The sequence below is a fragment of the Besnoitia besnoiti genome, chromosome VIII (assembly GCF_002563875.1).
Source record: "Besnoitia besnoiti strain Bb-Ger1 chromosome VIII, whole genome shotgun sequence".
In the NCBI taxonomy this organism is placed as follows: domain Eukaryota; phylum Apicomplexa; class Conoidasida; order Eucoccidiorida; family Sarcocystidae; genus Besnoitia; species Besnoitia besnoiti.
The window spans coordinates 1,092,606-1,227,746 of record NC_042363.1 but is presented as its reverse complement, the minus strand read 5'-3'; the positions used below and the strand labels follow the sequence as shown (position 1 = coordinate 1,227,746).

At 59.2% G+C, this 135,141-nt stretch overlaps 17 protein-coding genes and 3 non-coding genes across 20 annotated transcripts in view; 9 read left to right on the top strand and 11 right to left on the bottom strand.

The window, feature by feature from the left end:
• BESB_083040 (uncharacterized protein) overlaps positions 1-6,916 on the bottom strand; it is a gene marked incomplete at both ends in the record, with an annotated part of 8,004 nt that extends 1,088 nt beyond the window's left edge. The window contains 10 exons of the mRNA XM_029366654.1: positions 1-74; positions 205-579; positions 899-941; positions 1,400-1,515; positions 2,051-2,096; positions 2,542-2,812; positions 3,281-3,793; positions 4,125-4,722; positions 5,137-5,272; positions 5,638-6,916. The exon at positions 1-74 is cut by the window's left edge and continues 101 nt beyond it. Coding sequence (XP_029217114.1) covers positions 1-74; positions 205-579; positions 899-941; positions 1,400-1,515; positions 2,051-2,096; positions 2,542-2,812; positions 3,281-3,793; positions 4,125-4,722; positions 5,137-5,272; positions 5,638-6,916 — 3,451 coding nt within the window. The remainder of the gene's footprint in view (positions 75-204; positions 580-898; positions 942-1,399; positions 1,516-2,050; positions 2,097-2,541; positions 2,813-3,280; positions 3,794-4,124; positions 4,723-5,136; positions 5,273-5,637) is intronic.
• A 1,914-nt stretch (positions 6,917-8,830) lies between these two features.
• BESB_083030 (uncharacterized protein) lies at positions 8,831-13,057 on the top strand (the record flags this gene model as incomplete). Its single annotated transcript, XM_029366653.1, has 1 exon — positions 8,831-13,057. The coding sequence occupies one exon, from the start codon at positions 8,831-8,833 to the stop codon at positions 13,055-13,057; it is 4,227 nt and encodes a 1,408-aa protein (XP_029217113.1).
• A 3,648-nt stretch (positions 13,058-16,705) lies between these two features.
• Positions 16,706-22,432, top strand: BESB_083020 (GHMP kinase, N-terminal domain-containing protein; the record flags this gene model as incomplete). Its single annotated transcript, XM_029366652.1, has 9 exons — positions 16,706-17,407; positions 17,976-18,111; positions 18,482-18,701; positions 19,035-19,128; positions 19,652-19,809; positions 20,347-20,440; positions 20,571-20,706; positions 21,210-21,274; positions 21,593-22,432. The coding sequence occupies 9 exons, from the start codon at positions 16,706-16,708 to the stop codon at positions 22,430-22,432; spliced, it is 2,445 nt and encodes an 814-aa protein (XP_029217112.1).
• Positions 22,433-23,827: 1,395 nt separating this feature from the next.
• On the bottom strand, positions 23,828-28,601 carry BESB_083010 (uncharacterized protein; the record flags this gene model as incomplete). The annotated part of the gene is made up of 3 exons (XM_029366651.1): positions 23,828-25,102; positions 25,446-25,729; positions 26,183-28,601. 3 exons carry the CDS (start codon positions 28,599-28,601, stop codon positions 23,828-23,830), a joined length of 3,978 nt encoding a protein of 1,325 aa, XP_029217111.1.
• Positions 28,602-31,266: 2,665 nt separating this feature from the next.
• Positions 31,267-36,777, top strand: BESB_083000 (uncharacterized protein; the record flags this gene model as incomplete). Its single annotated transcript, XM_029366650.1, has 9 exons — positions 31,267-32,263; positions 32,564-32,650; positions 33,169-33,285; positions 33,658-33,738; positions 34,400-34,581; positions 35,163-35,288; positions 35,702-35,809; positions 36,246-36,344; positions 36,583-36,777. The coding sequence occupies 9 exons, from the start codon at positions 31,267-31,269 to the stop codon at positions 36,775-36,777; spliced, it is 1,992 nt and encodes a 663-aa protein (XP_029217110.1).
• Positions 36,778-37,784: 1,007 nt separating this feature from the next.
• On the bottom strand, positions 37,785-38,783 carry BESB_082990 (EF hand domain-containing protein; the record flags this gene model as incomplete). The annotated part of the gene is made up of 2 exons (XM_029366649.1): positions 37,785-38,126; positions 38,529-38,783. 2 exons carry the CDS (start codon positions 38,781-38,783, stop codon positions 37,785-37,787), a joined length of 597 nt encoding a protein of 198 aa, XP_029217109.1.
• A 922-nt stretch (positions 38,784-39,705) lies between these two features.
• Positions 39,706-42,745, bottom strand: BESB_082980 (uncharacterized protein; the record flags this gene model as incomplete). The annotated part of the gene is made up of 6 exons (XM_029366648.1): positions 39,706-39,915; positions 40,327-40,458; positions 40,695-41,027; positions 41,544-41,690; positions 41,815-41,971; positions 42,519-42,745. 6 exons carry the CDS (start codon positions 42,743-42,745, stop codon positions 39,706-39,708), a joined length of 1,206 nt encoding a protein of 401 aa, XP_029217108.1.
• A 2,483-nt stretch (positions 42,746-45,228) lies between these two features.
• BESB_082970 (uncharacterized protein) lies at positions 45,229-46,982 on the bottom strand (the record flags this gene model as incomplete). Its single annotated transcript, XM_029366647.1, has 3 exons — positions 45,229-45,404; positions 45,839-46,149; positions 46,576-46,982. The coding sequence occupies 3 exons, from the start codon at positions 46,980-46,982 to the stop codon at positions 45,229-45,231; spliced, it is 894 nt and encodes a 297-aa protein (XP_029217107.1).
• Positions 46,983-50,096: 3,114 nt separating this feature from the next.
• BESB_082960 (p25-alpha family protein) lies at positions 50,097-50,757 on the top strand (the record flags this gene model as incomplete). Its single annotated transcript, XM_029366646.1, has 2 exons — positions 50,097-50,249; positions 50,401-50,757. The coding sequence occupies 2 exons, from the start codon at positions 50,097-50,099 to the stop codon at positions 50,755-50,757; spliced, it is 510 nt and encodes a 169-aa protein (XP_029217106.1).
• Positions 50,758-51,626: 869 nt separating this feature from the next.
• BESB_085860 lies at positions 51,627-51,698 on the bottom strand. The gene has a single exon. It is a non-coding gene; the product is annotated as a tRNA-Met (tRNA).
• Positions 51,699-52,866: 1,168 nt separating this feature from the next.
• On the top strand, positions 52,867-57,722 carry BESB_082950 (putative cyclophilin; the record flags this gene model as incomplete). The annotated part of the gene is made up of 7 exons (XM_029366645.1): positions 52,867-53,176; positions 53,829-54,026; positions 54,300-54,431; positions 54,979-55,520; positions 56,052-56,368; positions 56,959-57,064; positions 57,510-57,722. 7 exons carry the CDS (start codon positions 52,867-52,869, stop codon positions 57,720-57,722), a joined length of 1,818 nt encoding a protein of 605 aa, XP_029217105.1.
• A 3,162-nt stretch (positions 57,723-60,884) lies between these two features.
• BESB_082940 (putative 26S proteasome regulatory subunit 6b) lies at positions 60,885-65,561 on the top strand (the record flags this gene model as incomplete). The annotated part of the gene is made up of 10 exons (XM_029366644.1): positions 60,885-61,028; positions 61,575-61,765; positions 62,236-62,368; positions 62,786-62,921; positions 63,308-63,435; positions 63,648-63,706; positions 64,141-64,240; positions 64,561-64,729; positions 65,147-65,231; positions 65,474-65,561. 10 exons carry the CDS (start codon positions 60,885-60,887, stop codon positions 65,559-65,561), a joined length of 1,233 nt encoding a protein of 410 aa, XP_029217104.1.
• Positions 65,562-67,136: 1,575 nt separating this feature from the next.
• BESB_085750 lies at positions 67,137-67,210 on the bottom strand. Its single transcript has one exon. It is a non-coding gene; the product is annotated as a tRNA-Arg (tRNA).
• Positions 67,211-67,645: 435 nt separating this feature from the next.
• On the top strand, positions 67,646-67,717 carry BESB_085790. Its single transcript has one exon. It is a non-coding gene; the product is annotated as a tRNA-His (tRNA).
• Positions 67,718-69,027: 1,310 nt separating this feature from the next.
• Positions 69,028-73,904, bottom strand: BESB_082930 (putative T-complex protein 1 subunit alpha; the record flags this gene model as incomplete). Its single annotated transcript, XM_029366643.1, has 9 exons — positions 69,028-69,543; positions 69,918-70,078; positions 70,403-70,578; positions 70,761-70,887; positions 71,314-71,440; positions 71,645-71,809; positions 72,238-72,369; positions 72,682-72,863; positions 73,847-73,904. The coding sequence occupies 9 exons, from the start codon at positions 73,902-73,904 to the stop codon at positions 69,028-69,030; spliced, it is 1,644 nt and encodes a 547-aa protein (XP_029217103.1).
• A 1,846-nt stretch (positions 73,905-75,750) lies between these two features.
• On the bottom strand, positions 75,751-99,025 carry BESB_082920 (uncharacterized protein; the record flags this gene model as incomplete). The annotated part of the gene is made up of 6 exons (XM_029366642.1): positions 75,751-86,991; positions 87,372-87,506; positions 87,816-88,151; positions 88,724-89,005; positions 89,390-95,742; positions 96,223-99,025. The coding sequence occupies 6 exons, from the start codon at positions 99,023-99,025 to the stop codon at positions 75,751-75,753; spliced, it is 21,150 nt and encodes a 7,049-aa protein (XP_029217102.1).
• Positions 99,026-101,562: 2,537 nt separating this feature from the next.
• Positions 101,563-113,637, top strand: BESB_082910 (uncharacterized protein; the record flags this gene model as incomplete). The annotated part of the gene is made up of 17 exons (XM_029366641.1): positions 101,563-102,045; positions 102,444-102,600; positions 103,138-103,223; positions 103,758-103,883; positions 104,273-104,419; positions 104,694-104,843; positions 105,234-105,311; positions 105,658-105,844; positions 106,342-106,389; positions 106,950-107,096; positions 107,139-107,215; positions 109,458-109,677; positions 110,335-110,446; positions 110,749-111,035; positions 111,336-111,860; positions 112,222-112,472; positions 112,798-113,637. 17 exons carry the CDS (start codon positions 101,563-101,565, stop codon positions 113,635-113,637), a joined length of 3,921 nt encoding a protein of 1,306 aa, XP_029217101.1.
• A 2,049-nt stretch (positions 113,638-115,686) lies between these two features.
• Positions 115,687-121,314, bottom strand: BESB_082900 (kinesin motor domain-containing protein; the record flags this gene model as incomplete). Its single annotated transcript, XM_029366640.1, has 11 exons — positions 115,687-115,902; positions 116,103-116,189; positions 116,547-116,727; positions 117,148-117,283; positions 117,640-117,911; positions 118,136-118,236; positions 118,625-118,753; positions 119,099-119,284; positions 119,788-120,120; positions 120,534-120,752; positions 121,060-121,314. 11 exons carry the CDS (start codon positions 121,312-121,314, stop codon positions 115,687-115,689), a joined length of 2,115 nt encoding a protein of 704 aa, XP_029217100.1.
• Positions 121,315-123,545: 2,231 nt separating this feature from the next.
• On the bottom strand, positions 123,546-126,654 carry BESB_082890 (WD domain, G-beta repeat-containing protein; the record flags this gene model as incomplete). The annotated part of the gene is made up of 3 exons (XM_029366639.1): positions 123,546-124,057; positions 124,498-124,793; positions 125,147-126,654. The coding sequence occupies 3 exons, from the start codon at positions 126,652-126,654 to the stop codon at positions 123,546-123,548; spliced, it is 2,316 nt and encodes a 771-aa protein (XP_029217099.1).
• A 3,796-nt stretch (positions 126,655-130,450) lies between these two features.
• BESB_082880 (putative 50S ribosomal protein L3) lies at positions 130,451-133,462 on the top strand (the record flags this gene model as incomplete). Its single annotated transcript, XM_029366638.1, has 5 exons — positions 130,451-131,274; positions 131,728-131,882; positions 132,058-132,285; positions 132,809-132,994; positions 133,254-133,462. The coding sequence occupies 5 exons, from the start codon at positions 130,451-130,453 to the stop codon at positions 133,460-133,462; spliced, it is 1,602 nt and encodes a 533-aa protein (XP_029217098.1).
• Positions 133,463-135,141: the final 1,679 nt, after the last annotated feature.

Here is a 135,141-nt window from a genome sequence, read left to right as displayed (position 1 = left end):
TCCGCATCTCTGGGCCTTCAGAAGGGGGCAGGGGCGGAGGCGCGTTTTCCTCGAAGAGGCGGAACTGGGCGGGGCTGCAGAGGCGAGCGCACAACACGCGGATGAAGCCGAGCCGCGCTGAGGAGATTGGATCTAGAACGAAACAGCGCGGACTGCGGCTGCGGTGACGGACCCGCTTCGGATTCAAGTCAACGCTTGACTCACTTGTCATTCAGGAAGACTTTGATGAGCGCAAAAACGCGCCGGTCCTGCGACGCGAAGATCGCCTTGATCCCCACCGCGTCTTCGTCTTCGAAGAAGGCGTCATGGAGCCGCCTCCACACGCTCTCGGATTCGGTCTTCTTTCTTCCGCCTGTGCTCGGGGCCGCGGAGGCTCCGGCCGCGGCCTCGCGCTCGCCGGCAGCCCCGCAACGCGAGAAAAGCGCCGCGTCCGCATGCGAAGCCGCGGAAAGCGCCACAAACTCCTCCGCCGGAATCGGGGAGAAGCACACGCAGTCGGCGAGCGTCGTGCCCGGCGACGGCAACAGAAGAAGAAGCGAATGCAGCGCCTGCACTGGCGGCGGGCCTGACGGCTGCCGGCTGTACGTACACTCCACAGACACGGAAAACGAAGACGCGTCCACCCACGCAGACAGGAAGAAGCCGCACGAAGACGGCAACAGTGCGCTTCACAAATGTTTGCTACGGGGATTTCTGACCGACTACCATTTCTTTTCCCTACAGATGCGCGCGATCGCCCAGCCAGCTCTCGATACACAGAGAGACACTCGCGCACCTATGCATGCGTTGCCTCTACGTCCGCACATCCCCGTGGATGCAGGCCGATGCCGCGTCAAGCAAGAGACAGACAGAGACTCGTCGATGTTTTCTGCAACCCAAACACGACGTGGAGGCTTACCAGTAGTGATGAAGAAGCTGAAGCGACCACAGACGTGCGTAGACTGCAGCGAGAGAAACACACAAATTGCGCGTGTTAGCGTCGCGTGAATTTCTTCTCCCGCAGAGGGACGTCGCTCCTGCAGTGACGTGGCCACGGAGAAGAAAAAAGAACTCGGGAGAAATCGGCGCAGATGCAAAAACACGTACGGCTCAATCGACGAGGCGTTTGGGCCCTGAGCCCGAGTCTACACAGGCGCCGCGACCGACTTCCGCAGGCATGAAGCGTACACTTCCGCGACGACATGCAAACACAAAAATCCTCACGCCCCTCCGCGCTCTGAAGCGCAGCGAGTACGCGATACGCCAGCGCCACATTCTCATCCTGCGCAGCCTCCAACATATCTACGTGTCGAGGCGCGGGGCGACCAGCACTCCACACGACGGACGGAAAAGACGAGCGAAAAGGAAGCGGAAGCCGTCTATGAAGCGGGCAGGAAAAGGACGTAGGGGGGAAACTAACCTCTGCGACGGACGGCTGCCAGAAAGTCCTTCATGTTCACGTGCGCAGAGGCGCAGCACCCCGGAGGCGGAGGCAGACACGCCATCGACGCGACCCAGTTGAACAGCCAACCCTGACTGAAAAAAGCAACAACAAAAGAAGACAGACAATCGGTTCCTTCTCGCTAAAGCTCCGTCGCTCAACCAGCTACGCAACCACGTGCACCTTGAGACACTGATATAACTATATATATATGAGTCTATTTATACATATACGTATATGCATGTAATGGCACGCCGCAGTGAAGGCAGCCAGCGCGTCTGCATGACCCGAGCGCCCGCAAAAGTGCGTTCGCGGAAGCGAAGTTCGAATCGGGGCTAACGAGCACGCATTTCTCACGACGCAAGCAAACACAGCTGGTATCCTCCACTTCAAGCGGGTTTCAAGTCTCATTTCGCTCCTCCTCCACGTCCCCGCTTCCCTTCCTACCCGCCTAGTCCCATATATATGTAAATATATATGTAAGAATTTTTTGCACAGGCAGGTGCATACGGATAGACGCACGTATCGATTTTGTGGATAGCGCCATAGACACGCGTTTGTGTGTTCGCGGCGTAGCGAGCTGAGTGCGCCTTTTAGTGAGGGAGAGGCAGGCTTCTGCTTTTTTCTCACTTCGGGTCGAGATCGCCGGGCATTTCGCCGAGATCCGCAAAGTTCCCTGCGTACACAGAAAACCGGAAAAGGAAACGCAGATGGAAAACCAGACACCTGTCTGCACACCGGCACCGATACGCAGCTATCTGTCTATCTATATATGTATCCATCAATATCTATGTATCGATACTGATCCATGTATCTCTCTACCTACCTATCTCTCTGTCTAAATTTATAGATATATATGTATGTATGTATCGATCTATTGACGTCTCGATAGAGGTACATATCCAGATATCTAGATATCGATAGGAAACTTGGGCGAACAGAGCGGCACGCTGTTCTTCCTGCTTTAATCCCTCAGCTTATTTCTCGCCTTTGTTTTTGCTTTCCTCGGCGTTTCCTCCTCGACTTCTTTCTTCTCTCTCTTCCCGTTCCAGGCCTCACGCACGTCTTGGCCTCGAGCTCCACATTTACGCGGCGTCTTGCTTGTCATTCTTTCCGCCTACCGGGAAACAGGTGATGAAGGAAAGGAATCGTCGGGTGAGGCAGCGCGTTTGAGGGGAGACGCGAGTGCAGCAGGGCGACCTCGAGGCTCGCGTTGTAGCGGAAGACCAGGGCGAGAGGAAAGACAGAGGAGCTCGACAGCTCCGCCGGCTGCGGGCGCTTCGCCTCGCCTTCAGTCTGCTGATGCTTCCCCGTCTTCCCCGAAGAGAGAGATGCCCCTCCCCCGTTCGCCGAAGCTGTGCGGCTCGAGCCCGCCGCAGCCAGAAAAAGCGGCTGAAGAGAAGAGAAAGACCGCGCAAACACGAGAAAAAAGACGCAGAGTTTAGGAAACTGGACGCCCGAAGAAACCGACACTCACACCTCACACGAGACCCCACACGCGAGGGAACCCTACATAAAACAAACATCAAGCAAAAAAAACACACATATATATATATATATATATATATATATATATATATATATATATATATAGATAGATAGATAGATAGATAGATAGATAGATAGATAGATAGATAGATAGATAGATAGATAGATAGATAGATAGATAGATAGATAGATAGAGAAATAGGTATATATGTATATACGTGTGGATGGAGGGAGACTTTCTAATTCATGGCAGATGAAGACACGCACACTCCAACACGGACTCTAAGCTGACCTACGATGGCTGAGGCGCCGGAAGGTTACTTGGTACAGCTTGAATACTAACTCACTTTTTTTCAGTCTCCGTGTGCTTACCGGGAGAGAGAGGTGGGGATCCGGGGCGAGCTCGACGCGGACTTCTTTCTCGTGGAGTTTCTCCAGTCTGTCTTTCGCGTCTTGAGCCTGCTCCTTCTCTGTTTCGCTCTCCTCCTTCTTCCCCATCTTCTCTGCCTCCGATTCCCGCAGGTCTTTCTCTTTGTCGTCTGCGCCGTCGGCCCTGATGCGTTTCTTCGCCGCGTCGTCCTTCGCCTCCGCTTCCTCGCGCTCGCGCTTTCGCTTCCGAAACGACGAACCCTCCACGCTCAGCCGCACGATCGCGGAGTCTCCCGAGAGCCGCGAGTGAAAGAAGAAGGAGGAGAAGAGCGACAGAAGTGGCGCCGGCAGACGCTTGGCTTCGGCCGGGAACTCAACCTCCTTCTTGTCCGCCGCACAACTCGACAGAAAGGAGACACACATCTGGTCAAGCTCCTTGAGCACCTGCTGCAGCTGTCGCAGCTTCTTGGGGAACTGCGACGCCTTCACAGACAGGGCCTCTTCCTGCCGCTCCGCCTGCGAGACACCCGCATGCAGAGAAATAGTGACCAGAGGGCTGAGCCGCCAGAAGCTGTCGGCTCAGCCTACGCGGAGATGAAATCCCACGAGGCCAAGCTCAAGGAAAGCCACCAGAATCCGCGAGCGAGACAGAGAGGAACCAAGAGAGCTTGCATCTCAACGGGAGAGAGAGAAGGCGCAGAAGGCGGACAGATCTAGACGCAGCGCTCAGCGCGTATCGCTGGCGAAGGCATGAGGCAAAGCCCCCCAACAACGGGAAGACAGCTGCGTGGGGATTTACGGAGTTTGCAGGACGGAGAAAAACAGCTGAAGCTGCCGCACGCGCTACCTGTTCGCGCTGTCGCTTGATTTCTTCGAGTTTTTCTTTTTCTTTGATTCTCTCCTGGAGCTCGGAGTTGAGCAGGAGGAGGAGAGTCTCGTGGGCGCGTTCGCAGCCCTCCTCGCCGGCCTTCGAGGCGGCGACCGCCGCCAGGGCCGCGGCGTAGAGCGAGCTGTGTGCGTCTTCGCCGTCTGCGGGGGCCTGCACCTCCGTGCGCCGCGCGCGGAGATGCAGCATGAAGGCGTCGAAGGCGGGCGTCTGGAAGGCGTTCTCTTCGTTGGTCTTGCGATGCACCAGCAGCTGGCGGTACTTAGCCCGCTCCTCCTCGGAGACCGCAAAATTTCGGCCGTGCGCGACCGAGTGCAAAAGATCCTCCGCTTCCTGCTGCAGCGAGCAGAGAGTGCGGCTCTGGGCTCGCAGGCGCAGCACGTCCAGGGGAATGCTCCGCCACTGCAGCTGCACCAGCTGCCTCCGCAGAAGCGTGAGCGAAGACTCAGAGGCCGCCTCCGACGAGGATGGAGGCGATGGCGAGGCCACGGCGCCGAGGGCCTCCTCCTGTAAGTCCGAGGTGAGCGAAGGCGACAGGCAGTTCTGAACCTGCCAATACCTGAGACGCCGAAATCGAGACAGCCACGCAGAGAAAGACGACGAGGTACGCGACTCAGAGAAGCCAAGAGGAGGCGCGCGTCCCTGAGTTCGGCCGCGCTTGCTCTGGTAGCAAATTAGGGAGATTCACACTCGCAAAAGAGGGGAAGACACTGTTTCAGGCAGTCAGACCGGCACCGTTCAGCTGGCAAAGAGAAAGACACGCTCGCCGAACGCCATTCAGCGCATGTCTCTCCTCCATCATATACAACTGGCAGTCTCGACTTAGGTGCACAGATGAACACATTTAATCCTTGCCCGTTAGTACCCCGAAACCAAAGGAACGCCACCCGCGTCCTGCGACAGCGAGATGAAACGCGTTGTCAGCTGCGCAGTGATTGTACCTCCAGGATTCGAGTTGACTGACGCCGCTCACCAGTCTTCGAGCTTCTTCATCCTCGCTTCGATAGCCGCTGGCGTCTTGACGCGCGCCACGGCCAGCTGCGACGCTTCGCCGTCCTTCGCAGCCGCTTTCTCGTCTGGAGAAGAGGACGTCTCCGCGAGAGGACTCCCTAAAAAACAGAGAAAAGCGCACAGACTAACTCACAGCAACTGAAAGAAAAATTGAGGGCCTGCATCCAGCGAGAGAAGTGAGAAGCGACTTAGCGAGGCAGCGAAAAAGGAAGAAAAAAGGAGCGAAAAGAAAAAAAGGGAGGCTAAGGGGAGATCAACCTCGGCAGATACTGCATCTCGAACGTGCGAACAACGAGCCACAGGCTGAGCAATAACGCGCTGCAAGAGCAAAGGAAACCGATCTCACTTCGCTCCACAGTACGTGCTATCTTTCTCTCCCGCAGTCTTTGATTGGAAGCCCCGTTCGTCTCTCCTCCTCGACCTCCGCGCTCCCACGTCCTCACGGCGTCCTCAAAAGACTCACCCGATGCAGAGGGCGAAGCTTTCATGCTTCCTGCCGCGTCGGACTTCTCAGCTTCCTTTTGCGCATCTTCTCCCTCCTGCTGCGCGGCGTGTGCAGCCTCCTCCTGCTCCAGCCGGCGAACCTTCTGTCGGGTGTACATACACTCGGTCACGGTCTCCCACACTCGGTCCAGCGCGTTGTCGAGTGTACGTACAGCTGCGAGGCCCAAGAAGGCGCGCTGCAGCATGGCGCGCCCGCAGACCTGCTGAAGCAGAGCAGGCGGGCGCTCCCTGCGGCTCTCACCGTCGCTCTTTGCGCGCGCACAGGCGCCTGTTTTGTCGCTCGGCGCCGCCACTCCGTTCTCTCGCTCGGCGAGCGGGGCTGCGCCACTCTTCGCGTCCTTCGCATCTCCAGCCCCCGCCGGCCGCAAATGCGAAGCAAAATGGGTGAAGGGCGGCTCCATCAAGTCGTGCAGCAGAGTGAGCTCTGCGACTGTCTGAGCCGCCTGGAACGAGGAGAAGAAGCGAGAAGATGCGCCGCACGTCTCCGTCGCGTCCTTTACCTCGTCGTCGCCTGCCTCTAGCATTTCCGCGTCCTCCGCCCCCTCGCCATCGTCTTTGCCCTCCCTTTTGAAACAGCCACCGTGGGCGGCGGCCGAAGGTAAGGCCAGGCGTTCTCCATCACCCTCGAGGGCTGCCAGCGCTTGAAAAAACTGCAGCGTCGCCGCAGAGACTGCATTCTGACCGCCACCAACGCCGGCGCCCCTCGTCCCCTCTCCTTCCTGACTCTCGTTCTCTCGCGCGTCACTCCGGTCGTCGGCGTTTCTCTTGGCAACCGCGCCAGGCGCCGCAAGCAGCGCAGGCAAGGAGGAGGGGAGGGCCGGAGGGGAGATCGCCGCCAACGCCAGCCGAGGCGCAATTGGAGTCACCTCCGCAGCAACCTCGCGGGAGTCTCTATGCAGAACCGCGGGCGCCGAAGCAGCGGCAGGAAAAGAAGAGGAAGCAGACGAGGAAGAAGAAGAGGAAGCACTAGATGCAGATGAGGCGCTGGAGTTCTGCGAGGTGGAGGCAGCAGCCTGCGAGGGCTTGCGAGGCGCAGACGAGGAGGGCGCGGGGCCAACCCCGCCCTTGGCGGAGGGAGACGCAGAGCGCCCGGAAGACGACGAAGAGCGTGACAGAGAAGAAGAGGAAGAAGAATAAGAGGAAGAAGAGAGTCGGTTGGATTGGGGCGGCGCAGCAGGTCTGCCACTACTTCCCGAGGAACGAGACGTAGCTGGAGGAGGGGCGCGAGGAGGCGACATGGTTACAAGTGAGAAAACCCGATGGAGAGCAGCGCAGGGAAGCCAAAACAAGCGAGAGGCAGGCCCCGGGTAGGCGAGCAGAGATGCCCGAGAAGAACAAGGCGCAGATCAATTCACAAAAGAGCAGACTTTGAGGGCAACGAGGCAGAATGCTTTAGAAATGGGAGTACACGGAGGCGACACACGACACGGCGGGCGCCGGACGATGTGTGGAGAGGAGGAAGAAGAGACGTGGCACTGGATGCGTAGGGTGCTTCTCTTTCCTCACGAAAGAGGGTACCTTGGGGTGCTGCGTGATCAGCCACAGAGCGCTCGAGCTGCAATAGATGAGCTCACCAGGACAGCGCCAGGCTCCTCTGCGTGACCGCTGCCGTGCGTTGGCCTTTTCAACACAGTGCGGCGAAGAAAAGAAGAAAGCGTCCCTCCGCCTCGGGTTCAGGACCAGCAAGAGAGACGTAGAAGAGACGCGCCAGCCAGACGAGATAAACAGATGATCAAGGCAGAAGAGAGGCGGAGTGGAAGAAAAGGAGTGAGAAAACTGCGAGGCCTGCCGGAGGCGCAGAGTGCATGCGGCGGGATTATTTGCGGCAACGTAGAGTCAGTAGGGACGCGTACGAAGGAACGGTGTGTTAGTCTCGTTCTGGAGGCTTTCACACAATGGATCTGTTCCTTTTTGTTTTCTCACTTCTTCAAAAAACCCTCTTGTGAAGCAAGGCGTGTGGGTGTTGAGCCTGGTCGCGAATCCTCTTCAGCTCGGAACGCGTCTCGCGCCTCCCTCTCTGTTGCCGCTCTCGTAAATTTTCTCTCTCGTTCTTTCGTTTCTTGCCTCCTTCGCTGCGTGTGAAGAGAGTTTTTTCCCGAGTTCCGCGTAAAGGGGGGGGGGGAGCAGGCGAGAGGGCGGCTTCGCGGCGCCTTCTGTTTCGTCTATTTTCCCTCCGCGCCGCGCGACCGCGCGACTCCCCGTCCCCAGGTGTCCGTACACCGGGACTGAGCATGCCTGTTCATTGTTTTATGTTTCCCTTTTTCAAGAAAAACTCTACAGATCGCATCCAGCTGTATACATCTATGTCCCGCTACATGCCGGTAGTCTCTGCGCGAGCAGGATCATACTGACTCGCGCCGTCGTCTCGTTGTACCTCTCCTTTTCTCACGCCTCTACTCAGTCTCCTATGCTCACGCCGCCCTTTCTTTCCTCTGCCTGCGTTGTTTGAATTCCCGACATCTGCATTAGTTTGTTCTTGCCTCACTCATTCTGTCTTGTCTTTTCTGACATCGCAGGCGTCTCCCTTATCACGTACTATTGTACTGGTCTTTGTTCGAATCTGCCTTGCGGTGCCTCGTCGGACTCTCTGCTTCCGCGGACTCTCTGCTTTCGCGGACTCTCTGCTTCCGCGGACTTCTCTGCGTCAGTTGCATCTAACCAAGCAACGCTCGAGGGATAGGGGGTCGCGCGAGGCCAGCGCAGTCCACGAAGGGCGGAGAAGGATTCAGGGCGAGGAGACGCGGCGGAAGGGGCCAGAGGAGCAGCCTGAGCCAACGGGTGCCACAGCAGACCGAGAGGAAGAGGCGGAGCAGCGCCGAGAGCGAGGCGGGGCGGTGGGGGCCGCGAGGCAGAATGAGGACGCAGACGAAAGGAGGACGAAGAGGCGCGTAGACGCATTGCGTGTCTCTGCGCCGCACCGCGTGAGAGCTCTCGTTGGCTGGCGCGAGTCGCGTTTCCCGCCTCTTCGTATTGGCACCCACTCCACCTGCATATGCATATATATATTTTTTTCGTCGCTCAAAGAAGGGAGCGAGATGCATAGAGGAATGCTGGCTGTCGAGTGCTAGAGGACTTCCGTGCCCATTTCTTCTCGCCCCGTCTGTCTCGCGTTTCTCTGTGTGGCGTTCTCTGCGCGCAGGGGGGACTATTCCATGCATCCGCGGCAGTCTGAACCGGGCGGCGCTGCCGGCGGAGGGCTAGGCCCGCCCTCCGGCGTGGTCGGGCTCCCTGGCGCAACCCTGGGCCGGGAGGAGACAGGCCTGTACGGCGCGGGGGCGCCCCCTGCGGCGCTCCACGCCTTCCTTCGGCCCTCGAGCCCTGCGAGCGCGAACGCCGACGCGGCGCCTGCTGGTCAAGCTGCTTTCAGCGGCTACGCGAATGCCTTAGGACCTCCGGCCTCGCTGTATGCTGCGCCGGGAGGCGTCCCGCTCTCTGTCGCGTCGTTGTCTTCACTCGCGCTTTCGGGCGCGGCGCCCCCGGGGCCTGGAAACCCCGCGGCCCACCTTGCTGGCCTCGCGCTCCAGCACCAGGTACCGCAGTCAGGAGCGGGGGCGATCCCCGGCTTCGCCAATCCGGCTCTCTTTGCTGCTGCGGCGCACCCCCTCGCCTCCGCAGGGAGGGCGGCTGCGCAGACTGTGGTGCCGCGGTCGTCGCTTGTCCACGCTGGAGTCCCCCTGCAGGCCGCCGCGCCCGAGGGGCCGGGCATCTCCCTCGGGGGGGCGCGAAAGAGCCATCCAGCCGCGGGTCTGCAGCAGGTCCCCGGCGGCGTCTTGCCCCCGGGGGCGGCGGGCTCCGGCTTCTTGCCCGTCTCCGCCGGAGGGCTGTTGGTGCAGCAGGGCTACGTCTCCACCGCAGGCCTCGTGAGTGTGACCCCACAGCAGAGCAGGAACCTCGCCAACGCCGCGGCTGCAACCGCCGCCCTTGCGGCGCAGGCGGCCGAAGCGACGGCGGCGGCTCGCCGAGCCGGAGCCCAGCCTGCGACGGGGCCCTCAGGTGGCCCGGGGGTCTCTCACCCCCCCTCCGGGGGAAAGGGCGGCGGAGGTCGATCCTCATCGAAGGGCGGTGGAAAGAAGCAGGCCGTCAGTCAGGCGAGCGCGGTCGTGGACAGCGGAGTCTCCGCTGGAGCCCAGCACACGGGGCCACCGGCGGCCGCAGGGCGCGACTCTGCCGGCAGTGAAGGGGCTCACGGCGCGGTCAAAGGCGACAGAGAGACTGACTCAGCCTCTCAGTGGGCCCCGTCGGGAGCCTCGAGCGTCGTGAGTCAACTCCCCAGGCGCCAGGCGGCTCCAGGCCCGGCCGCGGACGTCTCGGGCGGCGCGCACCACGCAGGGCCACAGAAGGGCAAGGCCGGAGACGGAGGGACAGGTGTCTCCTCGTCGGCGGCGAGAGGGCCGGCGGGGCCCGCTGGCGGAGGCGAGCGGGACGAAGCGGGGCTGAGCCGCGAGACGAGCCGCAACAAGCCTCAAACACAGGGAGGCGGGAGACGCGACGGGTCACGGGGGGCACTTACCAGCGGCGCAGGGGCGTGGACAGCGGCTGGAGGAGTTTACCTTGGCGAGGATGTGCTGACGGCGGTCGCCGTCGAAGACGAAAGTCTCCGCTGGTCTCTGTTCATCAGCAACGCGCTCAGGTGGGCGGCAGCGCCCGCACTCGACTACGACGTCAGCGATGGAGGCTGGGGCGCGACTCCGGAGGAGACAGACGGGACAGGAGACATTCCCCAGCGGGGGCCTCCTCCTGGCGACCCCGCTGCGGCGCAGGCGACAGAGGGTGGAGGGCGAGGCACAGACGAGGGCGCCGCCTCAGCCGCCAGGGGGACGGGGGAAAGCGCGCCGGTCGGGGATCCTTGCAGCGGCTTGGCTCCTCTCTCCCTTCAGCCTCACGTGTTTCTCAAACCCGGCTCCCGGAATGCTTGCGGAGTCTCCGAGGAAAGGGATGAGGAGGAGGTGGAGCGGCAGCAGCGCCGCGCTTGTCAAGCACGAGAGCGGCTTCGCCGCAAGGCGCGCCTGCTGGAGGCTCGGGAGCGTCTGCGGTCTCACGCAGGCGCCGGCGGGGTGCAGAAGCAGTCCGAGAAGGACGCTGGGGCCGGTCTCTTTGGCTTCAGGTCGGAGGCCGGCGGCGGAGACAAGGCGGAAGGCGTGGGCTTCGACCCGCCCCGCGGCGACTCGCCGCATGGGTCGGGCGAGGTCGGCGCGCATGACTTGAATGGCGCTGTGTCAGCTGCACCATCCAGCCGCGGGCTATGGGGCGAGTCCGGAACGGAGACAGGAGGCGATGACGGCGACGCGTTGGGCGGCGGCTCCGGCGGCGATATGGGGTATCTGCGGGATTCGGGTCTCGAGGACGACGAGCTGGAAGAGGAGGAAGAGGAAGAAGACCCCGGGCTCCTCCGAGTGCTGGGCGTCTGTTGTACAGCCTTCGTTGAAGAAGTGATGGCCTCTGCTGCGTCTTACGCGGTCACCCTGCGCAGCTCGTCCTCGCTGCCGGCGGCGCCGCTCTCATCTTCGCTTCAGTCCGCTCTTCCCTGCCCTCAGCCCTCCGCCGCGCGCTTTTCAGGGCCCTCTGCGCCCGAGGCGTCCGCGGCGCCTGCCGCAGAGCGAGGAGGTTTGGCGGTCGGAAGTGTCTGCGGAGCAGCCGCGGCAGTTGCGCTCGAAAGCGGAGGGACAGGCCGAGCCGTAGAGGTGACTAAGCAGCACGTCGACTTGGCACTCGAGCGACTCTGGGGCGAGAGCACTGTCCAGCGTCTGCTGCAGGGGATTCGCGAGAGAAAGAGAGCAAATCGCGCCCGCCTTCGGCAGCTCGAGGCGGTCGGCGTCGCCGCTCGACTCGCCAAGGCGGGCGGCCGAGCGACCGCGGGAGACGCGGAGGAGGGCGAGGCGGCGGAGGGCGGTCGAGCGCTCCCCCGCGCTGGGCGGGAGGCGAAGGTGCTGGGCGCGGGCGGAGAGGAAGCCAGGGCGCACGAAGAGGACGAAGACATGCTGGCAGAGGAGTTATTCTTAGGGGGCTGTTTCGGCGATGACGGGAACGAAGGCGAAGCGGACACGCCTAAGGAAGACCTGGCAGCGGCTGCGCTCCCTGCGTCTCCTGGGGGCCGGGGGCCCGCTGCGCCATGGGCGGAGGGGGAGGCGAGCGAGGTGGCGCATGCGGCCGCTGGGGGGTTGTCGCCAGATCTCCTGTACTACAAAGAGGCGCTGGAAACCAGCGCACGGTGGGACGAGATCGATCGTCTCGTGGCGCGCGATCCCTTTGCGCCCTTCGCCTCCTTCCACGCCGACCTCGCGCAGGCAGAATACGTCCTCACGCAGCGGCATCTGCAGAAGACGCTGGAGCTACACGCGCAGCGCGCGCGAGACCGGAGCCCTGCGAAGGAGCCGAGAGAGAAGCGCGTAACTCGAGAGGAAGAGGGTCCCTTCGCGCTGGGAGAGGCCGCGGCTGCGGACGACGACTCCGTGAAGGGCTTGCTCGCCAAAGCCCAGGCGCTGGCGCAGCGAAACCGAGAGAAAGTCGCGCAGAAGGCAGTGGACGAAGAGATGCAGGTGGAAGGCGCCGGCGGAGGCCGCGACCAAGACGGCGAAGACCTCCTTTTCCAGGCCTTCGACTTCTCCAACTCCTCGCTCGCCCTCCTCGCGCATCCCTCCGCCTCACTGTCCTTACCTGTAGATTCGGAGCACTGCGTGAACTCTGGAACGGCGGCCGATGGCCTCTTCGTTCAGGGCGGAGTCTCGGGCGCGGAGAACGGAAGGCAAGGCGCAGCGCCCGAGGAGGCGTTTTCGCCAGACGCGCCTGTGTCCAGCGCGACGTTCTTCGAGGAAGAGGACTTCCTCATGGAACAGCGGGGCGGCGCAGGCGCCTTTGTAGAGCCGCGGGAAGGAGACATCGCTGTGGCGGCAGAGGGCGGTGAAGCCACTGAGGACGGAACGGGGCTCCGAAGCGAAGGGGAGCGGCAGAGTCCTTTATCCGCGCCTGAGGCGGCGGCCGCCAGGGACGACGCAGAGCCGGGGGGCGGTCTCGAGGAAGGCGGCCTCGATCAGGCGCTCGAGGACGAACTGGAAGAAAGTCTGCTCATGGGGATGGACGGCGGCGGGTCGCTGGGCGAGGCAGCCGCGGGGCCGGGCGACGGAGAGCCCGCGGCGGGCTGCATGCGAGACGACGAAGACAGCGACCTGTTTGCCGCCGCGCCTGGTTTTTCGGCGGAAGAGATTGGTCAAGAGGCGAGCGGAGAGGATCTTCTGCAGGACGGGGCGGAGGCGCGAGCAGGGGGGCGGGTCTACGCACACGACGCGACAGAGTTTTCGCACGCCGACGCGCAAGGAGAAGAGGATGGGGACGTGGACCTGGAAGAAGAGCTCTTTGCAGGGCTGGAGGAAGACGACGGATAAGAACGGGATGGCAACGAGGCTGGCGCCCCCAGTCGGGGTTCGCTGCGTCGTCAACCTCCCCCGGTCGTCCTCTGCGCCGTAAGCGGTAAAGGGAGAGGCGCTGGGCGTTGAGCAACAAGAGGGAGACGACGGCAGCGAGGCGATGGAGACCGGGAAGCGCGCGCGGTGAAAATGACTCGAGGTGGAGGCGAACTCGCCGCGTCCATTAACTCTCCGCTCGTGCGTTCTGTGCAGCACAAACGGGATAGACAGCGGAGGGGCGGTGGGGGGGGCACCCGACCGAAGGGTTGGACTCTAACGGCGTTGTGATCGGCGCCCGCTGCCGTGTCTGTTTCTGTCGCGTGAGCCTTTTTTTGTGATCCAAAAGGCGTCTGTCTCCTCACTCGCTGGGTTCTCCTCTGTCGCTGCTGCCGCTGTATTTCGCCGTCTGTGCGCCTCTCTGCTGTCGTCTCTCTCGTTTGGAACTGCTTTCTCACTTTGCGTCGCTTCTGCCTTGGTTTTTCTCTCCTTCACTCCGCATTCTTGGTTCGTTTTCTCTCTCTCTCTGACTGCTTCCGGTTGTTGGTCGCGCTCCGGAGTCTCTTTTTTTTGTTTGTGGGCGGTTCCTTTATGGCCTGCCTCCGTCTGTCTTTGGTGCTTCTCGACTGACCACAGGTTTCTGCTTTTCCTTGTTTCCAGCGGCGTCGCGGCTCGTCGCGCTTCCTTGTCGTTTCGCTTCTTTTCTGTTCGCCCCGTCCCTGCGGCTCCTCTGCCGGTGCCCAGCTGCGGCGCCGGAAGGCCGCTCGTCCTGGGGCCTGGTTTCGGCTGCAGCGGTTGAGACGCTTTGCGGGAAGACGATGCATCGAAGCACCTCTCTCTTCTCGCCATGCATCGAATCCCTGCTTTCTTGCCCAGGGGGGCGAGGGGGGGTCGATGATGGCTTCGTATACTCCACAGTCATCTAGCTACGCTGACTGACATACTCAGGGAGAGATGCACATTTGCCTCGAAAGTAGTTGGTTGCAGACATAAATTCGATATTTAAAGATATATGTAGATAGACTTTTAGTAGAGAGCGGAGACCGTTTGGAGAGCGCCAACATCCCCATTTGAGCAGCCTGACGCCTGCCTTAGCTTCAGACGCGTATCTGCTTCGAGTGAGAAGCCGTAACGGCCGTTTCTGTTGGGCGCTCGGTGCGATTTAGTGGGGTGTGACGTATTGTTCAGAAACCTCAAACATGCAACTTCGAGGTCACTAAATCCAATCTCCTTGCAACGCCGTAGCTGCTAGGTATCTTCTCGTTCCGCGTCGTGTGCGGCGCGAGGTGTTTCGAGTTGCTAGCATGTCTCTCGTGGCCCTGACAATGGGAGAGAGTTCGAGGAATGCTGAATTTCTAACAGATGACGTCTTTTTGGACGCGTTTTCGCGTCTCCCTCTGCAACGACCCCGCGTGTGCCGCACCCGGCTGAGAGACAACTGAGCCAGCAGGCTCGATTTGCACGTCGAATCTTCTACGCACCCCCTGCGTGATTCTGGGTCACACAGGTTTAGTAAAAATCTGTGGGGACTGCATGTGTGTCTCTGCGCTCGACTCCCAGCGAAGTACTCAACAGCGTAACCTAGCTCTCTGGCGGAGTTCTTCGCCTCGAGCGGACTCGGGTCGCCGCTCTGCTGCTCACTCCACCTGCGGCAGCTGCTCTGAGTCTCGTAGAACGTTGGAGAGGAGGAAAAGGCAGAGGGCATGGGAGACATGAGGTGGCTGGCGCGTGGCGGAGCCGGAGAGACCGACGCAGAGAAGGGACAAAGGTGAAGCGACTCCGGGAGGCGAGAAGAATGCCTCCCCTCCCCCGCCCGCGAAAGTGACGATGAACACTCAAGGAGAGTGAGGGAGCACAGATATCGAGACTGAGAGCCCGGCGAGGCGAGCAGCGAGATCCACGCGGTGAGGGTTTAGGGTTTAGGCTATGAAGAGAGTGGATTCAGGAGAGAAGGAGGGGGAGTCGAGGTGTAAAAGGACGTAAATCTGCCCAGTACTGCAGGTCTTTCAAAAATTAGCAACAGCGCAGCCACGCAGTCCGAACTCGTCGCCGTCGCGTCAGCTTTGAAGAGAAGATACACACCGACCTCGAGACAGCCGTTGCGACTTTGCGGGCGTCCGGGGCGATCGGTATTCTTCGTTTTTTTCTCCACGATTTTCCCCAGTCTCTTTTTCTCTTTTACGTTCCTCTTTCTCGAGAAACCGCCGAACTCTCCCGTCCTTTCCTCGCCGTCGATCCCCCCCGGTTTTCTTCTTCCGCGTCCGCTGAAGACAGGCGTGCAGAGCAGGCAGCGGTTACTACCGTTCCTCGCGTGAGCTTCGTCTCTCTTTGCGCCCGGTCCACGCAGCGCCTCGCAGGCATTCTCGCACACTCACGCTTTCTCCCTTTGTTTTTCTTCGCGGCTTCGCGAGGCGTTCGCCTTTTCTCGCTTCCGCGTTGCGCGACCGGCGGAGCGTCGCGCTGGCTAGCCTGCGGGCGAGCGATCTGCACACAGCAACGGAGGGGCTGTTGTCTTCTCGAAGTTTTAAGTCGATCCCCAGGTAACCAGAAAGGAAGGATCTTGCGGGGGCAGGGAGACACCTGGCTTCTTCGGCGTGCGTCGAAGGCCTCTCTGGCGACGGGCGAGATCTCCCCGACTTCGCAGCCTCTGGACGATGCTCATTCTGCTCGCTCACGCGCCAACGTCTCCTCTTTGGTTTCGCCCTTTGGCGTGCTTCCTCGCTTCCGCGCCGAGTCTGTCTGGGCTCCTCCGCTCTCCGATGACCTCCTAGTTCTTCTCCTGCCATAGTTCGTCGTGCTCGTGCCCTCTCGTGCTCCCTTCTCGGGGGCCCTTCTTCTCCTCCTCTGCTTCCGCGGTCTCCCTCGTCTCTGTGCTCCTCTCTGTGCGGCGAGGAAGGCACGCGGCATCTCTGCCTCTTCCCCCCTTTCTTTTGCATCGGGTTTCCTGGTTTCTGTCTCCTTCTCGTGGCTGTGTTTCTTGCTGCAGGCGACACCATGGCGCCGCACTTCGAAGACGCGCCGCTGCGGGAGACCGTGGAGGCCTTCAGGGAGGAGTTTGACTCAGCCCTACCGGACTTCGTCGCCGTCGCTCCTGGCAGGCACGCTTTCGCAAAAAACCGCTTCCCCTTCCCTTTCTTCGTCCGCCTCTGTTCTCTCTGCATGCACACCGAAGAGTGCAGTGCCTTTCTATTCGTCTCTCGCAGACTTTTTCTGCGGGCCGCTTCCCTCCTGCTTTCTCCGGTTCTGATTCCGTTTTTTTTGTGGCCTGCTCACTATTCTTCCTTCACCACTCTCTCTCTCCACTCCGCCTGCGCGCAGTCTTTTGTTGTCTCTTCAGTCTCGTCTAGGGACTCTGCTGTCTCTGCGTGGCTGTCCCTCCTGAGTCAAGATAGACACAACTATGTGCGTGTGCACGGAGTCGAACGTTAACGTTTCTTTGTTGGTATCCACGAGAGGTTTTCTTTTCTCTCTTCAATAAGACACGACGCGTCGCAGGCCGCGGAAGACCAAGAGTCGCAGGGGCGCCTCGGAACACCAGTATACGTAGGGAGAGGAGTGTGTTGCTTCTGCTTGCTCAGAATCAACATCATCGGCGAGCACCTGGACTACGAAGGCTTTGCTGTCCTGCCCATGGCGATTGACAAATTCACGACGTGTGCGCTGCGAGTCTGTCCTTCTCTGTCGGCCTCGCCTGGGTCGCGGGCGCCGCTCTCGCGAGATCGGAGCTGCGAGCTCGCTGAAGCCGAGCAGCGACTGCAGCGGCGCAGAGACGCCGAGGCAGAGGGCAGGCGGCGCGACTTCTGGTCGGGCGGCAACTGGAACGCAGAAGAAAGCTGGACAGGGAGCCCGGCGGCCCCCAAGGCTCGCGCGTCTCCTCCAGCGTCGCCGCCCGCCTCGCCTTCCGCAGCGGCCGCGGCCGGAGGCGGCGCGAGCCCCCCCTTCGTCTCCCTCGCGCACACTCACGGCGACAGATTCGCCAGCTGCGAAGTATGTACACTGGAGGACTTGCCCCGGCACCTGCGGCGGCTGACCCGCGCCGACCGAGACCGCGGAAATGGCGCGAGCGGAGCCGGGGCGACCTCTCCCGCTGATAACAAAGACGCGGGCTGGCAGAAGTACGCACTCGCCGCCGTCGCAGGCGTCCTCGAGTTCCTCGTGGGCGAGCGAGACCTGGAGCTGGTGGGACGACTCCTCGGCGTGCCGAAAACGGAGCAGGGCGAAGAGCGACAGCTCCGCATGTGGAGGCGAACCTGCCAAAAGTCCCTACGCGACAATAAGGGGAAACCGCTCATTCCGAGCCTCCAAATCCTCGTCGGAGGCAACCTGCCCATGGTACCGCGCGCATTGTCCCTTAGCTGTCTGCAGATACCGATAGAGGCGAAAGACTGCTGGGGCCGAGGCGAGGCACCCGTGACCAGCTCAAATATAGACTTTGCCTTTTTTCACATGGAATAGACTTGCAGCATCTCCGAACATATCTCTGCTGTAGAAGATCGAGCCTCAAATAGGAGATAGGCCTGCAGCAACAGATAGGACGACATGGAAAGACTCGCGCGTGTGGCTACAATGCATGCATACAGGTGTGTTACAAATCTCCATATATATATATATATATATGCATATGAATTTATGTGTGTTGTAAACCTCCATGTATATCTCTGCATGTGTATTCATGTGTTGAGGAGGTAGAACGTCGCCAAGCGGATGTTTGCGTGTGCAGGCTTTTTGTCGCCTCTGTTCCTGGACTTCTTCACTCAATAGACACTCTGGTAGATGTGTCTGAACACAGACATACAAACGCCTCTCTATCTCTTCTCTCAGAGCGCCTGTGAATACAGCATGCGCGGTTGCTGGCTCGTCCGCGAGTGCGTTTGTAAGTTTTCGCGTGATTTGTCTGCAGGCGTCCGGTCTTTCCTCCTCGTCTTCACTTGTCGTCGCCACAATCGTCGTCGTCTCTGCGGCGCTGCGGCTGTCGCTCTCTCGGGAGGAGATTGCGGAGCTCGCCACCCGCGCGGAGCGCCACGCCGGCACAGAAGGTCAGGATCAAAAATTGAAAGTCAGACACGCCTCCGCATGCAGCAGCTTGAGGAGCGGCGCGGCGACAGGAGGGGAGGAGAGGTAGAACTTATTAGTCCATTACAGCATGCAACGCAGACCCAGGGAAGTCTCCTCGCCCGAGCGACGAGGCGAGACGCCTGCGAAGAAGGCAGACTGGAACAGCTTTCGCCTTTCTGCGTATTTCGCTGCGTGCCTTCTTTCCTTCACTGTCTCCCCATATCTATGCCTACGGTTGGGGGTTGGTTTCTGTCTTTTCTCGCTTTGCTCTCGGCGATGCGTCTGTCATAGGCGATCTCCGCCCCGCGTCTCTGGCTTGATCCTCGCTTCCCCTCCGTGGCTGGTCTTCAGGCGGCGGCATGGATCAGTCTGTGATCGCCTTATCTTCGGAGAACTCGGCGACGCTCGTCTCCTTCGTGCCTTCGCTGGCAACGCGAGCCGTCCCGCTCCCTCCAGGCGTCACCTTCGCAGTCGCGCACACGCTTGTGACGAGTCCGAAGGCCGCGCACGCCGCCATGCACTTCAACAAACGAGTTTTCGAGTGCCTCCTGGCGGCGATCTTTTTGCACAGGTGAGAAGAGATGCGACGAGGAAGGCAAAACGCGGAGAGTGTCTGTGCTCGGCGGGATGTTCCTGGGGGAGGCCCTTACCCGGCGTTCGCTTCTCTGCGTCGCGTCTTTGATTCTACTCGACTCAGAGCCGATATGAGTATTCGCTGGCGCATCCCTCTCAACAGTGTGCTTTTCGTCGCTATTTGCATCTGTATTTGCGTGGCTTCGCGTGGGCGCGTCCTCTCGGGCGCTTGCTTCGTTTGTCGTTCCCTCGCCGTTGCGTCTCACGTAATATCGTCTCGTCTTCGCCGCATTCCACCTCCGGTTTTTTGCCTCGCTTGCGCTTTCTTTAGACACCTCGCGCCTGGAAAGCCGCTCCCGCGAGGCGAAGCGCTGCGCGCGTGGACGCTCCGAAAGGCTCAGGATCTCGGCGGGCTGTCTCTGCAGGTGAGGGTTTAGGGTTCAGGGGCAAGGCTCGCCTCCCGCGAAGTCTCTCGGCGCGTCTTCTCCCCCGCGAGTGCGATGTCCTCTCTCGCCCGCTGCCTTCTCATTCACTCTCTGCGCGGCGCGCGTCTCTTTTTGTCTGCGGCGTGTTGGAGCGACCGGCGGACGGGGTCGAATTCTCGCACCCAGATAACTCCATACCAGTGAACCGGTTGTAACTCCGCTTCATATCGTACCTGAATGGTACTTCTTAGCATGTTATGCGGTGGGGGGGTTCCCGCTTCTCACTCTCCCTCGAGACGGCAGTGCTGTCGGGCATCGCGGGCGACTCGCGGCGCGGCGCGATCGCCCCGGGGAGACAGAGCGCCGCCAGGGCTCTTTCGAAAGCTTCGCGGGCACTCCTGAGGCTTCGCCGGGCTCTTCGGCGCGCGGGCGCGCCACCAAAGACTAGAACGTCCAACCGTTTTGACCTGTGATCCCGGTCGAAGAGAACTGCGGTTCGTCTTCCGCGTGGATGTTTTCGCAGGGTGCGGTGAGTCTGGCCAAGCGGATTTTGAAGACGGAAGGCTACACGAGGGAGGACATCGAAGCAGCTCTCGGCCGCGAATTTGTCGAGGAGGTGCTGTGTCTGCTGCCCGTCATGGTCGACGTGTGGAGCGAAAACAAGGAATTCTTTCTGCGGCGGTAACCGAGGCGGCGAGGGGAAGAGAAGCGAGCGAGGCAAATGCGCGGCGAGGAGGGCGGCACTGAAGAAAAGGGGGACGAAGGATGAAGGAGAGATCCTGCGTCTCCACGTCGCGCTCGCTGTCCTCTCGTGTCTCTTTGTATCGTTCGCGTGTGTGTCTATGTTATTCTCTCGTCGCCCCCTCGCCCGTGCGCCTCGTTTTCTCCTCGTTTCGTGTCTGGGATGATTCACTGTCAATTTCAAGTCGCGTTCTGTCCAGTATGTCTTGTGTCTCCCCGTCCTCTGTTTTAGACGCCTTTCTAAAATTTCCCCTCCTCCAGTCCTGTCTTTGCCTGCGTTTTTATCGCGCGTCCTGACGGGACTCGTTCTCGCAATCTGTCCCCTGGCTTCGTCGCTCCTTTCTTTTTCAGCTTCTGTTTCTTCTGCCCTCTCAGTGTCTGCGCCACGCAACAGTCTCGTGTATTTTTCACTCCTCCGTCCTCTTCGTTCCTTCCTTTTCCAGCTTCTTCTCTTTCGTCTGTCGTCTGCATCCACAGGCGAGCGCTGCACGTCTACTCAGAAGCTGCCCGCGTGCTGGGTTTTGTCGAGCTCTGCGACCAGACGTCGTTGCCACTTGACAAGCGACTCGAAGTAAGCCGTCTCTAAACTCTCTTCTGCATGCATCTATTTGCTGACGGGGGGCTGTCCTTACAGAGTTAACTTTTAGCAGTTCACGTGGTGCATGCAGCCCTGCCCGGCTGTGTTTTTTGTCGTTTTTTAGGAAATCGGGAAGCTAATGCAAGCTTCTCACGCGTCCTGTGCCAGGAACTTTGAGTGCAGCTGCGAAGACGCCGACAGACTCGTCGCGTTCGCCGTCAAACAGGGCGGCGCAGTCGCGTCTCGCATGACCGGCGCCGGTACGTGAGCGACCGCCAGAGTAGAACTTTTATTTTCTCTCGCTCGGTCTCTGCTGCGTGTCTGTGGCGTTTTGTTTTTGCACGTGTCTTGCGGCAAACCACCCGCGCAGAGTCGACTCCAGAGGCGGTACCGCGCCGTCGTCCTGGGGGGGACGGGAGCGTAGTAAGTGTGTATAAATAGTTGTATATAGATGCGTCTGTCTCAACCTGCACGCGGAAATGCATATACATGTATATGTCTTTTTATATATTTATGTGCGTATCTTTGCCTGTTTGTGTGGTGAGTCAGCGGTGTGTGCTGTTGCATGCGCAGTGAGCGCCGATTCACCGGGCTGATTCGGCTTTCTTATGAACAGCTTTCGGATGGAATTTTAGCATCGAAACGCCTCCAACCCCGTGTCACCTGTGCACTGCTCGTCCCCGCTATTGGTGCATCTGCTTTGTTTTGCAAAAGAGGACTTCTGCTGTTGAGAATTTCATTGCTTCCTTCTGCGCCTGTTCAGGCTGGGGAGGCTGCACAATTGCGCTTCTTGCGAACGAGGAGGCAGGGTCGCAGTTCCTCGACAAGGTAATTCCCAGCCGCTCACGTGCATTCTAGCACCTCTCTGCGTGCGAAGGTGGCCTCAACGCGTGAGAAAGGCAACCTGCATCGATCTAGTTTCCCGCATTAGGATAAGTAGATCGAGAATCGAAGCGAATATTCACACGTTTATATGTTTATACAGTTCTACATTTTTCTGTATGAAAATATTGAGTTTTATCTGTGTTAACATATGTGTGTGTATACGGCTACAGAGCGGGTACAACGGGCAGGCAGAGTGAACGCGGGCGTTTCGACAGAGGAGTTTTCCGGAAGCACATTTCGCTTTGTTTTTCTGTGTTTCAGCTGCGAAGTCTGTTCGTGGTGAACCCGTCGTCTGCGGACGACGCGGAGGCGAGCGACGCGGAAAGGCAGCTCGCGCCGCGTCTGCAGTGGGATGCGGTATCGGTCCCTGTGGATTGTTATGCGCCGTTGTCTCCCTCCTCTGCGGGCGGCGAAGAGGAGGAGAAGCGAGAGGACGAGGTGGCGGCGGATGGCGCCGAGAGAGACTCGCAGGTGATCGACACGAAGGCGGAGAGCGAGGATAAGGACGCCGCAGGGGCGCCAGACGAAGAAGAGAAAGAGGGAAAACAACCTGCTGCACCCTACCGCTCGGCGTATTTAGACTACACCGCGTTCATGGCAGAACGACACGGCTGCAGCCCTTCTCGAGCGCAGCGTCCGCCCTCCTCGTCGCACCGTAACGGGCATCGCGTCCCTCAGTCTCTTTCTCGCTCTCCCGCGGCGCCATCGTCGCCCTCCCGCGCCTCGCCTTTCTCTTCCTCCTCCTTCTCCTCGTCATTCTTCCCGTCATTTTCCTCGTCATTCTCCCCGTCATTTTCCTCGTCATTCTCCTCGTCATTTTCCTCGTCGGTCTCCGCGTCCTTCTCGGCGTTTCCGCCGCGGCCGTCTTCAGCTGCCTCTGCGGCCTCCGCGTCGGCGGCTGCGCTGTCTTCTTCGTCGGGCGCGGCGAAGCAGCAGCTGCGAGAGACTGGAATCGACTGTGCACTGTTCCTTGTGCGGCCTGTCCGCGGCGTGGTGCTGGTGGCTGTGAACAAGGAGGAAAACGAGCGAGAAAAAACAGAGAAAGGAGGCTGGCGGGCAAAAGAGATCCACTTACGAAAGTCGCAGGTGCAGAACGCGTGAAAGACGCGGGTCGGCAGAGCCTCGGCATCGAAAGACCCTGATTCGTGATCTCTTGAAGGCCTGTGTGCGCCGAATCCGCCTATAGATAGAGCACAATGGGGCGCGAGTCCGACTCTGCGATAGCTTGAGTTTTTAACTCGCGCCTTCGTAGGGAAGGCCTCCACGAGTAGGATGGCGAGGATAAGCCCACACCGGAGGCGAAAAGAGATGAACAAAAGAAGATGAAGCGGGGGAAAAAGTATAAGTAAGAGGGAACTGCGAGAAGGGGGAGGGGGGGGAAGGTTCAAGACGCGCTGCGCACAGAGTCAGATTAACAATTTTTCAAGATCAGAATGCGCGGAGATGAGAATGGGATAGCCCCGAAAAGTGAAGCTGCGGGTGCTTTTATAATGGGCGAGTCCCGGAATCTCCAACGAAACGCGCTGCCGCATGAAAAGGCGATTTTATGGTTCGGGATGGCCGCCTCCGGGCGAGATGTGTTCTGCGTGTCATCTGTTGTGCATGTAGTCAGTGTGCGTATGCGTCGTCTGTGGAATTATTGTCGTCCGCACAACGGCTGCTGGCTGTGTGGGCATGTGGACGCTCCTATATCACTGGCTGCCGTCTGCTGAATCTCGGTTTTTGTTCACTCAAAATCTCGCCACCGTCCAGGTGAAGAGACTCCCGCAGAGGTGGGTGCACCCGCCCACGGCGCTCTGCGCGGAAGAGGTCGCGCGCATGGGACGAGAGAGAGGCTCTCTAGCCCCCGACTTGCACAGAGAAAAGTGAGATTCAGAGAAACGCCAAATGTCCGTAGACAGATTCCAAAGAGTCGCGAAGGGCGTCCACGTGCCAGACAACGTGAATAACGAAGCGCATCACTAGAGAGACACGCCGCACTGTCGGCAGATACGCACACTGCCGCGTGAGACACTCTCCGCGCGAAGAAACAGTTCAATCCTGCCCGCGAACGCAATCGTGACCGTTACAAAGGGTTTCTGCCCCGGCGTCTACGCTGCCTCCGCGCGCCGTCGCCGTCCACATCGGCTTTCTTGTCACTTTTTCGTCCTTAAGGACGCGTCTTTACATCGTCGACGGCCTCGCTGCGGCTCCTCTGCCTCGTCACCCAAGCGCATTTTTCCTCTTCCCTTTTTCCTCCCTCCTCCTCTCGCGTGCGTATCCCTCAGACATGGTCGCAGAGACGCCTGCCTGCCGTGCGAAGTCTTCCCTCGCCAAAATCGGCGCGTGAGCTTCTTCACTTGCGTTTTTTTTCCTCCTTTCTATCTACTTCGTTTCAGCCCCGACGCGGCGCCCGCCCCGCCTGACTGCGGGGACCGCGCCGTCACACCGTCGTTCTCTTCCCACGCGCCCCTTGGCGCCGTGGTCTTCTTCCCTGTGCCGGAGTGTTTTCGTGTCTCAGCCTCGCCTCGCAAACAGTTCGGCGTTGCCGATATTGATTCTCACTCTGCCGCCTCCGCCCTCGCCTTCCCGCTGCGGCGGATAGGCGCTGGGGAACGCACCGCCAGCTGTGCCCGCAGGTCCCTGATGAAGCGAGGAGAACAAGCCCTGGCGGGGTACCGCACCCGCCGCGTCCTCCGCTCTCCCTCCTCCGTTGAATCCCGCAGAGGCGGGGAAGCCCGCAGCCCCCGGCGGGGGGTACGCGCTCCCCAGTGCGCTGTGCGGGGGCGCGTACGGCGGGGCCCCGAGAGGCCCGCGCGGGCCGAAGGCAGCCGCCTCTTCCCCGCCGCGGTGGGAACTCGAGGTTTCCCTGCGCGTCGAGGAGCCGTCGTGCGAACCCCGGCGACCGCGCTTCGACTTTTTGTCCTTCTTCTCCCTCCCCGACCCGTGGTGGCGGTGGTGCCGCCGCGCCTCGCCGCCTGCCGCCGAAGGACCCCCCGGGGCGGAGTCCGCCCCCGACAGGAACGGCGCGCCGTACGCGGTCGCGGCGGCGTGAGGCTGCGCGCCGCCGGCGGAGACTGCCGCAGCTGCGGCCGCGGAGACAGCGAGCCGAATGCGGCCGCCCCCCGGGCGATCCCGCGGGGCGTGGGGCAGCCCCGAGGTCGCGGAGAGCCTCGAACTGCCTGCGGGCGAGGAGGCGAAGGATGAATTGGAGACCGCGGAGGCCGAGGAAGAAAACGACGCACCGGGCGCCGCGGGGACGCGCCCCCCCGCCGGCGCCCCAGGGCTCCCGCGGGCACTCCGCTCCCCCTTGGGCTGTGGCGCCCCAGAGGGCAGGCCGTAAAAGTACGCGCCTGGAGAGGCCGGCGCGAGGGACGAGGCTACGCTGGCGGGCCCTAAAGAGGAAGAAACCGTGGAAGACCGCCCGCGCGTGCGGGAGGAATCCAAGTCCGACTTGTCTTCTGAAACGTCGTCTGCAGAGGTCAGGCCAGAGCGCGGCGAGCAGGGCCAGCCACAGGCCTCCTCCCCCCCGATGGGCTGCAGCCGCGGCGCCGGGGCGCCCAACGCGGTCGCGCCCGCGGGCCCGCCCCAGGCGGGCGCCCCCGCCCCTTCGCCGGAGACAGGAGGCAGGCCCGCGCCCGGCCCTCCAGCCGCTGCGGCCGCCGACGAAGACGCCGAGGGAGGCGCCTGTAGCGCAGGCGCTGGCCGCGAGGAGGCGTTCTGAATCGCAACTTTAGTCGCGCGAATCGAAAGCGAGACTGCGTCAACCGCCGATCGCAGCGAGAGATACGACTGCGGCAGAAATGACAAACAGAAACAAAAAAGGCGATAAGAAACCAGGCGGGAAAAAAACGGCACGCCACCGCCGAAACACAATCGCCACCCCCTCAAACACGATACGCCGAGGCACTGCACGCAGATACAGATAGATAGACGATAGAGGTACATATATAAATGTATATATACGTGGACAGATAGATCGACAGATATAGGTGGATACGTGGATATACATACATCGGTATGTAGATATAGATAGACATGTGATAGAGAGAACTAGATGGGCAGATATTAGACAATGATTCGAAAGAAGAACAAAACAAATATAGATAGAGGAGCTCAGAACCGGTCTGCTTACCATGAGTTCGATCTCTCTTCCCCCGTGGAAGACGCGCGGCTCGGGTTTTTTGCCGGGTTCGCTGCGAGCCCCAGAGGCCTGCTCGGGGTCATCGCCGCCCCGCTGCCGGTCTTCGGCCGCCGTCGCGGCCTCCACCGGCGGGCAAGCAGAGGAGACGACGGCCGGGGCCTGCGGCGGAGACGCAGGCAAAGCCGCCACTGGATTCTTCATCCACGCTGTGAAGTCCCGCACGCGGCGGCTCAAGCTGAGGATGCGCGCCCGTCGTGCCGCAGCCTCCTCTTCGTCTGGAAAAAAAAGAAAGTGGGAACAACCCTCGCCGTGAAGAAAAGACGCAGAGGAGACTCCAACTGCAGAAGACACGAGTCCACACGGGGGCGACAGCCAACTGCAAGGCAGAACGAAAACTCGGTATCCGCTGTGGTGGAGCCGAAGGCATCAATACGAATGACACCGGGCGTCATGACACTCGGAAGCGCATGCAGATAGACGAACGACAGCCCCGCTGCGCAATCCCGACTCAGTGTGACCGTGAAAACGACTCTGGTGTCTCGTGTCTTCTCTCTGGTGAGTCGACCTTGCCTCTCGCTCGCCTTCCTCAGATCTGCGGGGCGGTCCGGGTCGCTCAGGAATCTGCGTACCCGAGCCCTCGCAAGAAGTCAGGCAACTGTGGCTGTAGGCCCCTGCGCTCTGCTGCACACGCGTCGAATCGGGAAGTCTCCGCTTTCTGTAATAATTACCTTCTGCGGCGGGCGAAGCCAACGCCTCGAGATCAGGCACGTAGTACGTATGGTAGGGGAGAAGGTGCGCAACAACCTCCTTCAGGCTATGAAGCTTGACAATCGAGACCCGTTCTTCTTCCACGACGTAGTGCGTCTCCTCGCTCTCTCCGCCTTCTTTCTCGAGGCCGAGTCGACTTCTCTTGCCCCTCCCCCTCTCTTCTTCCACCGACTCGACCTGCCGCTTCCGCGGTCGTGCCCCCTCCGCGTCACTCTCGCTCACATGCGCCTCCGCAGCGCCGGCGACAGGAGCCTCTGCGGCGCCCTCATCTGGCAAAGCAGCCCCGCGACGAGCTTCGTCGTCGTCAGCTGCCTCATCGGCATCGGCCTCTGTTTTCTCCTCATTCGAGGTGCTTATCGAAGGGCACGCATCCGCCTCAACACGGGGGGACGCCTCTCCGGCCGCGTCGGCCTCCGGTGACGCGCCTCGGGGGAGATCGTGCGCGGCGCTGTGGTTACCGTGCTGCGGCGGGGCACTGACGTCGCTGCTGGCGTCCTCCGGTCTCCGCAGCGCAGACGGCGCGCTCTGCTGTCGCGCCGTTTTTTCCTCTGCGCCGACCTCTGGAGTCGTGGCTTCCTCGCGCTTCGGCGCTTCTTCGTCCGTCATCGGGCTGCCGCTGCTGGCCGCGCCAGGAGCCTCCAGGGCCCGAGGCGCGCCGCGAGTGCGCGGGGCGACTGGGATGCGCTTAAGGCGTTTCTCGACGATTTTGATCGTCTTAACTACGCGGAAGGGCTGAACCATGCGGGCAGTATCCTTGAGCACCTCCCTTCGGTCTTGCAGGAAGCTCTCGCGCACGCGCCGCCTTCGCTCTGCGCAAAACGTCTCGAGATTCTTCAGCGCCGTCGGCACTGCCTTGTAGTTCCGCTCATACGCACACACCGCCCCGCAGACGCCGCCGCCAGGTCCATACCGCGCCGCGTACCAGCCGGCAGCGGCCGCCGGCGCGGAGACCGCGCTCGCCAGCGAAGACGCTAACGCCGCAGACTGGGGCACAGCCGCGGCGAGCGGCAGGCGCGCGGCCGCCGCCTCCGCAGGAGGCGCTGCAAGCGGAGAACAGCCTGGGGCGGCGACTGCTTTATTTGATGCGCCCGCCGCGAGAGAGGCGGGCAGCGACGTGGCGAGAAGGGCCTTGTCTCCGTCGAGGGCCGCGGCCGCGGGGCCCCGCGCGGTCCCAGAGACAAGAGGCGCCGCGGCCTTGCCCGCGCGCGCCGCGAGGGAGGCCAGCGACGAGGCGGGCAGGTGTCTGAGGAGTTCGGAGAACTGGGAACGCAGAGCGGGTGCGTTCGCCGGCGCAGAGGCAGGCAGAGACGAGAGAGGCGGCAGCCGCCGCGCCGCCGCCAGGTGCGGATAGAGCAGTGGAAACGCGACAGACGCACAGTTCAGGGGAGGCGCGACAGAGGGCACCGCAGACACCTGAGAAGCAGGCGAAGAGGACGAAGGCGCGGACGCGGCGACAGAAGAAGCAGGCGGCCGTGGAGACTGCCGAGGCAGCGCGGCTGCGGCGCCGGGCGGCGCCTGCGCGGCTCCACCCACAGCCGCCGGCGGCGCGAGGAGAGAAGGAACGGAGAGAGAGTGGAGAAGGCTGAGAGGGAGCAGTGCAGGCTGGCAGCGCGTCGGCTGCAGAAGATGCGCCGGCGGCACGTACGGATACAGAGGAAAGACGAATGGAGGCAGAGACGAGGAGGCGACGCCCGCGGAAGCAGCAGGCACAGACGAAGGTGCAGAGCCTGGGAGATTTTGCGCCGGGTGAGCCGAAGAGGCAGACGCCTCCTCCTCCGCGGTCGGCGGAGACGCGGCGCTGCCGAGGCGGGGGACTCGGTCGGGTGGGCGCGCGGCCGCCGACGCGACGCTCAGCCGCGAGGGCTCCTGCTCGGATGACGAAGACCGACCTTCTGCGGAGACCACGGAAGCGTTCGACGCGCCCACAAGAGCTCCTGGGGCCGGCTCCGCCCCCTGGCTGCTGCCTCCCGCCGCGAGCTGCGCCGCCGAGGCAGGCGCGTGCGCCTCGCTGCGCGTCGCCGCGCCCACATGCGGCCGCAGCGCCGACGCGCCATTCGGCAGGCCCGACAGAAGCCCCGCTGTCGCACGATCGCCATTCACGCGTGGGGCAGGCGGCGGCGCAGAGAGCGCAGACGGGTTTCCAAGCTCTTGCTTGGCTCCACTCAAGCCCGCTCCCGCGCAGAAGCCTCCATTCAGATGCACCTGCTCAACCAAGGCGCGCACGACAGCGGCGCGGGCCTCGTCGCCCCCCCGCTTGTCGCTGTCGAGCCCGTTCCGCGCCGGAGGGGCGCCGGAGACAGGAGGCGCAGCCGGCGGGGGGAGGGCGCGGCTGGAGCCGCAAAGCCCTTCACACGCCGCGGGGGGGTCGTCGCGCTTCATCGATGGAGCACGGCCGGCGCGATTGGGATAAAAACGAAAAGGCGGCGCTCCACCAGCGTCATCGCTGGCCGCGCGCCTTCGCTGCGAAGGAGAGCAGAAAAAAAAAAACAACAATCCACCCCAACCAAGACCCGCGCCCAGGGGAACGCGAACGAGAGGCCGGCGCAGCCCCTCAAAGCGGGCACAACGGAGAGAGAGAGGGGGACAAAGAAGAGGTCGAACGTGCCAAAGTTGTGCGGTCTGCCGTGCACTCCATTTCTGACAGTGTGAGTCTCACGCAGCTAACCAGGGGGAGGCAGACAAACGTCCGAGGTCGCAAGAAAAAAGAAACAATCGCCCGATGCGCGGGCGCTCCAGAGGTCAGAGGCAGGGTCGGGGTGGAAGTAGATAAAGCCGGAGAGCACAGAACCGTGCAAAGTAGCATTACGTAGACAATGAGACAGATACGGGTACGCAAAATTTCCAGGTCCGGTCAACAAGAGGCGATCGCGCGTGCTCCGAAGCATTCAGCGGAAACACAAGTCGCTGCATACACGTAGCCGGTGGCGGCGCAGAAGAGAGACCTCAACAGAGAGATCAATACGGAAACGGACGAGAAAAGAGGGAATACAAAAGAAGAAGGCGAGGGGGATGGGTTACGAAGCCGAAGTGAAGTTTCTAAAGTCGAAAAACTGCAGAGACACATACATGCGCAGCAAGACTCTCTTCTCTCGGTCAAGCCTGGTGACTCCGAGTCCAAGCCACCAACGCGCGCCTAGGGGAGAAGGGAGAAGAAAAGAGAGGAGAACGACGATGGAGAGAAACCAGTTCGTTGAGGTAGTTGGAAGAACGGAGGGCAATGCTCTCGGACCTCATTCGTCTCCCTCGCAGAGAAGGAAATTTGCGTCGAGTTCTTCTTTCTTACTCGACGTCTCGCAGTGACGAGTTTCGAAGGAGGACGAAGGGAAGAAGGTGACGTATTTCGCTGTGTCGTCGTGCCCTTCCCCCGAGAATCCGAGAGAAAGAGAGAAGACGACAAGTGTCGGTCTCCTCTTTTTTTTCGAAGGGCCCTCCAAAAAAGCGGGGCGAGCGAGAATGGTACGTTGCTGGCGCGCTCGCGCGAGGCCCAGCTGGACATACACCGCGTAAAGCAAAGACGGCGAAGAAAGCGGCAGAAACGGGAAAAAAGAGCCTCCCGCGAGATGTTCGGCCGCACGATCAGCAAACCTGCGACACAGCGCGTGGAAGCCACCGCGCGCTGTTTTCCCCGCCTAACAACCCGCTCCCAACTCTCCAATTCACGGATTCTTTGCGCAGCTGTGCGCGCGACCCCTCTCGCCTCGCACTCGGCGCGTGCTCCAGCGTGCTTCTACCTGCCGCTGGCGCGGCCGGTTCCCGGCTCCATTTCTCTCGTTCCTGCGAGTCTCCCCGCGCGCCACGCGTGGAATTTAGCGAGACAACGTCACAGAGGAGCGCATGCCGCAGAAAACCGCTCTCCTATCTTTGCTCCTTTTTTTTGCGGATTGACAAGATCAGCAATCTTTCCCTTCGAACGCGCACCCTTCGCAGCGACGGAGACGCCACGGAGGCGCGCCGGCCTACGGCCTCTTAGCTTGACGATAAAAAAAAGAAAGACCGGAACTTCACACAGATATGTAGACCTGATCACTTACACACGAGCTCAGAGGAAGGGAGGCTAACCGCGACCCCCGCAGATAGAGAGAGCGTAGAAGACAAGAAACCGCTTGGCAGATGGGTTTCTCGCCCCAGCCGGGTGACAGCAGGCCCGCAGCGATCCTTTTCGCGTGCGGTTCAGCTTTTCCGCTGTTTGCGGTCAGCAGGAATACAGCGAACAGCCGTGTATAGCTTGCCTTCCACCTGGTCTCGGCGGCTAGCCCTCGAACACTGGTGACTGGTGCACATGAGGACCTATTTTTCAGCGAAAAGGCTTTTGTCTTGAGAGAGAAGGAGCCTGGGAGAGCTCCCCCGGAACGAGGCACATGCTCGGGGGCGAAAAGGACTGGGGCTGCGCATGTAGCGGCTCCTGTCGAAAGGGGAGGCATGCGCCGCACAGGAGAGATCGCAGGAAGAGACACGGATTTGTCTGGTCACACATGACGAAAGTCTGCGCCAAGAAGGGCAGATTATGAGCGACACGCGCTGGAGAGACAGATGTCCTTCGGAGGACGTCTCGTTGGAAGGCACAAAGCGATGGCATGCTTGCATGCTCGGGCGGCTCTGGCGTATTGACTACGCTGACCCGTGTGCGTGATTTGACCGGTACTTTCCGCGTAGGAATACCTTTGCTTCTCAAGTTTTCTTTCCTCGCCTTGTCTGTTTTTGGGCAGCACGAACTGTCCTCATCGACCAGGATATCGGCGCCTTTCGAGGGGGACGTTCTGTCCTCTCCTTACCCGTAGCAAAGAGTCCCTGAAGGCGCACCGCGATCTCCTCCTTCGATCCTTCCGGCGTCTTCTCTCTCTCTCTTTTCTTTCTTCGCAGACTAGCGGCGCCAGCCCTAGAACCGAGAGGTCGACCCAGGAACAGAAGGCAGTCCCCTCTTCCGTCCGTGGCCAGGCACACTTCGGCTGCCTGCGCGCAGAGCCTGGCGCTGTAGAAACTGTAGCTGCAACCTAAAAAATGCGCAGAATCCCTGCATCTTTCCGTCCGGTGTCGACCTAGCAAGATGCACAGCTCACGTATGGCAGTCTCAGGCGCGCTGCGGGGCCTGAGGCAGGGGCCTCTACCCCCCAGCGCGCGCCTGCTCGTCGCCTCGCCGCGAGCCCGCAGCCTGCCTTGTCCCGCATCACGTTCCTTGTCTAGCTGTCCCCCTCCTCTGTTGTGCGTCTCCGCCTCTCGCCTTGGCTCATCTCGGCGCTCTTCTGCGTCCTCGCTTCCTTCTCGCCCCAAACCCGCCTCTTCTAGTCACTCTTGTAGTCACCAGGTGCCTTCTGCGACCTCGCCTTGCGCCGCCGGCGCCCGCTCTTTCTCCGCGTCTCCCTTGTCGCGTTTGCTGGCTTGCTCTCCGCCCGTTCCCTGCCTCTTGGCGCGTTCCTTCTCCTCGTCGCACCTCTCCCGCAAACTCCGCCTTCATCAAGAGCGCGCAGCCCGCGGACACGTGGAGTATCTGCGCCAGTTGGAGCGCCCGCCGTCGGACGCACCCTTTCCTCTCCCTCCGTCGCCGTCCTCTTCGTCGCCCGCATCCGCCGCTTCGGCGAAGGCCGCGGCCTTCGCCGAGGAGTCGGCGGTCCATACCCCCGAGCCGAGCGTCCTCGTCCGCTCCGCAGAAGAGTGGATTCGGCGGGATTTCTTCTTTCCTCTCTCGCACCGACCCGACGCAGGAACGGCGGGCGCGGGCGCCGCGGCGATGGAGCAGGAGTTGCGGAATTTGTCGAAGCAACGCGCGAGCGAGGAGGGCGACCATGGTGGCGATGCCAACGCCCTCGCCTCGCTCTTCCTCACGCCCGAGGACCCGCAGTACGGCGGAGCCGTGGAGAAAATCGAGCTGCCTGGCTTCGGGGAGATCAACATCGTCCACGGCGACATCCTCGCGGGAGCTGCCAGCAAGCGAAGCGAAGGAGACGCGAAGGAGCCCGCGACGCAGGAAGAACGAAGGAACGAGGTCGCGGCAGACGCTCTCCTCGTCCCCGTGCCGCCAAACTTCCTGCCCTACAGAGGCTTCGGTGAGGAGGCACGCCAGCCGCATAGCTCCGCGAGACCGCAAGCGCGGAAGGGGGGGGAGGGGGGGTGTGGATGCGCAGACGCCGGTGGGAAGATGAGAAAACAAGGGGCGGCGCGTCGCCCTGGAAGAGGGTTGAGAGAGCGCAGGCAGGAGAAGGCAGCGAAGTGAAGGCCTGCATGAGGGAAAAGAAGAGGACCGAATCGAGAGCAGCTACAGGAGCAAACATCGAGGGGAGTGATGGAAATCCAGCGTTCTTGAAGACTGCATACGTTTTTTTTTAATTTTTTCCGAATTTATCCAGGGCTAGAGATCCTCGAAAGAGGAGGCACTGCACTCCAGAAGGCGGCATTCACTGAAGTGAAGCAGAAACTGCAGCAGAGGGAAGCGGGTAAGGGCCTCATAAAGCCTTCCCTTTTCTCGTCCTCGTCTATTTTACCGGAAAAACCAATAACGTAAATTTGAAAAATTGTGATTTTACCAGAGCCATCAGAGAGAGCGGAATGAACGTGCGACTTACGCTAGTAGTAGGGCGTGACGACGAATGCGAGAAGGCTGACACTCGGGCAGACGCCAAACGTCGGTGTGAGTACGACGTCGCCTGCGAGAACGCCTATCAGTTTGCTGTCGTTTCGTATTTTTATTTTCTAAACAAAGCATGGCTCCCATCTCTCTGTGGGATGTGTCAGAATAGCGAGGCACTCCAGCTCGCATCTCGTCGATTTTCTCTCTGTGTAGGTTTTCTTCTGCTCGCCTCGTGCGCGGCTATTTTTTTCGTCTTCTTGCGTCGTTTGCGTTTTGCCTCCCTGCCTGTTGTGCGAGAGGCGTGGCGTGCTCGCTTGGAAGCTCGGCGTCTGCGCTGTTTTCCATTGATTTTGAGATTTTACATTCTGTGTTTTGCTTGTACAGCGCGAGGCGTGTTGGCGAGCGAAGGCGGCGACATGCCAGAGAAGCAGCGGCAGCTCGGCTTCTCTCCCCTGCAGAAGAATGTCCATAGGGAAGATGCTGCAGGCGGTCTGGATCCAGGTAAGGCGTGCCGCAGTCTGCTTCGAAGCCCTTGGAAGTCTCATCTTGCTGATCACCGGCGGCACCCCTCTCCCGCTACCAAGTCTCATCCGTTTGTGTCCTGCGTCTTCTTCGCTTTGTTCTTCGTTGACTCATCAAATTCTGTCGGACACTCCTCCGCGCGGCTTCGTCGCTTCTCCTTGGAGCGTCATTTCGCTTTCGACGCGTCGCGTTTCTGTCTCTCTCGCGCGGGCGCATGCCCAGTCGACAGAAGTCGCCCCTGAGTGAGGAGGGGCCGTGTTTCACTCCGGCGCGCGTTGAAGGCGTCTTTCAAGTGTATGTTCCACAGTTCTTCATATCTATTTGAAGCGTGTTGAATTTGCGTTCTCGCAGGCGACGTTGTGCTCACACCGACGTTTGGCGTCTGCCCGAGTGTCAGCCTTCTCGCATTCGTCGTCACGCCCTACTACTGGCGTAAGTCGCGCGTTCATTCCGCTCTCTCTGATGGCTCTGGTAAAATCACATTTTTTCAAATTTACATTATTGGTTTTTCTAGAAAAAAATGAAAGGAGATTTAACTTTGTAAAATTATACGTGTTCTTGTGACAAGGTGTTTTCTCGCATTCAAAATACTTTTTTTTGGAAAAATTGAGACTTGACACTGGAGGCATTTTGCAGCAAGGATGTGAACCTTGTGCTCCGTTCCTTTGCCGCGTTCTTTTCCGGTTGGGATGGTGTCAGTCTCCGTTGTCCTTCGCTGTTTCCGTCGCGCCTTGCCTTCTTTTCTCTTGCTCTTGGTCACCTTCTTCGAGGTTTGCCTCCTTCGTGGCTCTCCTTTCCGATTCTTTCTTTGAAGCGTCTTTCAAGCTGCGTTGTTTGAGTGGAGTCTTTAACGCGTCGCCGCTTTCTGTGCTGGCGTTTGCGCTGCCGCCCACTTCTTCTCTTCGTCGGCCTGCACGTTGTCGGCGTTGAGTGTGGACGCGCGTCTCGTATGGACGCGGTTCGTGTCGCGTCATTTTGCACGGTTCTAGCGGATTGAGACGTCTCTTCCGTCGACATGTCGTCTGGCGAGCGCGGTCTTTTCGCCGAGGAGACCTGCGGCGAACGCGTTTTGTTGCGGCTTCTCTTTTCGTAGAGGGGAACAGCACGGAGGCCGCGCGTCGTCTGCGCTTCACGATGCGCCGGGCGCTCGCCGATCTGAACCAGCAAGGCCCTGGATCGCTCATTCTCCCCTTCGTGGGCATCGGGCTCTACGGCTACGAGCCTCGGGGAGCCGCAGAGATTCTCGTTGAGTCCGCCGTTGAGCAGCTTCTACAGGTACGGAGAGAGACCTGAAGCATCTAGCCAGCCTCCAACTCGAGTGGATACTTCCCCAACCGAGTCTGTTTTTGAGTTTTCTGCGAGGCGTAGTTCTGCCAGGTCGTGTCAGGGCTTGCTGTTTCCGGCAAAACTTCAGCTTTAGCACGGCGCTGCATGTCCCTTCTAGATTCCTTGGTATAGGCCATCAGGGGCCGCAGGCGGTAGACGACTCTTTTTTATTTGGGTGTATTTACCCCGTGTGTGACTCATGCACAAGCTGCTTCACCGTATACTGAGTGTAGCGCCTGAGCCTGCAAGGGGGGAGTAGTGTTTTGGGCTCAATGGGGCACACGCACACCGATGAAATTTGCGTCGGGACGCGGATGTGCGTGACCAAATTCTCAAGAGTCCCTGATCTCACACGCCAAACAAGCCGTGCCTGTAGTCTGCGCCGAGACTGAGGCGACCTCCGACCCTAGAGCTCGTCATTTTCTTCGTCTGCGCCTGGCGTTCTCGAAGTGTGCTTCCCTAGCGAGCTGCATGCGCCGCGAGGCCGGTTAGAAGTCGCCCTCGAGCTTCCTTATTTGTTTTCTGTTCAGGTAGACGCGGTGGAGCCGAACTACACGCTGCGGAAGATCACCTTCGTGGAGCGAGACGCGACGAACGCGGCGCTGCTAGCCGAGGCCGCCCAGGCCGCCAAGCGGGCTTGGCTGCCAGAGCACCAGGTAATTGCGTCTGGCTTTAAAAGAAAAGTTTTTGAGAAGCGACGGTGTTTGGATGCCTGACCACTGGTGGCAGGCAACCAGCCATCCGTTCGATTCGCGGTCCAGGTGTCTCTCCAAAGAGCTTGCGGATGCGCCCTTCGGGGCTGTCGTGCAGCGAGGGCGGAAAACTGCATCTTGAGGATTACGGGGGACAGGCATAGCGAGGTCGATTGGGATGATATAGATAGATAGCTATACATAACTATACATATATATAGATAGAGGACACAGTGGAAGGGAATGGGCTGAGGGCCGTCTCTCTGTTGGTTCGTGGCGTGTGAGCATAGCTTCGCTGAAGCGTCCTTTCAGGTTTTTGATTTGCTACATGGGCTCGAGCGTTTGTGGCTGTCGTGCCGTTTCTTGCATGTGTCCAGGTCGTCCCGGCGCCGGTCTACTGGAGTCAGAAGCAGCGACGCCTCCTCGATGTCACAGATGGCATGCTCATGTTCTGCCGAAAGCACACGCGACTTTCCTTCAAAAAGGTGAAATCTGCATGCAGCTTCTCCATCTCCCGTCTACCAACTTGTCCTTTTGAGCAGAAATAGCTGCGTCCGTATACAGAGGCAGGTCTGCAATGTATATGCGCTTACGGCCCTGCGCGTAGCCGTGCGCATGTGAAGTTCTGTGCACTCCGCAGCCGCGTAATTTGCGCATTTTGAGGCGGTGAGAATCGGGAGCAGGTCTGAAGCTGTGCGTCAGTGTGTGACCTCCATTAAGGATCTCCGCGCGCGTTTTCTTCATCACTGTCGGCCGCAGCTCGCTACTTCACCTCAGAGCTTCTTTCCATTTATGTTTCTCACATTCCATCCCCGTTCTCCAAGTCTGTGGCGCTGCGTGAAGCTGGAAGCGTGCGGCGGGCGGGTTTGAGTTTCTTCATCTTGTGCCGTGGCAATGTTGTTTGCCTGCGTGGATGTGCAGCACCACGGCGTCATTCGCCGGCAGAAGACGCACTACTTCTCGAATGTTAGGCCCTTCCTGTGGCGCTCGTCTCGCGTTTTGGAGCCTCCTCCTCTCATGGTAAGATTGGTCTTTCCTGTCTAGCGGTGCTGCCGCGGTCATGAAAAACTTGGTTGTCCGTATCTCATGACCGACCCCAGCGAGACAACCAGCATGTGTATACAAGCGTCCCGCTCCCGTGTTTCGTGCAGAGTGTGGCGCGTGGAACCGGCGCGGTTCCGCGTTGGCGCGCGATCCGTTCACTGTGCTGCCTGTGAGAAACGCTCTCTGTGTGACTCGGGTCACTCTCTCTTTGCAGCTGCACAAGCACTCTGGCGCCGTTGCGGACTGGCAGCTTCCTGCTCGGCCTTTCTACCGGCAAGGCGTTTCCGGCATGCTGTTCCCGCCGCGAGTGCGGCGCGGCTTTCCTGTCATGCGTGTGAACTCCAAGGGCCAGTTCGTGGGGGTGAACAAGATGCCGTATATCGCTGAAAAGGCGCAACCCAGAATGTAGAGCGCAAGTAGAGCGCGAAAAGAGATCCCAAACGGGGCAGGTGGAAAAAAGGGAACTTCGCAGAAGGAGAGTGCGACGAACGAGCGGAGTGGCGGCCGACAGTCAGGAGAGAGTGTGTGGAGGCAAGGTGGCTTGGCGCAACGGCACGAGTCTTTCTTGCTTGTGCGAAAGCGCGGGAAAACATGCCTTCTTTTTTGGGATGTAGGCCGTGTGGCAATAGCTACAGCACAGAGCGTCATATCTATGCTTCCGCGCGGGTACATTTCGAGGCACTGCGGCCCCGAGGCAAGTCGTTTCCAGTGTGTGGCATTGCCGCGTTTTCGAGGACCCCGTGTGCGTGCTGCATTCACCATTCCAACGACGGACACAGTGCAGTCAAAGTGCTTTTCTCGCGGTTCACTGCGGCATCCGTGGGTCGCATCACCTCAGTACGCTCAGCGAGACGGTAGTTCGCTCCGGCGTCACGCAGACTGCCTCAGAGTGCAGAGGTCACCGTGCGCGGGAGAGTAGCGGCGAGCGCGGTCTCGCCAGCCTCAGCTAGCAGAAAACATCTTTCGAGTTCGCATTCGCGTGGATTCGAGAGAGAGTAGAGTAGCTACGCCGAGCAGTGAGTCGCTCTGTGGTATACGAGAAAGGCAAGCGAGCAGGATATCTCAGGTCTGCCGCCGTGCGCGACGCCCTCCACGGGGAAGGCATTTCTTCTGAAACACACTACAGCTAGCGCCATGCGCCTTTGACTAGAAGTCTGCTCGCGATGCCCGCAGGTGCCCATAAATTTGAGGCGATCGGTGTTCTGTAACGGTGCGACCGAAGAGCTGGCAATGACGGATTACGGTGCCGTACTTTTCTATCTTGTGAGAGCTTCCTGAAGAACCAGTGTCTGCTTTCTCGCCAAAGAGAACGGATCTGACCGTTTGAGACCCGCTAAACCTAGGCTGTGGACTGCAGAAGGTCCCTCGGTGTCAGCGGCGAGGAGTTCACGTCAAGAAGGGTTGAGCAGCTAGCAACTAAGGGAAGGTTTGCTTGTCCATGACGTTGTGAAACTCATCTTTGCCAATTTTCCCGTCATTGTCTGCGTCGGTTCGTTCCAAAATCTCGCTAATATCCGGGTTAGGCGTCATGTTCAGTTCCCGCGCGGTTCGAGCCAACATCTTGTGAGTGATGAACCCCGTGCCTTCCGGATCGAACTGACTGAAGGTGCGGGAGATGTCCTCCGGGGTTTTGTACGGCGTCTCGTCAGTTGTCAGTAAATCAAGGAACTGTTTGAAGTTGAGGCTCGTTCGGCCATCGCGATCCAAGTGGCTCAGCATCTCGCCGATTACGTCGCCCCTCGACTCATATCCTGCATTCTGTAGGCAACAAAAGTAAGCCAGCGAGGGTCCGCGGTCATTCCAGCATGGCTCGCGCATGTCTTCCAAGCACATGTGATAGCGCCGACGGTGTCATATAGTCACCGAGGATGTGTAAAGTGCGCTTGCCTTTCTGATTCCACCCCGCTTTACCGCATGCATAGAGTCGGTCCACCTCTGCGGCGAAAGACAGGGTGGAAGAGAGGGCTTTCTCTCCAGCTGTTGTCTTCTTGCCCGAACAAAGGACTGAGCACCCCCACAGCCCAGCAGTGGCATGTGTGGCCGCAGGGGTACTAAAAGGCCATGGAAAGGGTCCTCCGTTTGTTTGTCTGAGCCCCGCGCCCAAAAATCGTGGCACTGGAAAACTACAATGCCAGGAACTTGCCGTTGTGAGATGCTCACATGCATGCGATGCTTCAGATCACGCAGATGGATTTGCCCTGTGCCTTCTGTATCGCAGGCGTCGAACAGTCTCTTGAGTGCGGCGATCTCGTCTTGCTTCATCGAAGGTCTTTCGTACTTCTGAGGATCGAACTCGCCGGTGGCTCCTGTAAAAGTGTGGGCGGCCCTCGCTGGCGTGGCAGCCGGTGAAGCCTGGGCTGGGGCTCTCATGCTCAGGCAGCCTATGCTGCACAGTCCATTTTGCTGAAGCGACATCCTTGGATGGCCATGTAGATACTTTCTCCCGGAATCAAGATTAGGACGCGTAAAAATAGTTTAGCAGTCCCGCGCACACGACCCGCAATCAAGCGACGCTTCGCGACGCACTATCGGCTGCGACTAGCCTGCGTCTAAGGTGTGTAGAATTCAGCGACGAATCCCTGCACCAGACGGCATCAGTCACTGTTCAAGTATGGGGATCGACGCTTTCGTTTTCTTGCCGACAGGGGGTTTCACTGAGTGCAGCTTGCCAAGTCGTTTCTGAGCGGATCTCTGGTGACACAGAGCTCCGTTGGGTTAAGTGTCACACAGCTCCTCTTCGGCGATTTCAGAAAGAGATAGGACGCTTGACGTGGTCAAATCGTGGCTCAGCCGACCAACTGCGACTGTGTTTACAAACCAGCAGTCGTTGGCGGCGTGCTCAAAATAGCCCTTCCTCGAGTGAATGCAGAAGACTCCCTGAAACCCTTCAAAAGGGCGTGGGGTTCCTAGCATCAGTGCTGTCGCGATTTTCCGCAGAAAAGGCTCACACGGCCACACCGGTTACCCGGCCGAAGGAGGTTCAATCTCGAGAGCTGAAGTGAGGGACCCCACACTCGACAGTGGAACTGAAACAGGCAGCACGGCGCAGGAAAAAACGAGGGGGGAAACGCTGCCACGGGGTGAGATTCGACACAAGAAGCTACGTGAACAATAATGCTCCAGGCTCGAGTACGTGTCTGGTCGCAGACGGACAGCGTGACCGGGACCTGAATCGTTGCATGTAGATGGCGGCAAGGTATCAGCCAATCAGCATAAGCTCAGCGTGCGCCGGTCTACACAACGAAAGGCTTCTATGCCGCGTTCGTCAAGGTTACACACCGACCTCGCTCGGCGGAGGAAAGCAGCGAAGCCGAATATCGTATTCACGCTGACGGGTTCACTTCCCCTTCTTGTCCTTCCCTTTCTTTTTGCCTTTGCTTGACTCCTGAAGCACTTCTTGAATGTTTTTCAGGAATACACGGGCAAAGTGCCGGATAGTGACGGCTGCTTGCTTAAGCTTGTCGTCTTGTTTCGCTCTCTCGACTAGAAGCGCTGCCTTGGTGATCGCCGCCTTCTCTTCCGCGTCTCTGCGCTCCTGGTCTTCATCCTAAGAAAATCGACATTTCATGGTGCTTTGGATGCGATGAAACGTCTGCTCTCTCCCAATTCCACACGACACCCAACTGTCAATGCAGCGTGAGCTCCGCGGCCCATGCAAGCATCAGCCAATCCCGACACATGGGCAATCAAGTCCTGTCTTGGCTTAAAAACCTAGTGCATCCAAAAACAACTACATCGAGTTCACCAGTCCTGAGGGGCTTGCTGACACGCCAGGAATCCTGAGTTCTTGCTACAGGGACACTTGTCCCCGCACTCCTGCACATTAGTGCGTCCTCTGGAGTCTCAAAGACCCGAATGGAGGCCCTAAACCTTTGAGGAAGAGCCCCGAGGAAAGCGCAACTTTTTGCGAGTGATGTGGCACGCCTAACGCGGAACCGACCCGAGTGACGGTCCATACCAGGCGTTGTTGGGCGACCGCAAGCGTGCGCATGATAGAATTCTGGTGCTTCAAAAGAGCTGTAAGCTCCCTCTGTTTGTCCTCGGTTTCCTTGGCGAATCGTTCGTGCCATGCTTGCCTTTCATCTTGGACCTGTTTGCGCAACACAGTTACCATTGCAGGTCTCTTCAAAACTGTCTGCAGGCGATCCTGTGGATGCCTTCGCGGGCGAGCGGGTTTAGGGTGAAGTGCTGATGTCACGCTGTTATATTTATAAAGCATCTCGCTGCATGCATACTATTCGAATGATCGCACAAGCTAAGGTGTTCCGTGCCCTGGTCCAACGTGTTCCCTGCAGAGGGCGATCATGCCTGCTTAGTTCTGTTTACTTTTTGAATATACTCCTTGGAGAACTTTAAAACCTGCGTGTGAGCGAACTCCTCGACAGACGCTTCTTCATGCTCTTTCTCAAGTTGGCTCTGAAGCTCGATTTCTTTCTTCTGGAAAACTCGGAGCAGGGCCTCTTCTTGAGCTGCCAGTTGTTTTTCTTCGAACGACAACTTAAGCGAAGACTTCAGCCTGCTCTGCTGGAGCTCTTCCTTTAGCGTGGAGATCTCGGCGTTCGTCTGCTTCATGTCCCTCTCATACTCCGCAGTTTCCTTCTTCAACTCTGCCTCAAGGAGCCGTACAGCTTGCATTGACTCCCTCGTCCTTTTCTTCACCTATCGCAGAAGTAATCCAACCGCAGAGTAGTACTCGCTTCCAGGTTCGATACGCGTGTGACTCTACAACCTTCTGTGATAGTCGGAAATGCCGTCTTGCTTGTGGATCATGAGAAGGTTCAGACAGCAGCGGGCTGACAGGTGAAGTCCCGTAGCTTATGATTTAAATAGATGGTCGCAGCCCCTCATCGAAGGTTCACTTCACCGTCGAGGAAGGAGCGAAGCAACTGAGAGGCTTCTCCCTTCGATGGAAATTGTGTTATTCGCGCGCCTGCGTTACAACCTATCTTGACGGATGCTTCCCTACTCGGAAGGTGTGTACTTGCTTTGCACCCGCTTTTCTCTCCAAAATTGGCTCCGCGGAAACTAAATGTGCTCGATATCCATACCGTAGTGCATTAGCCTATCCCACATCTCCGAGACACGGCGATTTTTCTGCTGTTCTTCTTAGGGCAAGCGACGGCAACAAGCGGCGTCACCCCCGCGACTTGCAGAAAGAAGACAGGGAGCACGTACCTCACTGAGCCTCTCTTGCTCGTGTTTTTCTGTCGCCACCCTATCCTGCAGTGACTTGAAAGTGTATGCCTTTTTGAGCTCGTCTCGTACGTCGGCGTACCATTCCTCCACTTTCTGCCTTTCCAGTTGCAGTTTCACGGTATTCTCCTGGCAGGGGCATTCGCAGAAAGTATGCGCCGGATTGGATATCTCGCCCAGACATCACAAGCGAGCTCAGGCTTGCGCGCCGGATCGGAGGTCTGGTTAGCACTAGGAAAAGGCTTTTCCGTACTTGAATATTGGGGTTTTGCCGCAAGCTACGGCAGAGCTCTTTGTTTGCTTCCCGCATCTTCGTGGAAATCTCTTGCAGCTCATTTTCCACATTCTTCAGCTTTTCGATGTTGCTCAAACCCCTCAAAGCCTGTTTCTCTTCTGTCAACACCTTAAATCTGTAGGCAAGAGGTGGAAGTTCAGTAGGGTTGCAAGCTCAGGTACCTTGTGGGGTTCCTGCGAATCGCGATGAAACGCATCGCTTTTGCGTGTGTCCTGCGCGTTCTAGATGGATATGACGAGTAGTCCAGCACGGAAGTGAGGCCAGAAAGCCTCAGTTGCGTGCTGATGAGAAATCCCACCGCTGGTGCAATTGGGTGTTGTGCGCACTAGGATGTAAACGCATAATACGATCTGCAGCCTCTGTCTTGCTCACGGCTATTGGCTTTAACCGGAAACCAACATCAAAGTGGAGCGAAGCCGTGCAGAGCTTCCGGCAAGGGAAGGGCGCAGGCCCACTTCTTGTGCTGTTTCTCGGATGCGGCTTTCGCACCGGAAGGAGGGATTTGTTGAATACACAGGGTAACACTTCGCGTATCTGGCTTTGGTCGGCATTCGCTGTGGCGAGCAATCTTCGATTATCCGACGTTGGCGCCACGGCCGCGGTGGCTAGCACTTTAGCGCATCTAAGTACGTACGCGGGGCCCGTTCAAGTCATTTGCTCACTTTTCCTGCAGGCCGCTCTGTTCTTGGATCATGCGCACGATCTCGTCGCCCTTTGACAAAGATAGTTCATCTCTTTTGACCGTGTGACCGGCAGGCCCCAGCTTGCTCACGAAACTCAATTGCCTCAGCGCTTCATCGAGAAGCACACACGCCCGGAAAGCCTCCACTGGAGTCAGCTGAATTGCAGCTCCCTTCCTGGCGCCGGTGTTGCCGGCGCTGTCCGTCATGGTTTCTTTCAGGTCTTTATATGCCTACGAGTGCTGACGGATTGATAACACTCCCTTCAAATCCGGGAAGGCTCCGCCTTGACACTCCGGTGGGCACCGCTTCTGCCTTCATACTCTTTTCATATTCGGCTGTTCACCGAACTCTTACGGGAGATTTGCCCTGGACACACCTGCGTTTGTACCCGTGGTCGGTGTGAGGCAAAATTACCGAGGTTTCATGATTCAGGGAAAGGTGTGAGATTCAAGTGCCGCATGTGATAGCATGCGCAGCACAGCCAGAAGATGATCTCTCAGATACAAACGAACGCAGTGGATATTTAACGCGGTCGTCAGCAGGGGCCTAGAAACGGCTTGTCTGCCATGCAGACAAGCCGTTTCCGAACTGCGCATGTGCTGCGATTTTATGGGGCCGCTTTCTCACGACTGAAGGAGAGAGCGTCAGAAGGCGACGGCCTCGCGCTGCCTACGAGGATACCAGTCGAGTGTGAAGCCAGTTCGCCTGCCTCCGAGTTGCAAGAGAGACAGCCAAAGTTTCGGCCGGTAGCACAGTCTGTCAAACTATGGAATGGATTGGAAGTCAGTGCTTTACAGCATGCACCTGCTCAGCAATTACCTGGGTGTTCACCTCCCAGCTGTGCCTGCTTGTTTACAGTCAGAGAACACCGCCTTTTATTTTCATGCCGACTTTGGCAACGAATGAACCTTTAGTGTGATGGGCGTGAAGCAAACGAAAATAACTGGATTCACATACATGCGTAGCTGGCGTCTTTGCGAGGGACTTGCTGGAACAGGCACACTTATCGATCACACCGCGAAAAGGAGGCGCACTCTTCTAAGAACCGTTGTAACCTGTATTCTACACCAACCTTACAATTTACCTGGCGCTTAATAACGATTCCGTCTTCCAGCTTCCAAGCAAACCACAGTATTTTGGGCCTGGGATCCGGCAAGATGCATCCCAGGCGACTCTGCCGTACGTACTGGCTGCGCATGGAACTGGCTACTGACGACTCCGGCGGGCAAACCTCGAGGCTGATTTCCCTTGCGGCATCAGAACCTTCAGACTGGAGTTGCCGAATGACGACTGTTTTCTCTAGCGGCCGGACCTATTGCTCCTTGCCGCCGCCCAGAAGGGTTGATAAAGAGAGGGTACGGATACGCCATTCACATTAAGTGCTCACTAGAGGCGCCTGAGAGACGTGCAGTAAGCGTCGTTGTCAGGGGCATTCCACTGATTGCGATGAGACAGCTACATCTGGCGGGTTTGAATACCCTACTACACTAAGACTGCTCCCCATCAGCTAGTCTTACATGCCCACAAATATTCATGCGCACATGGATAATGACCAGAAGACAGTTTCTGCTTACATGCTTGTATGATCACGAGCCCCATACGACGACTCCTGTCTTCACCTCTTAGGAGCTGCGACTGACTCGCACCACCCTGCGCATTCACTAGTGGCTCGACTGATGGCGACTTCATGAGCATGCACCGAGCCATCCGAACGTTGCACTTCCCGTTAAGGGTAGAAAACATTCGAAACTGAACCTTTCCTAAAATCATCGTACACGAGAGCCCTCGTTCACGCAAACTCCCCCGCAGTGCTGACTAAAATCGCGCGCACCGCAGGGTGGGAACCGATCTCCTCGACTGAGCCTGTTTGTGTTAGCCTAGAGTACGTCGTCTACACTTCGTGTCACCACAGCTGTTCGGAGGCCAGCTATGTTCCCAGCAAAGCAAATGATCTACCGAGTACGAAAGTGTTCCATTTCATTGAGCCTCGGCTCCCGGCTTTTTGTATGACGCCCATGAGCTGAGGCACCGTGCCTACGTGTCGTGCCCGGTACTGGCTGAACCTAACTCGAGAGCTGCGTCCCTTCGGAAACGAGATCTGATAGCTACTTGGGCTGGAGCAGCGCCTCTGAGAAGGCTCACGCATCGTTGAGAAATACGTCTGTTGGAATAGCGTTCCAGTCGTCCGCCCCACTGCTCCTGGCGTTGGCGCGTCGTCCCAAGGTTAGGGCAGCGCCACGCCGGAACCTCTTGCGGCCGGCTCGGAGCGACACTCTCCCTGACGGGAGAGAATAATCTTTATGGATTATTGTGAAGAGAAAAATGTGTTCTCATTCCATACTACTGCCCGGGAATCGATCACCACGGTGGACCGGGGTTCGTGAATTACCACCGACCGGTCGGTCAGTTCAGCAGCATCGCTGTACAGCAGACAGACAGTCTGTTCTGCGCCCAACAGAAGCCCTTTCCTCCAGGCTAGCCCTGCGGAGGAGGCCGATTGCATGGTTTGTTCCCCCGCCGGCTACCCGTGAAGATTTATCCCTAGACGTCTGTCCGCCCATCTGTCCTCCCGTACCGCCGCCAGCGAACACCAGCTGTAAGAGTCAACGAATCTATCCTGTTGCGGTGAGCATGTGCGTTTGTATCACACCGCACCTTTTCTCACGAATGCCACGTGAAAGACCGAGCCTTAGACGAGATCACCTCTGGGAACAACCCAGTTGATCTTGTGCTCCGGCGCCTCGAGATAGAAGAGCTTCATGTCGAGACGGTACTGACGGTGCTGGTCCAGGAAAAGCCAGGCGAAGTAGATGCCGATCAAGGCCCCGTACAGATACTCACGGAAGTACATGGCCGTGTTGTAAGCTGCAGAGAGAAAGCCAAATCACGTCAGCAGCAGCGCGTGGAAACCTCGAGTCATTTCTGGGCCGCGAAACCAGTGCGTGCGCCGAGCGAGCCGCGAAGCCGCGCCACCTGTAGTTCCTGTACTCCGCCACTTCCGTGGCTAGCTTTTCGGTCTTTCCTCCAAATCGGTATTTTCACATTGCTCAAACGGACAGGCACGACGAGCCGTACGTATGGACTGCACTTTTAAGCCCTAATCAGGCAGCTGTACAGAAGTAGCTCCCATTCGCCTCTACCGCTTCCGCCAGCGTGCTTGCGACGGATGCAAGAAGCGGATGCCGTTTGCTACGCGCAGAAACACCCGTGCTGTCGCAGCCAAAGAAAACGGCAACTATCCCGAGCTCGGCGCCCTCGCTAACGGACGAGGAGCTCAGCGACCGCATAACATGACTCACATGCCAGGACTTTCTGTCTGTAAGAGAGCCACGCGCCTTCCCACGCAACTTCTGCCTCGCGAGCCATTTCCTCTGGGGTACGGTACGGCATCGGGATTTGGTTGCGGTAGATCTTCAGCGGCTTTGCAAACTTGTAGAACATCTCTTCGTAGTCGTCGTAGGTGAAGTCGCCTTTGATGAGCTTGTACATAAAGGGCTGCAGCGCAGGGGTGTCGTCGGCGAGCTTCTTGAGGAAGGGAAAGAACTGAGGAGGCACGTAGTAGACGTGCTTGAAGTGCTGCGAGACCTCGGGCGGAATCTGAGCCGGCACACTGGAGAGCAGCGCAACACAACCGGAAGGAAGCTGCAAGGAGAATAAGAGAAAAACGCTACCGCGGAGGAGGGGTGCACCGCTCCGTAGAACAAACGACCAGGCCCTACGCTGATCCCCTGCTGGGACCGAAAAAGCAAATCGGTCCGGTTCCTGCACATCTTAAACAGGATCGCTCGACCCCCGCGTGAATAGTGCAGGCGTGTCGGCGTCTGTGTCCTTCACGTGGACTGCGGGCGCAAACTGTGAATCCTCCAGTTATTCACTTCCAGCCCCTGCAACTATAGAATGATATGAACCCTCCCCCCAATATTTCCCGTCACATCGAACCTCCCATAAAGACCTCTTTCGGATTGGGACATCTGCGCAGCCCCTACGCTTTCTCCACGAAGCGCGATATGCCTCGCGAGTTTTCTCGCATGCGTACCCGAAACCGTCCCTGGGGATGACTTGGTGTTCGTCTTCCCAGACGGGCTGCCAGGTCGGGCGATCCCACTGCATCACGAAGAGCATGGGGCTACCGAGGCCACTGGCACGTGCATAGAGGCCTTCACCTCCGACGGGGATGTTCAGGGTGTCCTTCACGCCGCGAGTAAGCTCCGGAGGGAACTCATCGTGAGCGCCGCTCATGTTGCGCTTCTGCTGAGCCAAGGCTGCGCTGAATCCCAGAGAAGAAGAGCCGGTTCGCTGCGAAGAGAACGCCGCAGAGGAGAGCGCCGACGAGAAGAATCGACGCGAAGCAGATGCCGACAGCCCTGCACCACATGCGAGCTTCGAGGCCGGCCCCAAGCCTAAGGAAGAAGGCAGGAGCAACTGACGCGCCAGAGAGGCCATGGTTGCGAAAAAATGGGAAGCCGCACTTTCCAGATATACGAAAGATTACAACATAGCCACCTCCAGCCGGATGGCGTCCTGCGCGGCGACTCTCCGTGAAAAATCGTCTCCCGTGTCGGAAGCGGGCGGACAGATGTCGTGGCTCCAAGAATGTCGAACGAAGACGGCGGCACCACGGAGCGGGACCCGACAGAAGCGGTTGAGAAGATTGTGTAGAAGAGCGAAACTCGAGAGGTGACGTGATAAACGCCGAAAGAAAGGAAACAGAGAAATGTGGAACAAGAGGATAGCCTCAAGAAGACGAAGCCCCCGTGCAGAGCGCAAGGCTTCTTCCCAGCTTCCCTGGGAAACGCTAGTTCTCACTCAGTTAAAACACAGCAGTCAGATGTGAGGATAAGGAAAGCAGCGGATTTTCGTTTCCCCGAAATGAGGAAAAGAGTGGGAGAATGACAACGGGCGCGGATGTGCGGCTCCTGAAGGCATGCTTGCTAGTCCCCCGGGCACTGTACCGCCAGACAGCTGAATCCCCCCCGAATATAAGCCGCACCTCCCTTCGGCTACCCATGCTGAGAAAACTGGGGCATCTGGTGCACACTCAGCAGCCGCTGAGCTTCGACTGTCTTCGTTATTTTGAAAGCACTTGGTTTTCCGCACGAATAGCTCAGAAGGACAAAAATCCAGCACCCGTATCCCTCAGGGAGGGTGATGCGAATTGCGCGCCGCATATCCCCGTCGAAACTCAGCTCATGAAGCGTCCTCGTTGACGCCACATTTCGCACATAAGTACCTGCTACAAATATATGCGACAAATAGCTCGCTCCGCAATCGACAGCTGGCATCCTTGGAAACTAGTCTGGTCCTGGCTTCTTGCGGCATGCATGCGGAAGCTCACTAGCACGTTCCTCCGGTGTGCCCGCAGCAAGGGCAGTGAGGCTTCGCTGGCGCGGTTTAGAAACGGCTACTCCGTACGGCACCGTGGTGTCACTCGTTGCTCGCCATCTACGCGTTGCCTGGCGAGACAATCGATGAAGCATAGCTATGGCAACTGCAGCAGGCCTGCCGAGGACGCCGTTCCATGACTTGCAGTGGACTCGCCCGCTGTGGATCGACTGGGAAACAGAGGAATCTGCCGCTTACTGACGCGTCTTAGATGCTGGTTGCTCACACACCTCGTCGTGTATCGACTTTTTCACGGATCCGTGGTGCATATCGGCGCAACAGCTCTTCCACATGCATGCTCGTTCATGTGTGCCCCTCTAGGCGTTATATCTGTGCGCAGCGGTTCGTGTGTCTCGTTCGTGTGCGCTCGCAGCGTGATCTACTCTGCCTTACGCAGATCTGATACACGCACGGGCTTTTAGCGCCGTTCACGTCAATTCAGGCCTTATCGCTGAGGCGGAGACAGAATCGTAGCAATAGTTAGCTCCGCACAACTCTCCAACGTTCTCTGGATGGTGACGCGTGGGTGTGTTCACCTGTAGGAGGCGCAGGACGAAGAGTTGGAAGGAGCTTGTGGCATCAGCTGCACGCGGGGGGAGCCATTACACAAGCTATCAGACCGACGTTATACACATCCAGGAATAGACGTTCAAACATAGCCGCACGTTTGGCCTAGGCCGCAATGCTGTCCTACGAATGCATTACCAGAACACCAGCGGGAGCAGTATGAACAGCTTATGCGCCGGCAATCTGTGTAGCTGAATTCAACTCCCATCTTTTTAAGCGCGTCCACATTGTGCATCTCGTCCTACTGCACGGCGACCGGTACGTTGGGCTTACGGTTGCGGCTGACCTTGCTCCGCTTCTTAGAACATGGTAAAGGCGCAGCTGCGTCCTCTACACCAGTTGGAGTGTGCCTGCTGGAGCGATGCTGGAAAGTTGATGGGTCGTTCTGGATAGCTGATATCGTGACCTGAAATCTAGGTGCGCCATGCGGAGAGGGAAGGCTCCACATGAATCTCTCTGGTACGCCGCAGTACCGTTCTCAGTTGGCAGGACAGCGGCGTCCCTCTGCATCAATTACGTAATCTTATCAGTGAATTTCCCTTCCATCCGTCACCACGTATTCGATGCTCCTGAAACTCGCGTGGCGTAACGAGGCTGGAGGGCCGATTCATTCAAGGGGGGGCTGGGGGAAGGACGGCAACACAGTCGCTCGGCGCGTTCCACGAAACTTTGAGCAGGCCATTGAGCCTCCACCGTCCGTAGGGACTAGCACGCTACTTCGAGAGGTCACGTGGCGAAACGATACAGCCTTCTGACTACACGAGAGGCTCAAATGTGGCCGGGTTAGGCCTTCCTGAAGTGGTCGCTCGCGAATGCCGGTCGAGACAGCGGTGTGCTGAATGTTTTGCATTTCCGTTTGGAACGCACGGCATGGCTAATGCGAACAAGATGCGCGCTTAATTGCGCAGTTTCTCTTGCCCAAATGCCTTCATTTCCCGTCGACGTAGGTCTTCGGCTGAGTTGGGCTACATATAGTAAACTAGACTGGGATGGGCCCGGCGTGGCGGAGACGACCAGGAAGCCGGGACTCTGGCTAGCCGCATGCATCGATCGCGTGTCGCATCGACTGAGTGACTGCCCTCCGACACATGTCACACTTCATGCTTTATCGTGATTAGTCCATTAAAACAGATCTTCGATGGTTTTCTACTCACCACATTATCCTGATTTTTCACGTGTCTGTGGCCGCGTGCCATGTACATATTCGCAGTGAGGTAGGTGTTTGACATGACCGAGAAGGGTGGGACCTCCTGCGATTCGAGTCGGCAACTGCGATATTTTGAGGCTGCGACAGAGGCTCTTGCTGCGTGCTTTTTGCCTTTTTGGATGTATAATCTCCCAGATCTGGATGTTTGGTTCCAAGCCTGGGGCTCCGCGTTCCCGCTAGCGCGATGAATTGCTTGTAAACTGGTCTGGCAGGTGGCCGAGGGATCGTATGGAGACAGCCTGATCACAGAAGAAGCGAAGGGCCTCTTGCAGCGATCACACGGAATCCGCTCGATGCAAGTGTTGCGTGGTTCCAGTGTGTGGCTGGGTCGGCAGTTTCAGACTGCTCACGCAATAACCCCGATCAGGCGGCATGGCTCTTGTGTGTTCCCTGCAGACAAGATGAGTCTTCCCGCCGTTTTTCAAAGCTACACTCAGGGGAAGGGTGACATGGATAGTCGGACCCTGGTGAAGCTCTGCAAGGAAACAGGGATTATCGATAAGCAGACAACACCCACTGACATTGATCTCATCTTCACCAAGTGCAAAGCTAAGGTAAGCTCCTGGACTCAAGAGTCGCTACAACGGAGCGTCCCGAGTGTGAGTTCATTACGTCCTAGCCGCGGCAGGGCGTTTGTTCTTTTAGCCTGATGTTGCAGGAATTCTAAGAGGTGCCTGTGGCTGCTGTTGAGAGTTTCTTCAATAGGGTGCAAAACGTATCACGTACGAGGACTTTGAGAAGGTAGTTGAGGAGATTGCGAAGCGCAAGAAGACGTCTCTCGAGGAGGTCACAGAGAAAATGTGTTCCTCCTCAGGTCCCTCGTTCACTGGGACTAAAATGGAGCCAGTCCGTTTCTATGACGACAAAAGCACCTTCACAGGAGTGCACGCCCACGGCGGCCCGTCTACGTTGGACAAGCCCTCGACTAAATTCAACGGAACTTTTGGAGAGATGGGAACTCTGGGACCATCTGGCGCCACAGCACAAATCACGCTAGCGGACATGTGCGACCGTTCGACTCCTGACGTTAGAGGCGTAAACAAGAACTTCCAAAAGTCGTGATGCGGCTGATCCACGCGGCGATACAACGTACACAGCAAACAGGTAGCAAAACAAGTCTGTAATCGCTCATGGGTAGTGTGCCAGTCTGTCTTTGGAAAACGCAGGCCTTCCCTTGAGGGCCTGCCACCCCATATGAATAACCGTCCCTCCCCGATTGCTCAAGAGCAGTCCGGGAGAAGGATGCGAGGAAAATGCGTGTTTCCGCGACATCGTCCTCGTCCTTTGCACCAGCCCATATCTCCGTTCTTACCGGGATGCGTTTGCGTGCGCTCTGGGCTATATTCCGAGGTCGAATTCAACAGAACGAGGGGATGGCACCGAGGGCAGCACGTTCTGCGCGTGCTTGCTGCTTCGGGGGAGAGAGTCGTCTCAGGCTCCGTGACGCGCATCGTATCCATTGCACAAAGATGGGGGTATAGTTTTCAGACACTCGAGTGTAGCGACGACAGTAAAGTATACCGAAACGTCTGCCGTCTTCCGTGAAGCCTTGATTCTGCAGAGTTGCGTGTCTATCCGCACGTTCACCATAGTTCATGTGGGGTCGCGGTGCTGGCTGTCGGCGAAGGACGCCAGTTCTGACATGTTGGCTTTGCCTGCTCGTCGAACTGTCCGGATCGCGTGTTTATGGGATACCGAAATTTCGGGTGACTGGACGTATTTCGGCGACTTCCCCCCGGCTCACGTGCAAGCATCAGACGTCAAGTCCTTCCGTTGATGCTGAACTGCCGAACGATAGGTGCGAGCGAGCAAATTATCGCCGTGCTGTGAGATGAGCAAATAAACCAGAGGCGCACAAAAAAACAGAAAGACCTTGTAGCAATCTTAAAAGTATTTAGCAATCTCAAAAGTATTTGCTCTACAACAAGCTCTAGCACCGCATGGTTTCGATCCATGGACCTGGGGGTTATGAGCCCCCCACTCTTCCACTGAGCTACGGTGCTTGCGCTCGCGTGGTGGGGGAGCTGTGTAACTGTCTTGGTTTTCATGTTCCGTTTTTCTTTTTTGCGTGTCGGTCGATGCCAGAAATTGAACCGCTGGTCATAAGCAGCATTAGTCTTCCTCGGCAACAGCGGATGTCTGTGAGCTGTATAACGCAATGAACGCGGTGAACCCTTGGTCATCGATATCACCGCATGTGCGATTTGCATTTTAACCGTACATGCATCGGTCGCTTGCCCCGCCACAAATACCAGCTTTTGCCTTCTCTTGCCGACTTTCGCTATCAAGAGCGCCTACTTCGCCATCAGAGACACACAGAGAGTCGCGGCGCTCTCCGCAGGCAAAGAACTGAGGACGACGTCAACCCTTTTATTCCGCAAACAAGACTGACACTCGCATGAGCGCTGGCTGCCGCACTCTCCCCTAGCTGCTTTGAGGCCGTTGTGTTTCGTGGCACGGCAACTGTCTTCTCTGGTTTGCCTTAAAACGGAACGAAGCATTTTCACCTTTCTCGTCGGATACGACGTGTGCCCCCCTTGGTTGAAGGTAGTGGAGGCGGGAATACGGTGAAAGATACGCCAGGCCTCTGCCCGTCGCGTGGGTTCGATTACCAGATTGTTCAACTTTTCCCCGCTGCGGCTAAGTCCCAGAAATCCCCGCCCTTCTTGGGCTCTTTCCGCTGTGTGAGGTTCGCGAACCTTCTCGTCCCCCCGCCTCGTTTCGGTCCGTTGTCCGTCAGAGACTCCCTGATACGAACACTATCCTGGAAAGCGGATTGGGCGTAGTCCTTTCATACCGTCTCTGTGTTTTCTCGTAGTACGTGGCCTTGTTTGTTTTCCTCTAGCACGATTCCGTTTTTATGCGCGAATGTATTCCCTGCATTCCCCTCTCTCTCCTTGGAGCGTTTTCGTTTTCGCCGGTACGGAGGCAATCTGTGCGGATCCTTCGTCGTTTTTTCGTTTCGGCCTGAGCCTGAAGCCGCACCTGGTGTGTGCGGTTTCACAGACGCCATCCGTTTAGTCTCTGCGTTTCCACTTCGCTTCTTCCTCTCTCTCTCTCTCGCGGTCTTTCCGCCCTCACGCTTTGCCAAGAGGAGCCTGGGACCCAGCTGTCTCTGGTTTCTCATGATTTCGACACATTCGCTCAGTTCTCCACTTACAATGCAGCAAGATGGGGAAGTTCACAGTGTATTTTGACATCAGCATCGGAAGCAAAGCCGGAAGCCGGCTTGTCTTCGAGCTTTTCAACGACATCACGCCGAAAGCTGCCGAGAACTTCCGCGGCCTCTGCACCGGAGAGTACGGAGTATCTGGACGCACGGGGAAACCTCTGCACTACCTGGGCACGTCTTTCTTCAGAGTCGTTGAGGGCGTGCTCATTCAGGGAGGAGACATCCAAAATGACGACGGAACTGGCGGCGAGTGTGTGTGGGGCGGCTCCTTCCGCGATGAGAACTTTGTCCGCAGACACGCGCAGGCTGGTAAGATTTCTTTCTTCTCAGGCGCAGACGCGGATTCTGCGTGTACCCGCATCTGTGTCGACTTCCGTGCGGTGCTGGCTATCGAGATGTGCCGGTATCGATGCATGCAGCGTGTTCGTTCCAGAGTTGAGGCTCCTCCTCTGTCTGTATCCTTTCGTCCCCGTGTATAGGCACATGCGCAGGGGAGTTCACAGGCAAACCGTGCTCGCTTTCGGGGAAGATGTCACGCCCTCCTTTTCTCTTTCCGCTTCCTTCTTTGGCGGGCACCAAGCCGCCATCTCGCTCTTGACGCAGTCTCCATGCAGGCATGTCTGGGAGCCGTCGCTCAGCTTGCCTTCACAGAGAGGAAGCCGCGCTGCTTCTCACTCGTGTCCCCCCCTTGCCCCCCCCTGCCCCCCCCTGCCCCCCCCTGCCCCCCCCTGTCCCCCCCTGCCCCGTTGCGACGGGCGTTGTTCGCCGCCCTGAACAGCGCAAAAGCATGCGGCTACGCCCCTTCTCATGCTCGCTTTCTCTCCATACATATATATATATATATATATATATATACGTAAATAAATAGGTTTATATAGGTTATACACTATATACATTGATGGGTATATATGTATTGGTGTGGATGTGTTTGTCTTCACTGCGGGGTTCGCTTCCTCTTCAGGGTGCCTGGCGATGGCGAACAACGGCAGACACACGAACGGGAGTCAGTTCTACATCACGCTGCGCAAGGCGTCGGCACTCGACGGCAAGCACGTGGTCGTGGGGCAGCTCGTCGAGGGCATGGAAGTTCTCCGCGCGATGCAGCTCGTGCCGGTCGACCCAAAGACCGGCAAACCCAGAGTCCCCATCGTGATCTCCGGTGAGAAGTGCGAGAAGAACGAGCGGCGGAAGAGGAGGCAGTGAATCGGAAGAAGGATGTGAAGAAAGGGGCTGGCGAAGTTGCGTGAAAGCGAGGCGGCGAGCAGGCGATAGGCAGACGGGGAGCGGAGGAGGGATATCTCGCTTTGGGTGAGGGAAGAACGCACACGCAGCGCCCGCGAGCATCTACGTCGTGCCGTGGGATAGTCTACTGCGCACCCTCACACTTGCCGTGGTCTGGCTCTTCTTCCGGCGTCTTGTTCCTCCTCTACAGGGTGCGGTGAACTCGGGGTCGCGACGAGACGCCTCAACGCGCTGCATACGACGCGGACGCAGCTGAACGAGATGATGGATCGCCACGTGAGGGAGCAGCTGAAGAAGCAAGAAGATGAGCACAAACTAGTGGGTAAGTTTCCTTTCTGCACTCGTCTCCCTGCTCGCTTTCCTCTCCTAGTTGCTCTCTCCTCTCTCCCTCTCCTCTGTGCTTCCGTGGCGTCTCGCGTCTCTCGGTAACGGATCTTCGGCCTCAGATTGTCTAACGGCTGAGGAATATGCGCATCAACTCGCCAGGACTTTCCACTGCATGCGCATGTGTCGATTCTCTGTTTTCTTAGGAATTTTCTCTCTTCCTCTCGTTGCGGATCTCTGCGTGCCCCCCCTTGATCCAAGCTTCTTCCTAAGACGGTCTCGGGATTTACATGCAGCAGCCGTTCGTGGCTTGGACACGCCAGTTGCTCTTTCCCGTTGTCCCTGCACTTGCGTTTGGTCTTTTCTGTGACCCTGTAGCGGCTTCAGATATGCGTTTAGATCTGACTGCATATTTTCGTGGAGCCGGCATTCAGTTCATCCTAAAGCAGATACCCTCACTACATACGCCTGCGGTGAGTGATTCCCACGTTAGACGGCGGAACACGTGACATGTCCTGTGTTTTTTTCTATTTTTGTTTTCTCAGACAGCGAAAGCGACGCGAGCCGCAGCAGCAGCGAAAGCAGCGAGAACGAGACGGCGGAGCATCGGCGCAAGCGCGAGAGAATGAAGAGGAAGAAGCAACGGTATCTGAAGAGTGCGCTCTTCAAAGCAGAGGCACTCCTGAAGCAAATGCAGCAGGAGGCGGCGCACGATCTGAAGGAGAAGTACGCAGGTCTCCAGGTCGATGAGGAAGACCGGGAAGAAGAGGAAGATGAAGGTCACTCGAGTCCCCAGGAGCGCGCCGAGCCCAGAGAAGCCGCGGGGGGGGACTGGCGCAAGAAGAGGAAGGCGCAGAGTGGAACTGCGGAGGACGATGCTAAGGCGCGGGCTGCACAATCTGAGGCGAAAGCAGGCGCGCCGAAGACTGGAAACGAAGAAATCGATGTCATGCTCATGGACGAGGAAGAAGAGAGCGAAGGCAGTGAAGAAGGCAGCGAGGAAGATGCAGACAACAGCGCGCGAAGAAGCAGGATTCTCGCGCTGCGAATGAAAATCAACGAAGGACGGAAGCTGAACAACAAAGAAGTAAGTCTGGTCGCCACAACGCGTGGGGCGTCCGTCTCCCCATGGCGCGACAACATGCCTGCGATATGCCTGCAGCTGCGCCTCAGGCATGTTCTCGGTAGTGCCTTCGCCTTGGGTGATCCTTCTTTTCTCTCTCCGTAATCGATTCAAAAGGCTCGGAGTTTTGTTCGTCTTCCACCGTCCTAGTTTTTTGGCCGATGTGTGTGTCTACTTCTCTGTTTCCTCCACCGTGGATCTTCTCTACCGTCCTCCTGTACGACGCGTCTGGTTTCTTTTCGCGTTTTCTTCGCCGTTCTTGTTCGCTCTTTTTCGTGCTCTATGCCTCCTCTCCGCGTCTCGCGTTGTGTCTCCTGGGGGTGCCAAAAGCCTTCTGCGATTTGGTGCCTGTCGGAGTCAACCGTGAGCCGTTTTCTCGAGCCTTATTTCTTCGCACGCCGTCGCTTCGCCTCTGCGTCTCCTGGGCTTCTGCTGGCAGCTTCCTCGCGCTTCGTTTCATCTGGTGTGCGCGCGTGACGTTCTCTCTCTCCGCAGGTGTTGGAAGAAAAGCGTGTGTGGAACGACCCCGTCTACGAGAAGCGAAAGGCGGAGGGGCTGGTGCGATCCGTTCTGCGGCAGCTGCATGGCGAAGAGGACGACTCGAAGACCAAAGGGCCTGAGAAGAAGAAGGGGCGGTCACAGGACGAAGAAGAGGATGAAGACGCCGAGGAATCCAGACTTCGCAGAGGCTACATGAACGACGCCGCGGCGCTCATCGCAGACAAAAAACTCAAGGAAGAAAAACGCGGACAGAAGACTTTTGGATGGAACGTCTTCAACCAAGACGCTCTGTACCGAGCCCACAAAAAGAGGTGAGGAAGGCCTCCGCGCAACTTGCGGGAAAAACCAGAGAGAGCTCGCAGAAAACTTGGGTGCAAATGCCACCCGTGTCTGCGTAGTAGGGTAAGTCTGTTCATCCTCGTGTTGCTATATAGTCGTGAGTCTATCTACGTGCCCATGTACTTTCTATAGGTATGCATATGCATGTATGTCGTTATCTATCTTTCTGTCTTTCTGTCTCTCTACCTGTCTCTCTGTACCGGCCTCTCTCTACCGGCCTCTCTATCTGTCCCTTTTTATCTGTCTCGATATATATTTATACTGTATCAGCGCGCTCTGTGTCGCTCGTCGTCAAGGCAAGTCTGGAGTCTCGCGGCTCTCTGTTGGTCTTTGCCTCTCTGCGCCTCGCCGCGGTCTCTCGGTCGTTCTGTGTGTGTGGAACGCCGACTACTTGCGGGGGTCTGGCCTCCGTAGAGTCGTCTGCGAGGGCTCGCTGCTCGAATAGGAGTGAATTTTGGGCCGTCTATCCCCAAGATGTGTTCGGCCAGCGGACTCGGAGGAGGAACCAAGGGCTGAAACGCCTCGGCGCCGTGCGCGTTGTGGGGGGAATGCGCGTGTGCAGGCTGACAGAAGTCAACTTCAAGGAGGACGAATATCGGAAACAGAAAGAGGCGCTAGGGGGCGTTTTCTACGACCCCTCTTCTGCTCTCGTTGCCGCCGACTTCAAGGTAGAAACCCGTGCTCACTGCCGCCCTCATCTGTTTGCATCGTCTCGGTTTCCACCTGCGTTTCTTCGCTCCATCACGACTGTCTTCTGTTTTACTTGTCGCCTGTTCTTCTGTGCCTCTAAAGCGCGTTTTTTTCCAATTGTTTTGCAGGACGCTACCGTGCCTTCATCGGCACTTCCCTCTTTTCCTCTACTTTCTCTCGCCGCCGTCGTGCGTTCGTCTTTCCACTTTTACCCCGCCTCGCATGCTTTCCTTTGTCGCCTGCCCCTTGATGTTTCGTTCCTCTTCGTAGATGCGTGTGCGGCGCCTCCGCCGTTTGCTTTCTTTCGCGCGCGTCGTAAACTCGCCGCTGCGGATTTGTTTCCTCCGCCGACGTTCCTCTTCCTTAGCGTCATTAGTCCAACCATTGTTTCGGTGTTTTCTCTTTTCTTTCTCGTTTTTGCAGCCCACGGAGGCAGCGAAGGATCGTCTGGTCAACAGCGTGGAGAATGCCCAGAAGCGCCGCAGGAACTTCAGCCGCCGGCGCACGTTCCACGAAGACGACAACGTCACGTATATCAACGAGCGAAACAGAATTTACAACGAGAAGATCGACCGAGCTTTCGGGGCGAGCTCCCTCGAAATTCGCCAGAACCTCGAGAGAGGCACGGCGCTCTAGACGGGATCGATCTTGCGCGAGACCTGCGGGACAGGCGCGGCGCGCGGGGTGGGAGAAGAATTCAAGAAAAAAGAATCAACACCACCGAACTCGAAAGGACGCGACCGAGTCGCGTTTGCGCCACTGCGTAAGAGCGCAGGGCGACGGCGAGAACTCACAGGGCGTCTTTTTCCTTGTTTTCTCTTTGCCGGACGGCGTATCCTCTAGACTCGTTCAGCAGTAGATTTCCATGGGCTCGGAGAGCGCATCTGTGAATGCTGTGAACGGCTCCGCGGTGACGCAGCTAGTTTTCCGGTTTTTCTCTAGAGAGGAGACAGGGCTTTTTTGTGTAGAAAGCGCGAGGACGAGCTGTGCTGTAGTGCCGCGCGCGAGCGAGGAGAGACTGCTCCTTCACGCTGAACCCGCTTTTTTTTCTTCTACCATGTGTTCTCTTGACAGAACTGTTTGTGCTTGACCTTTTATGTGGGAGATTCTTTCGTGCTCGCCTCGGAAAAGGTCTTTCCTCATTTTCTTTTCTTCCTTCGTGCAAGATTCGTTGGCTCGACGGTTTCAGAAGAAGGACGGTATCTTTGCCGGGTTCTTCGCAAACCAGCGCAGCGCCGGCCTCGCTTTTGGCCTCCCGGCGGCGACTCGCCCGTTTTCTTGTCCTGACTTTCGGAACTTTTCTGCCACGCCGCTGCATGTTTCCACGCCTTGCAACTCGATGTGTTACGCACGCGCCTTGTTCTAGCGCTCCAGTTATCTATAGGAACACGCTCGTCTGCGAAGCGTAGTTTGCACTTTGAAGCGGAGCGAAGTAAAATCGGTACAGCGGCGGAGACAGTGCCCGCCTTGCGTGCTGTAAATCTACCGTCCTCCCTACCCACTCTCATTAAGGGGCGATTAGACGGGCTAAGCTGAGATCAGGACCCGTGCTTGATCAGGTTACAGTCTCCGAGTAGAAGCAAGAGGGCGTTCGATGTGGCGCGCCTCTGTCTCTCCCGGCTTGTCGTTCTCAGCTTCCCACTCCCCCACGCGATAGTTTTTTATTCAGCTTTTTTCAGATCTCCCTACTCATCAGCACATGCATTTTTGCGTGCATGCATCCTCTGGTGGTTTGGAAGCGGCTTTTCTAGGAACACGTGTTCTGATTTCCACGCCAACATGGACACTTGGGAATTGAATGATCCTGCGTAAATGCGTGTACACAGCGTGGAGTTTTGATGCGGTGCTGGAAGCCTCGTCAGCGTGTAGCGGGAGGTGGAGACGCACCAAGGAGTTTCGTCTATGTTTGCTTAGTATCTCCTTTCAATAACCTCGAAGCTCTCCGCACATATTTGCGACCGACACTTCACACACTGAAGGCGCCGCTGAGTAGGTGCACAAGCGGTAGCCGAGGCGCGGCGACGCGCGTTCGGGTCCCGCGCAGACTCGATAAAAAGGCACGCTTCCTGTTTTCCAACCTCTAACGCCAGTATGACGGGTGCTGGAAGGATAACCTTCTCAGATATCCACTTTGGCTACGTGACCGCTGACTAGGCAGGGAGGGAGTGTGGCGCCGCTCGTTGATGGCATTTGCCCGTTCTCATCCAGTTAATGAAGTCGAGTGAGAAAACTGAGGCTTCGCCGAGTGTCAAGAATGAAGCTCTTCGTCGACGGCGATGCGCACCACATATCCACCTTAGCGACGCGTTCTGTAATCGGCATGTATAGCCATACGCACATACATACACATCCCTATATACATGCATGTATATATACACCTGCTCCTGGCACTTATATAGAGGTTAGTTCGCAGCAAGGCAGCTGATTCACTTTCGAGCTTCCGTTCTTCTCTCTCTCCCTCACTGGGTGTTGCTGAGGGGCTCACTGTGACGCCTTGCCGTCGACTTCGCAGCGGTGGGCGGCGCCGGAGACCTCTTCGTCTCTGTTGTCTGTTTCGTATCGAGTGAGCAGACGGGAGAGACGTCCTGACAGAAAACAGTTTATGTGGAGCGTGTGCAGCTCAGTTTGGTGCTTCAGCGTCGCGTGTGCGGCATGGCTCTAAGCATGTCTACAGGCTGGGAGGCTCCATAAACCTTGCTGATACCATACATTGTGAGAATCGAGTACGACTCGATTCTGAGACTCTTTGTCTGTCTTTACCGCGCCGGATCCCGCCGCACCTTCTCTGCGGAGTGCTTCCTCAGCATTTACGCTGTCCTGCGCTCTACAGCATTTTTCGGCTCAGTCCTGCTGGGGGGGACTACGCGTAGGTTCTCTGCCTTCTTCCGAAGAGACCTACAGCGCACCGCCACGAAGAACGGAGCTCGCCAATTAGGTTTTTCTCGGAGTTGCGCCCATGTCCTGGGCTGCTCAGTCTTCGTCGTCTTGTGCGCGTCCCTCACACCCGTTTACGGCGCGGTTTTCTGGTTTTTTTCGTTTAGTCTCGCTGTTCCTGCCGCCTGCGAGCCTCCTCTTGTCTTCTGCGCGTGAGCGCATGCAAAGAACGCGCAGGTGGCGGCAAGAGAATCACGGCGCACCGCGTCGAGCCGAGACAGCTTCGCGCCTTCTTGCTTCTCCGAGTTCACGCAGCACGTGGAGACAAACACAATTAAACATCTCGAGTTTCGTCTTCCTCACATCCGTCGCGTCACCCATGCAACCTGCGCCGTTCCTGCGAGAGCCAGCAGAGACACTCTCTGGCAGGTCTGGAGCCTGTGTCGGCGGAGCGAGGAAAAAGGGAAGAACAGCGAGCAGGCGGTTGTCTTTCTTTCCCATTTTCTCTCTTTCCTCCTCTCCGTCTTTTCACTCACGTGCGAAGGAAAAACACCTGACAACGTGTGTCTGCAAGCGGCGGCAGCCAAGGCGCCGCAACGACAGGACGAAGAGAGTCCCCTGCGCCGCGCGACAGCGGAAAAGAACGACGCTCCTGTCGGGATTAACGCTTCTTCGGCTCGTTACACGTCTCACTCCGCGTCCACAGAAATCTCTTTGACTCCAAAACAGAGTTCAGAGGACTTCTTTTTTGTTTCCCCGTCGTTTGTACGGCCGCACAGCCGCCGACGCCTTACCCCGTTCAGGTCTTCCCTTGTTCTCTCTCGCTCGTCGTCCTTCCCACCGCGGCTCTCGCTCCGGTTTCTCTCTTCTTCCTCTTACTTCTCACGCTCTTCTGTGCAATTCTTTCCGTTGTTTATTTTCACAATGAGCGCTACAGTTGCCGCGCGCGCCGCCGACGAGGCGGTGCCGTGCTCGCCTGACGTCTCTGCAGAGGCTGCGCGCGCCTCTCGCGATCTTTACGCGCAGCTGAAGGCTTTACAAAAACGCCTGGAATTCCTCAACATTCAGGTTCGTGTGGCCTTCAAGTATCCCACCTATCTTCAAAGCGGCAGGCGCGGACGTTATGCGAGTCTTCACGCGCAGCATTAGAACGGCACCGACTCGCCCTCGCGGTGCTGCGCGTGCCCCAGCATTCAGTTCCGCAGATATTACATGCATATGTATCTATATACGTATGTAGATGCGGCAGACCACAGCTTCAACAGCAAGGAGGCGGCCGCAGCGCCCTCTTGCCGGTATCTACGCACGCCCATGTACATATATATATATATATATATATATATATATATATATATATATATATATATATATATATGTATGTACGTATGCATGTTATGTGCGGTCAGTATCAGCCATTCATGCATTCACATATAGATATCTATATGTATCAGGATGTTTGTAGACTCTTCCTTGTACGGTATGTGCATATGCATGTCTGTATGCATCGCTATTTGGCGATGGATGCATACAGAGGCACACGCGGGCGGAATCTCGTTAAGCTCACAGAGGCAGCGCCACAGAGGGTTTGACGCGTCTCGCGTGTTTCTTGCGCAGGAGGAGTACATCAAAGATGAGCAGAAGAACCTGAAGAGAGAGTTTTACCGCGCGCGAGAGGAGTTGAAGCGCATTCAGAGCGTCCCTTTGGTCATTGGGCAGTTCATGGAGCTCATCAACGCGAACGAAGGCATCGTCGCCAGCACCGCCGGCAGCAGCTACGTCGTGAGAATCCTTTCGACTCTCAACAGGTACGAAGTGCACATCACGCCTTTGTCTCACATCGTTTCTGCCTCTCTGCCTGCCTCTGTAGTCGGCCCTCTGCGTACGCGTCTTCTTACGCGCGTGTGTGGTGGGAGCGAGATAGGAAGCATGCAGAGGAGGTGAGGCGACTTCCACTTGGTGGACTGTTGGATGGTGCGGCCTCCGCTGAGTGTCTTTCGCCGAGATGCATAGACTTTGCGAATACACAGAAGAGCAGCCGATACGCCAGAGGCTTGGCTGTCTCCTTTGGAGACCCTCGACTGCGGAGGGCTGACCGGCGTCTCCATGCTGCGTGCATCTATTGGATGCCATCATACATGCGTGCATATGTATATATACGCAGATACTGGAGTCAACCGTGCGAAATGCGTTTATAAATATACACGTATATCTCTTCATACATATTTGTGTAAATTCCAAATGTCTGCACTCCCATGTGTTGCGTTGCCTCCTTCAGAGAACTTCTCAAGACGGGCTGCAGTGTGGCGCTCCATCGCCACTCGCACTCAGTCGTGGACATCCTCCCTCCCGAGGCCGACTCGACGATTCAGACGCTGCAGATGCAGGAAAAACCTGACGTCACGTACGCTGTAAGCAGGGAAGAGTCTGTCTCTATGCGGAGATACACATCGGTCATCAGGCATGCATTTTCCTGTACTCTTGGAGGGCTTCCGGCTGCGGACACGTATTTATGTATGCATGTATGCATATATATGTATATATATATGTATATATATGTATATATATGTATGTGTGTCTGCCTCTCTGCGTGTATGTATATTTGTATACTTTACGTATATGTATAAACACGTGCGAGTATGCATGTCTTGGCTTTTCGGACGAGAGTGGTGTGGTAAGTCATGCAGGCGCAAGGGGTCTCAGATGTGTTTCATCAAGGAGGCTCTGGTGGCGTTTCCCTTGCGCGGAGTCGTCGCGCCTTTGCTCGTTTCTGCGACAGCAAGAGAGCCTTTTTGAGGACTCCCTGTGTTTTTTGTCTTTTTCGCCAGGATATTGGAGGCATGGACATTCAGAAGCAGGAAATTCGCGAAGCCGTGGAGCTGCCGCTGACGTGCCCTGAGCTCTACCAGCAGATCGGCATCGACCCGCCCACGGGGGTGTTGCTCTACGGCCCTCCTGGAACAGGTATTTCTCGTTTTTCTACTTCGATTTCGTTAGTGTGTTGTCCTCGTGCGCATTTGTGTGGTAGGATTGTAGGCATCAGCCACTCCTGTGGACGAGACGTTCGCGCCTTTTCTCGTCTGTTTTTATGTTTTCGACGATTTTTTCTTCGGATCCACGCGTTCCCTGTCTCGGGACCTGTCTGCCGTGTTCGCTGCCGTGTGGATGCTATTTGTCTGACGTCCTGCTGTCTGCCCCTTCCCCCCTGCCCTCTCCTCCCTCTTGTCCGCCTTCGCCTTTCCCGGCACGTTGTGGTCGAATGGCGACTTCGGGTTCTGAGAGACATCTGACTTCTCGCGTTGTTAGCGCTTCCCGCAGTGCACGCTTCGACGCCGCTGTGTGTCGTTCAGGAAAGACGATGCTGGCGAAGGCCGTCGCCAACAACACGACGGCGACATTCATTCGCGTCGTCGGGAGCGAGTTCGTGCAGAAGTACCTTGGAGAGGGGCCGCGCATGGTGCGCGATGTCTTCAGACTGGTCAGTTCGCCGACCCGAGCGTCTGTCTCTCGTTTTTCGACTTTTGCGATGTCTTGCGCTTCGTGAGGAGAGCTCCGCGGTGCACCGACACCGCGAGCTGCGAAGACGGGGATACGTCTATGTGCCATTCTTTCTTGGGGGGCGACGAGGCTTCTCGTGCGAGTTCTCGCTGAGGCCTCCCTCTTTCCGCGTTGCGCTGTGTGACCTTGCAGGCTCGGGAGAACTCCCCTGCGATCGTCTTCATCGATGAGGTGGATGCCATCGCGACAAAGTAAGGCTTGTTGTCGTCAGTTTCGACATCTCTGAAGTGCTGACTTCTGTGTCTGCGTAGACATCCTGGCTCTGCCTTGCTGGTAAAACCGCCGTCCAGCTTACGTTCCTCGCGCTCGCCTCGCGCCCCCTGGCTCTCCTTGTCTCGCCGCAAGTCCCTGCGTGGTGCCTCACGATGCACTATGTAATACATAGAAATATAACACCTATATGTGATGCATATAATACATATAATGTATATTCTTTTCCTCGTCGGGCAAACGCTGCAACGCGAGGATCTCTGCGCATGAAGGGGCATTCCCCGGGCCCGCACTTCAAACAGAAGCAAGCAGAAGGGAGCGTCTTGGCTGAAGCGCCAGTTGATGCTGCGAGGCTGTCTCAAGAGAGAGAGGGCGGCTGTGATTCCCTCGGGTCTTGCCCTGTATCGCTGTGCAGGCGTTTCGACGCGCAGACTGGAGCAGACAGAGAAGTGCAGCGCATCCTCCTCGAGTTGCTCAACCAAATGGACGGCTTTGACCAGACCACCACAGTCAAGGTAAAGCTCCGCGTAAAAGCGGCCGGAGGCAAAAATAGCGAAACACACGCAAGATAAGAGAACGAGCGTAGAGTCATGCGACCGAGGAGAGGAATGGAAGGCAATTTGCTGTAAAAGGGAGGAAAAGGAGCGACTGACTCTGCGCGCCCGGGAGAGAACGAGAGAAGGCAGAGCTCTTAGGAAGCCTCGGCAGCCACGCAGGACTGGCTCGGCGCCTCAGATCCGCGTGTGCAGCTTGTGCGACAAGTATAAAGAGGTACGCGAACGCTGTGCTGCCTGTGACGAGACGTTGGTTTTCTGGTTTTTTCGTTGTTGTGTAGGTCATTATGGCCACAAACCGAGCAGATACGCTCGATCCTGCGCTCCTGCGGCCGGGACGCTTGGATCGCAAGATCGAGTTTCCGCTCCCAGACAGACGCCAGCGCCGTCTGATCTTCCAGACGATCACTGCCAAGATGAACCTCTCGGATGAGGTCGACCTCGAAGACTGTAAGTGACTGTCTCTAGCCTCGCATTTATTGCGTTTCGACGGGCTTTCAGGTGGAGAGAATAGGGAAATCAGGGAGTGTCGGGGGCGATTTGGGGGCTGGAATATGGGGCGAAGCGCTTCGGGTGTGCTCCCTCGTGCCGTCGTGTCTTTCCTCCGCAACACTGGAGCCTGAGTTGACTGAAATTATGCAGAAAACAGATACACGGATTGGGAAGAAGGTGTAACGGAGCGGGAGGGAGTTCGTCTGCGTGTGGGGGGGATACTGATGCGTGCATAGCTTTTCGCGAGCACGTCCGTAGAAAGCAGACACATACACCGCCATTGTATGCATGCACGTATTAGATGCGCTTTGAAAGCTTTCTTTCGCTGCTCTAGTTGTACCTTTCTCGAGCCCGGCTGTGTTGCATGCCTTTCAGACGTTTCGCGACCGGAAAAAGTGTCTGCGGCTGACATCGCGGCCATCTGCCAAGAGGCTGGTATGCAGGCTGTGCGCAAAAACCGGTGAGTCACACTTCTTTCACTCAGCACTAGACTCGCGAGGTAACGATCGTGCTGTCGTCTGCGAAGGTAGGAGACACACGCGCAGCGCGGTATGAAGTAGGCAGCTTGGAGAACACAATTGCCTTCAGCAACAGTCGAGTTTTTTAATCACACGGCAGCAGGCTCGCGCGTTTGCAGCGGAATGGTACTGTCGACGTCAGTGCGCCCTATACCGGCATTCGTTTGGTTCTCCGTGTTTGCAGATATGTCATCTTGCCGAAGGATTTTGAGAAAGGGTGGAAGGCGCACGTCCGCAAGCATGAACGCGACTTCGAATTTTACAGCTTTTAATGAAAAAAACATGCAGCGTGCCTGCTCACTGTGCCCTATTTTCCTCAACAGCGTTGGACGCGTGCTTTTTATCACGTTTTGTTGTCTGAATTTCCGAGTCGACTTTACCCGTGCCCGCCGAAGTGCGCCGCTAGGAAGTAGAAAATCTGCAGATCTGACGCACAGGGCGTCGCCGTCACAGGACAGTAGCGTACACTGGGGGAAACAGATGGACCGTTGCCGCTGGTTTCTTGGGCGTGGAACCCGCTGAGATGTTTGCAGGCTACCGGCAGGCACTGCAGTTAAAACAGAGAAACTAATGCTAGCGATCTGCGCGAGGCTCTCCCCTTAGCGCATCAGTGCGAACGAGCGCGTCGTGCCTGCGGAAGTTCGCATTTTGTATGGGGTGGGCACTCCAACAATGGCAGTCGTCCTTCCGCGGTGTTACAGCGAGTTCAGTAGCATGCATCAAATGAAAGGTTCTCCGTAGCACTCTCGTCCTTTCACTTTGCAACAGTGACCAGCAATATAGCATAACGCCTCACTTTTGCCGAATACGGATTATGTATGAACTGAGGCTGCTGCCTGAAGCAACACACTCTAGAAGAATCGGGTCCGGCTGTAGTAAAACCTAGCGATTCCTAGGATGCTGTAAGCGTATCCAGCCTTCTACCGGGCTCCACGTGCGTATGGCAGCGCGATATGCGCGACGAGAGCGGGTAGCTACGCAGGAAGAACCCGGCGATCAATAACATACCGCACTACTGCAGATTTCCAATGCTTACAGTCAATCATGGACACACAAACGTCATCATAGCCAACTGCGCGATTCAACGGCGTAAGATACCTGGCTAGGAGAGGCGGAGTAGATTGAGTGCAGTCGGGGCTGCGTCGGTGACCGGATGCCAGCCGGCGACGAAATTGGGGGTGGTTTTCGAACAAAACAAAGAAGGCCACTCCGATCACCCGCAGTCTCTAGGTTCCTTGCCCTCAGAAGGCAAATCCGGTGGATGGAATAAACAGAGGGAGTGTATGAACCCCTTGGACGGAGACTGAAACCTCGATAGGGAGACGTGAAGACATGGTGTTGCAGCTCTTCAATACTAGCCCTGACAAGATGAACTGTAACACATACATGAGGGGGATACGAGATTTGCTGTCTGGTAGGGATGAGTCGTATTGACTTGCCCTCGTGCAGTGCTTCATTCCGCGTGCAATACGGCAGGAAATGACGTATCGCGCCATGCTGTATGTATATTGCTCAGTATTTACATGCGCGCGACGACCGCGTCCCGTCTGGCACCCACCTATGTGCTGACCCCCGAACTGGACAATCCCCCGCCTTTTTTTTGCACTTCCCCCCTCAGAGCTCTGGTGAGTGCATAGTTCAGGAAAGCCTAGCAGCATCCGTGGGTAGCATCTGCGGAAAGCACGCCTATGGCGCATCTTGGCCTGGTGAAATGCTAACGCAGACCGCTGGCGCACCATGTGTCGAAGATCCCATGTTTTGCCTGCGGTGATAGGGTGTGCAGGGCAAAAGTTGCTGGTGAACTGTTGAGACGAGAGAATTTCCAAAAGTAAATGAGGAAGAAAAAGTAGGCCGAGCAGGATTCGAACCCACGACCACCCGGTCCGTAGCCGGGCATTCTATCCAACTGAACTATCGGCCCGAAGGACGGCTCCGCGCCGCAACTCGCCGGCGTTCTCCTTTCTGAAGACTTCAAATAGCTCCCCGGAGTGCCTCGTGCTTGAAACGGCACAAACTGAGTTCATGATTCTTGAGCGCACCACTGCAGAGCCAGACTCGTTCGGAGCCAAACCCATTCTGCTGCAAGAGTCCGTTATCAATCACAAGAGAACATCACTACTGCCGGTGTGAAAACGTGGCGGCGACTAATTGCCGAGTGACACTGGTAAGGGAGCGCTCTGCATTGCCGTGCGGTAGAGGGGCTACAAATACCTCTAAGCATCTCTCCGGCCGAGGGCAAGACTCACCGAAACATCTGACGAGGAAACTATTTTTTTTCATTGGGTAAACGCTGACAGGAGACAAGAGAAGTTTTGGGAACGGTGTGAGGTCGCCGTTACAACGACGCCGGCTTTCGGTCCGAATCGTCTAGAGGTTAGGACAACACGTTGTGGCCGTGTAAACCCAGGTTCGATTCCTGGTTCGGACAGGTTTTCTCTTGGGCCGCTGACTTGTCACTTGCCAGTAGTGACAGGACACTAGTTAGCGTACATCGCTGGCATTGTAGCGCGAAGTCCTCTTTGTTCTTTTTATTTAGTTCTGAAGAGTACCGCTGGAGCGTTAGCGGTTACACCCTGCCAGTGGCCTCGTAAAAGTTTCACGGGTGAAGGGCTGAAGAAGAATTGCGCCGCTGCGGAGGGAAACACAACTCTCCGGAGTTAAAGCGCAATGATCGAAGAGCGCACATAACGCAGGAATAGCGCAGGGGTCGATCTTTCTGCTTTCACGCGTCACTTACGAAACTGCATCCCTGTGGGGGGGAAAGGGGGGAGAGGGGTTAGCTGGGCTCCGGTATGTGACGCTTATGAATGCGCAACCCGGAGTATCACGCAGAGGCGAAATCAAGACATTACTCAGATGCGTCTGACGTCACTCAGATGTGTCGGATGCTTCAACGCCCACCCCATGGTGCCCAGTTTTTGGTGAAGCAGAATGCTTTGATTTCAGGCTAGAGCCCCCCTCAGACCATTGTGCGACAGCATGTGTACTACGCGGTCTAACGAGCAGTTTTCGCCTCGTGGTAGCAGGCTGGGAGACACTCCCCATGTTGGAAGAGACAGAAATGCCTCTTTCAGACTAGCAGTGTTGCGGCGGCTCCTCTTGTCCGCCGTCGCGGGTGTTCGCTTAACTAGCGGACCGACTACAGGCGGTACAGTCTTGTTCGCATTCACGTTTTCTTGAAGAAAAAACAAATGTCAGAAGATTGAGCCAAGAAATGGACCAGTGGACAAGCACCCGCGCACCGAATAAAGTCCGCCCCCTGATGTCGCACAGTGCAATTGTGCCGCAGAGTTGGGGTTGTGTTCAGATCGGGCTGGAATCGCCGTATCAACCCTGAATCAATAACCCGGTGTGCCCCTCGATAGAGGGGGCTTTCAGTGCAACTCTTTAGCAGACTTGTAGGGATGCAGACGGACAATCCGCCGAAGAAAGTTCTTCGGGTCTAAGCGCCGCCCCCCAACTCGGTGGGCGGCACCCGACACGAGCGCACGCCGGCGGCGCATGAAACCTCCAAGGACCGTGGTTGATTTGTGCGGAGAATATACAGAGAAAAACTTGATTTAGACGTTCTGCCCTACCCAAAGCGTAGGGGGTGCGGAGGACTGCCAAGCTTCGAAAGACTCAGAAAAGAAACGAAGAAAGCGGAACGAAGGCAAGCGGGTAGGTAGGCTGTCATCTCCCTTGCAGAGGGTCACTACTACGCCCCTCGGCCGCGGGGCCTGGGGAGAGGCCGCAGGTCTAGTCGTCGCGTTCCCGCTCGGGCTCCGGGGCGATTTTAATGAGGTCGTCGATGCGGAGAATCGTGACCGCGGCCTCCGTCGCAAAGCGAAGCGCCTTCGTTTTGCTCACAGTCGCCTCGATGACGCCCGCCGCCATGTTGTTGCGCGTCTTGCCCGTCACGAGGTCGAGACCGTACCACTTGAGCTCCTCGTCGCCGTTCCCCTCCGCCCCGAGCAACTGGCCCTGGGCCTTCGCGTGGACGGCGCGCAAGCGGGCGACGAGTTCCGTCGCGTCCAGCGCCGCGTTTACCGCGAGCGTCTTCGGAATGATCAACAGCGACTCCGCGAAGGCGGCAATGGCTAGTTGCTCCCGCGACCCCAGCGTCCGCGCAAAGTTTTCCAAGTAGACCGAAAGCGAAGTCTCCACGGCGCCTCCCCCGGGGCAGACATTCGTGTTCTCCAGCGCCCGCGACACCGCGCACAGCGCGTCATGGACAGACCGGTCGACTTCGTCAAGCATATACTCGTTCGCGCCCTGCGCAGCAAGGAAAAGAAAGCAAAGACCGGCCTTTATGTGGTGCCGAAACACGCGACGGAGAGACACACACCCCACACGTGCACACAAACTCAGCAAACTCAAGCTGCCAGGCGTTTCAGGGCGCACATGCAGCATACCTGCGACTCCCACACCGGCGCCTCTCCCGAGGGGCTCCTTCCGGCGTCCTGCTGCAGATGTGCAGTAGTGCAGCGCCGCCGAGACCGGGTAGCTGCTGCGTGCCCCCTGCGCCTCTGAGCGCGTGGAATCCTCATAAGACGCCCGCCCCGCAGAGGGTTCGCAGCAATCTCGAAGCCTGCACCTCCTCCCGATAGACTGCGTGCTAAGTCCGCAGGAGCCCGCGAGCCACTCACCCGCAGAATGACGGTTGCTGCCTTCCCGCCTTTGCAGCCTTTGAAGAGCAAATGATCCCAGTCGCCGATGCGCTCCTCGTAGACTTCTTCGCACGTGCCGAGGGTCGCGGGGTCGAACTTCTCGTCTCCGTCCAGAGTCGCCATCGTCAGCACAATGCTGCCTGAGGATTCACAGGAAGCCCAAGTGGCAAGCGAAGATGTTACAACCAGAAAACGAGCAGCGACCTGGCAGCCTCAAAACTACTGCAAGCAGCTGCCAACTTCCAACCTCCACACGCCGATTCCAGCTGTCTATGTGGACATGTAGATATATACATATATATACATATATCTATATAGATAGATAGACAGTGATATGGATACGAATGCGTTTGTAGACTCTGAAACAGGGAGTCGGTCGACACTGCTGATTCTGCGGTTTCCTGATGCGGGGAAGGACGGCTTCATGTAGAGTTGCGCCTAAACGAAGAATTCGCTTGGAGTACCTTCTGTGATTTTGGCGATGCGTCGCAGATCCTTTCTGTCGACGCGACGCACGGCGAGCGCGCCCGCCTCCACGAAGTACTTCATGGCCATGTCATCGATGCCCTGCGTCGTCAGGATGACGTTCGCTCCGGAGGCGAGGATCTTCTGTATCTTCGCCGCCGTGATGTCTTTCTCCCTGAACACGCGCAGCCACACACATCCGCACGCAAGGTTATACAAGGAAGGATATCAGATTGCCCCTGTCATCTCTGTTTTTTACTCGCACACAGCGTTCAATCGGTCCTTCTACGCGTGCTCCCCGTTTGCAGCGAAGTCAACACCCCGGTCTCGCGAAACTAGCAGAGCAGAAAGACTCACTTCTGGCGAATCTTTTCGAGCTCCTCGGGGTTGTCTACTTGGATCTGCACGCCGAGTTGCATGCGGTGCTGGCGCAGGTTGAAATCCAGAAGCGCGATCTTTGCGTTCTTCACGCACTGTGGCATGCCTGGGATACACACACACACACAGACGGGCTCCGGAAAGGGAATGGAGGAGATGCGTCGCTCGCGCTTCCTCGACCCTTCACACGCACACAGGGCGACGCATCGCAGACACGCTTGCATCCCCTCCGCCTTGAAGACTCGTATCGTTCTCAGAAAGCCCGAAAAAGAAGGCAACAAACCCGCGACGCAGGCACGGGTCGCCCAACTGAGCTCGACCGGAAAAGCAAGGTGTCCGCTGTCGCTCTCTTCCGGGCATTTAATATTTTTTTCTTGACCAATGATAATAATTTTTGCAAAAATTAAAAAAAACTTGAAATTCTAATAATAGACGAGAAATGCCCAGCACACTTTCGCAGTGCTTCTTCTACGGAACTAAAACTGTGAATCTGATGTTTTTTCAGTGAGTAATGAGGCTTCATCATCCTTACCTTGAGCGGCGCGACCGGCCTTCAGCGCGTAGCCTTCAACCAGCGTGGACTCGCGCATGGACTTCCCGTGGGTCTTGATGATGTTGATGGAGCTAACGGGGTACTTGATGTCGCCGCGCTCTGTGATCTGATTGAAAACCGCACATTTTCCCGCCGACTCTACCGCGTGAAGAGGACAGGCACTCGCGCGAGAAAAGCAACCCCCCGAATGAAGAGAAACACTCCCTGCAATCCGCCAGAGGGAAAGACGCACAGCGGCCTGCAGAGATGGGAGAAACCGAAGGAATCCACGCGAAATTAACCAAAAGCAGACAGAAAGTCGGTTGCTTACCATCTTGACGGAGAGAATGGCGCGCACAACGAGGTCGGCGAAGTGGAATGTCTCCGCGCCTATAAGCTTGGAGCTGATTGTCGTCGTCGCGACGTTGAGGAGGACTTCCTTGTTGTTTGCGTCGATGCGAGTGGTCAGGTGCTCCTGGATGTACTTCACGCTCTCCTGTGAGATTCGGCGCAAAGCGCATGCACGAATCTCAATTTCCGGGGTCGTCTCGCCCGCTGGAGGATTTAGGGCCTCAAGAAAACCCCGCAGCATGGCTGGCGACTTGCAGAGGCGCACCCCTCAGATTCGCCATAGCCCGAGGAGGATAGTTCAGGGTGAAGCGCAGGACAAAACCAATGTCCTCTCTACTGAACACTAGTTCCTATGCACGCCTACACATGAGAGACTATACACCCACCCACACAGTAGCGTACTGGTCACGATGACTGCGAATTAGATATTTCTTGGCGTGCAAAGCGCCAGACTCAACACCGGCGAACAGCTGCGAGATGAGGAGAGGCTGCAGAGAAGGCCCCGTCAGCTTCCGCATTTCTGCCGCGAGCTCGCGTTAGAGTCCCAGCCTGAGGAATCGCATCCACGCTTACCTTCATAGCGAGCTTGAAGCCAGCAATGACGGCGGTGGGATGGACGCCCTCCCTAACCAGCTGATTTCCCACACGCAGAAACTCGGCGGCGAGGAGAACGACGGAGGTGGTTCCGTCCCCAACCTCCTTGTCCTGCACACGCAAAAGCCGCAGAGAGGCCTACAGAAGAGAAACGAACTTCAACCGAATCACAGAGCAGCAAGAGAGGAGACGCTCTCGCGTTACATTATGGCAGGAAAGGACACAGAGGCGCAGCTAGGGGGAAGTCCACGAGTCTGTTAAGTCCGCGGGGGGAAGGGAACGCCTCTCGGGCGCCGAAACGGCCCCGTTTCGAGTTCGGATCGGCAGGCACTGCCCGCAGAGCCGTGCTAAAGCGACATGCGGCCCATCTGCCTGGTATGGGATACCTCGGGCGACAGTTGAGCGTGCAAGCGGCCACTTTACCTGCAGGTCTGAGAGCTCGACGAGGACCTTGGCTGCAGGATGCTGGACCTCGAGTTGCTTCAGAATCGTTGCGCCGTCGTTCGTGATCGTCATGTCGCCGATGTCGTCTACCAGCATCTTGTCCAGGCCCTGGGGACCGAGCGACGACCGCAGAATGTTGGCGATCGACTGGACAGCTGCCGCTGCAAACAGCGCACACGAGAAAGGCCGCCCCGTGTATGCATCCCCGCCGGAGCCACGCACGCGCCGAGACCCCACAGCTTTCACAGGAAAAGACGCACAAGACACAAGCCCGACTTGCGCGATACGCCATCGGCACTCGGCTAGACAAGCTGTTAGTCGCCGCGAGGCAGGACAAGGTCGCCTCCGCTGGGACTCAAAGAAAACAGGAGACACCACGGCTCGGCTAGCCTTCGGTTCTTCGCGTCCGGCTTTGCACGCCGACGAAGCCCGGGAGCGGATGAGAGAGACAAGGCCGAATGCGGCACAGGGACAGCTGTCTTGGATGGGGGAGGCAGACAGTCGTAGGAGAAGGCCAGAGACACGAACAAACAGAGAAGAGCATCAGACGCGCGCGCGTTCCCCAGAAGCGACAATCGGTGCGCGGCGGGAGCGCTTCGCACAGGAACCTCTCGTCTGGTTAAACACTCAAACGAGCCTGAGAATGAGACGAGATTTGCTCCCCGCCACACCCTGGAACGAGCGTATCTGCATGCGCGCCCTCCATTCAAAGAAACGGCGAAAAAGGCGTTGGTTTGACAGCCGAAACAGCCGTAGCGCCACGACGACACAAGACGTCAGCTGCGAAGCTCTGCCGAGACAGGCCCAGATGCCGAACTGATGCATCGGTTACGTCCACAGGCAAACAGAGAGAAGACAGCGACCTGCGAAGGGACTTCAAACTAGCCTTCGGGGCAAAAAACACCCGTGCGAGTCTTGAGACCGGCGCGAGGGCGACTCCGTGCGCATTTTCCACGCGAAAGCTGCGTGGAGCGCCCGCCAAAAAGCGAATCGAAGTCGGGATCGCCGCCGTTCATGCGGATGAGCCTCAATATGAAAGAAAAGCTGTGAAGGAAAGCGTGCGGCGGTGATTCAAGCGGAGACTCGCTGCTGGTGCGGGGGTGGCAGCGCCTAGAGACCGCAGTAGGGGCACATGCGCACTTACCATTGGCAGTGCGGACGTCCTGACCACTTTGGCGGTCGCCGAAGATTGCAAGCGACATTTTGTCGGTGTGAAACACAGAAAACGGAGGAGAGCAACCGGGGAGAAGCGAGAAGACGGCCGGAGGACAGGAGAGGACGGGGGGTCCCGAGAAGCACAGGTGGAGGAGAACAACCAAGACAGTGGACGCCGCTGCCTCGTCCGTCAATACACCGCGCAGTTTTTGAGAAAAAAGAGATTCAGCGTCGTCGTTCGCGATTTCCAACACACAACGACCAGGAAGTCGGCCCTCCTCGACACGTCGAGAGCACCTTTCCGCCTTGCCAGCTCCCTCCTTCGCCGCCTTCTTTGCACACGCGCAGTCACCCTCTTCTCACGAGCCCAAAGGCCCTCCCGCTGCGCATGCAGGCCGCGCAGCAGCGGCCGAGGCGTACAAGACGCGCGTTGCTTGCCTCGTCTTTTTCGCCAGAGAGCCTCAACGCGACCCTTCGACGCCGCGATTCCCTCCTCTTCCTGCAGAAAAGCTGCTACAGGGCAACTGAAGACAGCCTGCGGATATGCCTCGTCGAAAGCCGCCGCCACACAATCCTTTCAGCTGCCGCGCAGGCTGCAGGCCGCGAACCCGTCTCTACACACTTCGCACAGTCTTTTTCTGCTTGCTAGAAGTTGCGGGCGCTCGACAGGACGCCAGGCGGGAGACGATGCCGCGAAGCCGAAAGCCTCCTTGGATATCTGATTCTAGACCGTAGAATGGATCTTTTGCATGCGAAGAAGCACACACACTCTGCGCCAGGCTCAGCGGTACGCTAGGAAGGCAGCGTCTGCCGCTAGGGGAATGCGTTCATTGTGCAGGCAGTAACTGTGGAGGCTCCGTGTCTTTGCTCGGGAGATCTTCAGCCAGGCTTACAGTAGCAGAGGAAACGGATGGAGAGAGTCACTAAGGCGTGGCGACATCCGGGGATCGTCGGTTTCGCTTATGCGCAGAGTCGGGGGCCTGCCTCCTGAAGCCACCGCTTTGTCCTGTCTACACCCCGGCAACGCATTCACGTAGTTCTTTTTCAGAGGCCGTTGTGCCACAGGCTCCATGAAAAGGCTTCCATGTTTGGTGTGCGCTGTCTGATCCGGGATCCGGACATTCCCGTCTCTTCGTGCTGCCTGAGGCAGTGGGTGAGTTGCGTCTTCAACTTGCCCTCCAGGCATTCCCTACAGGAGGCTGTCAGTCACCCTTCATTGCATTTCGACTCGACTTCATTTCTTCGATGAAAGATGATGCGAAGCCTCGTGAGGCAAGAGAAACTTGACTGAAATCGTATCATTACCGGTACGCATGCGGAATCTATATATCCTCTTCCCCGAACGCCTCTCAGCTATACAGACACTTCCGCATTCCCTGACTAGTGCGGCGCCGACAAGCGGTCCGCTATGAAAGTATACTACGACGTAAAATACATTGCGGATGGCAGCATCAGCCATTTTTGGCACAACCTTTCGCGGGAGGTGGGCAATCGTATTCTGCGACTCCCGTTGCGAGCAGCCCCGGCAGCCAAACGAACGCATTTTCTCAGAAACACACGCAAGCCAAAACATGCGCGTGTCTGTTCGTGTGTCCAAGTAACGCATTTGCCGGCCAGACTAAACCCAGTGTGGCGACAGAAAGAAGCAGGGTGTCTGCATCCTGTTTCGTTGTCAGGCGTTTCTTTGTCGCTGCACGAAAGAGTTCACATGCTGGCGCGTGTGACACAAGCTAGCGACTGGTGACGGCGGTTGGCCGCCCACCAAAGCTGCATCAAAGAGCGTCTTTGCACGTACTCGACGAACATAAACGAAGAAGCACCAAGCAGAAACTCGCAGAGATGGCCATTGGAAGCACCCAACCCCCCCCGCCCGGCCCCCTCAGAGCCACCCGCTCAGAGCCGATTCAACAAGACGATTCCGTCCTGCCGCACAGTTAGAATCGACGCAGGCCCCACCACCTGCGACATCGCGACACTCTCATCGGCCTGCGCCGGCGCGGGACTTGCTTTTGCTTCGCGGCCCTCAACGCCGAGAAGGCGTACGAGGGCATTCACCGACGACGGCGCAAAGGGGGAGAAAGGCGAGACCGACTGCGTAGGTTGCTGCCCCTGCTGTACGACGTCGCTTCTGTCGCCCGCGCGCCCCTGCCACGTCTCGTCGCCCAGCATTCTGCGCTCCTGGGGACACGAATTCACACTGCCCACGACGACTCCAGGCGTGGATCCGGCGCCTGCGCCCAAGCCCCCGAACCGGGCCGCAGCACCCTCGTCCCTCAGAGTCCCCGCCGTCTGGGTTCCGACGAGCCCGCCGAGAGCCCGGCCGCGAGCCCCCGCTGCCCCCAGCGGCAGCGGCACATGACCGGGGGACGTGAACTCGTAGAGAAGAAAAGGAGGGCCCCCTTGAAGCGCCGAGAGGCTCCAGCAGCGGAAGGTCGCATCGGCCGCCGGTGCAGAGGCTGCAGTCACAAGCCACGACGCAGGGATGGAGGAGACGTGCGACGGGCACGCCGCCGCCGGCCGCGACACTCGACAGGCCACGACTGCGGACGGATGCGCTTGCCAGCGGTAAACCTCCTCCTGAAGCGACAGGTCGACTGCGTGGACTGCCCCGTCCGCGTCTCCGTAGAGGACACACCGCATCGACCCGCAGCACCAACTGCAGCATCGGCAGCTGCTGCCGGCCGCGCAGGCACTCGGCGACCCTCCACAGGCTGTGGCATCTGCCTGTCTACCGCTGCCCCAGGCTCTTGAAGCCCAGGCGGCCCCACAGACCTCTGCTCCAGGAGCTGCGCAGCCGCAGCCGCCGCTGGCTGCCGCTGAGCAGCAGGAACACACCTCAGGACAATCCTGCAAGACAGCCACACCCATGCACGTTGGCGTGTGCGTCGCGACGACTTCCCACGTCTCGCCGGACGACTCAACTCCGCCCCCAGCCGCTTGAGAGCCTTTCTTCAGCTTGCTGGCCCGCTTAGAGCTTCCCGGAGCGCCCAACGAGCTTTTAGAGCCCGTGGCGCTGGCGAGCTGCTGCTGGACGCGGGTGAGGAGGAGGTCGTCGCAGGTGATGACGCAGTCGAGGCGCGGGCCTCCGCCTGCCGTGATGTCCCATAAGTCCCACAGGCAGATACACGGCCCTGAAATGCGAGGCATCTGCTGGAAATCCCCGCCGAGGAGACGGTCTCGCACGCCCAAGCGCTCTTCTTCATCTTCAGACTGCTCTCCCGCCCCCCCGAACGAAAAGACGCCTGACGTCCACTGCTGCAGCGGCAGCGTGGAGCTCAGAGCGCCGACGCTCCCTGCCTCCGAGTCTTCTTCAGGGCCCAAACCTCCGCCGCTGCGGAGGCTGCCGCTGTAGAGAGCGGAGCCAGACGAGAGGCTCGCTTGGAAGCCGCCCGGCCCTATGAGGCCGCTCGTCGCAGTGGCCGCGTACGCATATCCGGACGAGGACACCCCACCCACAGAGGAGGGGGGGGACACCGTCGCCTCAACACCGCTCGAGGGCTCCACGTGCCAGGCCCCGCCGGCTGCTCGCTGACTCGCTTTTCTGGGAAGATGCTGGGAGCTGCCGTAGCGCTGCTGGAACTGCGTTTGGTACTGAGCGAGCCGCGCTTGGATCTTCGCAATGATGTCTGTGCCCTTAAACCGGCGCCGCGCGGTGCTGGGCAGCATCCTGAGCGATCGCCGCCTCCTCGCGGCGCCTAGAGGCACGTCCTCTGCGCCCTCTTTCTCCATCTCGGCTGAGCCGGAGTCCCGCCTCCGCAGGGCCAAACGCGCGGCCCGCAAGCGGGTCACGCCTCCACCTGCGGCGGCTGCATCCGCAGCCTCGCAGCAGCCCTTTCCTCTGCCGCGGCGGAAAATGGAGAACGGATGGTGGTTGTGGCCCCTCCAGGCCTTCGCGTCTCCGCTGGTCCCCGAGGGAGACTCGGGGACCTCGAGGCCGTGGCGTCTGCGCTCACGAGTGCGGTCGCAGGCCCTGTCCGCGGAATCGCGTCCTCCTGCCCTCTGCTGGCCATGCAGCTGTTCGACGACCATCGAGGCTCGGTTTCTGCCCGGTGGTGTGGGGTGGCGAATCACCAGACGCGCGCCCAGATTCCCGCCTTCGCCTGCGCTGTTTGTGCTGGACGCGCCGTTGTGGACAGACATCCGCATAGGGTGCTTCAGAAGCGCACCCCCGCTGTCTCCACTCATGGCGCCTGGCTCGTCCGAGCCCTCCTCGTAGGCGCTGTCGTCGTCTTCGGCGTGCCGCCTTCCCTCTCCGGTAGCTCGCCCAACGCCGACAGAGACACTTCGCCTCGCAGAATCCCTGCCGCCGTCGCGGTCCCCTCCACCTCCGCCCCTTCTGTAAACGAAGTCGGCGTGACCCGCGGCGCCCGCAGCCCCGGCCCTGGGCTTGGCGTGGGCGGGCGGCAGACCCAGCGCGGGCCCCTCTGCCCCCGAGACGAAGGGCGACCCCTCCACGAGCACAGGATTATGTCTGACTGCGTGCGGAAAGAGACCGACGCCGCGCGTGAGAAGCCAAGAGCCGCAGCCGTGAAGCGGCAGCACTTCCTCCGTGGAAACGTGGCCTCGCCAGGCGACCGCGGGACGCGTCACCTGCTGCACCGCTGCGGACAGCATGCCCTCCTTCTGCGCCGGCGTGGGCGCCGCTACGTGGTGGTGGTGACCCGCGCCGCGCGACGACGCACTCCCGATGCCCAGCCGAGACGACGGTCCCGACTCGGCGCCCGCCGCGGCCACCGCGACGGCTGCGGACGGCGGCAGAAGCGGCCCACGAAGGAGTCCGTAGACGCGAATCCAGCCGGTGGAATCCGCCATAAAAAGGCTGTCGCCAGATTCACTCCACGCGACGCACGTAACGCGACCAAAGCACTGAAGTTGTCCCTGGGGCCTTCCCCTCGACGCCGAGCCGGCCGCGGCTCCCCCTGAGGACGACGCAGACGCGCCCGCGGCGGAGGCCGCGGCGCCCCTCCCGCTCCCGGGCGGGCCAGAACTGGCTGCCGCCTTTGCCAACTCCGCAATTGCAGTGCGGTCGAAGGGGAAGCTGCCTGCGGCACTGCGTCCGCGAGCAAATTCAGAGAGGTCGGCCTGCTCGCGAGGCAGCTGGGTCGTCTGGACGCGCTGAAGAAATCCATTCGCCGCTGTGGACCCTGCGCGAAGCACCGACGAGCTTGGCCCCGACGCTTGACTGTCTCCCTCCCCAGCTTTCGCCCCTGCGCCGGTCTCCTCTGGCTGATCCCCTCGAGGCGAGCTCTCTGCGTGGGCTGCCGCCTCGAAGCCTGATGGACGGCTTCGAGCCCCCACGTGGGCTTCTGCAGGCTCGGGCTGGCGCCCGTTCGCGTCGCCAGACGCTGTGGAAGGCGCCTCGCGCGACGATTCCGGAAGCGCCGGACTCGAAGCCTTCGGCAGACTCCGCGCATGCGCGCCAAAGGGACGAAGAATGACGCCGAACGCAGTCGCAGGGCTCGCCTGCAGCTCTACCGCCTGGAGGACTGCGGCGAAAATAGGCAGGAATGGATGGCCGCTGACGGAGCCGGTGAAGGAGAAGCAAGAGCGAAGAACGGAGAGACTCGGGAACGCCTGATACGGAAACGTCGGCTCTAGAGACGCTGCGAGAGAAGCTCTGGGGTGCCCTGCCGGATGAGCGAGCCCACCGGAGCCCGGCAGAGACACAGCAAGATCTTTCGCGCCCCCGGCAGGAGCCCCGGGGCTTGCGAGCCCTGGGGCGCCCGACCCGCTAGGGGGCGTGGAACGCGAAGCGCCTCCACTGGCTGCAGCGGCGACAGCCAGGAGCCGCATCGCCGCGCTCATCCGATCAACTTGGGCATAAGCAAATAGGGACGTGTCTCGTGTGAGTAGGTAGCCAAACCAGACAGAGAGGAGAACCGACCCTTCACTCCAACTCGCGTTGAGGAGACTTGAGGTCTCCACGAGAGCGGCAGGGAAACCCCCACCTGGACTCGAAGGCGCTCGCTTGGAAGCCTCGTGGCGCCCAGGCCATCTTGAGTCTGTCTCTGAGCGATGATGTCGGTAGCGCGCGAGAATCCGCGTCAGACGCCGCTGAAGATGCTGAGAACTGTTGACAGTCGCCCGCCGCAGAGGCGCAATGCCGACGAAGGCCCCACCGGGGCACCTTGACTCGCTCATAAGGGGAGACGTCACGGAGAGCAGCCACCGCGCCTCGGCCTTGAAAGCTTCAAATCGCCCCCCCCGGGGACGCGAAGCCTCTCCCTCCTCCTTTACGTTCTCTGGTCTCGCAGGATCAACCTGCTCTGTTAGCCCGGTCTCTGGCGGCGCCCCGGGCGCGCCCTCAGCCGACCCGACAGTCGGCGCCTCAGGGGGCGAACCCGAGCCAGCCGCTGCCTCACGGCTCCCAGGCAGTTCCTCGGCGTCCTCGACTGGGTTGGAAACTGCCTTCGGTGCCCCCTTGCGAGGTGCAAGCAGGAGGAGGTCGCCGCGGTACTCGGCGGCGGCAGCGACCGCGGCCGTTGCGGCGGCGGCCGCATGAACCGCCGCGGCGGCTCCGTAGAGGAGGGAAGCTGTACAGGCCCCGCCGCCGGAGGGCGACGCGCCGAGGAGGATGGGAGGAATGCGAATGGTTCGCAGCGCGTAGCTGCTGTTGCTGGCGGCGCCTCCCGCGCCCCCAGTGACCGTGAGGCCCTCCAGAGGGCCCACGCCGACTGCCAGATCGGTGCTGATGGCCGCCCCTGCGGGCAGGAAGTATCGCCGGTGGCTGCTCCCGCAGCACGCAACCGTCACAGGCCCGAGGACCGCTGCGATCGGCACCCAGCAGCACGGGGAGCTCCACCAGGGCACCGGGGAAGTGCCCCAGGGCCGAGAGGCCCGCGGCAGTGACCGCGCCGACGACAGGGGCGTGAAGGGCGGCGGCGCACCGTTGCCGGCGGGTTTCGAGGACCCTACGGGGGTCTCCGCGGCTGCACTTCGGTGAGGCCGCTGCGAGGCGACTGCCTCGGCAAGAAGCAACGCGACGGCCTCGGGCGTGAGGAAAGATGGCAGGTGGTGCTCGTATGTTTTCCGCAGCGCTTCAACCGCATTGGTGCGCGGCCTCGACGCCGCGACGCTGCAGATCTTCCCCGGCGGAAAGACTCCGCCGAGAACGCAGGGGACGCCAGGGGCTGCGCCTGAAACCACGAGTTCGTCCGCGAGTCTCAGCGAGGGGAGCTCCGCCAGCACGTGCTGCTGGAGGCGCGAGAGAGCGGGGCCGCTGCCCGCGCCCTGCTTCTGCACAACCTGCGGACGCCCCTCGCTGAGGAGAAGATGAGGAATCCCCGCTCGCACGAGCTGCTGCTGCAGCTGCATCCGCGAAGTCGCGCCCCCGACCACCACGGCTGGTTTCTTTCCTGTGCGCCCGCCCGCGCTCCCCCACACACCCCGCCCTTCGCCCCCCCCCAGGGGGGCGTCCGGCCTCGCGGCTCGACTGGTGGCTCCAGGCGCCGCGGGCTTCTGAAATGTCTCCCCCACGGCCCCTCCACCTAGGTGCGCAGGCGACCCCGCGCCCGTGGCGGAGCCGCCCTTCGCCGTCCCCTGCCCTCCAGCGTGCGACGGCGCCGAGACGCCGGGGCTGGCAGGCCGCGATGGAGGCAGAGGCTGCTGAAGAGGCAGGAAGGGGAGCTGGCCAAACAGCCACTGAAGTCGCGCGGTGCACCCAAGGAGAATCCACAGCTGAGCAGCGTCCGGGCCGAGGAGGACGGAGATCGACCGGCACAGCAGGGGCCCCTTCGTGTTGCCTGTGGGGAGCACAAAGCAGTTGTCCATGAACGACCGACTGCTTCGCGCAGGCTCGTGGGTCTCCTCCCTCGCCCAAGAGGCTTCCAGCCCTGAGACCCCCCCCAGACTGGGGGGGTCGCTGCTGCAGAGAAGAGGCAGCAGCAAAGAAGCCGACAGCGGCGCCGCCCGCGTGAGCAGAGGCCGCAGGTGCGAGCAAACAAACGACGATAGCGAGAAGGACAGACGGTCTACCCAGCCGCGAAGAAGGCGGATTTGTCGCTCTTGGAGTCGGAGAGAGGCTGCTTGGTGCCCCGCGGCGGCGACACCGCCGGTCTCCGGCGGGGTAAGCGCCCGAGACAAGTGCGGAACAGGGAACGAAGACATTTTTAAAAGTGTGCCAAAGGCTACTGTCTCCGCTCGTCCCTGAAGCGGCATCTCTCCTTCTGACTCTCCGTCCTTCGGACTCGCCGCGCGCGATTCACCGCCAGGAGAGGCGGACGCGAGAGCCAGAAGCTGAAAGAAGTGGAGCAGCCGAAGGGCTTCTCGATCGATCGCTCGAAGAAGGTCGAGCAGAAACTCAAAGACCTTCACGCTCAAGCACGCAGCTAGGCACTGAAGCAGACTCGAGGAAGTGGGGAACGCATGCGACGACTTTCGCCTCCTCGCCGCGTCCCTCTCCCTCCTCGCGCGACTACGACTCGATACCCCCTGCGCATCTTCAGCCGTACTCCCAGTACGCGAAGATTCCGCATCTTCCGCCGCCGAGTTCTTGCGAGCGCATGAAGCCGCTCGCGGCCACAGGAAATCGCGCAGGTGTCTCCGAAGCTCACACACCCACGTGGATCTCTTCGGCTGCATCAGAATGCAGTGAAGGTACACCACAATATGCAGAATGGTTCCCAGCGGGTTGAACTCCCGGTCGGCTGCCTCGTCGCCTCCATCGTCGTGTTGCGCGTGTCTGGCTTCGGGCGCGCCCTTATCCTCAGCGGCCTTCGCGGTCTCGCCAGCAGACTCCGCGTCTGTCTCAGCTGCTTCAGTCGCTGCTGCGGAGCTCACAGATCGCTGGTAGGCTCTTTCCTCGTGTCCAACACGCGCGTCCGCCGAGAGATGAGACGCACTCCCCCCGCAGGCACCACCGCCGGAGGGCGAGGAGACGTGGGCGCCCGTGTGGGTGCTCGGGTGCAACGAGAAAAAGAGAGCCAGAGACGGGAACGCAGCGGAGAGACAGAGACAGACGCAGCCAAGAGCGACGACAGACAGCTGGAGCAGGCGCTCGAGATGCTCAAGCGAAAGAACTGCAGAGGTCGGGCGCGCCATGCCGAGAGCGTGAGAGTCAGCGCGGTCTTCCCTGTGCCTGCTGCAAGACGCGCACACAAACAGGCCGTCAGCGCCCCCAGCACGGTTCTCCACGCCTTCTCCCGCGCGGGGGCAGACTGGCAGTGCGTGCTCTAGGGCGCTAGCGATGTCGAGTGACGCTGCAGCCGCCGCGGTGCAGCAGAAGATAGCCAGAGAATCAAACAACTGGCGCTCGGGCGCACTGAAAATGGCAATCAGCTCCTTCGCCAGCACCGCCGTCGCCCCTCGTGCGGAAAACGCCTCTCCCCGTTCCAGTGCATCGCGCATGCCCCACAGTGTCGCGTTCCGGGGGGAGGCCCCCGGTCGCCCCGACCTCGCACGCACTCTCGCTTCGTCTTCACCATCCAAGTAGGTGTGAAGGACTGTCTGAACCTCTCGATTCCAACTCAAGTCGAGGAGGACTTCGCTTCTCACCCACGCGGCGGCACAAAATCGTGCCAGCCGCCACGCATCCCTACGGCCTCGCCTGCTCACCGCCAGTCTGCTCGCGCCCGTCTCCGCCCCTCCGCTAGGGGTGCCGGTGCGTCTCCGCGCGGCCGCCGCGGCCCGGCGCCCGAGAGCGGCTGCCCGCACCGCGGCCAGGAAGCAGCCGGAAGCGAGATGGCGCGTGTCCTCCTCGAAGAAGCTCGGAACCCGAGACCCGAATGTCGCTGCCAGAGCCCAGAGGGGAGGCTCCAGCGACGAAAAAGAGGCGGAGGCATCTTGCTGTGTGCCGCCTGCTGCTCCGGCCGCCCCGCTGCACGCTGCGTCGGTCGCCCTGCCGCGCGGCGGGCCGCAGTCTTCGGCAGACTCGTCGTCGGACTCATCCGCCCCTTCTCCGCATTGGCAAAGGCGCCGCAGGAGCCGCTGCTCCCGCACCGCACCCGCGACGGGTCCGGCACCCGCGGCCCAGGCCATCGCCCCGGCGGCGATGGCCGTCAGGCGGCGACCGCCGCCTATTTTCTCCGCGGCTTGAATCGCCTGAAGAAGTCTCTTCTCTGCGCAGCTGCACCCCGCAGGGCCGCGCCGCCGCACGCCGCCCCCCGCGGCGTCCGCGGAGAGGCCCGCGAGCGCCGAGCTCCGCCGCCGCCGATCCGACCAAAGCAGGAGCTGCGAAACGACTGCATCCAGGACGCCTAGTGCTCGAACTGGGTTAGGGCTGGCCGCGCGGACTGACCCTACAGAGCTGTTCCGCGACGCCAAGTCGCCGCCAGAAGGAACAGGGGCTGCTGCGAGAGAGGGCGCCAACCCGGCCCCGTGGGCTGCAGGAGGCGAGGCCTCCTCGCTCGGGCCTGCGAGGCCGGCGCGGCAGCAGACACACCGAGGGCTGCAGGGGAAGGCCGTGGCGCTCCGCCGCGCTCCGGCTGCACCCAGAGAGCTCGACGAGAGCAGCGCCCTATCGAGGACGGGACGCAGAAAGTCAGCGTCTTCGCAGAGGCAGCCCACGAAGGCGACCAGACACGAGGCGATGGCGTCGGCGAGGCTGAGGGAGACAGTACGTCGCGACGCCGAAGGCCCGACTTGTGCCGAGGAGACGCCGCAAAGGAAGCAGCTCCGACAAGGTTCTGGCGCTGCGAGACGCGATAAGAGAGAGGCGATCGGCGACTCTGGAAGAAGCAGCAGCGTCCCCACATTCAGGCCGGTCAGTTCGCAGAGGGAGGAAGACCGCGAGGCCGGCGAGCCGGCCTCCTCCTTCTGCGTGAAGATTTCTTCAGGGAGAGGGACGCGAATCTGAAGCGCCGCATCTGTGGAACGCAGCGACCTGTCCATCGTGAGACAAGGAGCCCACGACGCGAACAAGAGTTCGAAGGCCGCCTGAGCCGTGGGAACCCACCGCCTGGCGACGAACGAATGCATGCGAATGTCTGTCGCGTCGCTGAGCCTCTCTCCAGCGCCGTGGGGCTCTTGTCCCTCGCCTGTCAGCGCCGCCGCCGCCCTTTTTCCGCCACACTCAAAGACTGCGTCCCGCTCGTCGCCGCGCGCCCCAAGGCATTGACCGCGCCTCGTCGTCTTCTCGGCTTCCTCTTCCACCCCCCCGTCTCCCACGCGCGCGAGAGCAAGGAAGCTTGCAGACGCCACCGAGGCAAGGAACGCCTGCCGCTGGTGCAGGTAAGCCAGAGTCAGGAGGTAGAACTCACACGCGGCCGCCGCCGAGGGGTTTTTCAGAGCCCAGAGACACGCCTCGCCGACGCACGCGGCCTCAGTCAGCTCCACACCTGATGCAACACCATCCGCCGCGTCCGGCCTGTCGGATCTGGAGACCCTGGCGGGCGTGAAGCTCTCGGAAGAGGCCCGACCCACGACTCTCAGATCAAGGTCCTCTGTGGGACCCGCCGCCGGAGGCGAGCTGGGCAGGTGCGGGGCGCTCCAGCCGCTGCCGGCTCTCGACAGGCCGGGCTCAGCAGGCTCGCCGGCCCCTAACCCCCCGTGTCCCACGCCCGCAGCATCCCTACGTCTTCCTCTCTCCCCGTCTTCTCCGTCTCTGGCCTCCTCTCCCGCGCCGCCTTCGCCTCGGGGCCCCCGTTGGGTGCCGCTGCCCCCAGCGCCCGTCCCGACGTCGCTGTAGTCGCCGCGCGTCGTGTCCGAAAGCGCGTCCAGGGTCGAGGCGCTGCTGTGGTGAAATAAATGGAACGGAGGCTGCGCCGCGCCGTGAGCAGGCCCGCTCGGCGGCGACGAGCCGAGAGACGAAGGCGCGGAGACCAGCGAGAAGGTGCCGCTGCCCTGCCGGGGCGCGCTGAAGCTGCCGCCTCTAGGGGACTCCACAGGGGACGCCCCCCCGCCGAGCGCCTGGGGGGCTCCAGCCCCCCGGAGACGCTCGCCGCCGTTTGGAGGCGGCCGCAACGCGGCTGCGTGGCCGCCGTCAACTCCGCCTGCGGCTGCCGCGTGACCAGTCTGTCGCGCAGCGGAGGGGCTGAGTGAGTTGCCGCCTTGGGAGCCTGGAGCGACCGGGCGGCTTTGCAGCTGCGCGCAGAGTTCGCGAACGAGCTGCAGCTGCGCGTGCTGCTGCTCCAGCTCCGCGCGCAGGCGCTGAATAGGTAGCGTGTTCAAAACGACCGCCCGAAAGCTGACAAGACTCAGCGAGAGCTGAGAGTGGCGAAGGGTACCGCCGTCAAACCTGTCGGCGTGGGGGCCGGAATGAGCTGCTGTGTGCCTCTCGCCTGCATCCGCCCTCCCAGCGGCGACGTGAGACAAGAAGGGGAAGACCGGCCTGTGGGCCTCCGGCGCGTGCTTCGGCTGCCCGGACCCCAGGCGCGCGGGCGGAACCCCTTGCGCAGACCCGGGAGGGCAGAGGGCCCCCAGAGGGGAAGGGAGCCGCTCGAAGAGGTGGGAAGGAGACACCGCAACAGCCGAGTCTTCGCACGCAGAGAAAAACAGACGTGGGTGAAAAGGCGCGACCGCGGACACGTCGCTGCCGTCCGCGAGCCAGCAGTGAGTCCGGCCCTCGGGCACTGAGACCGCGTCCGCAAAGCCCCGACTCGCGCCCGCGCCCGGTGGCGGCGCATGCGCGTGGGACGCGAGCCGCGCGAAGGACGGAGGGAGATGGGGCGGCAGCAACACGAAGAGAGCCGCCTGGTAGTCCCCCGCGAGCCACAGCGCCAGATGCAGAAGCCAGACGTCGCCCGCCTCCGCGGCCAGCGGCGCCAAGCGCTGAAGCAGAACGCGGCGATACTCCGTCAAGGGACAGGAGGAAGAGGACGACGAGGCGAGAGGCGCCGCGCCGTCCGACGGAGATCGCGCACCTCCGTGCGCGACCGCACCTCCGGCCTCGCTCAGTGTGGGAGGGGACGACGGCAGCGGGGATGGCGAAAGCGAAAGGGCACCAGAGGAGGGCGGGGGCAGACTCAGGAGAGCCGACGGCGATGAAGCCTTGAGACCGCGAGGGCCCAGAAGGCCCGGCGAAGCCGCCACTGTGTGCGCACTCGCCACGCTCGGAGAGCAGAAGAGCGAAGCCGAGACGGAAAAAGGATCCGAGCCCAGCGGCGGGCCGCAGGGTCTCTGCGTTGCGTCAATCAGCCGACAGAGGAAAAGGGCCAACTGGACATCCTGGAGCTGACGGCAGCAAAGGTCGCATACCTCCTGCAAAAAAAACGAACGAGGTGAAAACACGGTTTTTCGCACGATGAGCCACGGCGCGCCTCGGCACCTTTTTCCCGCTCAAGAGCTCAGATGTTGGAGAAAAAAGGGAAGTCCCGCGAAGACATAAAAGCTTGCACGCACAGAGCAACAGCAGAACAATACAAGGGGCGATGCAACTCAAGACACAGGACTGCGGAGGAAAGCAAGGCCCCCCCACAAAATACACAAAGCTAGAAACTGGAAAAAAAAACATACACACCGGGCTAGGCGAGCTACAGACAGAAAGACAGAAAGAAAGGCGCAGTGAAGAGCGGCTTCCACAGCTTTCGCTTTCTGAAGCTGAAGATCTGTCTACAGCGAAGAACGGCTCTGGAACTCACTCGAATTTTCTTCGCCAGGATGAAAAACGCGAGCGCCAAATGGTAGCGTCGCTGCTGAACGAGCTTGTAAGCGTTCTTCTCGGCTGCAGCTTGTGCCCGAGGATCGCTGAAGTCCCGCGACAGAAACTCGACGACCTGCATGCACACGAATCAGTGAATACGCGAAGCCACGAATACAAAAGGTATTTTTAGCATTACGAAAAAGCTCCTGATAAGCTGGATAAAAAAAGTGCGTCTGCATTACGCAGATCCATGTGCGTATGCTCAGACACGCACTTGGCTCGTACTTTACGAGGCTGGCCCCGTCCTGCGCGAAATCACAGCCCTAGTACGTTCCATATACATATATATATATATCAGCCCACCACAGGCGTTTGCCTGAGAGCCGCCATTCTACTTGACCCCTCGCTTCTTCGGGGGCCTTTAATTTGTTTTTTGTCTCACTTTAGTGTTTTTCTGCTGCTTGTACGCCGTCTTGATGAAGCTGAGCCTGTCGCTCGCGACCGACCATAGGGCCGCGACGTCGCTCCGGTGGAAAGGATTCACGGCCGCAGAAGATGAGTCGCTGCTGGGCATCTGGACTGAGGCAGACGAGGCGTACGACGAGAGCGAAGCCAAAGCGGGTGTCTCTTTGTCTCCGTCGCCACCGGCGTGTGGGGCTCCAAAGGCGCCCTGTTGGGCCGCTGTCTCCGCCGCCGCGAGCACCGTCGCGTCCTTGAGCAGCCAGTCGCCCAGCGCTCGTACCTGGGTCGTACTCCGCAGCCAAAAGCCCACGCCGCGCTGCGCGAGCCACAGAAAAAGCAGGATCCAGTGATATGGCAGAAAGGGGGGTCGGAACGGTGAAACACCAAACCTTAAACACTAAACAAGCCCGCGACTCTCCGGGGAAGCCTCTAAAGCACCAGACATCTTAATCTTATCCGAAGATTCAACTACTATGCACCACAGATGCGCCGCTGGGTGGTCCCCGCGTCGCCATTATGCTACCGCCAACACGAGATACCTTTGCGGGAGAGGCCCCGAAAAAGAGAGAACTGCGTGAGAAGGCTCCACGCACCAACATCTACGAATCCATACACATATGTATGGATATATTTGTGGACTGGATGTTCATCCGAATCCGAATGTAGCACCGCATTCAGTGCAAATTTCGCTGGGTAGTGCGGGTATTGACCCTGGCAGAGACTAGGAGCTTTCTTTCACCACAGGCTCTGAGGCACCTCGTATACGTGAGAACCATTCGAAAATTGAAGTTTAACTGCCTCGGAGGCACGAAGTTTTACGCACGCGCGCGATGTTGAAGACGACTCTGGACCGTCAGCTCCAGCTCCGGACAAGATGGCGACACATACCTTCTTGATGTGAGGCCAGAGCAGCTTGCCCCGTGCGCTCTTTCGCGCGCTGGCGACTGCCTCCGCCAGCATCGCCCCTTCTCCGTCTGCTTGGAGGCACCAGCAGAGGTCCTCGCTGCTCAGGAGCAGAGAGGACGGAGAGGAGCCCTTTTCAGGCGCGGAGACGGGCGAGGGCTTCTCCGGAGCGGTGAACAAAGAGGCAGCCATCGCCAACTTCGCCCGCAGAGGCTGGTGCGCGGCGCTCTGCTGCTCGGCTACCTCCACGGCCGCCTCTTCACTGACCTACAAACAAAGAAGAGAGGGGAAGAACAAACAGCAAATGCAAAAGCTGCAGCAAAAGGACAAGTGAGTGTTCGGGGCCTCCAGCATCGCGTGGAGGATACTCTCACGACCCTGTGGGTCACGGCGATCCGCCAGCATAGGGTTAGGAGTCACTCTGAGAGAGCAAGTGAAAACGAGCTGACGTCTTGCCGCAGTCACGTGCCACCCCGTCTCGCATCCACTCGCATTATTCAATTACAGTAAAAACCAAATTTATGACGCAAATGAATATATCTAGTTTCAAGGCTAGCTAGAGACTTTATTGACTAGTATTTTCAATGGAAAGATTTACAAAAAGAGTGTGACATCTACTTGATCAGTTAAAATTTTAAAAAAGAGCCTCACCGCCACCTGCAGCAGCCCCATCCTCGCGCGCGCGAGGCACGCCTCCTTGTCGAGCTTCCCGCCCTTGCGTCGCTTGCCACCTTGGCTGGCCGCGGTTGAAGCCCTCAACGTCCGCCCGCGAAGTTTGTCTGCGGCGACGCGCGCCGCTGCCAGTTCGCCCTCACGCGCCTCCTCGTCTCCTGGCGTGAGGGGTCCGTTCTCTCTCTCCGGCACCTCGTCGTGTCCTCTGGCTGGGGCCAAGTCCTGCGTCACGGCTGTACGCGGTGTTGACCGATCCTCGAGAGAGCGACAGCCGAAACCTTGAGCTACGAAGCCTCTGGCGCCCTCCCTGTCTGCTAGCGGACGCGCCTCTGACTTCGCGACCCCGCCAGCAAGAGCTTCCGCGGCAGCGCCCGCCGCTTCGAAGGCCGCGGCTGCCACAGCCGGGAAGTCCGTGAGGAGACTGTTGACCGGCGTCTCGCCTCGCTCGAGCTGGCCGCCCTCCAGGCTTCGCAGCGCGGCGACGAAACCCCACAGGTGTCTCCTCTCGGGGCCCGTGAGGCGGAGACCCGGGACCCCCACCCCAAGAAGCAGGAGAAGAAGGTCGTAGTCGGCTGGAGACAGGGCCACTACCACGGGGTCAAGAGAAGTTTCAGACAGGTGGCACGGCGAAACAGAAGAAGGCGCGGCGGAGGCGCCGCCCTGACTTCGCTGGGACTGGTGCTGGAGCGCGGAAGTGACATAGTCTCGTGGTGCCGAAAAGAGACTCATGGCCTCCTCCTTTTTCTTCTTTCCTCCCCCCAAACCGAGAAGGTCAGACACGTCGAATGGATCGTCGTCTTCGAGGACAGACGATGAGGATCCAAACAGATCCTCGGCGCGGCCTCCCTCCTTCCTGGCTGCGGCCCCCGAGGACAAGCCGCCGAACTCAAACGGTGACTGCTGTCGCACAGAGCCGAGCCCTGAGAGAACATCACTGCCTCGAAAGCCGCCTTCACTCGTGAATCCCGGAACTGCATCTGCGTCCCTGGGCGGATCGTCTTGCACGTTCTCCATCCCCCCCACAAGCCCGCGGCCTGCAACCCCACATCTCCTCAGCAGCGCCGCATAAAAAGCCTCTCGCCGCTTTTCAGGCCCGTGCGTCTCCGCCGCGCCCGACAACCTGCCAGCGCCGTGCCCCCGACCTGTCACGGGGGACCCGACCCCCAGCGCGCAGTCAGCCGCCTGGTCTGGAGCCCCGCGAGACGAGAACCCAGTGGAACGGACCTCCGAGCCTCCTTTCCCTGAATCGCCTCGGCGGCGCGCAGCGAGGAGCTCATGCTCCTCGGCGGCCAGTTGGAGAAAGATGCCAGATAAACACATCATGGAGGTGTCAAGAAGCGTTTGGAGGACGCAGCAGCAACTGCAGAGCTCCGTGTCGCCTCGGTCTCCGCAGCAGCAGCAGGCGGCCTCCGCGCCCTCTAGGGCCTCCGAGGTCGCAGCGCCCGCCCCCCCCGGCGTCTGTCCAGCGTCGGCCTCGTCAGGCGGCGAAGCGTCCCACGGGCATTCCGCGGACACCTCGCCGCCGCCGGGCCCCTTCGAGCTGCTCTCCCACATGAAGCCCCCCAGAAGAATAGTCGTCTCGGAGCCCGCAGATGCGTTCTCCGCCGCACGGCCGTCCTTTTTCCTCTGAAGACTCTCCCGAGCGCGCGCCACGCCGGCTGCTCGCAGGCACCGCAGCAGAGTCCCCAGAATCCACTTCACGGTGCCCACCAGGCCGCTAGAGAAGAGCGCATCCAACACTGCGGGATGATAGAGGAGAAGAAGGGGAGGCGAGACAAGCTGCAGCAAGCGAAGCTCCGCCTCCTCATGCTCACGCTGTCTGGCAAGCGCGGCTGCGGCCGCGCGTGCGGCGGCGGCCGGCGAAGCCACGGAGGCCACCGTTGCCGCGGCTGTGTTCGTGGGGTTAACGAGGCCCGACGCGGTCGGCGGGTGAAGCCTCTCATGTGCCTTCGCATGCGGAAGGCAGGCGGAGGGCGCGCCTGAAAGCGGCGCCCACGGACGTGCGCCGATGGGGAGAAGGAAACACAAAAGCGAATGCAGCGAGAAACGCTGGATAGTCCCAAGCACTTGAAACGAAAGCGAAGCGTCCGCCGAACTGACGGATGCGTTCCTCTCTCGTCGCCTTGCAGCGTCGGCCTCCACGCAGAGACGCAGGTCCCACGAGCACGCAGCCGCGCCTGCCGCCGCCGCAGGGCTCGACGCGAGGCTGCACAGCGCCCCGGGCGCGTGGTGCGGCAGAGGGTCGGGCGCGGAGCCCGCCGCTGCGCCCGAAGTGTCTCCTGCGTCCTCGCCCCACGGGGCGACGCTCCCGAAGCCGTCCGGGCCTGCGGCGAGGTCGGCAGCCCCCGGCGCAGAGGGCGGCAGCGCAAGAAAGGCCAGGAGAGAGCCCGGCTCGGAGCTCCACCATGCATCTCGCAGGCCTGAGACGAGCGGATGTCCGTAGAAGGCCTGGTGTTGCGCCTCTGGAGGCAGACAGTCCTCCGGCGGGAGAGGCAGCAGTCGCAGCCAGACGGGTGGCATGCGCTGCGCAGCTGAGCTGCAGGCCCCTGTTCCGAAGCCGCTCGCTCGCCGCAGCTGTGCCGCAGAGACACAGACGAAGAGATACATAAACCCCTCTCCAGTGCCCTGTTGCTGGGCGCCGCGCCCCTGCGCCGCCTGCGGGCTAGCCGTCTTCGCGAGAAGCCCCAGCGCGGCGCCAGGGAGGCGGCAGAAAGCCAGACGCACGACTTGGTGAAGCGAGCAAGGCAGCGCGCAGCCTGCGCCCTCCTGAACCGCCGACACGGCTCCAGAGGGACGCCCCGCTGCCCCTGTCTCCATCTGGTCTCCGTTGGGCCCTTTCGCGAGCTCGTCATGTTGCTGCTCCTCGCCTGCGTCCGCGTGCGACGCGAGTGTCTGTATCTGCGTCCTCCACCTCCGGCTGCTTAGCCTTCCAAACGCCGAGGAGAGCCCGGCGCGGGGGCCCGCTGCCCCCCTGGTGGTGCGGACACTCTGGTGGAGGAAAGACTTGCATTTGCGCGGCGCCGAAGACGCCGAGAGAGAAGAAGTGGTGCCGCTGCCAGCTGCTCGGTCCCCTGCGCCGGACTGGTCCTTGTGCAGGACCTCTCTGGCAAACCCCAGAAGCGGCAACGCGGCCTCAGGCTGCAACTGCGACGCGTGAGCCACGGCCGCGCGCATTGCTGCAAGCGTCGTGCGACTCTCCGCGCCGATTGAGTCCTGCGCGAGCGGCGTGGAAGCGACACTCTGGCCGCTTCCGGCCGTCTCCAAGGAGACAGGGACCACGAGGGGGAGCCCTCTGAGCCCGAACACGAAGGCCACGGGCACCCGAGTCTGCGGCGCAGTCGCGGGCCTCTCTCCCCCTCCGCCACCGTTAGCCACCTGCTTGAAACTCGTCCCTACCGCGAGGGAGTCGGGCGCGAGCGCCACAGCCGTCACTCGCCGGTCGCGCGGAAGCGCCGCCACCGCGAAGAGGGAGAGGCGGGAGAGCGCATGGAGAGAAAAAGGAGTCTCTGTATCCTCCTCATCGCCGCGGGAGAGAACACTGGGCGCTAGGCCTCCACGCGCCGCCTCACGCAGTCGCCCCTGGCTCGCAGAGGGGGGCTTGGGAAGTTGAAGAAGGAACAGGAAGCACTTCTCTCCCGCGTCCGTCTTGCCGCTCGCCTCGGGCTCGATACTGGCTCCCGCCGTATGCCGGCCGTGTGCGGCCGCCGCTCCCGCAAGAAGCGCGCCTGAAGAAGGCATTTGACTCGGGGCTGAAGAAAGCAACGCACTTTGCGAATGCATAGTCCCCGCCGAAGCCGCCGCGTGGAAGAAGAGCGGAGAGGCGAGGAGAAGCGTTGACGAGGAGAGGACGCATGCGCTGAAGACAGGCTTCCCGGAGGCGTAGCCGCCGAAGGCCGCCCGCATGTCAGCGCAGCCGGCGGCTGACCAACGACCCAGCAGCTCGAAGCTGAGACACCCTGCACTTCTCAGGCCCACAAACGCGTCGGCCTTTGAACATCCAGAACCTGCTTCGACTTCTTCTGACGTCACACCGCCCGACGCGGCGCAGCCTCCTTCTGGCCGGGCCGTGGGAGGCCGCGAGCCACCCGCTGCGGATCGCGGCGTGCCGATTGCGTAGACTAGCAGAGAGTACGAAGCAGGGAGGAGACGCGAAACGAGAGATGAAGCAGAGGAGGTCCGCTTCGGCACTAAGGCCTGCTCGGCGTCTTGAGGCCCTCCGCGATCCGCTGACCTCGAGCGCGAGGCGGGCTCGCATGCGCTGTCCCCTCTTTGAGAGACAAAGTCTGTCTGGACGCAGCCGCTGGAGGCGCGCGCGACTGCCTCGCTGCGTTCCTCCACTAGAAGGACAAGCAGCATGTGAGACCTCAGCGAGTGGGAGAGGAAGCTCGCCGAGAGCTCGAGCGCCTGCGAGGCCACGACTCGTGCGGAGAACCGGATGCGGCTCTTCGGAGGGTCGGAGCCGCCCGACGGAAGAGGAGACAGGTCCAGACGCGAAGAGGAGACCGGCAAGACTTGCGAAATCGGCCAAGGGAGGGACCCAGGGGCGAGAGAGAAAGAGAGCGAGACGGGCCGAATCCCAAAAAGCGAGTGAAGGAGATCGACTTCAAACACGTACAGACAGGGCCGTCGACCTCCGCTCTTCGCCCGCTTCGTTCCCCGGTTATCGCGCAGCTCTTCGGCGGCAACGCAGACGAGAACGGGAAGCTGCCCCCCAATCATGTCGAGCGCCCCTCCTCTTCGGCTTCCTCCTTCCTCGCCGATCCCCGAGTTCCGCAGCGGCGCCTCCTCTCCGCCTCTGCCGAAGAATCGCAGGGGAACGTCCGCGGTGGCCTCTTCGCCGCCCCCTTCTGGGGACAATCTCTCTGCACTCGAGTCGCGACACGCACGCTGGAACAGCGAAAGCGACGACGCAGGCAGCCAGTAAACCGCGCTCATCAGGGGGAGACGCCTGTATCTCTGCTTCAGGGCCGCCGCCTTGTTTCGCGAGCGCCTGTCCCCTGCGGCAAAGCCGTCTCCTGGGTCACCAGACGGGACTGTCAGAGACTGCAGGCAGCAAACTGGAGGACTCCCCGCGAGCATGTCGCTGTAGTGCCACAGAAAGACGACACCCCTGGGCTCTTCGCCGGAAGGCCCCGATGCCCACGCCGGTGGGGCCACGAGGCCCGCAGCCACGTTGAACTCTGGAAGAACCTCCAGCGACAGAAAAGACGGAGGGGCGCGCGGACCCGAAGGCGAGGATGAGACCGAAGCCGAGGGCGGCCTCTTGCCCGTAGGCGCCGCTGGGCTTCGCCCCAGGTCTTGGAGACAAGCCCCGGAACCTTCCGTGGTGACTGAGGCCGCATCCGGCACGGAGGCAGCCCCAGGCGACAAAAGGCGAGAGGGCGGAGACAGAGAGAAAGCCGACGCCGCGTTTCCTCTCGAGAGCGACGGCGACCGGAGGCCCAGAGGCTGAGCTGCAGGCGCGGGCCCTCCACGAGGTGACGGGCCTGCGGAGGCCCCCTCCTCGTCCCCAGCAGCAGCGGCCAGGAGACAAGGCGAAGACGAGCTGAGCGGCAGGCCAGACGACGGCGGAAGCGCGAGGGACTGTTTTGGAGCAGGAAGTGCAGAGACAGTCGAGCTGGCTTTCGAAAGATTCTGTTGAAGAGGCAAGAGACAAAGCGCAGACGGCGTCACCGAGGACGCGAGCGAGCTGAGCGGCCGCAGCAGCCCTGCATGCATGAACGGCGGCCAGAGCGAGGCGAGCGACGCGCGGGAGGCCAGCGAAGCGGGAAGGAACGTCCGCGAAACCGAGGAGAGACAGCGAAGCGAGTAGTGCAGCGCAGGCCCCACAGGGGGAGATGCCTGTGGGGAGCACGCGGCCCAGCCTGCCGCACCCGCAGAGGGCGAACACCGGGGTAGCTGCGGCCGGTCGGGCTCGTCTCCGGACAGCCCCGCCGCCCGGTCTGCTGCCCTGGGCAGCGCACGTTCCCTCGACGCGGGAGAGGCCTCGGGCGCGCAGCACAGAAAGAGAGGCGAGACGAGAAGCACGGCTTGATCCCTAGCGCCCGTGCGAACGGTGAGCCGGCACGGAGGAATCGCCGAGGCGAGAAGCCCAGTGAGCTCCCCCCACGCGAGGTTTCCGCCGACCGCGGCCACTGCGGCAGACGCAGAGGCGGTCGCCGAGGACGCAGGCCTGTGCGTAGACAGGCCCGGCTGCTGGCAAGACCCGATGAGCGGAGGAATCGAGCTGCTGAGTCCGCTCAGCGGCAGTCCGCCGCGAACCGGCGCCCCCACGACGACCCCCGAGGCGACCGGAGGGCACGAAGACGAAGACGAGACCGTGAGGAAGGAAGCTGAAGACACACATCCACGCAAGGCGAGCAGGCTGGAGCACGGGTGGATGGCGACCCGAGCAGAGAGAAGACACGGAGTCGCGCGAAACCAGATGCGAAACACGCAAGAAACCCACGGTGGGATAGCCCTTATCGCGCTTGGCGCAGTCGTCTTCCGAAGGCCCCCCTCGAACGCCACTCATAGGCGCATTCATGTACGACACATGCAACCGCACCACAACACAGCTACGTCTCGTTCATTATTCGCACAAAAAAAGGGACATAGATGCACTCCCAGGCGCCAGGTCCTTCACCTTTGACGCGTTTCTCGCCCTGGAGTGCTCGCCTCGTTGTCACGTTCACAGAGACGTCTACAAACCGTGAAGCCCTGCACAATACGCGATCGGGCGAGGGCGGGGGTATAGGCTTGGGAAGTACGTGTGGCACAAAAGGCGAAGCTGTCGCCCGAGTTTGAAGCACTGAACGAAACACCATGCTTACTCATCAGAGAGATTTCGCACAACTCCGCCTTCTCGATCTCCACGATGTCGAGACCGGTTGCATCGAGTGGCACCTGGGCGGGCCCTGCGACGCGCTGGACGACTGGGCGCCCTACGGCGCCGCGAGCGAGGCCGTCGACCATGAACGCGCCAATGAAGCGGAAGCCTTCCTTCTTTCTTCCGGCGTCTCGGCCTCGACATCGCTTCCTGCCCTCTCCCACGTCTGCGGCCTCGAAGTCCCCTCCTTCGACGTCGTCGTCGCCTTCTCCGTCGTCCGCAGGGCTTCTTCTGGCGCCCGCGCAGGGGAAGAAGAACGAGACGTCGCTCTCGAGGCGAGGCTCGGCGGCGAGGTATAAGAAGAGAATGTGCTGGCGCGGGATCGCGGCGAAGGGAGAGGAGTCCGTGAGGCCAAAGTCCAGTGACGAGAGGCCGCTGCCTCCGAGGCCCTGTGTGCGTTCATCGAGCTCGAGCACCGCGACTCTCGCCACGCGCCGATCGTCGCGCGAAGAGGGCCAAGTTGTCCCCTGTTCCTTGCATATTTTTTCCCTCTCTCTTCTCTGCGGAGACCCCCGCAGGTCTCCCTCTCCTTCCTCTGCGTCTGCAGCTCCATCTGGCCGTCGGCGCCCAATTTTGCGCCTTCTCTTGTGGCAGTCGTCGCCGCTCCACAGCTCACCGTCCTCAGGCGCCTCGCCGCCCGCGCGCGAGAGTGGCGCGGCCGCGGGCGAAGGCAGCGGCAGCTCGATGCGCACAGCGAGCTCCATAGACCCTGAGCAAGGCTCTCTCTCTCTCCAGACGTGAACCCCCCAGCCTTCGACTTGGGCGAAAAGCAGCAGAGCCGTGCAGGCGGTCGCTGAGTGAAGCTGGACGCTGCGCACGGCGCCCAAGTGCGCGCAGACACTCATCGCGTAGGCGTGCCCCAGGATCAAGACGCCCGAGGCAGCCGAAGCGGACACCGACGCCGCCCCCCGCGAGAGAGCGCCAGCGGCCCCCGCCGTCGGGGGCTCGCGAAGCGCGACTTGCGAAGCGTCGGGGTCCGCGGAAAGATGCCCGCGAGGAGTCCCCGGGGGCGAGACGCGCTTGGGGGTGCGCCGCCGCGGGTCTTTCCGACTCTCTCCGCCTCCGCTCTCCAGCTCGTCGCTGCCCTCGAGCTTCTGCAGGAGGAGCACCAGCGGCGGCCAGAGCGAAGGAAACGGGGCCGGCAGAACCTCAGCGAGAAGCGACAGCAGGAGGGAAGGCGCCGGCGGCGCAGCCGCTGCGGATTCCGCCGAGAGGAAAGTGTCGCCCAGCGGGGAGCTCTGGGCGGTCAGCGCCCGCGGAAGCGCACGCGGGCCTGCGCCCGCTTCCAGCAGAGAGGAGGGCAGCGAGTGCGAGCTGCGTCCATCCTCGTCGGCTTGGAGGAGCTCCTCCGCCGAGAGCGCCCAACCTCGAGAGTCGCCCAAGTAGCACGGCGCGAGGGGCCACGGCGAGCCGCCTCGGTCGCCGAGAGGCGGCGGCGCGCACCCCTCCCGCGAGAGCGAGTAGCAGCTGAGTTGCCGCACGTAGGATCGTCTCCGCCGCGGGACCTCGCGGCTCGGAGAAAACGCCAGCCTCCCCTCGTCTCCCTGGGCAAACTCGCCCTGCGGGCCCCACGCCGCAGTCGCGCACTCGGGTGGAAAGCTGCCAACGCTGCCGTCAGCCAACACGCGCGTCTTGAAGCGCCGCCCCCTCTCGACGTACTGGCGCGGCGCCGGAGGCGCAGAGGGGGAGGAAGAAAACGAAGAGAGCGAACACAAGCGGAGCAGCGAGCCGCTGGAGTCCGCACGCGCCTGGCCTCTGTCCAGCCTCGCGCCAGGCGAGGGCGGAGACGGGCGCGCGCACTGCTGGACAAAGAGAAGCGCTGGGACGTGCAGAAGAAAGACTTCGTTGCTCAGGTGGCTGTAGATGCAGCTGTACGGACAGCGAAGCTGCGCACAGTCGTGGTAGGCCGCTGCGTAGACAAAGGAGGAAGACAGCGAGAGACAGGCGGCGACTTGCTCCCGCGAAAGACACCCGTCCGCCGTGGCGACCGCGGCGCCTGCCGCCGCGGACTGCGGCGGAGACCCCCCGCCGAGGGCCCGCCGAGTCCCTCCCGACAAAAGCGAAGCAGACGACGGCGGCGAAGACTCGAAGGATGTGCGGCCTGAACTGCTATCGTCGCCTGGAGTGGACACCTCGAGGCCCGACGGGACCCGCGTCGCGGGAGACGCGGAGGGGACAAACGGAACCAGACACGCCGACGACGTGTGCACCAGAGGCGACACGGCTGCAACCGTTACACAGAAGGGCGGCAGCGCCGCAGGAGACGCAGAGGACGCGGCCGAGCGCGACACGTTCACCTTCCCGCGAGTGGCGGCTGGAGGGAGGGGCACGCAGGCGCCCAGCAGCGCCTCCGGCGCGCAGGGAAAGACCTGAGGCGAGCACGCGGGAGACGCAACACACGAGATGCTTCTCCTGCTGGGACTGTGGGGTGCGCTGGCAACCGGGCCTGAGACGGGAAAGGGGGAACCAGAGGAGTCTGCAGCGCAGGCGGTGGCGAAATGTTGCGAGCCTGCAGAGGCGACGGACGCCGGGAACGAGAGGGCGCCATATCCGTCTGCATGCGGAGCCGTGACGGCCGACGCCGACGAGAGGGCGGCATGCAACGAAGAAGGCGGCGGAGGGGAACCCGCAAGCCCCGCTGCCTCAGGGGGGGGGACTGGGAGAGGCCCTCGAGCCCCGAAGCTCCGTAGCGGCCATCCGGCTCTCGCCCCTCGCGCCGAGAGACGCCCGGAGGATGCGAGGGACATATCGAGCGTAGAGAAGACGAAGAAGAGGCAGACGAAGCGAAGGAGAAGGAAAACGATAGCGGAGGAGAAAACGGCAGCATCTCAGCGACTGGTTGACGGGGCGGGGTGGGGGGATGTTACGGGGGGGGGCTTGAAGACGATGGCGCCTCCAGGACAGCCCGTGAGGCTCAGAAGCTTAAAATTCCTTTACGAAGAAAGATGAAGCTCCTGAGCGCCGGATGCAGGGGCCTTCGAAGAGCGCTCGTGGGCGCGGGTGGCGCCAGGCCTCGAAGAGAGTCAGCAGAGACAGTGAGCGGGAGGTAAGACATGCGACGCGGTGAGGAGGCAGCGGGGTTTTCGGGACGTGAGAAGGCAGGAAGCACGGGATACAGGCAACCAACACGCCGTCCAGAGAGAGTTCACGTAAAATCGGGCGGAAAATACGCGGGGCACACTGCGTTGCTGCCGCCGGCGAGGCTCCCGCGAAGAAGACGAAACTACGGTGCGGGGAGAACTCGGATTTATCTCGGAGTTTGGAACTACGAACAGCTGCATAATGACGTGACGCACTGTCAGAGCTTCCGGAAGAGACTTATTTTACGAACAAACATGTATTCATGCAAGCAGTGACCTCGCCGTCCTGCTCCGTCAGTATCGGGCTCACGCGTGTACGTACAGTTCACAAAAAGCCGAGGAGATGTGTGTCCGCAAAAAGGCGCCGAAGAAGCGTGGAACCAGGACCGCGGCGCGAAAAACAAAAAGCGAGAGGAGACCGAAACAGAAAAAAAAAGAAAAGGGAGGGAAGCGAAGCAGCCAGTACCGCGCAACGGCGCCGCTGTGCGTAAAACTCCCGTTTTTGCGGCTTGGGCGAGGCGTGGCACGTACCGAGGAAGCGAGCAGAAGTAAGACGAGAGGGGCTTTTTCTACAGTCCTGTTTTACGTTTTCTCGCTCTTCTCTATCCCCGAAAGACAGCATGTCAATGTTCGGGATTCTAGGATGAAAGGCTGGTGAAAAGCGTGAAGATGCGCAGCAGTTGAGTGGCTTCCACTCACCGTACGCGTTGGAAGCTCTCAGATCCGCCCTCCAGGCGCGGCAAGACCAGGAGGTGGATCTCTCGTTTGTTCACTGCCGCGCCGCGAACGTCAATCAATCCTTTTCCCGAGATGTCTCACTCTCTTCATTTGCCCTGGTTTCCCGCAGAACGACGAGGTTTGCCAAAGAGAGAGCGTGCCCCCCAGCTTCACTGTCAGGGGTCCGTGGCGTTCGCCCTCTTTTGAACGCGCGGAAGTTCCTGCCGGAGGACGGCTCAAGCGTTGCCCGACGGCGTAGGCGCGCTCTTCCCCCTCTGTGTTTTCTCTTTCTGCTCGTTTTCTCCTCTCTTCTAGTATCTGCTCAGGTCTTAATTCTTGTTCGCTGTTTCGGCGCGCTCGTCGCAGGTCCGGCCCTCGTTTGCCGCTGGCGGTTGCCTCGCCGTTCCCACTCGCGTCGTGCATGCCCTCGAAGGGGCTCGAAGTCGCGTTCTGAGGCGCTAAATAGATGCAGCCGTTCAGCGAAGAAAGGAGAATCCTCTGTGACTTTCTCTTCTTTAGGCTCCCTCCTGGTGTGCTTTGAGGAAAACGCAGGGAATGTGCAGCCACTTCTCGCATGCGGATTAGCGTCGCGTGGCGGCGTTCTTTGCCCTTCTCTCGTCGGCTCACTCGTCCCCCGCCCGTTGTCCTTCCGTTCTCTTCTTTTCTGCTCTATTGTTCCCCCGAAGTTTCCTCCTTCGTCGCCTCCTCTGTTTTTCCGCATCGTCTCTCTCGCAATCGACCGGTATTTCGCTGCGGCTGCCCCCTCTCCGCCGCTGAAGCGGGTTCGGATCGTCCATGCCTTCGCTTCCACTCGGTCGCATCAGAGTGTGTCGTTTTTTTCCAGCGGATCATTGCCTTCTTTCTCTCTCCTTCTCTTTTTCTTCTGTACCTCGGCAACGCTCTTCTCGCTGTCTTTTCCTCTTGTCACGCGTCTCTCTGAGTGCAGCGTGTTGCGCCCCTCCAACCCTCGCATAGTTTTCCTTGTCGCGCCACGGCCGTCTCCCTGTATCTTGAATTGTTTTCGTTCCTTCTCGCCCCGACGACGCACAGGTGCTGTCGTTTTCAGCGGCGTGTCTTATCCTCTCCCTGCAGAGCCCTGCTTCGCTCTCTCTCATTTTCCGGTGCCTCCACTGCCCGGCTCCGTAGTTCAACTCGTAGAACTCAAGTTTCGTTGGCGTTTTCCCTCTTTCTGCCTTCCGCGCTCTTCTGGGAGGTAGTGGGCGGAGACAGGAGGCACAGCATGGGTTCGAAAAGTTTCCTCCTTGCACCGAGAAAAGCTGGCTAAGGCGATTGAGAGAAGGGCGAATTACGCAGCCTGAGAGTCTTCCGCGGTCTCTTGGAGCCGCGGAGAGGCGACGCCCGCGCAGCGAGGCCGGAGGCCAGTTGCGGCTCCGGTCTTAATTCTCTATGTAGTTTGAAGAGACTCGCTGCGAGACGAGCGAACGCGTTTACCCCGCCTTCGCTGCCCGAATCGGCGAGCGAGCAACATGTGGGTGCCGGCGGGAGGAGGAGCCCCGGGGGGGGCGGGCCTTCTGTCTCCTCTCTCGCGCGACGAGCGAGCGCCGGGGGCCGCGCGGGCGCCTGCGAAGGACGCCGGCAACCCCGACGCGCGCGGAGAGAAGAAGAAGGAGAAGGACATGCCCATGGAGCGCGCGAGTGTGCTCCAACTCTTTTTCATTTCACTGGATGGCGTCTTCGCCGCGCCGCCGCCGCTCCCTGCGAAGAGGGGCGCTGCAGAAAAGGGCAGCGCACGAAAGCAGAAGAGCGTCAAGGCAGACGAGGGGGATGTAAGGATGGACGAAGAGGACGAGGATAGCGGCGACCAGACCCGCGCAGCAGGAAAGCAGGGCCAAGCCTCCGCGACGGGGAACGAAGAGGTCGACAGAGACGACCAGGTGGCCTCCATGGCTCTTGAGGCGAGGCTGCAACTGAATCCCTTCGACGCCGATGCGTGGGACGCACTTCTGGAGGTAGGGCGTCGAGCGCGAATGCCCACGGGGTTCAGCCTGAACTGGAGAACGGGGCTGCCGCCAGTATGCATGTTTCTCGATTTTTCGCAAGTTCAGTTCCAAAGGGCGTCGCGTGCAGGCAGCCGGGCACGGGCTCTTCGGCTGCAACCGACTCTACACGCGTGTGGCGCCGAAGCTGCTCACAATTCCACGCCGCGCAGCCTCTTTAGTTCCCCCCTGTTCTCGACATCGTGATGTGGTACGCGGACTCACTTCTCGTCGCTATGCTGAGTGTGTGATGCTTCTCTCCTCGTCGTCGCCGTCTCTGGGTCTGTCTCGCGCAGCCTCTTTTCGCCGACGCGCCCGCGGCTGGTCAGGTTCAGTCGCGTGTGTTTTTTCCTCTCTGCCGGGTGTCTCAGGCGAACGAGAGCGCGGAGATCTACGAGCGCGTCCTGGCGAGTTTCCCCACGAGTGCCAATTACTGGCGGAGATATGCGGAGTCTCTCTACAGCAGCGGACAGATCCATGCCGCCTCTGCGGTCTACAAGCGCTGCATCCACGCTTGTCCTCACCTAGGTAAGAAATTCAGTTTTTTTTTTACTTCCGCATCTCGTGGCGTTCATGCTCCCTACCCCCACGCCCTAAAACAGTCTGCGGGGGCGGCAGATTCCTCAGCTCTCAGCATCCTGCCTTGTGCCTCGCGGCGTGCACTGGCGTTGAGCATTGCATCCGCGGGTTGTGGAGCTCTGCGCTCGGCCGAAAGGGTTTAGGCGCAGCAGTCATCTACACGATTTGAACCAGTTTTGAAAAGCCCGCCATCTGCGCATCAAAACTAAGTGTCTCTCTCGAGTGAGCGTGTGAAAGTCGGAGAACAACTGAAGCTAGACTTCTTGCTGCACTTTGTAAGATTTCTTCACCCGAGAGCGGTCGAGACGCGCCGCAGCGCCTCAAAAGAAGGCGAGGGAAGGCCAGTCCGGTCTCCGCCGCGCGCGGGCGCCTCGGCTGGAGGGGTTTGCGGCGAAGAGGAGACAACAAAACACCGAAAACACTCCAAGCGTGGGTTGGGAGCGACAGTGTCTGTGCGTGTGTGGCTGCTGGGCGTTCCCTCTGCAGACCTCTGGCTTTCCTATCTGCGCTTCCTGTACCGCGTGGGCAGTCTCCACGATTTCCTTCAGAACCTGCGAAGGGCGGTCGAGAAGGTGAGACAGCCTAGACAGTTTCATGCGACATCCAAAGTCCCCATCCTGCGGCTGCCTCTCTAGCTAGGTGGCGAACACTAGCGAATGCGCAAGATAGAAATATGCGGAACTCCACTTGGAGACAGATTCGCAGTCGCACAGGAAGTGCCGGCACGGAGTCCAGCAAGCGAGTGGCGCAGGAAAGGGCAGGAGGGACTCGTCGCGATGCGGGGGATTGCGGAGGGTCGCGGTGGAAACCCGAAGTCTGGGGAAACGAGCGCGTCACATGCACTGGCGAGACCCGAAATGTTGACTGAGTCTTTGTTGGAAAGCAAGTGATTCCATCGGCAAAGAGGAGCGAGAAGGCGATGCATGCAATCAACGTGAGTGGCATAGCCTTAACCTCTCCAGTGGAGAGCGTCACTACAGTTTTGCGAAATGCGAGTGGAAAGCTGCAGGAGGCAGCCTCGTGAGGCCTCGAAGAGCGTGAACCGCGGCGCGCATCGTCTCCGCGTGCTCACCCTACGCGGTGTTTTCTTCTTCTCCTCTGCGCAGGTTGGCTTTGATCGCCGGTCGGGTTCGCTCTGGATGGAGCTGTTGGCGCTTTACATCCGCGTCCACAACACGCTCCTGCTGCTGAAGGGCAACACGCAGGGACTCCTCGCCGCACCCAACGTCCCTGTACGCCTTCCGCTCGAGATGTGCGCGTGGGCGGCACGCCGGAGGCAGGCTCCGTCGAGCCGATCTGCGTGTATATGTGTGTGTATGCATATGGAGAGGCGGCATATCTGCGGGATGATGCGTCCGCGTAGACGAGAGACTTAGATCTGTATGCATGCGACGCCGCGGCGACGGGCGCTTGCGTTCATTCTCGTTCCTTCTTTCCAACGTGCTTGCGCGCGTCGTCGATGTAGCAAGGTGCGTCGCGCATGCAGACGGTCTGTGAGCCCGGCTTCGTCCCACGCGCGTGCGCTCCACACGAGTGCCTTCGCCTTCGTTTTTCGTGCGCGTTGGCGTATCAAATGTCGCGTGCTTCGACTGTGGACGGTTTCTGCGTTTCGGGTGCGCAGGGGAGCAACGCGAGTGGGCTGTCGGCTACGCCGCTGCTAGCCTCCGAGGAAGAGCAGCGCAGCTTCTGTCGCCCGCTGAGTGCGGCAGCCGGCTCGCTCGCTGAGAAACTCGCAGACGTGAATATTCTCAGAACCGCCTTCCAGCAGGTACGAGTCTGTTTCCATCGCCGGAAAATACCAATAACCCTTGTGCTGGAGTTAAGTGAAGCGAGAAGGGAGTCTTCTCGCGGGGCCCCTCCTGCGCTGTCTCCTGTGTCTCCTGTTGCGTCCTCCACGGCGTGTGTGGCGGCGGTGCGCCTCCGCTGCCACACACGCCTGAAGAAGGAGCTCCGGGGGCGTTTTCGCTTCTGTGAGTTCCCCTTGTTTTTGCTCGCTGCACGTTTGTTTCAGCTTGTGATCTTCTCTCGCACTTTGCCTTCAGTGCCTCTGTACCGCGATCGACGGCCTGGACGGCGTCTGGGCGGCGTACTGCGCGTTTGAGCGCTCCGTGGGTGTCTCCAACACGCAGCTCGCCGCGAAGCTCACTGCTGAGGCCGGGCTGCACTACGATGCTTCCAAGCACGCCTACCAGGTAAGCAGGACAGCGGCTGCGTCTCGAATGCGCGCAGGAAAACGGCATTCTTTGTGAACGCGGGTGGTCTGGGTAGGCCAAGTAGCTGTAGAGGGCGCGGGTTTTGCTCTGTTCGACTGACGCCGGTTGTTCGGCGGGCAGGCAGCAGCGACGAGCGACAAGTTAGTGCGAAGTGATTTGCAAGATCCGGAAACTTCTTTCGGATCTCGGGTGACCGCAGGCTCGATGGTATAGGGGCGTGCGAACGGACTCGCAAAATTTTGAGGCGAAGGTCGTGCGCGGCCTTGCGAGACCGAAACAGCAGTCCGTCTGCGGGCGCCCCAGCGTGTGCGTCTTTTTCAAGATTTGTTTTCACCTGCGTGCCTGACTCTTCTTGGTCTTTCTTTGTAGGAAATCGTCGCATTGGCGAAGGATATCGACCCCCTCATGCTCGCCGTCCCGCTTCACGAGGCTGCAAAAGCTCAGCAGGTACGGCTGCAGGCGCGGTGCTAGGTACCCCGTCAGGGTTGTGCTCCGCAATTCGTCCCTCGCTGTGTTGCGCCTTTCGTCTCACGTGTTTTAACCTCTACCGGAGGACAGAGTTTCGCGTGTTCAGTGCTGGGAGTCGCGTTTGCGCCCTTGCCTGTTGGGCTGCCGCGCATCTGCGACCGCGAGGGGCGCGTGTCGGCCTCGAGCGCAGGGCGGTCCGTGTAGGCAGCATTCGTGTGCATGTGTCAGCTGCTGCGCCGCTGGATTTCAGAGGCCGACGCGGAGACGAGAGGCTCTTTAGAAGATGGTGTAGCCTGCATGTGCGTCTGTGTGTCTGTGTGCGCAGCCGCAACTCGAAGCGTGGCGTGCGCTCCTGCGGTTTGAGAAGCGCAATCCATTGAGGCTGCAGGCGACGCCGCTGCTGCGACGTCTCACACACCTTTTCCAGAGTTGTCTGCTAAGCTGCGCGTTCGTGGCGGACTTTTGGATCGACTTCTTTCAGTTGCTGCTCGCTCACAACCATCGCCACAAAGGTAGGTCTGGGGTTTGACAGAATTCGACGCCACCTCCTCCAGGCGTCTCAGGAGGTGCTTCAGACCCCACGGTCGCTCGGGGGGGCCTCCGCTGTCTAAAGTCTGGGCTGCCTGCTGCCCCGTTTCGGTCTCCGCGGGGGCCTCGACGCCCCTTGGAGAGCCCCGGAGACCTCGGATCCGTAGCTGTCGATCGACCGTCAAGGTTTACACGAGCGCAGCTTGCAGCGTGTACGCTGCAAAAACTGAGAGAAAACGCCCCTGCCTCTTGAGGGCAGAGTCCTCGCCGGTGTGACGCGACCGATCCTGGCGGCACCTGCGGAGTTGCGTGTCGCGCACACGCGCGCGAGCTGAGCTTTTTGAAAGAGCCCAGGGACTGCGCTTTGTAGACATGTTTGGAAGAGAAGGCGCGGTGGAGGCTTGGCGCGAGGAGATTGGAAGGCGAAAACAGCTTCTCGAGGCGCATGCGCGGACGTGTTTTTTGTGTATTCGGCCTGCAGCTGTCGATGTTATGCGGAGGGCGATCGAACAGTTCCTTCCAGACGACGGTGGGCTTTGAGCGGTTTCAGCTTTTGCCTTTTCTCTCTTGGCTCCACGCGTGGCGCTGTCGCCGTCTCGCGTCTTCTGCGGTAGCAGTTGGGGTTCCCTTTCTCTTGCTGAGACTCGCCCGTGCGCTGCCGCGCGGAGTTCGACTCGTTGCCGTCTCCATCACACGGCGTGCTTCAGACGAGCTTTGCCCTGACAGGAGATGGCAGTCAACGCAGAAATAGGCATCCAGCACGGGTATATTTATATATCTCTATATATGCATATATATATATATGCTTATGTATATATATGTGCGTGTGTATGTATGCAACCGCCAGCGTGAGTGCATATGCCTTGGGAGGCTGACTCGCGTCGCGGTTTTCCCACGGGTTTCGCTGTCGATGTGAGGAAGAGGGTGCACCCTCTCCCTGCGCTCCTCTTTCATCGGTTTTCTGTGTATAGCTTCTGTAGGCGGAAGTATAAATGGTTTTGGACAAGCAACAAATAAGGGTGTACAAGTGTCAAGCGTATGCTTTGCACTCTGAAGGAGCCACTGTTTTCTTGTCTGTGCGTTTTTCAGAGCTCCTGCACTTAGTTTTGGCGGATTTTCTCGAGAGTCGGCGGTTGGTGAACGCGGCGGACGCGGTGTATCGCGCGGCGCTGGCCCTACAGGCGCAGCTCCGCGCGAATCCTTCGCAGCTCTCTCAGCTCCTTCCCGAGGCATCTCGCTCGCGGGCGCGGGCCCGCCACGGTCGCGGTCGAGACGGAGCCCAAGGCGAGACTCCTGCCGGCGTGGCCTCGGCCGTCATGTTGATCCGCTACCTGGACTTCGTGCGAAGATCGCATGTGCGTCTGTTTGGCTGGTATTTGCTCTTCCAGGGAGCCCTGCGCGTAGGGAGAAGGGAGACGGGGTTGAGACGCCACGCCTTTTTTCTGTCGGCGAGCGTCCTTCCAGTGTGGGCGTGTGGTCGCGTGGTGTCGTCGCAGTGCGAGAGCTGCCCGGGGCGGCGCGTCTGCGGTGTCACAGGCGCGGACAGAACACAAGCGAGCGCGGAGAGACAGAGGGCAGGCGGAGGCGAGCCGCCGCGGCGTTCCTGTCGCGCGACTGTTGCGTGGGGTGCTTCTTTTTTTGCCGCAGTCGCTCTCGCCGTCGGCGGCCGCCCTGCAGCGTGTGCTTAATGCCAGAGATCAGAACCGACAGCGTTCCCCCGTCTCTGTGCGGGCGCGGCTCTCTCTTCGTGTCCCTCGACCCTCTGTCCGCCAGCCGTTGCGCGCGAGAGAGAGAGCTACTCGCAACGCACGGACTGCATCACATCGGCGGTGGATAGGGTCGTGTGGCGCGCCGTAGACGTTGGCGGGCGAGCGAAAGCGAGAAAACGTCGAGAAATGTCGCGCAGCAACAGACGAGAGGCGTAGTGAGGTGCCCCGCTCAAGTGTATAGACACCGGCGAGCAGCTGGCCCCGCGCGCCAGCCGGTAGAACAACACACCCGCAAGCGACCGCGAGTGCGCAGCAAGAAAGCGTTCGGCGGCGCGCGCGATCTCTGCACGTATCAAATTCTCACGAGACACGCAGATACAACTTGAACGTGAACGGGCCTTCGCGCGGCGACAGCTGTTCCCCCGGCAGCGCCCAGACTGGCTGCGTCCCTCTCTCCGCGCCTCTGTAGCGTCGCATCGCCTCTCGCTCTCGCGGGGATCCGTGGGGTTGCACAGCCAGTCGCGCACATTAGGACAGGCCCCTCGTGCCGCTCTGGGGCACGACATCGCTTTTGTGTTCCTTGGGCAAGGCGGCTGGCGGCGCAGCCTCCGACCTATATACGTAAAATTGATACGCATGCGTATGTAAATATATATGTATATATCTGTGTCGAATGGGAACGTATGGGTATACGTGCATTTTATGTAGGGCAGGATCCTGAAGGCAGCGGGCAGGAGAGGCGGGCTCAGCCTTCGCGTGGGAGACGTGACAGGCACCTCTCGCGGGGGTGTAGGGTTCAGCTGTCTCTGTCTCTTAGCTGTCTCCCCTCGCTGGTGGCAGGGTGGCTGGCCTCGAGCAGCGGTCAAAGGCTAGAGCGCTAGGGGGGTGTGCGGCTGCTGGGCTCATCTCGCGGCTCGCAGCGCAAGAAGTGGAGAATGGTCGGAGGCCTACTGGTTTGCTTGACTGCAACTCGGCGTTGCGTCTCGGGGGTTCAGTCCGCAGCGGGGCGAGCAGCCGCCTTGCTCGCGACAACCGCTGTAGGAGCCCGCGCATGCGCCCATGTCTGTGGCAGCATATGTGTGGGTACATCGTTTGTTTTGGTAGTGGTTTTATGAGGGATTTGCCTCGGTTCGCGTGCAGGCGCGGCCGCCAACCGAGGAGGCAGGGGAAGGACCTGCACGCGTACAAGGGAACGTAGCATCCCTGCGCCTATCGGGTCTCAGCGCGGCGACGGAGGCGCATGACTGAACAGGCGGCGCCTCAGAGCCAAGAGGCGCTAGCGGACAGAAAGAGACGCTGACGAGGCGCTCAAGGCAGGCGGCGAGCGTTGTCGTGTTTGAAGGGCTGCGCGGGTCGCGCTCGCAAGCGGCGCGTGTGTTCGTAGTCTCGTTCTCTGTCTTGAACGAACTGTCAGACGAGTCAGTCTGCGGGCGGCGTGCATGCATGCTTTTTCGTGTCTCCGACGACACTCGCGGCCAGAAGATGCTGCGAGTCTTCGCTGTCAGGAGAGCTCCCTTCAGGCCCCAGGGGCCAGCGGGCGCCCCGGAGACTGCCGTGGCTCTGGGCCTCTCGGCGGCTTCGCTCTCCTCAGCCCTCTCTCTGCTGACGTCCGGCGCCCATACACTTGCATGTACATATATATATGTACATATATTTCTATATATGCGTGTGGGGCGTCACTATTTCTCCTTGGGAAGTGTCATGCCTTCGTGAGAGCATCCGTCGATCTGGCGAGAGGAACGGCGTGTCGAAGGCCCGCACGGAGGCTTTTCGAGTCGTTTTGCTGTTCGGGGATCTGTGCTCGCCTTCCCGCAGGGGTGGGGGCGGTTTTCGCTGGCGGTGTAGGGTTTGCTGTCTCCAGTCTTTTTTTTGTCTGCGGTTTTCTTAGGGCGAGACCGCGTGGCGAGCGAGCTTCTACGAGATCGCGAAGCTCCAGCAGGACTGCCCGTGGGAAGTCTTTCTGGCCTACGCCGAGGCAGAGTGGCGGATTTACCGGTCGGAGGCCAACGCACTGCGGGCGCTGCGGATCGCCTTTCCCCGCTTCAGGCTTCACCCGCACTTCATCGTGGCCTACGTCGACTTCCTCGTCAGCATCAGCAGGCTCGACGGTGAGCACGCGGGCCCAAACGGCAACCCCTCCGGCGGCCTCGCAGTCTCAACAGCTTCTGGAGCCGGCGCACGTTCTCTGCATGCTTCCAGAAGGCGTGTGCTCGCCAGCGATGTGTCTTGTCTGTAGTTGGTGCGTGCTTTGCTACTCAATGCTGCAGGCGCCTTTTTCTGCCGTCTAATATCTTTACATTTATCTGTGCACGCATGCATACATGTATATATATGTGCTTGTGTGTTATATATGTGTGTCCTACGTCCATGTATAGCGTTTTTTTGTGACCACCCAAGGCTGCAGCGGGCCACTGAGTCGAGAGCGTTCCGCCTGTCTCCTTGACGGGGCTCCTCTCCAAGTCGCCTTTTTCTCTGTATCCTCTTTGTGGAAGCTAATGAATGAGGCGGACGAGAAGTATTCTCCTTGGCACTCGTGTTCTCTCAGGAGCTGCTGGGCTTGCTGTGTCGGCGTTTCCTCTCGACGCGTACAGGAGCGCGAAAATATTTTGCATCCTTGGTAGCTCGCGTTTGTTCTGTCATTAGCGGATCGTTCTGTCACGCGCCTTTTCTTTCCTGTTGTTCGTCATGAAGGGTCAAATTTCGTCGCGTTTTTTCGCTCGTAGTTAGAAGTACTTGTGTTTGTGTTTTTTTTTCTCTGCATTCAGCTGCCCGGGAGCTCTTTCGCGTGTCTGTATATACGCTGCAACGCGAGCGAGGCACAGGCAGCAGCCTGCTGTGGCGCAAATGGATTCGCCTGGAACTCCGCTACGGAGACATGTAAGTTCGTTTTGTTTGCGTACAACTGCGCAGCAGACCGAGCCTGTGCATCTGCTGTGCGGCGGCTAAAGGCCTCGCTCATTTTGCAGCGGAGGCGGCTAAAGATCAGATATCCTGCGACTGCAGTTTCCAACTCGCTGATCTTCGCCGCGGCACCTGAGTGCGCTGGTCGGTCTGCGGTCTCGTCTCTTTGGTTTCTTGCCGCTTCCCTCTTCAGCCTCAATGTTTTAATCTTGTATTTCTTGTCTAGTTTCGTGGACGTTTCGCGTCTGCCTCCGTCCTTTCCTATACCTGTCGCGCAGGGCGACGCTGCAGGCGGTGATCGACTTGCGCGCCCAGCAGCGGGCGCAGCTGCCGCTGGAAGACCCCAGTCTGCTCGAGTCGCAGGCGGGGCTCGGCGTCTCTGCGGCGGCGCTGGACGCGCCTGACGCGGCGATTCGCGAACGCGCCGAGGTCGCGGTGTTGTGCAGCCGAAACGCGCTGGCACGGAGTGGCGGCGGCCGCGACAAGGCAGACGCCGGAGGTGTCGAGAGAGAAGACCTCGCGCGCGCCAAGGTCGCGGTGCGCCGGCGGCAGTTCATGGGTGGAGGTGAGCGAGAAAGGGGGAAGAAAAGTTAGCGGGGGAGCCACGGTCGCTCGGCGCTTCGGCCTGAAGGATCCGCCAGTTTTTTTTTTCGCATGCCGCCCGCATGGATGGCAAGAGGCGCCTGTTGCGAAGCCGCGTTACGGTCGCGCACCTTCCGTGCGTGCGGCTGGCGATGGCGTTCAGCTAGTCGGAGAGAGTGCGTTCGAATCCCGGCGGAGGCGTGCGTTGCAGTTGCGCGTTAGCAAGCGCTGCAGTTCAGTGCGCGTGCTCCCGCTGCTTCGCTGTCTGGTGTGTGGCTTTCAGACAGTTTGAATGAGATCGCAGACTGCTACCAAATGATGGGTCACCTGGCGCCGCGCTCGTCGCTGCTGCGCTTGTTTCTGGCGGAGGTGGAGGACGCTGATGCTGAGGACGTCTTCGCCGCGGTCCTGGGCGAGGACGACGAGGGCCGGGGTGAGGCTTGCTTCGAGGACACAGAGGACGACGAGTGTCGCCGCGATGGAGAGCGCAGCCAGGCAACGCGGAGAAAGACCGCCAGAAGCGGAAAGGCGCGGAAGGACGGAGCTGCGAGCGGCCGCGCGCCGCAGGAGCAGCACGGGAAGACGGACCTGGAGGGCGTAGCAGAACCCAGCGGTTCGCCAGAGGCTAGCGGCGGCGCCTCCGGCGCGGGCTACGCCAGCAAACTCTTGGCCGAAACCGCCAAGCGAAAGTTTGCAGAGATGGCTCCAGAGAAGCCCGAGGCGGAGGCCTTTGACGGCCCTCCTGTCGACCCGCCTAAGGCCTTGTGTGATTTGATCGCGCTGCTCCCGAAGAATGACATGCGAAATTGTGAGTGTTGAACTGTTGGACAGTTCCGGTAGAAGAAAGTTGTCAAAGTCTCCGTTCATCGTGGCGCACGAGCAGCTGGCGAGAGGCAGACAGGCATGGCTCGGAATGTGCAGCACCACGTGGTAGCCGGCCGGGAGCCTCGTGGAGCTTGATTTTTTTGCGTTGCGAGCGGATTGAAGCAAGCGGACTGACTGGGCATCCCCTGCGCCGCGAAGGTAGAACAGTAGGCACAGCCACGAGGAGGGAAGCGGCAAAGTTTTTGCCGTCACGTCCGCAGGGGTCTCAACTCGGGGGCTATGGCAGCTGATGCCGAGGAGAGTGTCATGCAAACAGGATTTTCGCCGTTCCTCTGTGCGTGCAGTTGTCGACGCGGATCTGGTGGAATACACCATGGCGGCGCTGAACGGATTGGGCCTGCCTGAAGTCCCCGAATCCGAGCGCGTGCCCATCCCCGTGAAAGACCTGTTGGCTTTGCGTCACACGCAGCTTCAGTGCTTCAGGGCGATGCAAATTCAGCAGCAGCAGCAGCAGGCGGCGCTGCAGCGAGGCCCCAAGCTTTCCTCCGGCTCCGGGTCTGGGACCGACGGGCCAGGAGCAGGGCCGACGGCAGAAGTAAGCGATCTCGTGGGGGCGTGCGTTGCGTAGTGGGTGCATGCACCATGTCTGTCTCTTCACGCGAGGCGAAGGGTTTCGGTTTTCAGGTGTGGAGGACATGGAAAGAATTGTGTTAGTGGTGCTGTCGCGAGATATGCAAGCTGCCAGTTATGAGTTGGCTGCTCTTTCGGGGGCCTTGGGGTGGATCTCTCCACTTTCTAGATCTATGGGGCCTCTCGCCGCGTTCGTCGTTACTTGATGCGGTTCAGCGCTTCGCCGTGTGCGTGCGGACGAGCGTTTTTTATTAGTTGCGTGGGCGTGTGTTGTGTTCGCGGCGATCCAGGAGGAGCAGGACTCGGATTCTCGGGGGGGGCCGTCGCCGTCGCCCTTCCCGGATCGGCGGTCTTCTTCGCGTCCGCGGCCGTTGTTCGGCGAGCGGCGTCGCGGTGAGGCGGGGCCGGACGGGCGGGGGGGGCCTCCGCGGAGGTCGGGCGACATTCTCAGCGCGGCTCTGTCAGATATTTCCAGCGGAGACGACGAAGACCCTCACGCGGCGGACTTGGAGCTCTTCGAAGGGGCGGCGGAAGGGCTCGTCCCGCCTGCGTATCTGCACCAATTTCACCCGCACCTGCATCCCCCGGGCCACGCGCCGGTCGCAGGGGGCCCAGCGACGCCATGGGCGGTCGCGCACGCCGCCGGGGGCTTGCTGCCGCCAGCGGCTGCTGGGGCCCCGCCGCCTCATGTGGCTGCAGGCGTCCGCGCGGCGGCCGGGGGCAGCGCGTACCCCCTCCCCCACCAGCAGCTTGTGTACCCTGCGCAGGAGGTTTTCGTGGGTCCGGCGCCGGGCGCGCTCCCCGCTCGCGGGGTCCCCGGCGGGGAGGCGGTTGTCGCGGGAGCGTTAGGCCCGCCTGTGTTCCCTGTCGGAGGCGCCGTCCCCCACGGCTGGATGCTGCCAGGCGGCCCGCCGCCGGCCGCCCTCCACGGGCCTCCTCTAGGCGCCCTTCCGGCTGCCGTCCCCTACGGGCACGTGTATCCACATATGCATCCGCTGCCGGGCCCCGCAGCGCTGGGGCCTCGGATTGACGTTCCCCCCGGGTGGCCCGCAGTCCCGGGCTTCTTGGGCGGGTTGTTCGGCGGAGCGGGTCTCCCGAAGGCCACGCGGCGACGCGCCGAGGCTGAGTGAAGCCGGTTCAGCTGCCTTGCAGACAGGTGACTGTCGGCGAGGGTGGTGTTTTTTGTGACAGTCCGCTTTCTAGCGAACTCTCCGATTTTTGATCGGTGTTTCGGTTCGAAACGACTCTTGTCTGCGCGGTGCTCTGTGTCTATGAGCACACGCTTAATTTCCGGAGTTTCACGCGTCGCCAAAAAGGTGGGCCTGCGGGCTGGACAGTTCTAGCCGCGCACGGGAGCCGCTTCCTCTCCGAAGACGGCTCTATGTGTAGGCTTAAGTGATGCAGTCCAAAAGCGGCTCTGCAGTGTGACGCTCCGTGGCGGGCCACTTTGCTGAACAACAATGGAATAGTCCGTGACTAGGAGAAGCGTGGAGCTCGAGCAGGTGCTTTTACAGTGGCGAGTTTCTCTAATATCAGCCTTAAGAACAGCGGGGGCCGACGCACTTTCGGTGATAGGGTGGCAGAGCGCTTGTAGAAAGGGTGCGTGGGCGAGGGACGCAGAGCCGGTGTGGATATCCGAGGAGTGTCTCGCTGCACCCCAGTCATCGCGACGCGTCTTCGCCGGGCACTTCCTTCTGCGGCGTTTCCGCAGATGAAGAAGCAACACCGACATATGAACAGCTCTCAGTCACTGGAGGTGTGTGGGTTGCGGACACTCGCGAAAAATGGAGGAACATACAGAGGCATGTCCCCACGCTCCACAACACGGCAGGCACTTCACTCTGCCCCGGGTTGATCTCTACTACCGAACAAGCTCATCGCCGGCAATAGCGCTACGGCCTGCGGCCAACGACTCTGGTTAGAAAGCCTACATCATACGATAAGCGGAAACCCCACTTTAGGAGGCTTGGTCAGGTGGATGCAGTCATTCCAGCGTGCAAAAACAAGTCAGAGAGAACCGGATCCGCCGGAACGCACGTGCGGGCAGCAAGGGCCTTGGGTGCGCACCTACGAGCGGCAGTCTATTTCAGAGGCGCGATCGTCAGCGCTTGCCTAGACTCCTTTTTGGCTTGGGCGCAAGCGTGGCGCTGCTATGCCTTCTAGCGTTTCGTCTGAGTTGTTACAAGGATAAGCATGCAGCACACACCACGCCCGCGCAGGTAGTCGTGGAAGACGCGTCGTCAGGTACTGAAATAATCGCTACAGATCCAGGAAGTACGAGCGTGTATAGATGACACGTGTGTCTCCGTTGTAACTAGAAACGTATCATACCCGCCGCAAGAACCAGCACATTCGACTTCGCGTTGTGATTGCCATAGCAGTTGCCTTTAACCTCCACCCGCTGGAGTGGTTTCGGAAGTACTTGCCCCGGTCACGCACGCTGTAGTCGTTTTTACCATTCAGACGACTCCGAGGGAGCCAAGGGCAAGTCTTGTCTCAGCTGAGCGCTCAGGTTGGTAAGGCGACGAGTCGTCCGCCAACTCCCATCAGCTGGGGTGCAAACGGTTGCACTTACATGGCTTTATAATACGTCTCTGCTGCTGAGTCTTCCGCTCGATCCATGTCAAAGAATGTACCCTTTAGACACCAGCAGGTCACACGAAGGAAACTGAATTGTCCTCTTTTGTGGTAGTGAGCGTATTCCGAACGGAGCTGAGTGCCGACTGGGATACGACAAGAGAAGCAACAGACTCGCCGTTCCAACGTCTTCATCTATTTGTCCTACGTCTGTCTGCACGGAATCGTGGGTGTGCCATTCACGCCCAGACGTCGGCTCGAGGGGGGGAGGGAAGGGAAGAGGTAAGCCGGAGAATGACAGAGCCTAGAATACCGCAAAACTTTAGTAGGGTCTTACCACATAGTCGCCATCCTCGTCCCCGTCTTTCGAAGGGTGTGTTGCCGCTGTCTTTCGCTCGGCTAGAGGGGACAAGCTCGAGTCTCCCCCATATATACGGTCGTACCTAGAGACGCACGGTGGAAGCTCTGCTTCGCCCTCATTCATGCATCAACCCTCTAAAGAGGATTGCAGTGACTGCGGAATTCTACGTGCTTCCAGTCACATGCGGCGCAACGGGTCGGCATCTGCGGTACTCTGAAAGCCACGAGGGTGCTGCAGCCAGCTACAGAACAATGGAGGGCTGAAGATACCATGCGTTGAAGGCGTTCACGAGCTCGATCTTGCAGCGTGAAATTTCATGTTCGCCTTGGGTCAGAGCAGCCTTAATGTCTTTCCGTTCTCGCATAGCAGCCTTTATCTTGTTTTTCGTCTCTTTCAACTTCTTCATCAGCATAAACTCTTCTTCGTCCACCACTCTCTGGCCGTCGCTCCCAGGCACCTACGGCAATGTCAAGGACGTGTGGCGCGTGTAGCCTAGCATTTACAGTCCGCTCTGCTGGGAGTGTAGGCCCCTCGACAATTACTGACACGCGTCATTGAGTTGAACAACTTCTTGAACGGCAAGCCACGCCTCGTGAGGTGGACGTAGCGTCTGGGAAAACAAGGTGGCTGTTTCACTTCAAATTCTTGCGCGCCTACCAGCATCAAAGATTCGGTGGCTGCTTCTTGTTTGAGCCGCAGCTTTTCTTTGAGTGACTCCATCTCGTCCACGAAAGCCGTTATATTCTGCGCAAGCAGGCCTGGCATGTTGGGTTTTCATTGGATCAGCAGGGTGGATATCGTTGAAGGAAACAGCATCGCTGGACTTCAGATTCCCTCTTCAGCTAGCAGCGCTCGGTCCGTAAACGGTAAAAATTCTTCGGGGCGTGAACTCACCCCTCCCTCGAAGCCGCCAGCCACCGGCCCTAGCAACTGGTGACAATGATTCCAATATGAAGGGTGATTACTTCATCCGCCCAGAATCTCTCCGTGTGACTAGAGGGGCGGAAACCGTTGCAGACGTCATTGATTTCTGCGACCGGGAGCAGGTTCACATTCAACGATGTAATAGAGGGGACGCCCCAACGGCGCGGGGTGACCTACCGTTGCAAGCGTCGTGGAAGCCAGACGTTTTTCATTGAGATCGTGTCGAATCTGCATAAAACTCTCCTCGTATATCCTGCCTTCACCCTGTTTGAAGTGAAAATACGCTTGCTTGCGGTCGACCATCTCTCGCTCGCGGGTCCGCGTCAGCCGCGCACGCAAGCTGCCCTTTAAACTTTTCCTGAGAATGGTATGCAGCGGTTGAGAAAGAACCAAAGCAAACACATTGGAGGCATTCGAAATTAGGTGCCTCTACCTCATCGCCCAGATATAGTGAAGACCGATTAATACGATCAGTATGTGGAGGGCACAACAATACGATCAGTATGTAGAGGGGACAACAATGCGATCAGTATGTAGAGGGGACAACAATGCGATCAGTATGTGGAGGGGACAACAATGCGATCAGTATGTGGAGGGGACAACACGGTGGCGAGAAAGTATCGACGCCCAGGGCGCGCGAACTCGCCTGCTACAGAGCCTGCATCTGTCATGCTTCCCCCAGATCGGCTCCCCAGTGCGAGGACAAAGGGAATTGAGAAGAGTAATGTTCTCGTCCTGTCGATGGCTGGATGATATCTCTGCATTGGCGCGGTCTCACCGCTCCGGCGATTGATCGTATAGGGCCGGCTGCGGGTTTTCGTTCCTATCGATGTTGTGCCTCGGCTCCCGCATGCACTGGTCGGGGTCGATCCCCAGAGATGCTCCTCCGACGGCAAGATCTTCGACTCCGACATCTGAGACCCGACGGCAGCACCGAAAAGTCACGGGACAAAACAAGAACCTACGGTCTCAGGGACGTCTAAAAGTAGCCAGCGTGCGGGAATATCGGTATCTGGTGATTCTTTCTTCCGTGCCAGTGTGGTCAGAGGGCGACTAGTGTTTGTCGGCGCAGACGTGGACACGTCTGCCACGAAACGAAGACGGGGGGCCAAGGGCACGCACGTCTGCGTTGTAATCGCGGATACGCACGCATAGTTGACAGCAGGCATGCTACGCGATTATGCGGGCTGCCTCATCGACAACACTACGGTGTTTGTTGTCTTCGTTATCTGAGGTCAGCTGCTTCCGTGGCCCCTTCCTATTTGCTCACGTATTGGAGCTAGTTTGACGCTTGCAGCTGTCGGCTGCACTTCGAGCGCGGCCGTTCCTCCAGCCGTAGTTTCTTTCGCCACAGAGACGTTGCTCAATGAGGAGGCTGTCGCGGTGCGCAGACCGCGCTGCTTGCCCGTTTGTCCGTCACCCGCCTCCTGGTGGGCAGAGGCGGTCCCAGTCGATGCCTGCTGGCGTTCCGCCTGATCTCGTTTCGATGCTAGGGCTTCCTGGTACAGCTCGCGCATGGTTTGTATCAACTCGTTAACCTGTCTGCAAAGACGTGCAGAAGCGAGGGCTAGTTCCCACAAATATCTTTCCGTAAACCCCTCTCTAAGGGGCACTCAGCGCCAGGTGCCCGGCAACGATCGCGTCCGGAGACGGCGCACAAAGCAGTATACGGGTCATTAGTTTGCGGATTGTGAAAGTGCCTCTCGGGCTCCAACAAAGATGAAGTAGCCGTAGAGCGGATCTTCTGGCCGATTCGCGCATCTTACCGGAGCGAAAAAATCTCGATAAGCTCAGTACCGCCCTCAAAGAAAGCTTGGGCGGTCTTCTTCATCTCCTCCTTTTCGTCGGGAGAGAAGGCTTCGTACGCCTTTGGAAGGCAAACACCAATGTGAAAACGTCGCGCGATCATAGAGTTTGACCCTTCCTCGAGCCTTTGGCTTGTTGTTCTCTCCTCGTCAAACCGTCACTGATGCAAACAAGAGTTTGGCTTCTACTCAATACTGCTCGGTTTTCTGTAAGAAGCGAGTGAAGATGGCAATCTAAGGTGGATCCTCAACAAGCCAGCCAGAGTCAAGCGATTGCAGCTCAAAACGTAGTCTACGTGGGACGGGAACCTTGTGCAAGACGGCCTTTAGATACAATTCACAATCGAACCGTGGAAACCACCACAAACGGAATGCCGAAGGGACGCAGGTGTATGTGGCCACACGGTACAAAGAAGTGATTTCACCCATCTCGAAGGCTCGTTATCATACCACTTGTGTTCGGCCGCAAATATTATTCTGCATCTGGAGCTCCTGTTTCAGCGAGCGGATTTCCCGCTCGTACTTGCGTAGGAGTGACAAGGGATCAATTTGAACATTGATAATTGCTCTGTTGGAAACCTGGAAGTAATTGAGGGAAGCGAGGTGGGAAGGTACATATTACGTCGACCAAAGATTTCCCCAGATGCGATCCCCCAAAGCGCCGCTGACTTAGACTCCGCTGTACAAAACACATGTCTACAACGATGGAGGCAAAGGAAAAATCTGAGATAGCACGCGGCTCGTCTGCGTGACACAGAGTCACGTTAGGCCCACATGATGCGCGCAGCTCCTCCATAAGTCTCTAGTGACAACACCCACGTAGGGTGGGCAGTCCGCGACCTACCGCACCGGGCAGTTCGCAAGGGCAAACTGTCGAATCGAATGAATGGCTCAATCTCTCATCTGAGACAGACATGGTCTTACGCGCATCATCCTTGTCGAGAATCTCAAAGTACTGATCGTTTCCTCCATATGCTGCAGCTCGGGCCATATGTTTGTGATCATACATGTCCGGCAGTTCCCTCCAAGGGAATCCTTGAGAAGATGCGTCAGCTTCGAAGAGCGATAGGGAATGTGGTCACGACCTCTCTCACCTAGGGCGACAACAACCTGAAGAAGGAACACAGATGACACAAAGCGGCAACCCCTCTAGTATTCGGTATCCCAGTGGTAGCAACCGGGGTGCTGGCAAACTAACGTGTGATTCTCTAAACCGCTTAGGGTTTAAACACTTAACGCGAGGCGGAAATGGATGCACGAGGAGGGGGCGAGCCCCTCTCGTTGCCAGGCATGATAGAGGGGAAAGACTCGCGAAGACGGCTGTTTGATTGATTAGTAGTATCTGTGGGTTCAATGCTACGTCCTAGCGCTACCCGCGCAATAGTTCTGCAGCAGTGCGCACCTTCCTTGCAGCACGCAGCACAGAACACATATATACACCTATTCGGCTGTTTCCACGAGATGTACAGTGGTTGCCGTTTTCGAACTCGCGCCCGACCACGAGAGTAAGATCCAGATGCCACCTTCTGGCACAACCCGCATGTGCTAGGTAGCAAATCACCTCGCCCTGCCGCATGGGATTTCGCTGGACTGCCGTTGAACTTTTCCCTGACCATCTCGAGAAAAGAGAGGGACTTGTTGATGTAGGAACTTTCGCGCAGAAGAATACCGTCAGACTTTGTCTTCTTGACTCGTTCGCAGCCCGCAAGATCAACTAGGTGAAGCTTAGAGGTCACGATTCTGTCGTTTGACTCGACCCGCGATTTCCCCTCGACATAGATGCTGAAGATACAGTGAGATCTGCTGGACTGCGTGTTCAATGTGTGCCCTGCGACTGCCCGATTCATATCACCCTCGAAAAAGTGGTTAAGAGCCTCTTCTTCTGTAGCAGCCAGTCGGACAGTCAATCCCCGAACGAACAGACCACCCTTGGCGTCTTCTTGTATCTGAACGCAAACTCTCGCGCATGCAGGACTACGCAGTGCCAGCCGAAAGCAGAGCCGTAGCCATAAAAGCTGTTTGCAGTGGCATACGGTGTCTTTGGTCGTGTCATCATATTCTAGCGAGTTAGGTGAAATACCCGTTCTATGTTCTGAGCTGGCTTGCCCCGCCAACGGATGTGGGGAAGCTCCCGCCAACGGATGTAGGGACGCTCCCTCCACCTCGCCCCTGTATGCCATTTTGAGACGCATAGGTTCCTTGCTGTCTTGTCAAACGAAGACTAAAGGCTAGACTGCATGACTCCGTTGTACGGAAGATTGCTGTTCTGCGGCGGCAATTTCTATCGCCGCTAGTACGTCCCCTCGGTTTATTCACCAGAAACCGTACGGTCTCCCTTCAGATAGCGGTAAGGTCTCACTTGAAGTTCATTTCCAGACTGCTTGCCAATGGAAAGCAATGAGAGGAGGTCGTACATGCATTCTCCGTATATTTCGGCATACGAAATGCGAATGGTGTAGGCCGTCTCAGGCCTGTTTGACGCTTCCTCATAGATGGCGCTGATAGCACGCGGTATGATGCCCCGAAGTTCGAAACTCCGAAGGCCACCGCTCATTGTGAATGTCTTGCCTGCGCCTGTCTGACAGTACAGCCATGAAAACCCCATCTCGCATAACTGACGTGACTACCGCAGATCGAGGTTGCTCCATTGTTAGAGCATTCGCTTCCCCAGAGTAAAAAAGGTATGAACTGCATATGAAGCCTGAAGCCAAATCCGGCAGAGCCACCTCAGTTATTGTAGGGCATCGAGGAAGCCACCCCCCCCGATTATCGCGCCGATAAACACTCCACTACCGTGTGAGCGATAGCAACTTATCGGAGGAAGATTCGACCGGCACGCCGCGTAGCTTTCTGACGCTCCGTAGGCAAAAAAATACGAATCATACCTGTCCGTAAACCATGACCGTGCCATTGTACCCTTCTAGGACGCTCGTGATAATGTCTCGGACACAATCGTCAAAAACACGCTCCTGTGTAGCATTGTGTAGCATCATATCGAACTTGAAATGGGCGACATCATTCCGGGGCGGTACAGTTACATCAATTGTTCCATGTTCCTCATCGATGCTGAAGATCTTGTTGTTGAAGTTTGGCGTGGGCCTCGTCCTCACGGCCACACGCACGCTGTTCCGTACCACCATTTGGATAAAGGAAGGATGGCACTCCTTGCCTAATGAGTGATGGCTGACACGACTGCCAGGTATTCCACTATACGCTTGCAGGTTGGTATGAGTCAACTGGAGTGTTGGCGGTTGTAGACTTGCCGTCCCTTACACTGGCGATGAACCCACTACTTCAGTCAATAACGGGTGGAGCACATGCCGACAGTATAGAACACTCTGAGGACGGTATTTGCTGTGAACCAGCTCACGGGACAGACTTCTAGTAGGGGGGATAGTGCCAGCGCTGTCTCCTCTCCTCCAGGTGTTTCTCGCCCGGCAGAGCACACGATGTAAGAGCGAGATGCCAGAGACACTTGCATGCGTCGCCGCACTCAGATCAGAACGACAGATAACGTACATGTGGGGTCATGCCATTTGAAATTGCGTGCGCACGAAGGAGACAAGTCAAAGCCTACGCGTACGACTGAGGACTTACAAGCTGGGGCTGAGACAGATCTCTTGAGCGCTGATCCCACCGGTAGCCCCTCAAAACCTGTATTCGTCGTGCATGCGTTGCCAAATGCTTGCTGCTGTAAATTGCTACTGAGATTTTACCATCACTCCATAGGCGCTTCGCTATACATTTCCTTGTAGCTTGTCTTTCCAGCGACAGCGACTGTCATGTTGTCTCTCGGTTGCAAGCATTTGCCTAGCATGAACTATGCGCGCTTGCCGCCAAAGGCATATTTACGTACTATAAATGCCCTACTGGGGAGCTGACGCAAGCAGAAAAGAAGCACAATACTTCTCACTAGCATTTCAAGCGCTGTTTGAAAGGTACTCTGCGCGGCCGCGTCTTGGTGAACCGACGCCTTCTTTTGTTCGCCTGTCGCTATGTGGAGTAACGGAAGACGCCAACTAGCAACGGAAGCTGACCGATGTGCTTTCATGATTCAAACGGGGGATAACAATGACCTTACGATTCGCCTGAACTGGCAAACACGCGCATTTGGTCCCTTTCCCAAAGGCACGCACACACGCATGCTGCTGCGGTGGTCGGCAGTAAGTTTATCTTTCCCGGGTGCTGGCGAAGACATTTTGAGAAGCACGTTTGTATCGGAGGGTATCCAGTGTTCAAAAGACCTAGGGGTCAACACAGACGGTATACAATTCCTCTACTTTGTAGGGGCGGGACTGTCGCCAATACCGTGTAGGGCTTACGTGTGCTTGTGGTTACTTCCTCAACGCACAAGGGAGGCAAGCACATGGTCGACCAGAGAGGTCGAGGAGGACCGCCTTTGCTTCTGCGGGTCTGTGCTGGGTACCGCTTCCACAGGAGAACGACCACGGGCATGTGCATACAGGCCGGAAAATACACAGTGCAGTGCCCACAATGGAGTTGCAGGTGTCTGCCAAGTCTTCCATGGCGGGGCAGCAGCGTATTATTTCACTTGCTCGCGAAACGTTACCCCAGATCAAGCTGGCGAAACACCGTCGGAGTTGAGCGTAACACGCTCAGGGGTCGCAAATCATTGCCGTACTCTCCGCATGAGGCTCAGCGCTGTAGTTGGGAGCCCGGTTTCATCCATCTCGCACTACGATTCCATGCACTGGGGGTTCCATTCACGCGACTGCAGCCGGTGCTCCAGCGGAAAAACTGCGTAACGAAACACGCTAGTGCGCAGTTACGGAGCGACAGTTCGTGTTTTTTGTCTCTAATGCCACCGCATCAAAGGGTCGCGATTCCCACTACGGGTAACAGATGGGACTCACCCACCTTCCGGATCCGCTGCTGCCGATGTCCGCTACAGTACGCAACTAGCGCTCGTTTGTCGTGTTCCTGGGCCCTGTGTGCGTTGTTGAGGCTATAGTAGATAAGCCGATCGGATTCTGAATTCGTTTACATGGTCCGAACTAGAGAAAATTTTCCCAGTTGACCCGCGTGAAAGAGCAGCTGCGGCAAGCAGCTGACCTGGAGAGCGTTTTCACACGGGTTCTGGCAGGATTGAAATCAGAGTTGAGAAACGAAGTGACTTCCACAAGTTCCGTGTGTGCGCCACCGACTGGCGCCTTGTAACCTGGGCCACGAAAGCAGCCAACAACAATTCAAACCCTTGCCACATCATTCGAACACAGGCCACCTTGGGACGCACAGTGAACCACAAAACAGCGTTGCCAACAGAAACCGCCTGTCTGTACCCGCTGAGTAGAACGGACCATTTCCACCGCATAGCACTCTTCCATCGTGGTTGTAGAACAGGCAAAACCATTTAACAAGGGAATTCGAAAACGCGAATATCGTTAGAGACATCCCCTACGTAGCACCGAAGCGTCGCTGGCTCCGTACTTGCGACCCTGCTTGTGGCAGCGGTTGCTCCCGCGCTACAGGACGCGGCGGGTGCTCGATGTCTGCATGCACATCCGGTGATGGAGCAACTGCTGGCGCACACCATGTAATTGGGCTTGTAGGGCAAGCGGTGCTGCAGAAGCAACTGCAGGGATCCCTCTCGACCTTTCTTGCGGCCCGCGGCCTCTCCAGATGCCAACGGGGCCTCCCTAAAGACACACAGGCGGCGGTCGTTGCCGCAACTAACTAAAACCGACTCAACATCCGCGCACAAAACGGGAGATGGCTTTTTCCCTGAACAGCTTGCGACGCCTGCCGCAGCAGAGCGGTGAACAGCGCTCGGGCTCGGGACCCAACTGAGAGCTGCAGACGACAGGCTGTGAGGCTGACTCGTCCAAGATGGCGTGGGCAGAAGCCGTGCATTTCGAGAGGAGTCTGAAAAAGCACAAGGCACAGCCACGGACGCGACAGCACAACAGCGAGTTGGACGTGGCGCAGTGACAAGAGAACTCGAGGCCTCTCAGTGCTTTTCATGGCGCCACTTCCCCAAGACCGTCCACCATGCTGACAGTCGCAGTCATGCAGAAAAAGAAGAAATACGATACTTGCATTTGCCGCCGCATGACACGCAACAACCGAACACCCCACGCGAGAAACAAAGCTAACAAAACACACTGCTCAAAGACACCTCTGCGCGAACTTGGCGTTTCCTCACAACTGCCAGTAGCACTACATACAGATGTATGCGTGCGCATCGTAGAAACGCCACGCAGAACCCGTCTGCCCCCAGAACGCGGTCTGGGTGACGGCAGTTGTGCCCCTACCTCCCAGCCCCAGCCGGGGAGCACTCCAACTTGAGAGACTGTGGAACTCACTTGCGTAGTCGAAGACAGACAGATGACCATCTCCTAGTCCCACAGCGACCCTGCGACTGTCGGGGGACATCGCAAGCGAAACCACGAAGGGAGGGTTCAGGCACTTTGTGTTCTCTGGCCCCCCATCCCTTTTGTCTTGAACTCCCGGGCCTGCGCCCTTGGCAAGCTTCGCTTGAGAAGGCTTCTTCTCCCACGGCATCACGTGATTCCTCAGGTCTTCAATTGCCCGGCGCACTTCCAGGCTCCCTCGCGGTTTCGCGTCCGCCAAGTTCCAAGCGCTGACGTTGAAGTCGAACCTGAACACCCATGCAGCATGGTCGCAGCGACATGCAAGAAAGGAGCAGCTGTTAATCAGAAGTTAAAAGTTGCTGCGTACACACGTTTATATGGGGGGGGGGGTGAGGGGCGCTTTCGGGTGCTTATAAAAAACTGGAGCCGCGAACACGGATATAAACGGCAGTGTATGCATATGCATTGGCTCTAAAGCTACGGCGTACAGGCAGCGAAAAGCATGGGCGCCATTAGACAATGTGCAACCTATCAGAGCCTGCGTCACATTTTAAAAGTGGCAGGGGACAGGCCGGTTGTCTGCCTTCCAAAGGCTGTTCGCTCAGCTTGGCCCGGCCGTCCCTCTGGCAGCATCGCCTACCCTCCTGTGACGAGGTCAGGGACTTGTTCGTCTTTGCGGAATCGCGCGACACCGCAGATGCTTCGATGCATGCAGAGAAACCTGTCCTTTTGGAGCTGGAGGGCGGGAGCGAGACCTGCCGCGCCCTCGGACCCCACAGTTCCTGCGGTCGATCCTGAAAGCTCCGCCGCAGCCAGGGGCGCTCTGTGCAGCGCCACGACAACTTCGCCAGTGTCCAGGGGAAGGGCGAAACACACGGGCGATGGAGCCGCCGACGCCTCTGCCGCATCCGCGCTTGAAGGCACATCCTCCGGCGACGAGCCGGGTCGCGCGGAAGGCGCCTTTTTCTTCTTGGGCGCCCCTCGACGAGAGGCTTGTTTTCCAGCGGAGGGTAGAACGGGCTGCTGGTCGGCGGAAGACGACGCAACAAACTTCATCTCGCGCAACTGCTGAGATGACGGGCACCACAGATCGAAGTCGTTGACCGTGAGAGGGTCATCGTCGTCTTCATCCGAGGACCCCTCGTCATCCGCCTCTCGCTTAACTCTGTTTTCAGAAGGCACAACCTGCGCGTAGTTTGCCAAATTCCACACAGCGGCGGCATCGCTCCACGCCTCGTCGTCTCCACGTGGTCGACTCTGCGGGTGCTCAGGCTTTACACTATCTCCTTCTGCAGACTCGCGTCCTGAGTTGCTGTATGTGCGCACGACGTTGCTGACTCCACTTCCTGTCTCGAGTGTGTCACGCGCAGCCTGCTCCCCGTTCCAGACGGCGCTGCCGGGGGCCGCGAGGTCAAAGAGCAAGAGGCGGCTGCCACACGCGACATACAGCAGCCGATATGTCTCAGGGTGGAACTTCACTGCGCCAAGATTCGAAGAGGAGTCTTCTGCGGCGCCCGCTGCAGAGAGGAAGAGCGGGTGGCGAATGCACGCGACAGCTTTCTCTGCGCGCAAGTCCCACAGACGCACAGTACCGTCGTCACTGCTGCTTGCGAGAAGCGAAGGAGCCGCGGGGAACGGGGAGCAGCAGGAGGATAAGCAGCCGCACTGGCATGAGCCAACGGGAGGAGGTGAGTTGATCTGCGAGCCTTCTGGCGAACAATGATGCGGGCACTCCGACGCTGAATGCGGGCACGGGCAAGCACAGCAGCCGTCACACGGGTAGGCTCCATCCCGACATCCGCTTGTAGCTTCTGAAACCGCCACGCTTCCCTCAATTTGAGACCCTCTCTCCTGTCGCCGGGGTCGCGTACCCTGACTGGGCGCTGCTTCGTCCTCAGCTTCCGGGTCTTCTCGGTCACAGGCCGACCCGCTGGCGACAGATCGCGCGGCTGCCGCGAGGCAAGAAGCAAGGAGATCGCTTTTCTCGTGGGCAGAGCCGCACAGGGGAGAAGCCGAAGCAGCAGGGGAGCAGAAAATGTCGAGGCCGACGACGGAATCGCGATGACCCTTCAGGAGCCGGCAGGCGACGGTCGGCGACGAGAACGAGGTCTCAGGCAGAGGAGCCGTGGAGCCGACCGCTTGGCTCATCTTTGCTGAAGGAAGTGACGAGTCAGCAGAGAAGGAATGCTTTGCGCCGGTAAGAGCTCGGCCTTTCTTACAGGGCGGGCAGTCCTCGCACGCCAACGACAGCGCAGGCAAGCTTCACGGCTCTCCACTCATCCCTCACTCTGCGACTGTCGAGGTTCTGAATAGGACCTTCTGTCGTGTCCTGTCTCGCCTCTCTCTCTCCTGAGGAGCCTCGCGTGGGGCGGCTCCTTTCTTCTGGCTACTGCTCAGCCCACAGCGCCGCCTTAGTCATACCCGCCCAGCTCAAGGCAAGGCTTCGCCAGACGCGATGGAATTGACAGCACAGAGGCCCCCACACGGCAACGGCCGCGCCAGTGAGTAAATGCAAAGAAAGTGTCCACAGCGAAAAGGCGAGATTCGCCGCAGGACTGGGAATTCCTCCACGCAAAACAGGCAGGATCGGGCTCGCGGCTTCGGCTCGCGCAGCGCCACCGATGGGGACGCAGGGGAAAGACACAGCCTATTAGGGGTTGTCTCAGGCTTGCGCACCGGAAAAGCGTAAAAAAAAGAGAAGGAATACATGGGTTGTGCAGGTGGCACAGCAGCAAAATCAGATACGTTACCTCAGGAAAAATGTTCCCGATTCCCTTTACGCTGCACTGCATGCATGCACATGTCGGCTGCAGTCGGGCATGCCGTTGTTCCTTCGGCTTACGCAGAAGACTGAGCCCTCGAGAAATCTGACGACCTGAAAGACAGGAACAACTAAATACTTCACTTGCCTCCTTGCTTGAGCGAGCCCGAAGGAGCCAAGGGCCCTTGGTACCGGGGCAAGGAAAGTGAGGCGCTGGTGTTTTCCGGCGATATTACACACGTACTGACATACAGCGACTCGCGTCCCGTGGCTGGTCGACAATATCGTGGCAAAATGCGCACCACTGGCTGGCCGAACAGCACTGGAGTACTCAGTGGCTGCATACACACCTTCACAGTGTCAAGGTCGCTGTTGCCTGTATCTGCAACTTGCAGAGAATGCGTCTGACGGTCTGTCTGCGAAGGTAGAAGACAATCTGTATTTGAGGCTACCGCTGCACTGCGATTCCCTCGACCTTCTTACCTGAATATGCTTCGTTTCTGAATGACATGGAAGTAAGGACGCGAGCCACACCTTTTAGGCCTACAGTTCAGAGTGGGCAGTCTCTTGGATTCAAGGCTGCATAGGCTAATGGCAAGCTCGAAACGGCCTTTGCTGCGGGCGCGAGTCTTCGCCGCGGTGTACTTCCGCAGCACCCCATCTCAATAGTGATTTGGGTGTTTTGTCGGCTGTACGGCCCTGGCCTGCTCAATGCAGTGTGATCACGCTCCCCTCCCTTGGCTGCCTCTGTACTATGTTGCCCGGAGCTACTGTGGCAAACGTAACATGCTGCTCTCGACAGGGGCGGCGCGCGGCGACGCTTGCGGACAGCCACTGCTCAAAGGAAACGTGGATTACAGAGTGAAAGGAAACCTTCCGCAAGTGCCTCTTACAGGACGTCGAGCAAAGCATGCGCTTCGGTGACCACGATGCATCCTGCGCCCCTTCCTGGTAGTTCCTCTAGCAACGCGTGTCCAAACTCACAGCAACTGCTAACCAGAGGGCGAGTCATGCCGCGGCAAATGCTCGCACGACCACCAATCGTCTCTGCCTGCGCGGGTGACCCTCTGTACACTTCTGTTGTGCCATGGCCGTGGCTCTGGTTGTTTTTGATTCTGTCACACAGATACGTAGGATGATACTGGGCACCCTAGTTTCAACGGATCTGTTGATACCCACTGAAGGATGAACGCGAGGGCCACAGATCGACTTAGCAGGAACTAGCGCAAAACAATGACGACATTAGGTAAATTAGTTTCACAATAGCATACTTCCCGCCATGCATCTGCTTCGACTGTGCTTTCGATATTAATTTGCGTAGTGTAAGTCGTGGTTTCGTAACTCGTCCGGTGGGTCGATTCCTTCAATCAATAACTGCTGTGCCTGGGAAGACAGGGCCATTAAAAGTTGTCTTGTGAGTAGCTCAGAAAGGTAGGGCTGAATACCAATGGTAGCCATGCAGATTTCGCCTTGCCTTTTTCTGCATTTCTCTGGCTAGGAACAAATCCGACAGGATTCACGCTGAATTGTGGTCTGCGGCAGTGTGCACTGCGCCCAACTTGATTCTCAGCATGATTACCTTCACATTTGAGACAGAAAGGAGAAAAACAACCGCGCTTCCGGCGTAAAAACCAGCTAGTCGCCTCGTCCCTCGCACGTCTTACCACTGACGCGTCTTCCCCTAGCTACTCTTTGACTCCACAAGATCGACCGGGACGCCATGCAGCATCCACAAGATCACAGCTGCAAAGAGAAATACATGCCGTTATAGCACTGTGTCCACATAACGCGAGCCAGTCGGCGGCGCACAAGTTGGTACGTATCGATGCGTGGAGTGGGACTGTAGAACATAAGAGATTGTCTCCATTCCTACGAACGCGGCGATGGACAGCCGGCAGAGAGGGAGAGTTTCCGGAGTCAACACCAATATGCCAGACAACTACGCACAGGCATAAGAAATTGGAGAGATGTGTACCAGACAGATGTCTCTGTTCGTCTGACTTTCTCAGTGCATCTTTGCCCGGCGCATGCATCGACAGCAATCACCCGCGAGCGCAGACGGGGCCTGGATTTTGTGGAACGGAGTCTATCCCTTACTTTGTCAGGGGAAATACTCAAATCCCAGTAATGTTTTCTGGGCCCCCTTGATAACTCCTTTTCGGACTTTTTCCGAAAGAGGAGGTCAAGGTCGCACTCGAAGCCAGTGTGACGGACTCGCTCTTCTTCGACATTGCATGCCGCAACGAAATCACCTACTGCAGTTTCCCTTCTTTCGACGAAGAGGAAGAACGAAACGACTGCCTAGAACCTGTCTGAAAACCGTCTTAATACTGCACGGCGTCAAAAGGTTTCACACTTTTTCCGTGTGACCTTCTTGCGCTGCATCTCCTGAGCATGTCTACCAGCCCCAGCTGAGGTGGAAAACGTCCCCCAAAGCGTTCCAGCCAAGTACCACGTTCCTTGCGCCTGAGTTGACCTTCTCCTTCTCATCGGGAACGTTTTTCTCTGGAAAATATGTGTGTAGAGGTATTTCCAGCGCCGAGTCGTACCCAGGGTCGTGGAACGGAGTTCCAGGAGGCTTTCCCATTCCTCGAGGGTGTGTTCCACCTTTCCCTAAACCCAATTCAGCCTCAACGCGATGGCCGCGGGCTGTGAATGCCACGATGCACTATTCTGCTACAGTTTGTCACTTTTTTTGTCGACTCCGTTTCTTCATCGTGACCTTGGGATGCTGTCACTTGCTTCTCTGCCGGCGGGACACATCAACCGTCGCGGCCTAAAGAAAAGTCACCTCCAGTTGAATTCCTCACTCCTCTACCTGGCCCCATCACGGCTTCCTTCTCGCTTGGTTCACAGCAAGGCTGCCACGCGCTTTTTTGTATTCTGAGAGAGGAACTGAGTCCAGAACCTCCACGTCGCATCTTCCGCCATCGCTCGGTTGTGCCTCGCTGACCGCATCACCCCAGCACTGGGAACTCCGCAGCCAGAACCATTGCGCCCGTCCGGAAGGGAGGCTTTTACACCATTTCCATCGTTTGGCCGCCGCCCGTGCCCAGTTTTCTATCACTGCACACATTGCACCGCCGGGGTAGCCTCGCCCGGGTGCGGCACCTAGATCGCGCCAACCCTCGTTTTCCCGTTTGGTCTTCTTCCTTCGCTCATGCGACACTCGCACACGCGACGATGAGGGCAGCAAGCTGTTTAATGACACGCCGGTGGGCGACGGTCTCCGCACGCTTCGAGAGCCTCGGCAAAGAAGTCTCTGCCCCTTTCGCGTCCGCCTGCGACTCCGGAGTCGTCGCTGGAAGACAGCAGCTTGCAGTGCGAGGAGGGGGACAAACAGCGCCATTGACTGAGCCGCGTCTCTCGGGCTGGCGACAGGAAACACGTCTCACAAGGCCGTCTCAGGCGGCGGGACCCCCTGTACGGTGTGGGGTGAGCGACGCGGGGCAAGGAGTTTCTGCTTTCTTGTCCCCCGCAGATTGGGAGCGATCGGCTCCTTCTGCTTCTCCCTTTCTCGCCTCTTCTTCGCTTTCGGCGTCAGGGGCCGCCCGCGTCTCTTTGCAGAGCTCTTCTCATTCGTCTGCCTCTGTCTCTCCTTCTCTCTCGCCTCGACCTCTCTCCGCGTCGTCTTTCGCGGCCGCTGCGTCGCACAGCCTCTCTACTTCCGCCGCCGGCGCGACGGCTGGCGTCCGTTCTCCTCCCTTGTCTGCTCTTCAGCCAAGATTTTTCTCTACTGTTTTCTCTCGTGCCCCTGCGTCTCTGCGCCGGAGCCGTGCGGCCACAAGCGGCGCGGGAAGCGGCGATTCGGTGGCTCTGGGCAGCGAGTCCCGCTTCTGGTTCAACTCTCGGCGCGGCTACGACAGCCGCTGGGTTCACCGGCTGGAGCGACTCAGAGAATCTAAGTTCTACGAACCGAGCCCAGAGATCCAAGAGGAGGAAATTCTCCACGCCGACCAAATTCACCCGCTGCTCCAGCCAGTCACGCCGAGCTGGAACAGTCGCAGGTAAGCTGTTGTCGCATCAAGAGACTCGAGGGGAGCGGCATGTTTTTTACGGGTTAGGGTTTGTGGGCCTGCCCAGGTGGCTGCCGGGAGTCGGCTCTACGCGGTGAGCTACTCAGATAGAAGGAACTCGCCGGGCATTAGTAGATTTACTTACACGACGAAGACATGAGTGGAACTTATAATACAGGATTGAACTGTGTGTAAAGATACAGTGTTATGGCTCTGTCGCATACCCCCGAATGCCGCCTCGTTCCGAGCGCCTCGCGCCCTCGTTGGCCTCCCGGCTGTCCTCTGTCTCTGCGCCCCTCTTCGCGTGGGCCTTGAGGGGCGCGTACGGCGGCTCGGCGCCCCCGGGGCCGGTGGCGGGGCGGGGGTCTCTCCTGAGTGGTTTAGAGCGACTCCTTCTGTCTAGCATATTCTCGCCTCGTTCGTGCCCGCTGGCGGTCGTCGCAGGACTGGCATCCTGGCGTACAAGCTCGGGATGATGTCTCTTTGGGACGGCTGGGGCGAGCGCCACCCGGTGACAGTGTGCCAAGTCGACCGCTGCGTCGTCATGGATCAGCGCACGCTGGACAAGGACGGATACGAGGCCTGCGTGATGGGCGTAGGTGAGTCCACAAGCGGGGTCAAATGGGCGGACGGAGGACGGAGGGGGAGGGGGGCGGGCGTTGGTGGCTGGGCGCCGGCTCGGCGGGACGCGTGGGGCGTTGAGCCGGGTTTGGAGCCTCCACGGGGTGCAGCGCGTCTCTGGCGTGTCTCCTGCGGGGTGTGCGTTCGCTGCAGGCTACAAGCCTGTTCACAAGGTGACGAAGCCGATGCTTGGGGCGTACATGCGGTCGCGGATCGAGCCGAAAAGCCGCGTGGCGGAGTTCAAATGCAGCAGCGACTGCCTGCTGCCCGTCGGGCACGAAATGTCTGTCCGGCACTTCACTCCTGGGCAATACGTCTTCGTCAGCGGCTGGTCGAAGGACCGCGGCTACCTCGGCGTGAAGAAGCGGTGGGGATTCGCCGGTGAGTGCAGCGAGGGCGGGGGGGGGGGGGGGAAGGGGCGGGGAGGGGGGGAGTGGCAGAGGAGGAGGCGATGAGAGAGGGAGAGGGAGGACACGAGCGGCTCGGATGGACTTAGAGGCAGCGTTTTGCAAAACAGGCGCATCACGCTCCAACGGTCGAGACGCCAGGAGTGCCCAATCGTGTAGACTCCCTATGTCTCTCAGAGCGTCAACACGGCTGCGTGGATTCATGTCTGAGCCTCACAAACGGGTCACCGGTGCGACAGCCGTGGACTCGCGGCGGGACGACGCTCTGCGGAGGCGGCTTTAGGTCTGCGCGCACCTGTCTCTCTTGTTGTGTTTCGCTCTTCTCTGGGGCGGGGTGGGCTACAAGATGTTGTTGTCGGTGGCGCCTGGCGGGCGCTCTCCGTCTCGCATGCATTTTAGCTCAGGCGAGACTGCGCCGCAGAACCTGTGGCTTCGTTTTGGTTTTCAAAGCGTCGAAAGAGTTGTTTTTCTCTGCGCTGCGTGTCGTTTCTCAACAGGCCAGAATGCTGCGCACGGCGTGGAGGCCAAGGCGCACAGCAGTCCAGGAAGCATTGGACAGAGCAAAACGGTTAACGTCGTCTGGCGGTTCAAGAAGATGGCGGGTCACGCAGGTGGCGACCCACGCGTCGTAAACTGCAAAGTGTTCCGCATCGAGACTCAGCGAAATCTCATCTTCCTCAAAGGTAGAGCGACCGAGCTGTTTTTCGGGGCGGGGGGGGGAGGGGGAGGGGGGAGGTGGAAGTGAGGGTCATGGTGCCTGGTGTAGCAGCTCAGTGGCAGTTCGCTAGCAAGTGCGCGAGTTGGTTAGTTTCAGCTTCTTAGTGCTCTTTATATCGGTGCCACGGCTTCATCCTTTTCTCTATGGCCGGTTTTCGTTTTGAGATTTTTTCGGCCCTGGGTACTCCCATTTTCACTCGTTTTGCCTTCGTGTGCCGATCTCAGGCTGCGTGCCAGGCTACAAGGGAAGCCTGATCAAGATCAGCGACGCCCGCGGAAAAACGCATCACAGACACAATCGCCACATTCCTCTCCACTTCCCCACGTTCGTTCCGCAACCCGGGGTCTCCTACCCCGTGACGCTGCAGTGCCCAGACACCGAGCAAGATCCCTTCCTGTTCCCCGAAATTGCCATCGCCGACAAGGAGAAATAACTGCACTCCACATAAGCGTCGGTGTCCACAATGGACTACCTCTCTGGAGTCCCCGCATTTTCGCAGGAAGTGTTGGAAGTGTGCGGGCCGGTCCTCCTTCCCTACGCGCTTATGCTGACGTGCTCCAACCTGTGTGGTACACCGATGGTGCATTTTCATGCTTTGCTCTCTCGTGCGCTTCTGCTTGCGTCGTTTGTGACTGGGGCCTCTGGCGTCGCTCTCGCCTCACGTCGCGGGCGACAATATTGCGCAAACTTTCTCGCTGCAAACGATAGAAAACTGTCTCCGCCGAAGTTGAGTCATCAGCGAGGAACCTCGCCCCCGCTCCTCTTCGCCCGGGTGTTGGGGTCTGCACGGATTTCGGGGACTGAGCAGCAGCGCAGCATCTCGTCTTGCTCCCATCTGATGCCTAACTGCCGAAAGCAACGCGGGCGCCTGCCCGCGTTGCTTTCGTATTCGGTCGCTGGACTGATAGACGAGAGCGGGCGCGCTGTGTGGAGATTGGGGGGCACGGGCACACCTGCGCGAGCTGCAGCGAAAACGTGTCTGTGGCTCTGAATGATCGCAAACGGGATGGCGAGCACGAGCCCGTGGTTGTGGATGCAGAGAGAAAAGGTCGCGCCACGCGCCCCAATTCAGCGATGGTCATCCACTGAATCGAGAATGGCGCCGCAGCTCTGAGGCTCACTGTCCTCACGCGGTACTCGAGCTGCGAAACAACCAGTCATCTAGATTTTTGCGGATCAAAGTGAAAACGGTGTAGAGCTGGATCAGTGGGAAAGCACGTGTGTGCTGTCATCTACTCAAGCAGGTTGCTCTGCTGAGAGGCAGGGCAGACCCCGTGAGGAGTGCCGGCAGTTAAGCATCAGATGGGAGCAAGACGAGATGCTGATAGGCCAGTGTGAAGACGGGCAACACCTCAGACTAGCGGCTGAAGGCGCTAACAAGAACTGGCTGGATTGCCCCAATGCTCATGGTGCCAATTTCTTTCCATAGGGGCGCTGCGCATCTCACCTGTATGACGCGGCGTCATACAGGTGAGATGCGCAGCGCCTCCTTTCAGACGTCACAGCTGCCAGATATTACGGGAAGCAGAGAGTCACTTGCTGCCACTGCAGCTGCGTCACTAGGGGAAAATCACGCGCGTGCAACTGTATCGCGAGCGGGACACGTTGCCCAGAAACGATAATTTGTGATTCACCGCTCCCCAAGAAAAACGTCAGTAAATAGGGACAAGCTACACACTCACCTTTACTTTTTCCAGACAAAACGGTAGAAGGGGAAGCAAGAGTCGATTAACCTCGCGAGTACCTCCTTTACGGGATATCCAAGACCTGACAGCATGTCTCGTATCGGGCTGTGGCGTTCCCTCGTGTCTCCGTCGCATGGGTACGCTCGGAGATATCTGAGCTTCAACAAATCTTCAGGGAAACCCTTAACGAAATGAGACAAGTAATCAGCGGAACGAAGGAAAAACAATGATCAGAAAACCAGAAGAAAACCCGCAGCGGATCGTGGTTAAGAAGGAAGAAACTTCTGTCCCTGCTACTGCATGCCCGCACCCACCTCCGCATGCTCCAGAACAGGGTTACTCCAAGTTTAAAGCGTCCCATCGAAATCTCTTTTTCCTGGAGAATATCTATACCTCTCAGGCTGCACAAGGCCCCTGTTCACACCGC